At 33.9% G+C, this 121,896-nt stretch overlaps 14 protein-coding genes and 2 long non-coding RNA genes across 19 annotated transcripts; 14 read left to right on the top strand and 2 right to left on the bottom strand.

Annotated features, from left to right (window-relative positions):
• Positions 1–1,808: 1,808 nt before the first annotated feature.
• On the top strand, positions 1,809–3,433 carry LOC144431363 (kelch-like protein 26). Its single transcript, XM_078119399.1, has 2 exons — positions 1,809–2,943; positions 3,027–3,433. The coding sequence occupies exons 1-2, from the start codon at positions 1,809–1,811 to the stop codon at positions 3,431–3,433; spliced, it is 1,542 nt and encodes a 513-aa protein (XP_077975525.1).
• Positions 3,434–5,552: 2,119 nt separating this feature from the next.
• Positions 5,553–12,427, top strand: LOC120333233 (kelch-like protein 38). The gene has a single exon (XM_078119083.1). The coding sequence runs from the start codon at positions 6,461–6,463 to the stop codon at positions 8,075–8,077; it is 1,617 nt and encodes a 538-aa protein (XP_077975209.1). The 5' UTR covers positions 5,553–6,460; the 3' UTR covers positions 8,078–12,427.
• LOC120332215 (kelch-like protein 21) lies at positions 12,426–13,545 on the top strand. Its single transcript, XM_039399419.2, has one exon. It carries the CDS (start codon positions 12,533–12,535, stop codon positions 13,526–13,528), a length of 996 nt encoding a protein of 331 aa, XP_039255353.2. The 5' UTR covers positions 12,426–12,532; the 3' UTR covers positions 13,529–13,545.
• A 1,249-nt stretch (positions 13,546–14,794) lies between these two features.
• LOC144431236 (kelch-like protein 38) lies at positions 14,795–23,862 on the top strand. Its single transcript, XM_078119082.1, has 2 exons — positions 14,795–16,748; positions 23,003–23,862. The coding sequence occupies exons 1-2, from the start codon at positions 15,409–15,411 to the stop codon at positions 23,292–23,294; spliced, it is 1,632 nt and encodes a 543-aa protein (XP_077975208.1). The 5' UTR covers positions 14,795–15,408; the 3' UTR covers positions 23,295–23,862.
• On the bottom strand, positions 18,368–22,947 carry LOC120346337 (uncharacterized). 2 transcript variants are annotated; one of them, XM_078119369.1, is made up of 3 exons: positions 22,001–22,947; positions 19,505–19,662; positions 18,933–19,161 (listed from the first exon to the last, which is right to left on the bottom strand). In XM_078119369.1, exons 1-3 carry the CDS (start codon positions 22,842–22,844, stop codon positions 19,150–19,152), a joined length of 1,014 nt encoding a protein of 337 aa, XP_077975495.1. In that variant the 5' UTR covers positions 22,845–22,947; the 3' UTR covers positions 18,933–19,149. The 2 variants fall into 2 exon arrangements, with proteins under 2 accessions (XP_039271981.2, XP_077975495.1); XM_039416047.2 differs by having other exon boundaries at positions 18,368–19,662.
• LOC120346338 (uncharacterized) lies at positions 19,293–20,856 on the top strand. The gene is made up of 2 exons (XR_013479955.1): positions 19,293–19,434; positions 20,097–20,856. It is a non-coding gene; the product is annotated as an uncharacterized LOC120346338 (long non-coding RNA).
• A 9,871-nt stretch (positions 23,863–33,733) lies between the features above and the next one.
• Positions 33,734–37,184, top strand: LOC120332212 (kelch-like protein 25). Its single transcript, XM_039399416.2, has one exon. It carries the CDS (start codon positions 33,736–33,738, stop codon positions 35,347–35,349), a length of 1,614 nt encoding a protein of 537 aa, XP_039255350.2. The 5' UTR covers positions 33,734–33,735; the 3' UTR covers positions 35,350–37,184.
• A 162-nt stretch (positions 37,185–37,346) lies between these two features.
• LOC144431405 (kelch-like protein 38) lies at positions 37,347–40,912 on the top strand. Its single transcript, XM_078119507.1, has one exon. It carries the CDS (start codon positions 37,383–37,385, stop codon positions 38,958–38,960), a length of 1,578 nt encoding a protein of 525 aa, XP_077975633.1. The 5' UTR covers positions 37,347–37,382; the 3' UTR covers positions 38,961–40,912.
• A 388-nt stretch (positions 40,913–41,300) lies between these two features.
• On the top strand, positions 41,301–47,663 carry LOC144431457 (kelch-like protein 26). The gene has a single exon (XM_078119610.1). The coding sequence runs from the start codon at positions 44,012–44,014 to the stop codon at positions 45,626–45,628; it is 1,617 nt and encodes a 538-aa protein (XP_077975736.1). The 5' UTR covers positions 41,301–44,011; the 3' UTR covers positions 45,629–47,663.
• A 52-nt stretch (positions 47,664–47,715) lies between these two features.
• On the top strand, positions 47,716–50,168 carry LOC144431409 (kelch-like protein 38). Its single transcript, XM_078119516.1, has one exon. It carries the CDS (start codon positions 47,753–47,755, stop codon positions 49,382–49,384), a length of 1,632 nt encoding a protein of 543 aa, XP_077975642.1. The 5' UTR covers positions 47,716–47,752; the 3' UTR covers positions 49,385–50,168.
• Positions 50,169–50,314: 146 nt separating this feature from the next.
• LOC144431410 (kelch-like protein 26) lies at positions 50,315–54,405 on the top strand. The gene has a single exon (XM_078119517.1). It carries the CDS (start codon positions 52,191–52,193, stop codon positions 53,817–53,819), a length of 1,629 nt encoding a protein of 542 aa, XP_077975643.1. The 5' UTR covers positions 50,315–52,190; the 3' UTR covers positions 53,820–54,405.
• A 3,939-nt stretch (positions 54,406–58,344) lies between these two features.
• On the top strand, positions 58,345–62,734 carry LOC144431324 (kelch-like protein 26). The gene has a single exon (XM_078119322.1). The coding sequence runs from the start codon at positions 60,390–60,392 to the stop codon at positions 62,016–62,018; it is 1,629 nt and encodes a 542-aa protein (XP_077975448.1). The 5' UTR covers positions 58,345–60,389; the 3' UTR covers positions 62,019–62,734.
• Positions 62,735–69,929: 7,195 nt separating this feature from the next.
• LOC120332211 (kelch-like protein 6) lies at positions 69,930–73,577 on the top strand. Its single transcript, XM_039399414.2, has one exon. The coding sequence runs from the start codon at positions 69,970–69,972 to the stop codon at positions 71,578–71,580; it is 1,611 nt and encodes a 536-aa protein (XP_039255348.2). The 5' UTR covers positions 69,930–69,969; the 3' UTR covers positions 71,581–73,577.
• Positions 73,578–73,712: 135 nt separating this feature from the next.
• On the top strand, positions 73,713–77,808 carry LOC120332216 (kelch-like protein 38). The gene is made up of 2 exons (XM_078119480.1): positions 73,713–75,181; positions 75,767–77,808. The coding sequence occupies exon 2, from the start codon at positions 75,823–75,825 to the stop codon at positions 77,224–77,226; it is 1,404 nt and encodes a 467-aa protein (XP_077975606.1). The 5' UTR covers positions 73,713–75,181; positions 75,767–75,822; the 3' UTR covers positions 77,227–77,808.
• An 8,485-nt stretch (positions 77,809–86,293) lies between these two features.
• LOC144431362 (uncharacterized) lies at positions 86,294–89,006 on the top strand. Its single transcript, XR_013479959.1, has 3 exons — positions 86,294–86,435; positions 86,798–86,920; positions 87,294–89,006. It is a non-coding gene; the product is annotated as an uncharacterized LOC144431362 (long non-coding RNA).
• A 9,746-nt stretch (positions 89,007–98,752) lies between these two features.
• LOC120332524 (E-selectin-like) lies at positions 98,753–119,773 on the bottom strand. Of its 3 annotated transcripts, XM_078119307.1 has the most exons (26): positions 119,474–119,773; positions 118,418–118,484; positions 117,119–117,270; positions 116,720–116,890; positions 116,019–116,112; positions 115,768–115,865; positions 115,113–115,206; positions 114,796–114,893; positions 113,635–113,728; positions 113,320–113,417; positions 111,924–112,017; positions 111,621–111,718; positions 111,093–111,174; positions 110,727–110,824; positions 110,258–110,342; positions 109,817–109,917; positions 109,654–109,732; positions 109,190–109,281; positions 109,001–109,088; positions 108,713–108,807; positions 106,521–106,599; positions 105,859–105,953; positions 104,650–104,805; positions 103,591–103,806; positions 103,153–103,323; positions 98,754–100,158 (listed from the first exon to the last, which is right to left on the bottom strand). In XM_078119307.1, exons 1-26 carry the CDS (start codon positions 119,607–119,609, stop codon positions 99,989–99,991), a joined length of 2,901 nt encoding a protein of 966 aa, XP_077975433.1. In that variant the 5' UTR covers positions 119,610–119,773; the 3' UTR covers positions 98,754–99,988. The 3 variants fall into 3 exon arrangements, with proteins under 3 accessions (XP_077975434.1, XP_077975433.1, XP_077975435.1); XM_078119308.1 differs by lacking the exons at positions 111,621–111,718; positions 111,924–112,017 and having other exon boundaries at positions 98,753–100,158; XM_078119309.1 differs by lacking the exons at positions 111,621–111,718; positions 111,924–112,017; positions 113,320–113,417; positions 113,635–113,728 and having other exon boundaries at positions 119,474–119,771.
• Positions 119,774–121,896: the final 2,123 nt, after the last annotated feature.

The following is a 121,896-nucleotide window of genomic DNA, read 5'->3' as shown; positions in this document are numbered from 1 at the left end:
GTTAACATGACTCATGGTATATAAAATATATATCTGCAAATATGAAATGCCTGGTAATATAGCTAGGTTGTAACTTGTAGATAGCAGTTATTCCATTGCTTATTGTATGGAAATTCCTACATACATTTAGATAAGCTTCAATTAGTGGATTTTATTTTCGAAGTATTCGAAATTTCATATTCGAAAAAAATAATTTCGAATGTATTCGAAATAGTGAACTATTCGGTATTGGCCATCCCTGCTTAGTAGTACAAGATCTTTCAATTTTGTTATTGTTTAATTTTATTATATCATAATAGTATACAGTAAAAAAGCTATACTCTCGACAAACTGAGCTTCTCGATCTTTTTAATTAGATATTAGATCCTTGGGTGTCGCTGCTCGATGAACACCTTTGATTCTTCGCGGCTTCCCTTCCCCAGTCAAATTGTGTGATTATCTTTTCTCTTCGTATTTTTTGTGTAAAACTTACTCTTTTTACTGGTTGGAAAAAATAAACTTGACTTGACTTGGTTGAAATGGCGGGCATGGCTTTGAACCTGACAACATTGTATTTATGTGACTGATTAAAGTTAAAGTTTAGTTCATGTAGTAACACTTTGTATTTTTCTGTTGCAAATTCATGTATTCTAACAAATAAATTATGATCTTTTATAAATGCATTGTATATTGTCTATTACAGATATTAAAATACTGTTAACCTGCCACAAATAACGGTTTTTAAGGCAAAAGTATGTTTTGTTGAAAAAACATCTTGAAAATACATAAGTGGAACAAATAACAAGGATACAAGCACAACAGCTCTCTGCAATTTTTAAACAATAAAAAAAAGTAAATATACAAAATAAGGCAGTCAAGATCAAATATAACAAAAAATTTCAATTTCAATCAGCTTCACGCCCACTCAGAAAATTGTCTACGCCCCCCATGTAGGGCGCGCCTCTCTGTTTGAGAACCCCTTTATTAGACTCTTTGATATGTGAAGAAAAAAGTTTATTCAACTTTTATTTTTCATATTTGATTCAGTATCAGTTTTGTGCTTGAATATAAAATCTTTCGTATTCCATGAGTAACAAAAAGCGTTTCTGACAGCAACGAAATAGCGATGTATTGTTTGGAACTATGTTGTGTAAACAATCGTGGTGACTCTCTTTTGTCTGATATTATTCAGCTTATTTTTATTTGAAGCCTCATTCGTACAAAATGGAATTGACTTTTTGTTTATAATAAGCTAAGTCTGTGTTAGGCCATGACAAGGAATATTTGAAAGAAATCGCCAACCTGAAAATGATTTAAAAGACCTACCATATATAAGTGATGACATGGACCTCTGGGGCCTGAGACTCAAGCTCAAGTTACTCATTTTGCTTCATTATATTTCAGGCTTGTTTTTAGTAACATTGTAAAATAATAATTCATATGTGATGCTTGATATTTGACTACCGTGTTTATCAGTTTAGTCATTAGAGACATCGTTTGCCATTTAGGCAAATATGTGAATAAGCCAAGTATGACGTTTTTCAAATAGTAGCGACATGTAGGTCATCCTTAGGTTTATAGCCCAGGTATCATTTTTCTGGCAATTGCAGGTCTTGTGTTTGATTGTTTTTATTGTTCACAAGGTATTTGATTTCGAAAATTATTAATTTCAGTCATTATTTCAATTTGTATCTTGGGTGTATGAAAATGAGAGGAATATATTAATTTAGTGAACAAGCACAAAAATATTTACTTTGTTATCAACATTCAATTTATTACAGCTAAGAAATATTATATTTATCACACTTGTCTACTGTAACTAATTCAATATGGCTGCTAATTTTGGCATTCAAGATAATGAACACAATAACTTGAGGATGCAAAAGCTTGATGATATGCGAAAAGAAAAGCGACTTTCTGATTTTACAATCAAAGTTGGAAACAAAGAATTTCCAGTTCACAAGAATGTAATGTCAGCCGGTTCAGATTATTTCAATGCAATGTTGTCTCATGATAATTTGGAGAGCAATACAGGAATTGTTGATATGAAGGAGGTCGATGTCGATTCTGTGAAAGTTTGCATTGGTTACATTTACACTGGAAACGCTTCTATTACTTTGGAGAAAAGTGAACAACTACTCCATGTTGCAAATATCATGCAATTGTCAAGATTTTGTGAAAAGATATCTGAATTTCTCAAATCAAATTTAGGTCCTAAATCTTTCTTCATCATCCGACATATCGCAGTTAAGTTTAATTTGAAGGATTTAGAGGACTCGTGTGATAAATATGCTGTGGGGCATCTTGGATCAATAGCAAAAGAAGAGGAATTCCACCAACTTGATAAAGATTATGTTATGTTTTTCATCACCTACAAAAGGTCATCATATTCCGAAGATTCTAAACTGAAAGTTCTTTTACAGTGGATAAAAGCTGATATTGAGTTTCGAGCTGAGCATTTTATAGAAATGGTTAAAAAGCTCAATATTGACAAAGTTTCTACCAGTTATGGTCTATATTTAGCCAGAAATGATTCATTTTGCTCAGGTTCTGCAGTATTCATGAAATTATTATACTTTTCTAATAAATCACTTAATAAAGATGAAGAAGTAAATGTATCTCTGTCTTCTCCTATTTCTGATGAAGGTGTTTTGCTTTTTGATAATAATTCTAAAGCTGTTCAAGTGTATTGTCCAATCGAGGAAACATTCAATAATTTGAAACAACTTAATGGGAACATGCTGGGTGCCAAATATACTGCAGTTTTTTTCAAGAAATTTGTGTTTGTTCTTTTGCCTAGCAGAATGGTTTATCGTATCAATGCATGGGAAACTGAATCAACTTGGACTGAGATGGAGAGTATGATGAATGATCATGGTGAATATATCAGAGCTGCAGTTCACAACAGCTTCATTTCGTTTGTGGAAATGGCACAATGGAGCGATACAATAACAATGATAACAAGTGGAATATTGTTGATTGTTCTGATATCAAACCCAATGGAAGTGCATTCGTTACATTTAAAGATGAGATTTATGTTATTGCAGGCGGTAATAGATGTGAAAAAGTTTATAAATATTCTCCATCTGGAGGATCTTGGTCATCTGTGAAACCAGTGACTGTTGCCAGATGGGCTCCTGCTGCAGCCGTATATGGTAATCGAGTCTATGTTGCTGGTGGGTTTTGTATCAAAACTAACACCCCCACATCAAGTACTGAATTCTATGATTCAGAATGTAATACTTGGACAAATATGACCTCGATGACAATTCCAAGAGTTGATTTCAGCCTTTGTATTGTTAATAAGAACTTGTTTGCTGTTGGACATATATCTGGGCCTTATTCTATTGAAAAGTATGATCCTGATAGAAATCAATGGGAAAAGGTGACTGATTTAACTGATATGGAAATTGTGTCCGCAGCCTCGATTGCAGCAAAAATCCCACTGTATTGACTGTAATCGTTATTAGGAATAACTTTTTTTTGCAGTTTGTGGAATATATTCAGTTTATCAGTCAGACTTGTTTATGCAACTTAACTTTTACTAATGTGCTATTTTTGTTGTTTTTCATTTTTAATCCAAAATTTTCTGCCGTTGTTTTTAAATGAAATATATTTTTTGATGAATGGTGATATTAACAGGCATGGTTTCCAATCAGTAACATTCCCTTTTTATGGTAAATTGTTATTCGGATATTATATTGTATGATCATTCGAAGACAGTTTATAAATAAATGATAATAGTATACATGATGGTTATATACCTTTTTATATTTAATCAAAGCAAAATCCCAACCTCTTTATGGTGTGTTGAATGAGTATTAACACAAGATAGTTGTAAGCAACTACTGACAGATATATACAAATTTCTCTTTTCTGCAGATAGGTCAATGAATAGGGGTTGACACAAGACCTGAAATGATTCAAATTTACACTGTCAGGGAAATAGCTGGAACATGTTCTTCTTTTATTTGTATTTCTGGTGTTTGTTTTTTATTAATATCCATGCCCAAAAATTCTATGCACACAATAATGATTACTAGATGAGTTGATATTCTCCTGAAGTCCCTAATACAAGTTTTAATTTTATTACAAAAGTTGAATTTTAACTTTTTATCAGGTGCTTTTATATCTTAGCTCAGAACAAGGGTCCAGCCAAGAACCCAATGAGTAATAATGATCTACTTACCCTTGTAGTACAAAATCTTTCCGGGTTTGGTATTGTCCAATATTATTATATCATGTTCGGAGTGGTGGGCATGGCTTTGATCCCGACAACATTGTATATATATATATATGTGACTGATTAAGGTGAATGGTGATTATTAAGTTATTTGATGATCTTCTAAGTATGAGTTCAAATTTTATTCCATGACTTGAATTTTACCTTTTTGCTTCCATGTAAAAATGAGGTACATTAACATCTTAACACAGAACAAGGCTCTTTGATTAATAATGATCTGCTACATTATTACTACTGGATCTTCCAAGTTTTGTATTGTCCAATTTTATCATAGTGTGGGATTGAACCTAAGATATACTTGCTCTCCATCATTGTATTTATGTGTCTGATAAAAGTAAAGTTCATTTCATAATTAGAAAAGCCTTGTATTTTTTGCTGTGATTTCGGGTATTCTAACAAATGAATTATAATCTTATATAAATGCATTGTATATTGTCTATTACAGATATTAAAATACTGCTAACCTATTGAAATAGTGTTTGAATATTAAAGAAATATTGAGCGACTCCATCTTCATGATGTGGATATTGGCAATCGAAGACAATCTGCAGTATCAAACTAAACATTAATATTACCGGTAATGACAAAATATTAAAAAAATTATTAGGACTCATTGTAAACTTATATCGGAAAGATTGACAAAATTACATAGATTTCAATGCTTTGGGAATAGTTTTAATTTGGAATGTTTTCATGAATCTTTCCATTCCAATATGATAGTTTGTATTTACTAAATTGAATAATGTCATTATCAGTCACTTTATTGAGTTGTTATTTCTGATTCTTGTGTCTAATTTGAAATTGTCTTGAGGTGTTCAAATACAGCCAACTTTCATTGAATTCTCTGATTTAGTAATTTCATTGTTTCTGTAGCAGTGTTTTTCAAACCCAGGTAGGGTATACTACTGATAAACAGTATACAAAGGATGTACATCTGGGTTTCTATAATCTAATAAATCAATTTATAAAATAATCAATTGCAGAAAACAATGCAAACGTGGCGAACATGAAATAAAAAATGTCATTCACCAAAGAACAGATTTGATCACATTGTTACATCACAAATTATATAGATAATGTAGGCACTTGTCTGGGTTGATGGTTTTGACTGTCATGCACGACGCTAGGGCCGAAATTTAAATTTAGAAAGTTTACAATTTGCAGACAGTGGCCCATTAGATTGCATGGTGATATTGCAGTATCGTCAGTTTTAATTTTTTTACAATCTGTGATTAAAATTTAATGCTAAAATTTAATCGATGTTTTTAAATGTATTACGCACTCCTAACCATTCATGTTCATCCACCTATGCATGTTCTATTATAAACATTAACGGGGAAACATTATAGCCCCTGATTGTCCAACCAGCTTTTGTATGTAGACACTTTTAAAAAATCATGGTTACAGGAAGAGCATTCACAGTAATTAACATACCTTTGTTTGTTTGTTCAATGACACTTATTTTCCTGAAACAGTTATGCCTTCTTGGATTAGCTTGTCACATTAAGTATGCTAGATACAGATCACCGTGTTAGGTTAAAAAAGCATTTCATCATGCTATATTGTGAAAGATCTTTTGTAGAAAAAGGACTACGAGAGGATTATATGTACTGTATGTCATAACCCAAAAATATTTGACTGTATTCAAAGGGTATACTGTTTTCGTAGTAGCATTCTTATTTTGTAATATTCATAAGAGTCTGTTACATATATACTGCTGCTTTCTATACTTTGTGAGTTGTGCTTTTAATGAACATTTTATATTAATAGCCTAATTTATGTGGGAATCGAACTGGCCTAAATTCAACCCTAGATATTTAGCGCGTGACAACAAAGCGAGGCGCTGGAACAGAATAAATTATACAACTAGCCATAGGGCCTGACCATATTTTTTGAGTCTTCAATCAAGTATCGATTGAATCATTATGATTTTCAAACAAGGTTTGGTTTTGAATCATTCGATGTTATAAAACATCGGCCAGTGAGTCCTGAGGCTTTTTTATTGTCATGCGACTTCTAATATTGGCTTCACAAACAACATTATTCCTTACTTTCCTTAATTTCATGAAAAATTATTTTTTGTGTTGTTTATTCTTCCAATTTGCTCTCAAGGGTTTATGAAATAGAAAAATATATTAATTCAGTGGACATAAGCACAAAAATATTTGATCAATATTTGATTTTTTACAGGTAAAAAATATTATATTTATCACTCTTGCTTCCTGTCACTAATTCAACATGGCTGCTGATTTTGGCATTCAAGATAATGAACACAACAATTTGATGATGAAAAAGCTTGATGATATGAGGAAAGAAAAGCGACTTTCTGATTTTACAATCAAAGTTGGAAACGAAGAATTCCCAGTTCATAGGAATGTAATGTCAGCTGGTTCTGATTATTTTGATGCGATGTTGTCTCATGATAATTTGGAAAGCAACACAGGAATTGTTGATATGAAGGAAGTCGATGTTGATTCTGTGAAAGTTTGCATTGATTACATTTACACTGGAAATGCTTCAATTACTTTGGAGAAATGTGAACAACTACTGCATGTTGCAAATATCATGCAATTGTCAAGATTTTGCGAGAAAATCACAAAATTTCTCAAAGCGAGTTTGGGACCAAAATCATTCTTCGTTATCCGACAACTCGCTGTAAAGTTCAATCTAAAGGGTTTAGAACAATCATGTGATGAATATGCTGTTGGCCATCTTGGATCCATAGCAAAAGAAGTAGAATTCAATCAGCTTGATAAAAATTATATTGAGTTTTTGCTGACTCATGATATGTCATCATATTTGGAAGATTCAAAACTCAAGACTCTGCTACAATGGATCAAATTTGACGTAGAGACACGAGCTGAAGATTTTGTGCAAATGGTGAAGAAATTGGATATTAGTGAAATTTCGGCTAGTTTTGGTTCTCATTTAGCAAGAAATGATTCCCTTTGCTCAAGTTCTGCAGAGTTCATGAAATTATTGTACTTGGCCGATAAATCACCTGGTAAAGACAGGGATGCAAACATTCCCTCACATTCTACCCTCACCGAGAAAGGCATATTGCTTTTTTTTACGAACACCACACATTTGAACTTGTACCAACCTATTAACAGAAAATTGACTCAGTTGAAATACCTCATTGATTTTCTGCCAAAATGCAAGTACACTGCAGTTTGTTTAAAGAAATTTATTTTTGTTCTTCTGCCAGGAAAAAAGGTTTATCGTGTTAATGTATGGGAAGCCGAATCAAGTTGGTATGAGATGGAGAGTATGATGAATGATCATGGACAACTCATCAGAGCTGCAGTTCATAACAACTTCATTTATGTTTGTGGGAATAACACAATGGAGCGATATGACAACACTGAAAAGAAGTGGGGGAATGTTGAGTGTTCTAGTATCGCACCCAATGGAAGAGCATTAGTTACATTTAGAGATGAGATTTATTTTATTGGAGGCTATAATGCAACTAGAAAAGTTGATAAATATTCTCCATCTGTAGGGTCTTGGTCATCTGTGAAACCAATGAATGTTGGCAGAAGAACTCCAGCTGCAGCCGTATATGATGATCGAATTTATATTGCTGGTGGGTGGAATGGGTCCAGTCTATCAAGTACTGAATTCTTCAATCCAGATGATAATACTTGGACAAATGTGACTTCGATGACAGTTCCAAGATTTCATTTCAGTCTTTGTGTTGTCAACAACAACTTGTTTGCTGTTGGAAATATATTTGGATCTTATTCTATTGAAAAGTACGATCTTGATGAAAATCAATGGGAGAAAGTGACTGATTTGACTGATATGGAAATTATGTCCGCTGCCTCGATTGCAGTAAAAATCCCACTGTATTGAGACTGTAGATTAAGGGTCAGCAACCTACAGCCCTACATGAGTAATATAACCTGGCCCGCGATGCTTCACTGAATTATAGTAACAAAACGTTTGTTTTGGCAATTGTATTCTTTACGTAACATAATTTATTGTGAGACACACGTAGACTAAATTATATTATATAATATAACAGTATAAAATGCATATTTACTCGTTTATGAGCATCCACTTTAATTATAATTAAACAAATGGCAAAACATGCAGAAAAGTTGATGCTAAGTGCAAAGGGTTCGATGGTGCCGAAAAATATTGAAATGGAATTCTTTGATACAATGAATATTATCCGTTCGGTTGTCAACTTTCTAAAAATATGTGTGGCCGCCAATGACTTGCGACCCGTAATTTTGGCCCGCGAGCGACAAAAGGTTGCCAACCCCTGTATTACAGACTGAATAAACAAGAAGACAAATCATAGTTCATAGTTTTTTATTGAACTGGATGAGCTTGATGGTCTTCAGCGAGTTTTTTGAAATTTGATGACATTCTCGTCAGGAATAATCTCAAATCACAAGTGTAATTTCAAGTATTTTGTGGCGTCTGAGGCTGCCGCAAAACCATGGCAAGATTTCCAAACCATGGCCGCTTTGACCAAAACCATGGCGACTGACATTTTAGCTGCCACAAACCAATGGCGAGCTGTCGATTGTATTCTTTACGTAACATAATTTATTGTGAGACACGTGTAGACTACGGTAAATTACATTATAATCTAACAAGAATAAAATGCACAATTACTCGTTTATAAGATTATAGTTTAAATATAATTAAACAAATGGCAAAAAATGCAGAAAATTTTATGCTAAGTGCATAAAATGAGCGACCAAAGGTTTCCGACCTCAGCTGTAGATGAAAAATCTGTTTTCGTGGTTAAAAATTTTTATGCAATATTTTTATAATGCATGACACGTAATATCTATCATTTAATATTGATTCCTGTTTGAAGAATTTCTTGATTTTTTCATTTCTGTAAATTATGTGATGATCTCCAGAAGTTTCAAATAATGGTTTAAATTTTATTCTATGAGTTAACTTTTACTTTTTATGAGGCACTTCCATATCTTAGTTCACAACAAGGCTTCAACCAAGAACTAACAAAGTAATATTGATCTACCACATCAGTAGTTCTGGATCTTTACGGTTTGGTATTGTTCAATTATATTGTAGCATGATTGAAGTGGCGGGCATGTCTTTGGACGTGACAACATTTTATATATATACCATTTCGTGTATTTCCACAAATGCATTATGATCTTTTATAAATGCGTTGTATATTGTCTTCTGTCTCTTACAGATATTAAAATACTGTTAACCTATTGAAATAGTATTGAATAATATTGAGTAATCCGGCCCGCGATATTGGCAATCAAATCTGCAGTATCAAACTAAACATTAATCTTAATAACAAACTATTAATAGAGAATATTAGTATTTATTGTAAACTTATATTGGGAAGATTCACAATATTACATTTACCGTAGGTTTCAATGTTTTGGATTAGTTTTAATTTTGAATGTTTGCATGAATCTTTCCATTTCCATATGGACGTTTGTATATACTAAATCACACAATGTCACCATGAGTCACTTTATTTTGTTTGGGTTTCTGATTCTGGTATATAATTTGAATTATTAATCGAAGATTAAAATTGTCTTGAGGTGTTTGAATGCAGATAGCTTACATTGAATTATCTGATTTAGCAGTTTCATTATGTCTATTGTCTCTTCAAGTAAGATTTTTGTCCACCCTCATTAGTTCATTTTATGAGCTTCTAAGTTTTTTAGATAATTAATCTGATTGACCCTACTATGCAGGCTAAAATTTTGATAAGCACATGAGAACATGTTGTTTAAATATGTTGACTACCCAGTGTTGTATTAGTTTCCAAAACACACAGCAGATGATGTTTTTTAATGTATTACGCACTCATAACCATTCGTACTTATTCAATTGTTCTATTATACATATCACCGAAGAAACCGAAGCCCGTGATTGTCTAATCCGGCTTTTGTATGTAGACACTTTTAAAAAATCTCGGTACCATTAAAAGCATTAACAGTAATTAACATTCCTTTGTGTTTACAATGGCACTTTTTTACTAAAACACTGACTCTTGTGGGTTTTTTTTGTATTCTTTGATTAGGTTTTCACATTCATTATGCTAGATACAACAGATCACCATCTAAGGTTAAAGTATCTTTATCATGGGCCATTATAATGCTTCTAATGAACATTCTTTGGAGAAATGTGAACAACTACTCCATGTTGCAAGTAATATGCAATTATCAAGATTTTGTGAGAAGATCGCAGAATTTCTTGAAGCAAATCTAGGACCCAAATCATTTTTCATTATCCGACAACTCGCAGTAAAGTTCAATCTAAAAGGTTTAGTAGAATCGTGTGATGAATATGCTGTCGGCCATCTTGGATCCATAGCAAAAGAAGAGGAATTCAACAACTTGATAAAGACTATGTAATGTTTTTGATCACCTGTAGATTGTCATTGTATTCAGAAGATTCTAAACTGTCGGTTCTCTTACAATGGATCAAAGCTGATACTGAGTCTCAAGCTGAGCATTTTGTCGAAATGGTGAAAAAGCTCAACATTAACAAAATTACTCCAAGTTATGGACTTTATTTAGCTAGAAAGGATTCTTTTTGCCCAATTATTGCAGAGTTTATGAAATTATTGGCTAATAAATCAATTGATAAAGATTACGAAGTTAATGTTTTATTGTCCCTTCCTTTATCATATGATGGTATATTACTTTTTGACGAGAAATCTACAGATGTGCAAGTATATAGCTCACTGGAGAGAACATTTAATAAGTTTAAGTTAAACTAACTGAATGAAAATATGCTGAGTGTTAAATACACTGCAGTTAATTTCAAGAAATTTGTTTTTGTTTTTCTTCCAAACAGCAGGGTTTATTGTGTCAATGTATGGGGAGCTGAATCAAGTTGAACTGAGATGGAGAGTATGATTAATGATCACGGACAATATATTAGAGCTGCAGTTCAAAACAACTTCATTTATGTTTGTGGGAATAACAAAATGGAACGATACAACAACAATGAAAGTAGTTGGGAGAATGTGGAGTGTTCTAGTCTAATCCTGTAGTCTGTACATTTTATTCATTCAAAAAACTGTCAGACTTGTTAATGTAATTCATTCAAGTTTTCATTCAAGGGATATTCTCATATTGTATGGTTATTCGATATTAATATATCGCATTGATATTTTTTAATACAATTAAGGTACCGGTAGTTCATAAGAATAGTTTATTAGCAACTGCTGTCGGATATGTACAAAGGGGGGGATTGGGACAAGACTTGATATCATTGAAATTGACACTGTCAGCGAAACAACTTGAAGAGAAAATTATTCAAACAGATTGTCTTTGGAAAAACTACCATACCATGTGTTTAAATCTTATGTACCTTTGCTCAAACAAATTTTTTCTCGGTCGAAATTTTACAGAGCTTGCTCATGCGTTTATATCTTGAATCGGACATATCTCCAATTTACCATAGAATGGGTTTGAAAATCATTTTTACCTTTCCTCAAAAATTCATACCCTGAATTGTAAACATGGGCATTGTGTTCTTAAAATATTGTACATGGCTCGGTACTGATACTCCATATGTAGCAACTATAAAACCTAAAACCTATTGTATTTTTTCAAACTTTTTTTTATTGAATTTTTTATTCTGATTTTTGTGTTTTATTTCTATATATGCAGCAAATACGATATGCACATGATAAGGATTTCTGAATTTGGTCATGAACTTATTAAGTTTTATTTTAAATTTTATTCCATGAGTTGGATTTTGCCTTTTTATGAGTTGATTTCGCTTCTTAGCGAAAGGCTCCATACAAGAACCTACTAACTGATAAGGATCTACTAAACTAGTAATACTGGATATCCAGAGTTTGGTGTCGTCCAGTTTTATTGTGTATTTTATTATAGGTTGAAATAGTGGGCATGTCTTTAGACCTAGAAATATTGTATATATTTGCCTGATAATGGTGAAAGTTCATTTCATACAGTAGAACTTTGTATTTTACATTGCGATTTCATGTATTTTTAATATAAGTTGGAATTTTATTTGTTATATTTTATTGAATTTTACCTTTTAATGAGGTGCTTTTATATCTTAAAATTAGAACAAGGCTCCAGCCAAGAACCCGATTAGTAATAATGATCTACTTACCTTAGTAGTACAAGATCTTCCAATTGACTAAATTATTTTTAAAATATAAATTTCTATTTTTCTGTTCCTTGTATCCGTGAGTCAGTATAAAATAAGGAAATGTACTTAATAATTTTGTGGAGTTAGGAATCAAAAATATATTCATTTCTTATTAGATCTAAAAAGAATAAATTCATTACTTTTGCCTACTGTAACAAATTCGAAATGTCTGCTGAGTTTGGCATTCAAGATAACAAACACAATAATTTGATGATGCAAAAGCTTGATGATATGAGGAAAGAAAAGCGACTTTCTGATTTTACAATCAAAGTTGGAAATGAAGAATTTCCAGTTCATAAGAATGTAATGTCAGCCGGTTCCGATTATTTTGATGCGATGTTGTCTCATGAGAATCTGGAAAGCAACACAGGAATTGTTGATATGAAGGAAGTCGATGTTTATTCTGTGAAAGTTTGCATTGATTACATTTACACTGGAAATGCTTTATTTACTTTGGAGAAATGTGAACAACTACTCCATGTTGCGAATATATTGCAATTGTCAAGATTTTGTGAAATGATCGCAGAATTTCTCCAAGCAAATTTAGGTTCTAAATCTTTCTTCATTATCCGACAACTCGCAATAAAGTTCAATTTGAAAGGTTTAGAAGAATCATGTGATGAATATGCTGTCGGCCATCTTGGATCAATAGCAAAAGAAGAGGAATTCAACAAACTTGATAAAGAATATGTCGTGTTTTTGATCACCTGTAAGTGGTCATTATATTCAGAGAATTCAAAACTAAAAGTTCTTTTACAATGGATCAAAGCTGATACCGAGTCCCGAGCAGAGTATTTTATAGAAACTGTTGAGAAGCTCCAAATTGATGAAATTTCAACTAGTTATGGATGCCATTTGGTCAGAAATGATTCTTTTTGCTCAAAGTCTGCAGAATTCATGAAGTTATTATACTTGGCTAATAGATCAAATGTTAAGGATGAAAAAGTAACTGTTCCTTTGTTCACCCCGTTATCAGATGATGGTTTATTACTATTTGATAAAAAATCTGAATCTGTGCAAGTGTACTGCCCAGTAGAAGAAACATTCAATAAGTTGAAACAACTCAATGAGAACATGCTGAGTGATAAATACACTGCAGTTTATTTAGAGAAATTTGTTTTTGTTTTTTTACAGACAGAAAGGTTTATCGTGTCAATTTAGGGGAAGCCGATTCAAGTTGGACTGAGACGGAGAGTATGATGAATGATCACGGACAATATATCAGAACTGCCGTTCATAACAACTTGGTTTATGTTTGTGGGAATAACACAATGGAGAGATACAATAACAATGAAAACAAGTGGAAGAATGTTGAGTGTTCTAGTATCGAAGCTAATGAAAGTGCATTAGTTACATTTAGAGATGAGATTTATGTCATTGGAGGTGGTGAAGCAGGTAAAAGAGTTGATAAATATTCTCCACCTGTAGGATCTTGGTCATCTGTGAAACCAATGAATGTTGCCAGACGAATTCATGCTGCAGCCGTATATGATGATCGAATCTATGTTGCTGGTGGGTATTGGGAGACCGTTCTATCAAGTACTGAATTCTTTAATCCAGATGATAATACTTGGACAAATCTTGCTTCAATGACAATTCCAAGAGTTGAATTCAGTCTTTGTATTGTTAACAAAAACTTATTTGTCGTTGGGAATTTTTCTGAACCTCATTCTATTGAAAAGTACGATCTTAATAAAAATCAGTGGGAGAAAGTGACTGATTTGACTGACATGGAGATTATGTCTACTGCTTCGATTGCAGTAAGAATCCCACAGTATTGAGTGGACTGTAGAGGCTATGTATGATAAACGTTATTAATCAGTCGAACTTGTTTATGTAATTTTTAATTTGTTCTCATTTTATTCTGATATTTTCTTCCACTGTAAATATATGAAATATGCATCTTTGTTGTGTGTTAATATTATACGGACATGGTTTCCAATCTGTAAACAATCATTTTTATAGGTTTAGGATGTGTTTAACCGCAGTTGATGAATATTTGATGATATTAACAAAACTGGTTAGTATAGTATAGTAGTATAGTACTTTCAAATTTTTTAATATAAGTTTGTTTAAAGCAAGAACTCAACAATACGCAGAGGTTGCTCATGCGTTCATATCCTGAAATCAGAACCGATCAAAATTCATCGATATTAATTTACTCTTATAACTTTAAACTTTACAATATATTCTTACTGATGTTATGTTTCAAATTTATTTTCTATATAAATTATGCAGCAATAATTATATGCACATGATTATGATTATTAAATTATTTGATGATGTTCTTAGTTTCAAATATAAGTTTGAATTCTATTCCGTGATTTGGAGTTTGCCTTTTCCATGAGTTACTTCTTAGCTCAGGACAAGGCTCCATTCAAGAACCCACTAACTGATAATGATATACAGTAGTAATACTAGATATCCTGTGTTTCGTATCGTTCAGTTTTATTGTATATTTTATTATAGGTTGAAGTGCTGGGTATGTCTTCGAACCTGGAAATATTGTATATTGTGGCTGATGAAAGATACATTATACTCATATACCTAGCCGTAGGATCTGACCATATATTTGAATTCCATTTTCGGGCTCTGAATTAATCTGAGTAATAGAACAACTACAACTAAACCTTGAAGATCCTATTGTGCCATATAACTTCTTACATTTATATATACCACACTTATACATATCATATCACTAAAGTCTGTCATAAAAATATTTTTGAACATTCTCTATTTTTCTGTGACACGCCAGATCAATATGTTCCTATGCTTGCACTGACTACTATGACCATGCAAAGAGTAGTTGGTTTAATAAAATGTTTAATTTTGGCATCACGAAACGATTAAGCCTACGATATATATTGAGGTTCAATATTAATATCGTTTTTTCAGATTCAACTTGAATTGAAATATATGAAGTCAAATGATTTATACTTTCTCATCTATAATATGCAGATAGACGATTTTTTTTTCATTTTTCAGATTTTTGTTTCATCTCCTATTTAAAATATAATCGAAAAGGTTGTGAAGCTTGAACTATGGCATTCAATTTGAGTATTGATAAGAATTCACACAATACATCGATGATGAAAAAGCTTGATAATATGAGGAAAGAAAAGCGTCATTCTGATCTCACAATCAAAGTAGGAAGTGAAGAATTCCTGGTTCACAGAAACATAATCTCCGCTGGTTCTGATTATTTTGATGCGATGTTGTCTCATGATAATTTAGAAAGCAACGCAGGAATTGTTAATATGAAAGAAGTCGATGTCGATTCTGTGAAAATTTGCATTGATTACATTTACACTGGGGAGGCTTCAATTACTCTGGAAAAATGTGAAGAGCTTTTCCATGCTGCCAGCATTATGCAATTGTCAGTACTTTGTGACAATATAATTGAGTCCTTGAAGAATAAGTTGAATCCAAAATCATTTTTTCCAATCAGAGGAATCGCGAATAATTTAAACCAACCAACGCTAAAAAAATATTGTGACGATTACGCTTTCTTGAATCTCGGAGCCTTGGCAAATCAAGAAGAGTTCAATAAGATAGACTTTGAATATATTTCAATACTAGTTGGACGGAACAATATATCTTACTCGGAAGATTCTAAACTTTCTTTGCTTCTAACATGGATTAAAACTGACCCTGAGAACCGTAAAAAGTACATCGTCGAAATGGATAAATTGATGCAACTTTCAAAAGTATCTTCTGAATATGCGACATATTTGTCTGAAAAATATCCGATCTTTCAAGAATCAACAGACCACATGAAAATGCTGATTCTAATGTTTTCTAAAACCAAAGGGGAACCAGTAGCGATTCCTATGCATGCTCCGGCTGCAAATAACACTTTGATACTTTTCGATAAAAATCAGTTGAGTATGGGAACATTCCAACCAAATATAAAAAGCACGAATTCCACAAATTCATTGAGATATAGCTTTAACAATTTTACAGCTGTTGTTTGGAGACAAAATTTGTTCGTTTTTACGAGTTCTGCAAAAGTATATCAATGTGCGTTTCATGTTAATGGATTCACAAATTGGTCAGCAAGGGCAAACACTAAATTCTCTCACAGGCAGTTTCTGAAGGTCGTTGTTTATAAAGATTTTGCTTATATTGTTGGCGATAACTTGATTGAAAAATATAATCTCACGAATGACATATCAACCAAAATTGACAAAATCGCGGTTGTGTGCTCTTATTGTTCTTTGGCAGAGTGTGGGGGATTTATCTATGTTTTAGGTGGCCATACAAATTCCACACATAGTGGGAATTTAAGATCTGTCAACAGATACTGCCCAGCATCATCCTGCTGGAACGTGGTGAGGTCGATGAACGTTGCAAGACAGATTCCAGGAGTGGCTGTTTATAAGAGAGAGAGTGAGATTTATTGCCACAAAAACAAAATCAACACTAATATAAACAATAATAGATAATAATATAATGAAGAAAATATTTCATCAGTAATAAACAGCGATTGATTATTGTTTTGTGCGGGTCAGTGTGCAGGACCGATTAAGGTCATCTAGGCTCCCGACCCTTTTGTAAATGCTGTATATAAGGTTATCATGGCATAATATAGTACCATGGGTAAATGCAAATGGGATTAAATAAAATATATATAAGATAAAGAAATGAGTGAATGAGTCGGCAATTTAAAGTTATTATTATTAAAGTTATCAAAGGGCAATTTAGGATTTTGAGAGGTCATGTACCGATGTAACCGATCATGTCCAATGAAAGAATTAAAACAGTCGAAGATTTAAAAAAAGCTTTTTTTTTTATTGGACACAGACCGAGATCAAAAATTGAAAGATAGGGACAAGAAAATAATAATATCATCACAGATTCAGTAATGGAGTGCATGACGTAAAAGTATCATTTGACTCCTTTTGGCACCTTAATTAGTTCACATGAAGAAGCAGGGGAAAAATAATAACAATCGATGAATATTGTTTAATTGCTACCAGCATTCATAAGTATTTATACATACTTGAATAAGGATTCGAATATTTATGTATTATCCACAATTAAATATACAGCTCACTTGTTACACAATGAGTTTAACAATATAAAAAGGTTATTAGGTAAATTAATTTACGAAATGAAAGCATGGAAAAACACAGTGACAATCACTGAATACTGTATGGTGGCTACCAACATTCATAAAGATTTTTAAAAATATGAATTAGAAATGGAGTATCAATGTATGATCCACAATTAAATATGCTATTGATAATGCAGTTCATCACTTATTATATAATTAGTTTAACATGTAAATAGGTTAATAAATTAATTAATTTACAAAGAGGCTAACAACATTTACAAATATTCATACCAAGCGTACTTGAAAGAGAACTAGAATATTAATGTATGGCCCACAATTATATATGCAGTTCATTTGTTACAAAATGAATCTTAACAATATAAAAAGGTTATTAGGTAAATTAATTTACGGAATGAAAGCATGGATAAACACAGTGACAATCACTGAATACTGTATGGTGGCTACCAACATTCATAAAGATTTATAAAAATATGAATTAGAAATGGAGTATCAATGTATGATTCACAATTAAATATGCTATTGATAATGCAGTTCATCACTTATTATATAATTAGTTTAACATGTAAATAGGTTGATAAATTGATTTACAAAGAGGCTAACAACATTCACACCAAGGGTACTTGAAATAGAACTAGAATATTAATGTATGGCCCCCAATTATATATGCTGTTCATTTGTTACAAAATGAATTTCAACAATATAAAAAGGTTATTAGGTAAATTAATTTATGAAATGAAAGCATGGAAAAAACACAGTGACAATCACTGAATACTGTATAGTGGCTACCAACATTCATAACGATTTATAAATACTTGAATTAGAAATGGAGTATCAATGTATGATCCACAATTAAATGTTCATTTCATCACTTCTTATACAGTGAATTTTAACAATATGAAAAGGATAATAAATTAATTTACGAGATGGAAGCTTGGGAAACACACTGACAATCACCAACATTCATAAAGATTCATAAATACTTGAAATAGAAATGGAATATTAATGCGTGTTCCACAATTAAGTATGCCCAACTAGATATGCAATTAATATGCAGTTCATCATTTATTGCACAATAACTTTTAGCAGCATAAAACGGCAATTACAGTATATTAAACAGAAGTATACGGATCAGGGTACTTGGATAACAAGAATTTTTTCATATTTTTATTGAAAGTATATGCTGAACAATTTTTGATGTCAGGTGGTACAATGCCCCAGACCTGGACACCGCTATATTTCAGTGATCTTTTTTCAAACTCCGTGGCTACATGAGGGGTAAAATATGACCTATTTTTTTGGGACCTAGTGGTGTATTTATGTACATCTTGTAGCCTAGTGAAATAGTGTTGGAAAGCAATGGGAACAAGGCCATTTTCATGCCGATGCATGAACTTGGCTATTTCAAGTGTATGCATTTCACACAGCTGTAAGATATTAAACTGTCGATACAGCTGAAAATTGGTTATGTGAGTTTTTTCTGAAAATGCCATACATCTTAAAATTTTATTTTGCAAAACTTGTATTGGCTGCAATAGAGACTTATTTGTCGACCCCCAGCTAAGTATACCATACTGTAATCGCGAGTGAAATAAACTATAGTAGACCAATTTGAGTGTTTCAGGGTTCAAAATATACCTGAGTCTGTAAAATATTCCAACAGTTTGAGATAATTTCTTAGACAAATCGGCAATATGTGCCTTCCAGCTCAATTTGTCATCTATTGTAACCCCAAGATATTTAATACTTTTGGTGCGGTCAATTATGTTATTGCCTAAGGTTACTCTAAAGGTTGTAATATCTCTTTTTTTGCTACAAAACAGCATAAATTTTGTTTTGGAATAGTTTAGAGATAATTTATTTGTTTTCAACCACTTGTCCACCTTATGGAGATCGAAATTCACAGAAGTTTGAAGTTCAGATGCGCATGAAGCAGATTTTAACAGAGAAGTGTCATCCGCAAATAGGGTTGAAAAGAAGGAAGAGGCAGCAGGCAAATCATTTATATAGCACAGAAATAACAATGGGCCTATTGTCGAACCTTGAGGCACTCCGCATTTAATGAGGCCCATTCCAGAAATATTCTCCCCATTTTCAACATATTGCTTACGGCCACTTAGGTATGATGAGATCAGACGAAATGCTTTACCTCGAATGCCGTAATGATATAGTTTTTCCAGTAGAATACGATGATTTACAGTATCGAAAGCTTTCGCAAGGTCTAAAAATATGGCACAGGTGACCTTATTATTTGCACTGTTTTCTATTATTATTTCTTTAAGCCTAGTTATAGCTAACTCAGTGGAGTAATTGTTCCGGAAACCAAACTGGGATTGACTCAAAGTTCCCATTTTATCAAAAAAAAAATTTTAGTCGATTATACAGAATTTTTTCGTATATCTTGGCAATTTGTGACAGTAGGGAGATTGGCCTATAATTGTTTGGGTCATGCTTGGATCCTTTCTTGTGAAGTGGCACTACTTTGGCTATTTTCAATATATCTGGATACACACTTTCATGAAAACTTTGATTAAAAAGCTTGGATAAAATGGGAGATAAAACATATTTGGCAGTTTTGAAAAGTCTTACAGGTATTTCATCGCTGCCTACAGCTTTTTTAACATCCAATTTATCAATTTGTTTTTCTATTTCTAGTGAGGTGGTGCTACGAAGAAAGAAAGACTCTTTGACGCTTGGCCCAAGATTATTCATGTGACTATTCAAAGCTGGACCTATTTTAGATGCAAGCTTAGGACCGACTTCCAAAAAATGTTGGTTCAGTGTACAACAAATGGCATTTCCATCAGTAATTCTCTTACCATCCACTATAATATGAGATGGCAGCTTGTTTTTCTTAGAGGAGTTGCCAATTATTTCACAAATGTGAATCCATGTTTTTGCCATATCTTTTTGGCAGCTAGAAAGAACGGTTTTATAATATTCTTGTTTAGCCTTTGCAAGATTCCTATATAATTTATTCCTATATTTTTTATATTCTCTTATCTTTACTTGAGATTTGCTTTTACAACACTTACTATACATTTTATGTTTGGTTTTAATGGACTTGTAAAGATCCTTCGAGATCCAGGGTTTAAGCTTAAGTTTACATTCCTTTAAATTGCTTTGGAGAGGAATGTGCTGGTCTACCACAGACTTTATTAAATTCAAAAGTGAATTAAATTTTTTGTTGATGTCATAGGAAAATGAGAGATCTTTTTCGATTACAAGACTCAAATGGTCAACAAAATTTTCAGGATTATAATTACTATAGTCACGTCTACGTGTTTTAATTTGGTACCTCTGGCATGCTAGATGTATGTGAGCCAGGACAGGAAAATGATCAGAAATGTCATATTTTATAATACTAGTAATTGTTTTATATTCTACTCTATTGAAATAAAAATGGTCTAATAAAGTAGCTGTTGTTTCAGTTACGCGTGTCGGTTTGTTAATGCCGCATAGAAAACCACAAGAGTGGATGCTGTCCACATACCTGGTGACATTATTGTCTAATTGATATTTCATCAAATCAACATTAAAATCCCCAATAATATATGTACAATTTCCACTGGAATTCACTAAATTTAGAGCTTGTATAAATTTATCTAAAAAAACATCATATTTATATGATGGGTGCCTATATATGACTGCAATAATAAGATTTTTGGCATTGCAGTTAAGTCCAGACTGATCGATTTCAATCCATAAGTCTTCGCATCCCACTAAATTTAAGCTAAGATCAACACGTATGTGATATTTGATACATTCTAGAATATATAAACCTACTCCTCCTGCTTTAGTACAGGAATCTTTACGTATAAAATCATATCCCATAATGGGAACATCTGGAGAGGCCTCTCCCAGTTTGGTTTCGGAGACACCTATTATGTCAGGCAATCTTTTACTGGGACCTATTAAATACTCAATTTGAAGACTATTTTTTTGTAAGCTCCTTACATTAAAATGGAGAATATTAAAAGTAGTTTGGCAATTTTCTAGCAATTTTCCAACAACTTCATTCGAATTAATATAATCGCATCCGGTAGCCCAATCATCTACATCATTTAATTTTGAGGTGGGATAGCATTGGTTTTCTATTGCAGCCATTACAGGTAGACTGTTTATTAGGCATAGATTACAATAATAGGGTGAGCTAGAATTTATCAACAAATGGAACCTTTCTTGGGTTAGTTTAGAACAGGCAAAATGAATACTCTCAAGACATAGATTGCAAGAAATATGATTGACATCATCTGTGATTATAGTATGACAAACTTTGCACTTTTTAAAAAGTGACATTATTACAATTGTAGAGTAAAAATACACATGACCTCATGATAATAAGCGATATGATTACAAAATAGATTATCATCGAATTTTGTCCAAATCGATCTCATTTAAAATTTTTAGACTCTTAGCCGACTCATTTTTTCTAACATAAACATTTCCAGAATGTGTCCATATAAACTTGTATTTAAATTTATCTTTTAACGAGCGAGCTTCATTAAAAAGGAACTTTTGCCACTCCGTCAAATTTTCATTAATAAAAATTGATTTACCTCCATTTTCCTTGACAAGACCAGCTTTTTTTCGAAATAGCTCATTTCTTTTGTCCCTCCTACAGAAGCGAACAATTATAGGAGATCTTTTGCCAGCAACAAGTCGGTGAGAGGTAGAAATGTCTTCACTATTAAGTTTAACATTAATCATTTTGGCAACTCCTATTACTTTTTGATTGGTGTCTTCATTTTTTTGATAGGGTAACCCAACAAATTCAAGATTTAAGCGCCTTCCGTACTGTTCTGAATATTCTTGGGCCTCAGCCACGTTTTCAAGCTCTTCTTCCATAGTTGACAGACTTTGTTGCAACTTTGTTATTGCAGCCATCTGTTGAGATACCAGAGCTTCAAGTTTTGTAATCTTTTCTTTATCTTCTGCTTGGATTTTTTGAAAATTACTATGAGCAGTTTTCATATCACTTAATGATTGGTTCATCTCAGAATTATTTTTTTCAATAGCTCCAAGTCTAACAGTGAGTTGTTCTTGAGACTTAGCTAGACTGAGTAACACTTCTTCATTTTTGTTGCACATCTTCTCTATGTTCTTAGTTTGTTTGTCCAAATATGATGGCATTATTTGACCAAGCTTTTTATCTACAACAGCTTCAATGGAGTTGAGCATTTTTGTGATGAGTAATTCCTCCCTGGATTGAAGGAGATCATTAATATTATACAGGGGCAGTTGGACTTGCTGTAGGTTCACAGATGAGTCAAGCTCTGATGTTGTAGAAAGTGACGGATCCCTGCCAGATGTTGAGAATCTACTGTAACTTGTAGGTGACTTGGGTGCTGTTTCACTTTCATATAGGAAACTAGCTTCGAACACATCATTTCTTTGATCCATTATTTGAGTCACACCGATAGAACAGAATCAGGTCAAACTGGAGCAGATTTACTTATGTAGAAATTTTATGTAACTTATATTTATTTATACTATTCTATAACCTTAAACAGGTGCGTAATGCTTAATCAAATAGCGAATAATGAATGGAATGGAAAAAATGGAAAAATTTATGTCGCTGGTGGATACGACACTGCCAAATCATTGTCAAGTTGTGAATACTTTGATCCACAAACTAACAATTGGACAAACTTGCCGTCGATGACAATTCCTAGAGATGGGTTTAACTTGTGTATTGTAAATAACTCGCTGTTTGCGATAGGTAATAGACTATCAGTCCAAGGTACTGAGAAGTATGAATTCTGTAACGGGAACTGGAGCAATGTTACAGAGCTTGAAAATTTGAACATAGAACCATCCGCTACCGTGTCTCTGTATTTGAAATCGACCTAAATATTCTTCTTACTGATTGGTTTGCTTGTATAAAATACGATTTACCGTGTAAATATTTACCTTTACTTTATATTTGTAGTGCCTACTATTATATTGTATCTCCATTGCTTGTCTATTTTATTGTGGTTTCGCGAAATTTTATGCTCAAAATAGACATTTGGGCATCTCTCTCTTCTAGCATCGTGGCATGTTCATGCCGTAGATAAAATCATGGTCTTCATAAGTGATCTCCATAAGCTGCGGTCCATTGCTTTTTCTCTGAGTCCGTTGGTATTGTTGACACCTATTGCCTTGCACATCCATTCTAGCATCCTTATTCCTGGCCTACCTCAGACTCTCCTACCTTCAGTTTCATTCTCCAGGATGTGCCGTTCGATGCTATCGTTTTCGCGAAATAGGTGTTCAAGCATCTATCATGGTTATATTATTATTATATTCGGGCAAAACATATATATATATATTATATAGGGCGGGATGTCGCAGTAAAAAAGGTTGAACCTCAGATGCATGAACTTAGGAATTAACAAAAACAGACAAGTGAAATTATAAGAAATGCTAAAATATATTCATCTCTTTGTGTAGGCCTACACCATTGTAGGACAGACACATTGAAGGGTGATAGTGCGGTATACTTTGTGTCGGAAAGTAGACAGAGGGGGAAGTTTTGAAATAATTAAGACTTTAGCAAGTTTAGTGTATCGAATCCTGTGTGAAAGGGAATTGCCACTCGAAAGCAAAAGTTACTAGCTAATATACCAAGAGCTTGTATTGCTTGTGAGTCTTCACGTTTTGTGGGTGCTGCTACTTAATTGATTGCCGTGCATTTTAAATCAGCTTTTGTACATACGATCTGGAGAATGGGAGCTCGCCAAGATTGAACAGTGAAAAAAATCCGTGTTTTGCTGTTGCTCAAAATTTTGGGGGCAAAAACGCCAGGAGCCCAGAAAGAAACAAAGCTTCCATCTGAAATTAATTACTCCTGCAGCTGAATCGGCATTTCCCAAACTAGTCTGTAAATAATTTCAGTGGTGAATGGTAGAATTGTTGTATACGTAGCGGAAAAATGGCATCTGGAATGTCTTTATAAGATCTTTTACTTTTAAAGAATGGACCAAACATCTTGGGATTATAAAACAGAGGACAGATAATTCTTTCGTGTCATGTTCTGGGCCCTTGGCTTCGAAGAACGCGATTGCACTGAAAATTCAAATTTTCAAATCATTCCGAACGCAAAAACTTTAAATGAATAATTAATTAATAATTCGTAGTTTTCCGTGAAGTGTTTTTGCCGGAAATATATCAATCAGCAAGTAATCTGTATCAAGACATAGCTTGTTTCATTATAAATGCTGAAATGCGTTTACCTCATATTGCTATCCAATTATCTATGAAAAATTTTTCTTGACAGGAAACTGGAGGGATTGTACTTTTGCCGGGGTCGGCGCGCCGCAGTTTTTGAAAGCTGGAGCAACAACGCAATTTTCGAAGTTTTGGGAAGCGTTCACACGAACATTTGTTTAATAATTATATATATGTATACATGGTGGAAAAAAAGTAACAGAAGTTGAGATGAAATGCTACTTAAAACATATTTAACGACTGACACCTTTTAACAATATTGAGTTACTGTGAAATGCCATTCAAACATTTCACGACTGAAGCTTTTTGACAGTTACTTTTTTTACCGTTGCCATGACGAAAATTCGCTACTCCCGAGGTATGTGAACCAAGATTGCGGACACCGGAACATAGTATGTGTACAAGGTTAGGGTTTGACCATAATTTCGGGTACCAATACTGTAGGAGTCACTTGGCTAGTCCCCGAACTCGTAATAGAACTAAAATAGGGAAAATTATGTCCTAACCCTAACCTGTTACACATATATACTACGTTCCGGTGTCTGCCATCTTGGTTCACATACTTCGGGAGTACCGAAAAATTTTACCTTAAGTTTGCGTAACTTTTTTAACATCCTGTAGTTTATAGATAATTAACATCGGGGACAATTATGAAGAACGATTAGAGCTAAGGTATATATATATATATATATACAGTCATGGGGCTAGGCTTGGCCATTTGAAATCGTAAGATCATTTCGATACGAATCAAACCTAAGAAAAATTGCTGGATATATGTAATTTCGGGCTTATTAATAAATTCGATGAGGAATAATTGCAAACTTGCCGTTGTTTGATACATTTTTGTTTAATTCAGTGTGGTCCAAGGTTGTCGGCTTCGAGGGCCATAAAATAATTTTTGTATTGTTCCGGGTCACAATACTGCCATGAATAGGTAAAAAGGGCAGCAATATGGGGGCAACTGGTCAAGAACAGATAATGTTACTGCGGGCCCCATGCAGACTGCGGGTGTGGGTTTGGACCATCCCGCCATTTATTTCCCCAAAGGTACGGAATCCAATTTTCTGTGCAGCAATACAATCCTTTGTTGACTTCGCGTATTTATTTTTTGTTGCATCGAGTTTTTTCTACATTTCTAGATTCCAAGAATAATTGCTTGTTTTTGAAAAATGCATTGCGCTGAAAGCATTTGAAAGATCTATTTCGTTCGCGGACGCCACAGCACACTCGCAGAATATCACGGCACAGAAAGTGAGAAAGGGGTTACATCTGGTTGATGGCACGGGCACTTGTTGACGAGAAATAAACTCGTCTGTATCAGGTGAATCCAGTTCGCGATCTCTGAAGCGCAGTGCCCGAGACATAGCACTGAAATAATTCCCTGTATTCTCTTGTATAAACACAAGAGGTTTGGTTGATAGGTAAATCATGGCATGCTATGATGCTTGTTTATAACTTAACATGGAATTCAAAATACCATGGTCTGACTTACCAAGTGGAGGTTTGGAAAAATAAAGAATTTCCAAAGCAAGCTTGCGTCGTTTGAGGCGCAGTATCCCTCTTGTACATTGCGTAGAGAAAATATGTAAGCCCGTGGCATATAACTAGAGAATCATTCAAATGCCCCACATTCTATGTATACTTACAAGACGTTCGATGGAACGGAAGATCATGACATGATGCTTGTTTTCAAAAGTGACTGCAAAAAACATGGTCATAATTTGGAAAAGGCAGGACGAGAAAGCAGTGCGAATTTCAAGGGTACTTCTCTTTCGTTTTTCAACCGAACATTCCTGAAACGAAGGTGACCTGTACACAAAAAACAAGAATGTCATTGAATATATGACGATTTTTGGGTCCCTTTTTTGTAACGGTTTTGGTTTTTGGACATTCATTCTTTCAATTGCATATATTTATTCGACTTCTTTATATTCTACCTTTATCAAAGATAGACATTTATCAAGGGTGTCGCTGCTCGATAACCAATATTGTTTTTTGGTGTCACTCTCCACCATGAAATGCCATTTTCATGTCTTTCCCACTAGTTTTTGTTTGCATCAAGTAAATGTTCATTTTTCATTTTGGTGAAAAATAAACTACTGACTGAGTCATAATATCGAAGGTTTCGTAAATGCATGATCAGTTGAAAGCCCTCCAACACCATACATGCTCGGGTTAATCTTTTCCAACTAATGGCAAGTTCAAACTTATTGGACACGTAGTGAACATAACGATCGTTTTGTTGTTATGTTGTTTTTGTTTTGATTCAAAATACTTAACCACCTTTCATTTGAAACTACTATAGCGAATTTTAGCCATTTTTGTCGCTACTTCATCGGGGATGATTTTTGATTACTGCAGATAGACTAAATAAAAACGGTTAAACAAAATGAGCAGTATTCAATTTAAATCTCAATTTCAGTAACAAAAAACTGACAAATAGCTAGCAAATCTATAAACGAGATAGCGATCGGAGACCGCCGACTTATCGATTTAGCGACGTGTATCCTTTGCTTTGACTCGATAGCGACACCGCGTGTCCCATCACTAATTAATTAATAACTCGCTAATTATACGACATAATTCATCCAAAACCAATAGGCTTCTGGTCCGAAATATGATGAATCAGATTCAACCTCGCTTTGGTGAGATATCGCGTGTATCTGACAGACAAACAAACAGACAAATACCTATCAACATACTATAACATACCGATTAAGATCGATAAGTAAAACGATCTAATGCTTACCACTACGCTCAAAAACGTGTATACGGGATAAAATCGTTTGAGCGGTTGCTAAAACTCGATGTCGATGACTTCTTGCTGATGAGGCATTGTTGCGGAAGTCGTTGTCTTGGAAACAGTCTTAAGCCACGCCCCACGTCATTCATGCGTAACTGTGTAAACATATCGATGATGCAGCAAAAGCAGAAGTTAGCGTAGTTTAGTTATCAGAGCAGTAATGTCGGCTGCAATTGCCAGTTTTGTAATGGCAGACACGACCGGACAGGGATAGCTTCTATTCAAGCATTTGATCTATGCTTTAATTGAAAGTAGATATTTCAGGTACCGTACCAGTTCTGGGTCATTTTTAGAAGTTGGGTCAAGTTTTGAATTCATTGAATTGGACATGACTGGATGGGGCCTGATAAGTTAATCTGTTTCCCTGATTTAGTGAAATTCAAAATTTGATTTCCTATCATTGTTAAAGTTCAGGGCCTCAGGGGTACGGTATATTATCTAACTTTGATACTTGGATTTTATTTCAATTTCATTGGAATGGTAGCACAATTGTGTCTCGCGTGGTTTTGTACCCCAAGTACTTCTGTGTACTTGAGGTACGAAACTACACTAGACCCGCACAATTTTATATTTAAAACAAAGCAATACAGTCATTTGTATAGGAGTTTAATATTTACAATATGGATTTGTATAAATTGATGTGGATCAAACACATACTTGGACATTTGGTAATCGGTAAAAGATACTACGAACCTCAGCTAAAACATCTGGGTTTATTTTAGTCCAATCAGAGGAGCATCGGTATTGAATATTTCAACTTGAAACATATTGCACATAAAAACTATATTCAGTAGGGCACACTATCCAAATTCCAAGAATGTCCCATCATTTGATTCAATAAAACAAACACTGCATGTGTCTCAAAAATGAGGGGAGCACGACGGCAGATGCCTCATATCGCACCATGTTATTTCGATAATAATCTAAATTAATCGCGGCCGTCACGTGAACAAAATTACGATTTTTGCTAAAAACTCTCGAATGCCAGGGTAAAAATTTATTTTTTTTGTAAATTTTTTTTTTTTAAGGAATTCAATGATGACATTTTTAGATTGCGCTCCTTTGTAGTTTTTTGCGCATTTTCATTTTACTGTTTTTCACAGATATTGAGAGACAACAATGTCCAGAGGGGCCAGACGTCCCCCCAAAGAGGGGTGTTTGTTCATTGGCCAAATGGGATTCTCTAAAACGAGAACATGTCTCTCGATCTGTATAGTGTGCCGTACTGTTATAGGTTTCAGATAGGATTTACATATTTATCCTTGAGAAAAGATAAGACGTCTTAACCATATGGCGAATCACAGTTTCTCGTCCGGTTACCAGTCCATGACAGGTATGGGATTAGTTAGCCTGTTATTTGTTTTCGGAAGCATGGACTCGATGTTATATATTAGTTGTTGAAATAAGAAAAGATATTGGTTGATATAGAGCTGTGTATTTTGTATGTGTATGTGTACCAATATGAAAGTAACTAATTTTATTTGCCTATTTTACATCAAGTTATGTAAAGGGACTGAAACCTATGGGAAAGGGGGATATTCACTTGGCTAACACATACGGTCCCCGAACTTGTAATAAGAAATGAAATAAGGAAAATCGGAATAAAATTATGGCCTTACCTGGTACACATACTACGGGAGTACCATTTTTCAAATGAAAATGAGATTATGCACCTACTTCTTAGTAAAGCTCGGGAATTTCAGCTTGTTCAGATGTAGTTATTTAAATAAGTTGCAAATGTCCTGCAATAACTGATTATGGCACATTAAATAGTCTGACCAACAATTTTATAAAAATCGTTCAACTAAATTTGACTTTTGATAATAATCTCAGTAGGCTACCTTCTTTTATCAGTATAAAGTAAAAGTGATCATTTGGAATATAAATAAATTGCACTTTACTTCATTTAGCGTCACTGGTAATTTGACAATACCTATTCCCAGTCTCCCTGATCCTTTGTGTAAAATAAACATATTTTATCGAAATATTTAGAAATTAAAATCTTGCAGTCAATTCATATATAGGCAATAAAAATGGAATGTGATTTGGGCATTGATATTATTAAACACAACGCCAGAATGATTGAAAGACTTGATTTAAGGAAAAACAGTCATGTGATTTTATCATAAAAGTGGGAGAAGAGGAGTTTCACGACGCGAGTTTCCCGTCAGATTATTTGGTGCCATGTTTTCACACGATACATTGGAAAGTAGTAATAGAGTAAATAGTTGAAATGAAGGATGTGAATGAGGAATCTGTAAAGTTTGCATCAATTACATTTACACTGGAAAAGCTTCACTTACTTTGGAAAAAAGTGAACGACTATTCCATGTTGCAACTTTGATGCAGTTATCAGTACTTTGTGATAAGATAGCTGAGTTTTTTGAAACTGAATTGGATCCCAAGATATTTTTCAGAATCCGAGAAATAGCATTGAAATTCAATATTCAAAGCCTAGAGCAAATCTGTGATATTTTTGCTTTTCAAAGTCTTGGTGCAATTGCAAATGAAGAAGAATTCAAAAGCCTTGATATGAAGTATGTTTCATTACTTGTGGGAATAAATATTGTTGAATATTCTGAAGATGCAAAACTTGCTGTTCTTCTGCAGTGGATTGAAACTGATGTTGAAAATCGTCAAAAACATTTAACAGAAATGTTGCATTGTGTTAATATTAATAAGATAACTCCCAAATACATACACTATTTAGCTAAACAATCAAATTTGTAAAGAATCTGCATATTGCATGAATACTTTCTTGCTATCAATGGCTGATACCTTCGGAGTGAAAGAGTCACCTGTGACAGTTGCTGAATATTCAACAATGACAATTGCATTACTTATTTTCGACAAATCGACAAATTTTCTTCAAGTTTTTGAACTGAATCAAAATCAAATGACCAAGTTGAGACTACTAAATGATCAGATGATTACGGGGTCATATACTGCAGTTGTTTTGAAAGAATATTTATATCTTATGTTTGGAAATAAGAAAGTTTATCGCATCAATATACATGAAGAACACTCTACTTGGATTGAGATGAAAGAAATGATTTTAGAGCATGGCAACAGGTTATCTGCTACAGTATATAAAAATTCTATTTTTGTTGTTGGAAATAATGTGATGGAGCGTTACAATCATCTTGAAAATACCTGGAAGCAAGTGAAATGTGATAATAAGAGAATTGTTGATTGCGCTGTAGTTGAGTTAGACGACTTTATTTATATTATTGGAGGTATTGATAAAGGAGAAAGAATGAAACACGTTAAAAAATATTCACCTCATGATAATTCTTGGTCAACGGTCAGTTCAATGAATACAGCTCGGTTACCTAAGAGGCACATCATTGTCTAGTTTGGAATATTTCAGCCCACACAGTGATACCTGGACTAATTTAGCCTGTATGAGAATTCCACGAGACGAAGTCAGGCTGTCTGTTATTGGTAATGAATTATGTGCGGTAGGGGATAAAGGAACATCACATTCTGCAGAAAAGTATAATTTTGATTTGAACTTGTGGGATAAAATTGATTTTCCAGATATAACTATCATGTCTGCGGCCACTGTAGCTATCACAATGCCAGTTTAATGTGAATGCAGTGGGTGAGAACTTATTGGATTCAATAGGAATTGATATAATACCTACACGTTATTATTAAAAGTTGATACAAATGGTAGGCCATGTGTGTAATTGTGCCCTTTTACTTCCATGCAAAAAAAACAAAAATCAAAGCTAATATTGTAAGGTGTTTGGTCACCATGGTCAATATGATTTTATGTACCATGTGCAAGCAGTGGGTAAATACTTTTGGCGCTCCAGAAGTATGTGTACCAATATGGAGGTAACTAATTTTGTTCGCCTATTTTACATCAAGTTGTTTAAAGAGACTGAAACCTATGGACAGGGGGTATGTATATTCACTTGTCTAACACAGACAGTACCCGAACTCGTAATAGAACTAAAATAAGGAGAAACATAAAGGAATTATGCCCTAACTATAACCTGGTACACATACTACGAGAGTACCATACTTTCATTTATCCCTGACTTTTAATAAGAGTTGTTACAATATGTTGCACTTGCTCGTTGATAAAACTTTTTTTTCTGTAGAACTTCATTGTATTTTATGGAAACTATTTGTTCAATTATTTTAACCCTTATATATTTGTGCAAGGATCTTAGCTCGATTATAATTGCTATCTGCACATTACAGTAACGAATTTTTGTTATAATAACATTCAGGTGAACCACATAAAGAATTGTATGATATTAATGCCCAATTATTTCCTCAAATCTTGTTATTCTAGAATGGAGTAGTAAGACATTGTTAAACTGAAGAAAACTTTATTATGCCAACACCCAGTGATACCTTTTTATACTACAGCCATAACATGTACAGTATAAAACTGCCTATAAAACAACTAACCCGATTTACTAGTAGGGCCCGGATAAATCACACAATCTTGAATCATTCGACCCCCTAAAATTATTCAAACATTGTCATCACACGCCAAACTGCTGATGACTTCTAGTATCCCTTATCTGCAATAACCGCACTCCCTCCTTGCTAGTTGCAGTAATAATCTTAGTGGAAGCTTCAATCCCGGGGCAAATACTCTGTCAAAGGTGGCCACAAAGTTAACGAACAAAATTTTCAAAAGGGAGCAACTCAGCATCAGAGGACTCATTGATATGCTTTATGTAGGCTTACTAAATTAGCCCTGTTTTAGGCGGGACTGTCCCGCTTTTCAACGTCTTGTCCCGGCGCCCTGACCGGTCGATCAAAAGTCCCGTTTTGGCGTTCAGCCAGCCAGCATAATACATAATACACGAACCAATTAGCATGTTCTCATTGCTGTGTAGCGTACAGGTAGCCTATGTACTGGGGGGGGTCTTGGGGGAGGGGGTTGTTTGCTTCGTTGTTTTCCACTAACAGCAAATATTTGGTACAATTCATTATGTGTAAGCCCTGTACGTCAAAAGGGTGCTAATCAGCCACTTTTGCAGTATTCGGTCGACCTTGTAGTTGTACAGTACAAGGTAATCAATCTTTCATCAGATTAGGCTTGCGGTACTGTACGTCTGAGTCACTGGTTTATTGAATTGACTTATGGTATTTTCTTATTGTTTGAGCCATTTTCATGGCATCTTTCAATTCTGTAACATGACTAAAAGTGGCTAGGTAACCTGTTTTCGGTACTCCTGTAGTATGTGTACCAGGTTAGGGTTAGGCCATAATTTCGGGGACTGTCTGTGTTAGCCAAGTGAATATACCCCCTTCCCTTCCCATAGGCTTCAGTTCCATTACACAACTTGATGTAAAGTAGTCGAACAAAATTAGTTACCTCCATATTGGTACACATACTGGAGCGCCCTGTTTTCTATAGGAAATACAAATATTCTCATCTAAATATGTGTAAATAATATGTTCTGAGTTTCTATTCTTTTTATATAGCAAGCGCATTGCACTTGTAGTTTATTGAATCCACTATATGCTTAAAACTTCAATGTCTTAAGCATGTTTTTTTACAAAATTCTGTACAGATCAAAATTGAAGAACAATATCAATGTAAGTCTTAGTTATGGTTTTATTGGAACTTGTTACACCAGGTTTTATGTTAGAGGGTTACTGGACTTCTCACTGTCTTTATGTGCTTCACGTTACTGACTGGTGGTTGTGGTCCCATCTGCACTCTTGTTTTCTGTGTAAGATTTGGTATCACACATTTGAGTACATTACCTGACCAATAAAAAACATGTTTGGATTCACATGGTTAGGAATCACAGAAGGTTAGGTTAGGATTCACATTTTAGGAGAGGAAAGTTGATAAAACGGCTCAACCATATGGCGAACTACGGCCTCTCGTCCAGCAATCCTGTCGCACATAACTATCCCTGAAACATAGCATATGAATTCCAATCCCTGGGATTGGAACTTGCGACCCCACGCAGAGTAATCAGCGTTGCCATTTTAAATAAATGTAAATAAAATCAGCTATTCTATTTCCTCTGGTTTTTGAGCTTAAGTATCATTTTATATGGCAACTGCAGGTTTTTTGGTTTATTCATTGTTTTTGAGCTATTGCTTGGTTTTTTATTTTATCAAAACACAAAAACTTTATTTCTTATATTCTTCAATTTCGTATACATGAGTGTACGAAACACGAAAATATTATAATTTAGTGAATAAAAGAAGCAAAATTATTTGATCAATATTAAATTTCTTTAAAGAAAAAAGATTAAATTTATCATACTAGTTTACTGTATTATATTCAACATGGCTGCTGATTTTGGCATCCAAGATAATGAACACAATACTTTGATGATGCAAAAACTTGATGATATGAGGAAAGAAAAGCGACTTTCTGATTTTATAATCAAAGTTGGAAACGAAGACTTTCCAGTTCACAAGAATGTAATGTCAGCTGGTTCAGATTATTTTGATGCGATGTTGTCGCATGATAATTTGGAAAGCAACACAGGAATTGTTGATATGAAGGAAGTCAATGTCGATTCTGTGAAAGTTTGCATTGATTACATTTACACTGGAAATGCTTCAATTACTTTGGACAAAAGTGAACAACTACTCCATGTTGCAAATATCATGCAATTGTCAAGACTTTGTGAGAAGATCGCAGATTTTCTCGAAGGGAATCTAGGACCAAAATCATTTTTCATTATCCGACAACTCGCAGTAAAATTCAATCTACAAGATTTAGAAGAATCATGTGATAAATATGCTGTTATTTATCTTGGATCAATAGCAAAAGAAGAAGAATTTAATCGGCTTGATAGGAATTATGTTGAGTTTTTGCTGACTCATGATAAGTCATCATATTCGGAAGATTCCAAACTCGAGATTCTGCTACAATGGATTAAAGCTGATACTGAGTCTCGAGCTGAATATTTTTTACAAATTGTGAAGATGCTCAACATTGGCAAAATTTCTACCAGTTATGGATCATATTTAGCTATGAATGATTCATTTTGCTCAAGTTGTGCAGAATTTATGAAACTATTGTACTTGGCTGATAAATCACCTCATCAAAATCTAAAAGTTACAGTCCCTTTACACTCTCCTCTCATTCACAGAGGCATTTTGCTTTTTGATATGAACTCCAAATGTATGAACTTGTATCAACCAATTGAAAGAAAATTGACACAGTTGAAATACTGCATTGATTTTCTGCCAAAATGCAAGTACACTGTAGTTTATTCGGAGAAATTTGTTATTGTTCTTCTGCCAGAAAAAAAGGTTTATCGTGTCAATGTGTGGGAAGCCGAATCAAGTTGGACTGAGATGGAGAGTATGATGAATGATCATGGACAATATATTAGAGCTGCAGTATATAACAGCTTCATTTATGTTTGTGGGAATAACACAATGGAGCGATACAATAATGAGAACATGTGGGAGAATGTTGAGTGTTCTAATATCAAACCCAGTGAAAGTGCATTAGTTACATTTAAAGATGAGATTTATGTTATTGGAGGCATTAAAAGAGGTGAAAAAGTTGATAAACATTCCCCATCTGTAGGATCTTGGTCATCTGTGAAACCAATGAATGTTGTCAGACGAGCTCCTGGGGTAGCTGTATATGATGATCGAATATTTGTTGCTGGTGGGTGGAATGATTCCAATCTATCAAGTACCGAATTCTTCAATTCAGATGATAATACTTGGACAAATGTGGCTTCTATGACAATTCCAAGAGATGATTTCAGCCTTTGTGTTGTCAGCAACAACTTGTTTGCTGTTGGAGATGGATCTGACTCTTATTCTATTGAAAAATACGATCTTGATAATAATCGATGGAAGAAAGTGACTGATTTGACTGATATGGAGATTATGTCTGCTGCTTCAACTGCAGTAAGAATCCCACTGTATTGAGTTGACTGTAGATGTTATGTATAAAAAGGCTATTTCAATGTTTCAACAGAGATAAACATTATTAGTCATGCATGTATTATCTACCATATATGCTTTTATACATTAGTTTCCACTTGAAGTTCCCACAATTCCTCCGTTTAATCAGTTAGACTTGTTTATTTAATTTATTCATATATTTTAGTTTATTTGCATTTTAATCTGATATTTTGTGTTTTTGATATAGGTTGATATCATCCAACATGGTTGCGGATTAGTAATATTACTTTCTATGGTGAATTTGATTTTCGCATACTGTATGAATATTTAAGGCAGTTGTTAAATAGATGATAATAATATAACAGATTGTTATATACTAATAAATTTTCAATACAAACCAAGTGTCAACCCCTTTATAGCATGTGGAATGAGAAGTAAACAGAATAGTTTTATTGCAACTACTGGCAGTTATATCCAAATTCCTCCTCTTTGCAAATATGTTAATAAATAGTGGTTGACACAAGACTTGAAATGATTCGAATTTCACTGTCAAGGAAACAGCTGGAATATATTCTCCTTGAATTTGTTTTTGTGTTTTATTACTATTTATGCAACAGAAATTCAATGCACGTGATAATGATTACTAAATTAGTTATTGATCTTCTGAAGTTTCTAATATAAGTTTAAATTTTGTTGCAAAAGTTGAATCTAGCCTTTTTAAGAGATGCTTTTATATTTAGCTCGGAGCAGGGCTCCAGCTAAGAGCCCAATGATCTACTTACTTTAGTGGTGCAATTTTTTCAAAGTTTGGTATTGTCCATTTTTATTATAGCAAGTTGAAATGGCGGGCATGGCTTTGAACCTGTCAACATTGTATATGTGTGCCCGATAAAGGTGAAAGTTCATTGTATGTAATAAAAATTATTTTTTGTTGTAAATTCTTGTATTCTAACAAATGAGTTATAATCTTCTATTAATGTATTGTATATTGTTTATTACAGATATTAAAATACTGTTAACCTATCGAAATAGTGTTTAAATATCAAAAAAAATATAGCGCGACATCAGCTTCATGATGTGGATATTGGCGATCAGAGGCAATCTGCAGTTTCAAACAAAACGTTAATCTAATGACAAAATACTAATAAAAAAAGAAGGGATTTATTGTAAATTTACATTGGAAAGATTCGGAAAACTTACATTTGGGTTTTAATTTGAATAGTTTTAATTTCGAATGTTTGCATTTTTCCAATGTTCCTTATTTTAATTCTTTCACGAGTTCGTGGAATAGAGAAGTGACCCGCGTAGTATTTGTACCTAAAATTATGGCCTATCCCTAACCTGGTAAACATACGGTACTACATTCCGGTGTCCGCCATTTTGGTACACATACTTCAGGAGTACCAAATATTTAGCATGTGATAACAAAGTAATGAGCAGGAACTCGTATCAGACAAAATGAATTATACTCGTATACCTATCCGTAGGGACTGACCATATGATTTGACTCGATAAGGCTTCGCCAACCACTCGTCGACTGCTATTTGATTGCTAGAAGCTTTCAGAATATTTGGAACTGTATTCTCAGAACAAAGAGCTTTTTTTTGTAAATATAGTTAGAATTTATTATTCCCTGGGTGGCTTTGTTTACATATCAACTTAATAAATAAATATTCAATTATTTAAAGTAAATATGCCAAACAGCTTCACTTTACGAGTAGCTCAGCCATCCCATTCATTCATATTTATCGAGATCATGTATTACCTTCTGGCCATAGCAAGTTATGTGTTGGATGTTTCATTTTGTTTCCAAAGCACTAAATCTTGGGAAAAATTTATTTTAAAATATAAATTTCTGTTTATCCGTTCTTTATATCCGTGTGTGAGTATAAAACAATGAAATGTAATAATTTAGTGTAGATAAAAATCAAAAATATTGAAAATGTATTCATTTCATATTACAGCTAAATAAGATTAAAGTTAATAATTTTGCTTACTGTATCAAGTTTAACATGGCTGCTGATTTCGGCATTCAAGATAATGAACACAATACTTTAATGATGGAAAAGCTTCATGATATGAGGAAAGAAAAGCGACTTTCTGATTTTACAATCAAAGTTGGAAACGAAGAATTTTCAGTTCATAAGAATGTAATGTCAGCCGGTTCAGATTATTTTGATGCGATGTTGTCTCATGATAATTTGGAAAGCAACACAGGAATTGTTGATATGAAGGAAGTCGATGTCGATTCTGTGAAAGTTTGCATTGATTACATTTACACTGGAAATGCTTCAATTACTTTGGAGGAAAGTGAACAACTACTCCATGCTGCAAATATCATGCAATTGTCAAGATTTTGCGAGAAAATCGCAGAGTTTCTCAAAAAAAATTTGAGTTCCAAATCATTCTTTTATGTCAGACAACTCGCAGAAAAGTTCAATTTGAAAGGCTTAGAAAAATCATGTGATGAATATGGTGTTATCCATCTTGGATCAATAGCAGAAGAAGTAGAATTCAACAAACTTGATAAAGATTATGTTATGTTTTTAATCACCTACAAACGGTCATCATATTCAGAAGATTCTAAACTGTCGGTTCTTTTACAATGGATCAAAGCTGAGGTAGAAACTCGAGCTGAGTATTTTATAAAAATGGTTCAGAAGCTCCAAATTGACAAAATTTCTAGCAGTTATGGATCATGCTTAGCCAGAAATGATTCGTTTTGCTCGAAGTCTCTAGAATTCATAAAATTATTGTACCTGGCCGATAAATCGTGTGATAAGATTGAAAAAGTAAATGTATGTCCGTCTTCTCCCTTTTATGATGAAGGTGTTTTGCTTTTTGATAAGAAATCTAAATCTTTGCAAGTGTATTGTCCAATCGAGGAAACATTCAATAAGTTGAAGCAACTCAATGAAAACATGCTGTGTGGCAAATACACCGCAGTTTGTTTGCAGGAATTTGTTTTTGTTCTTTTACCAAACAGAAAGGTTTATCGTGTCAGTGCATGGGAAGCTCAATCAACTTGGACTGAGATGGAGAATATGATGAAAGAGCATGGACAATGTATCAGAGCTGTAGTTCATAACAACTTCATTTATGTTTGTGGGAAGAAAACAATGGAGCGATACAACAACAATGGAAACAATTGGGAGAATGTTGCGTGTTCTACTATCGAACCCGATGAAAATGCATTAGTTACATTTGGAGATGAGATTTATGTCATTGGAGGCTATAATAGAGGTAAAAGAGTTGCTAAATATTCTCCACATATAGGATCTTGGTCATCTGTGAAACTAATGAATGTTGGCAGACGAACTCCTACTGCGGCTGTATATGATGATCGAATCTATGTTGCTGGTGGGTGGAATGGGTCATCTTACTTATCAAGTACTGAATTCTTCAATCCAGTTTATAATACTTGGACAAATGTTGCTTCTATGTCAATTCCACAAGACAAATTCGGCCTTTGTGTTGTGAATAAAAACTTGTTTGCTGTTGAAATAGAGTTTGAGCCTTATTCTATTAAAGAGTATGATCCTGAAAAACAATGGAAGAATTGGACTGATATGGAGATTATGACCACCGCTTCAATTGCAATAAGAATCCCATTGTATTGGTTTGACTGTCTATGAAAAAACTGTTTACAAAGCAGAGATAATTGTGTTTAGTAATATTTTCCTTGCCGTTTGTAGAATTTATTCCGTTTATCAGTCAGACTTGTTTGTGAAACTCAACTTTTAACTTTCGCGTTTATTCAAACTTTTACTGATGTGCTATTTTTATTGTTTTTCCATTTCATTCCAAAATTTTCTGCCATGTAAATAAATGAAATATATTTTTGATGGATGGTGATATTATCTAATATGGTTGTCAACCAGTAACATCCCTTTTTATGGTAAATTGATATTCTCATACTGTATAATTGTCAGCAAGCAGTTGATAAATAGATGATAATATTATAACTGATTGTAATATAATTTTTTTTTTAATCAAAGCCAAGCGCCAACCCCTTTACGGTGTGTTGAATTGGTATTGACACAGAATAGTCGAAGGCAACTATTTACGGTTAAATACAAATTTCTTTGTTCCTGCAGATAGGTCAATAAATAGAGGTTGACACAAGACTTGAAATGATTCCCATTTACACTGTCACGGAAATGACTGGAAGAGAAAATTACACATACGGAGGTTCTTTAGAAAAACCTACCATAGCATGTGTTCAAACCCTATTTACTTTTGCTCAAAAATTGTCATCATTATGGTATCATAGCATTTCATGTGCTGGTATTATTATTTTTTTCTATTTCGATCCATTATTTTCTCTCACTGTAAAATGTGTACAATACTAGTTCATTGATGATGATATTATCCAGCATTTGTAACATTCATTTTTATTATGATGAAGGGATAGTCTCATACTGTATGTTTATCCGATATTGATATATCGGATTAATATTTTTAATACAAGCAAGATAGTTCATTAGCAACTACTGACAGATATATACAAATGATTCCTTCCTGCGGATAGGTTAATAAATAGGGGGTTGTCACAAGACGTGAAATGACTCCCATTTACACTGCCAGGGAAACTGCTGGAAGAGAAAAATACATAAAGGTCATTTTCTTGGGGAAAATGTACCATAGTAAAATATGCGGTCAAATCTGAATTACTTTTGCTCAAAATTTTTTCATCAGACATTATTACACAAAGCTTGCTTATGTATTCATATCCTGAACTGGAAACATGGGCATTGTGTTCCTGATATTTTCATATATAGCTGAGTCCTGATACTCCATATGTAGCAACTACAAACCGATTTCATTTGAAATTTGTCAATATTATTTGAGCTTTTAACTTTCTAATGCTATTTTCTTGAATTTGTGATTCTGATTTTTGTGTTTTATTTCCATATATGCAGTGAATTTGATATGCGAATGATTATGTTTACTACTGGGATTAGTTAACCGGTTATTTGGTTGTGAGAAATAAATCAAATAATTGTATGAAGATGAGTATTAAGATAGCTGATTATGAACATTTGACAATGATAAAATCAGAATCAGTTTCAGGTCGAAATACATTGTTCAAGATTTTATTGCAAAATGGTATATTTAATGTCATCCAACAAGTGCGCAGTTGATGCTGTTTTTCTTTATGATATCTTAAAGTTGAATCTGCACATCGAGCACTTAAAAATTTGTCACATAAATGACATTTAATATCGGGATCGGGTTTTACTAAAATACTTCCATATATCCGAACCACTCTTGCAGCAGAGCGATCATGAAACTACCTCGATTCGTGAATAATTAGAGCGATGCCGGATTAAGATCGCGCGAATATACTTTGGGACCATTATGACGCAACAAGCCTAAATTACAAATTATTGTTTGAAACGTCACGCTGCAGTTAACCGGTTACAGTGTCTTCCCTCAAATTACCAGCCCTAATTATGATTCCTAAATGTGATCTACTTAACTTAGTAGTACTAAGATCTTCTAATTTTGGTATTGTTTAATTTTATTATTGCAAGGTTGAAGTGGCCAGCATGGATTTGAAACTGACAACATTATATGTACCTGATAAAAGTAAAAGTTCATTTCATGCAGTAAAATTTTGTATTTTTCCGCTGTGATTTCATGTATTCTAACAAATGAATTATGATCTTCTATTTCTTCATTGTATATTGTCTATTACAGATATTAAAATACTGTTAAGCTATTTAAATAGTGTTTGAATATTGAAGAAATATTGAACTTCATGGTGTGGATATTGGCAATCAAAGACAATCTGCAGTATCAAACAAAAATTAACCTTAATGACAAAATATTAATAAAAACTATCAGGATTTATTGTAAACTTGTTTTGAAAGATTCACAATATTACATATAGGTTTCAATGCTTTGGGAATAGTTTTAATTTTGAAATGTTTGCGTGAATCTTTCCATTCCAATATGGGCGTCTGTATTCACTAAATTGAACAATGGCACTATGAGTCACTTTATTGAGTTGGTATTTCTGATTGTGGCATATTATTTTAATTAATGGTTGAAATTGTTTTGAGGTGTTTAAATGCAGCTAGTTTACATTGAATTATCTGATTTAACAATTTCATTGTGTCCATAGCTTCTCCAAGTATGATTTTTGTTCACCCTCAATAGCTCATATCTATGTGATTTTATGTTAAAGTTTCGTAGACAATCAATCTTCTCGGCTTTTCTATGCAGACTAAAATTGCGATAAGCGTAGTGCACATAGGTAAATGTAGTTTAAAGATGATACCCACCCAGTCATGTTTTAGTTATCAAAAAGCTTCAGAAGATCGATGTTTTTAAATGCATTACGCGCTCATAAACATTCATATTCAATCACACATCATAGAGGAAACATTATAGCCCTTGATTGTCCAACCGACTTGTGTATGTAGACACTTATAAAAAATATTGATAACATTAAGAGCATTCACAGTGATTAACATTCCTTTATTTGTTCAAATGATACTTCTTTTTCTGATACAGTGACTTTATTATTTTCATGTATTTTTTGATTAGCTTGTCACATTCAATATGCTAGATACAGATCACCGTGTTAGGTTAATGCATTTCATCGTGCTATATTGTGAAATAACTTCAGTTAAAAAAGGGTGACCAGAGGATTATCTGTATGTAGTGTGAGAATTTCAGGGAAAATACTTTAACCGTTAACCGAATAAAATGAACCGGTTAACCGCAGCGTAGCTTTTGACATAATAATTTATAATTTAGCTTGTTATGGCTCCAAAGCAATTTAGCGTGATGGTGATCTTATCCCAGTATCGCTCAAAATTATTCACGGATAGTGATAGTTCCATTCAATAAAATATATAAAACAATATATTTTGACCGAAAACTGATTCTGAATTTATCATTTTCAAATTTTGATATTCAGCAACCTTGGTACTTCAATTATTTTTCCCATTCATTGGGTCCTAATCAATACAGTTAATGATATTCTTTTGAATTAAACGCCACAGGAGATAAATTTGCAATGACGTAATCATTGTTGAAGAAATTGTACATCCTAAAGATGATTTTTACCTGAGTCACTTAACAGTTAAAATCAATCGTAACCGTTAATTAGCTAAAATCGGTTAATTGATTAACCGGTTAACCATTCTCAACCATATTTTTATGTTTTAACCCATATTGTTTAGCATATATATTGCTTAAAGAAAGTTCCACATCCCTCGAAAGTGGGAATAATAATTGAAAGGTTGCAAGTAAACTTCGACCTGTTAAAAACTATGTGTAGGTTTATTCATGTTTTAATGATATTGGTGGATGATGTCCTTCATAAGATATTTTAGACACTATGAAACAAGCAACTAGTCTGGGTTTGTTGCAAAGCAGGAATTTTAAAAATATTTAAATCTGAACAACTTGATTTTTATTTGAATATTCTTACAAATAATTTTTTAGGCAACGTTAGCTGAAGGTTCATTCAAACATTTTCATCAAGTATTTCCAATGACTAAATCTCAAACATTTTGCCTCCTCTATTGTTTGCAACTTTTGTTGAAAAATCATGTTCATTTGCTTCTCATTGATATTTTGTGCAAATGCATCGCCTTGAAGTTGACATTTTGCATTTGTATGACATTGAGTTGAACCACACATGGCTTTCCATTGTTTTACAATTCTATGATATGTATGCAATTGACTGTAACAGAATATGATTTGTAGGTCTTGTTTCGAAAAGGTAGTTCAGGCATTATTGTTTTAAGATTTTTATCATTAAACATGTCATGATGTTTTGGACTGGGGTAAATGTCAGACATTAGACTCTTTGAGATCTGGAGTGAGAATTTAATTCAACTTTCTTTTTTTATATATGATTCAGAAACTGCTTTGTGTTTAATTATAAAACCTTTTGTATTCCTTGAGTAACAGTAGGTGTATGTATAGAATTTTCAGAAAGTGACGAAATAGCAATGTATTGTTTGTAACTATATGTGTAAACAGTCGTACTGAAATCTTTTGTCTGATATAATTTTGGTTTTGTAGTCTGTGTAGACTTATACGTACAAAATGGAATTGACTTTTTCGATTCTAATAAGTCTGTGTTAAGCTATGACAGGGAATATTTGGTAGAAAATGCCAACCTGAACCTGAAATGCCAAATGATTTAAAAGTCCTATATATGTGGTGGCATGGTGTTCTGAGTTTGAAGGCCTGAAATTTCAGCTACTCATTTTGCTTCAATATATTTTTGCCTTGTTTTTAGTAACATTGTAAAATAATAATTCATATGTGGGGCAGGTGTTCGATATTCGTATACCCTGTTTATCAGATTAGTCACTAGATAAATCTTTTACCATTCAAGCAAATATGTAAAGTCTGACGTTTTTTGAATAGTAGCGGCATGTACTTCATTCTCAGTTTTATAGCTCAGGTATAATTTTTATGACAAATGCAGGTTTTGTGTTTAAATGTTTTTATTGTTTATGAGGTATTTCTTGATTTTAATTTTTTTTTTCTTGAAAACACAAATTTCAGTCATTATTTCAATTTGTATTCCGGGTTTATGAAAATAGGAAAATATGTTAAGTTAGTGAATGAGCACAAAAATATTTGATCAACATTTAATTTATTACAGCTAAGAAAGATTATATTTAGCGCTCTTGCTTATCATAATAAATTCAACATGGCTGCTGATTTTGGAATTCAAGATAATGAACACAATAATTTGATGATGCAAAAGCTTGATGATATGAGGAAAGAAAAACGACTTTCTGATTTTACAATCAAGGTTGGAAACGAAGAATTTCCAGTTCATAAGAATGTAATGTCAGCTGGTTCTGATTATTTTGATGCGATGTTGTCTCATGATAATTTGGAAAGCAACACAGGGATTGTTGATATGAAGGAAGTTGATGTCGATTCTGTGAAAGTTTGCATTGATTACATTTACACTGGAAATGCTTTAATTACTTTGGAGAAATGTGAACAACTACTCCATGCTGCAAATATCATGCAATTGTCAAGATTTTGCGAGAAAATCACAGAATTTCTCAAAGCGAGTTTGGGACCAAAATCATTCTTCGGTATTCGACAACTCGCTGTAAAGTTCAATCTAAAGGGTTTAGAACAATCATGTGATGAATATGCTGTTGGCCATCTTGGATCAATAGCTAAAAAAGCGGAATTTAACAAACTTGATAAAGAATATGTTGTGTTTCTAACGACTTCTCACAAATCATCTTATTCCGAAGATTCTAAACTGAAAATACTCCTGCAATGGATCAAAGCTGATACTAAGTCTCGAGCTGGGCAATTTATAGAAATGGTTAAAAAGCTCAATATTGACAAAATTTCCACCACTTATGGACTATATTTAGCCAGAAATGATTCATTTTGCTCAAGTTCTGCAGAATTCATGAAATTATTGTTCTTGTCTAATAAATCACTTAATAAAGATGTGGAAGTAGATGTATGTTCGTCGTCTCCTCTTTGTGATGAAGGTGTTTTACTTTTTGATAAGAAATTTAAAGCTGTTCAAGTGTATTGTCCAGTCGAGGAAACATTCAATAATTTGAAACAACTCAATGAAAACATGCTGAGTGGCAAATACACTGCAGTCTGTTCGCAGAAATTTGTTTTTGTTCTTCTGCCAGGGAAAAAGGTTTATCGTGTGAATGTATATGAAGCCGAATCAAGTTGGACTGAGATGGAGAGTATGATGAATGATCATGGACAATATATTAGAGCTGCAGTTCATAACAACTTCGTTTATGTTGGTGGGAATAACACAATGGAGCGATACAATAACAATGAAAACAAGTGGGAGAATGTTGAGTGTTCTGGTTTCAAACTCATTGAAAGTGCATTAGTTACGTTCAGAGATGAGATTTATGTCATTGGAGGAAGTGGTAGAGTCAAAAGTATTGATAAATATTCTTCGTCATTAGGATCTTGGTCATCTGTGAAACCAATGAATGTTGGCAGACAAACTCCTGCTGCAGCCGTATATGATGATCGAATCTATGTTGCTGGTGGGTGGAATGGGATATCAAGTACCGGTACTGAATTTTTCAATCCAGATGATAATAATTGGACAAATCTTTCTTCAATGACAATTCCAAGAAATGAGTTCAGCCTTTGTGTTGTCAGCAACAACTTGTTTGCTGTTGGACATACATCTGGCCCTTATTCTATTGAAAAGTACAATTTTGATAAAAATCAATGGGAGAAAGTGACTGACTTGACTGATATGGAGATTGTGTCTACAGCCTCAGTTGCAGTAAGAATTCCACTGTATTGAGTTGACAGATGATGTTGTGTATCCGAAGGAAAATTTTAATGTTTCAACAGAGATAAACATTATTAGTCTTGCATATATTGTCTACCATATATGCTTATATACATTAGTTTCTACTTGAAGTTCCCATACTTTCTCCATTTAATCAGTTAGACTTGTTTATTTGATTTATTCAACTTTATTCATATTTTTTAGTTTATTTGCATTTTAATCTGATATTTTCTGGTTTTGATAGATGTTGATATTATCCAACATGGTTGCGGATTAGCAACATTCCTTTTTATGGTGAATTTGATTTTTGCAAACTGTATGATTATTCTAAGGCAGTTGATAAATAGATGATAATAATATAACAGATTGTTATATTCTCATATAATTTTATTATAAACCAAGCTACAACCTCTTTACAGCATGTGGAATGAGAAGTAAACAGAATAGTTTTAATGCAACTACTGGCAGTTATATCCAAATTCCTCCTCCTTGCAAATATGTCAATAAATAGTGGTTGACACAAAACTTGAAATGATTTGAATTTCACTATCAAGGAAACAGCTGGAATATATTCTCCTTGAATTTGTTTTTGTGTTTTATTACTATATATGCAGCAACAATTTGATGTACGTGATAATGATTACTAAATTAGGTATTAAACCCCTGAAGTTTCCAATATAAGTTTAAATTTTGTTGCAAAGGTTGAATTTACTCTTTTTAAGAGATGCTTTTATATTTAGCTCGGAACAAGGCTCCAGCCAAGAGCCCAATGAGTAATAATGATCTACTTACTTTAGTAGTGCAATTTCTTTAAAGTTTGGTATTGTCCAATTTTATTATTGCAAGTTGAAATGGAGGGCATGGCTTTGAACTTGTCAACATTGGATATGTGTGCCCGATAAAGGTGAAAGTTCATTTCATGGAATTGAAAATTATTTTCTGTTGCGAATTCTTGTATTCTAACAAATGAATTATGATCTTCTATAAATTAATGCATTGTATATTGTTGATTACAGATATTAAAATACTGTTAACCTATTGAAATAGTGTTTGAATATTGAAGAAATATTGAGCGAATCCAGCTTCGTGATGTGGATATTGGCAATCAAAGACAATCTGCAGTATAAAACTAAACATCAATCTTAATGACAAAATAATAATAAAGTTATTAGGATTCATTGTAAACTTGTATTAAAAAAATGAACAAAATTACATTTAGGTTTCAATGCTTTGTGAATACTTTTAAATTTGAATGTTTGCACGAATCTTTCCATTTCAATATGAACGGTTGTATTTACTAAATCGAACAATGTCACTATGCGTCACTTTATTGAGTTGGTATTCCTGATTCTGGTATATAATTTGAAGTAATGATTAAAAGGTTAAAATTGTCTTGGGGTGTTTAAATGCAGCTAGCTCACATTGAATCCTCTGAGTTAGCAATTTCATTATGTCTATAGTCTCTTCGAGTAAGATTTTTGTCCACCCTCATCAGCTCATTTCTATTTCATACGAGTTTTGTAGACAATTAATCTGCTTGGCTTTTCTATCCAGGCCAAAATTTCGATAAGTGCAGTGCACATAGTTTAAAAAATAGTTTAAAAATGATGCCCACCCAGTGATGTTTTAGTTTGCGAAAAGCTTCAAACATTCGATGTTTTTAAATGTATTACGCAACATGACCATAAATAATGTTTCAAGTTTAGTGTATATTCACTGTTCACTTTAAGTTTAGTGTATGTTTGTTTTTTGTAATATAGTTAATCCTCTCTGGGTAGTTTTGTTTACACATCAATTTATTAGATTTAATCATTTAAAGTAAATATGCAAAGCAGCTTCACTTTACGAGTAGCTCAGCTATCCCATTCATTTATAGCTATTGAGATCATGTTTCACATTTTATGGCCAAAGCAGGTTTTGTGTTGAATGTTTCATATTGTTTTCAAAGCACTAAATCGTAGTAAAAATTATTTTTAAAATATTTATTTCTGTTTATCTGTTCTTCATTTCGGAGTGAATATAAATAAAATAGGGGAATATAACACTTTTGTGGAGATGCGAAACAAAAATATTTAATTATCATTACAGCTAAGAAGGATTCAATTTTTCACTTTTGCCTATTATAACAAAATCAAAATGTCTGCTGCTTTTGGCATTCAAGATGATGAACACAATAATTTGATGATGAAAAAGCTTGATGATATGAGGAAAGAAAAAAGACTTTCTGATTTTACAATCAAAGTTGGAAACGAAGAATTCCCAGTTCATAAGAATGTAATGTCAGCTGCTTCTGATTATTTTGACGCAATGTTGTCGCATGATAACTTGGAAAGCAACACAGGAGTTGTTGATATGAAGGAAGTCGATGTCGATTCTGTGAAAGTTTGCATTGATTACATTTACACTGGAAATGCTTCAATTACTTTGGAGAAATGTGAACAACTACTCCATGTTGCAACTATCATGCAATTGTCAAGAATTTGTGAAAATATAGCTGAATTTCTCGAAGTAAATTTAGATCCAAAATCATTCTTCATCTTCCGACAACTCGCAGTAAAGTTCAATCTAAAGGGTTTAGAAGAATCGTGTGATGAATATGCTGTTATCCATCTTGGAGCCATAGCAAAAGAAGAACAATTCAACAATCTTGATAAAGGTTATGTAATGTTATTGATCAGCCACAAAAGGTCATCATATTCAGAAGATTCTAAACTGAAAGTTCTCTTACAATGGATTAAGGCTGATACTGAATGGCGAGCTGAGTATTTTATAGAAATGGTGAAGAGGCTCCAAATGGAGAAAATTTCTACCAGTTATGGATCATATTTAGTAAGAAATGATTCGTTTTGCTCAAGTTCTTCAGAATTCATGAAATTATTGTATTTAGCAGATAAATCAATTGACAAAGATAAAGAAGTAAGTGTTTCTTTGTCTTCTCCATTTTATGATGAAGGTGTTTTGCTTTTTGATAAGAAATCTAAAGCTGTGCAAGTGTACTGTCCAATCGAAGAAACATTTAGTAAGTTGAAACAACTCAATGAAAACATGCTGAGTGACGAATACATCGCAGTTTATTTGGATAAATTTGTTTTCGTTCTTCTGTCAAACAGAAAGGTTTATCGTGTGAATGCATGGAAGGCCGAATCAAGTTGGACTGAGATGAAGAGTATGATTAATGATCATGGAGAATTTATCAGAGCTGCAGTTCATAACAACTTCATTTACGTTTGTGGGAACAACAAAATGGAACGATACAGCAATGGAAACAATTGGGAGATTGTTGAGTGTTCTAATATCAAACCCAATGAAAGTGCATTAGTTACATTTAGAGATGAGATTTATGTTATTGGAGGAAGTGGAAGAGTGAAAAGAATTGACAAATATTCTCCATCTGTAGGATCTTGGTCATCTGTGAAACCAATGAATGTTGGCAGACAAACTCCTGCGGCAGCCGTGTATGATGATCGAATCTATGTTGCTGGTGGGTATAGTAGAACATCAACAGCTGAATTCTTCAATCCAGATGATAATAGTTGGACAACTGTGGCTTCAATGACAATTACACGAGATGAATTCAGCCTTTATGTTGTTAACAATTACTTGTTTGCTGTTGGAGATAGATTTGAGCCTTATTCTGTGGAAAAGTACAAACTAAATAAAAATCAATGGGAGAAAGTGACTGATTTGACTGATATAGAGATTGTGTCTGCTGCCTCAGTCGCTGTAGGAATTCCTCTATATCGAGTTGACTGTGGATGTTATGTATAAAGATCTATTTTGATTGTTCAAGAGAGATAATTACAAATATGCACACATATAATAACTATCATAACAATATATATATATATATTTGTTCCTGATTGAAGTCCGTATTATTCATTCAGTTCATCAGTCAGAACTACCTATTAAATTTATTCAAGTTTTTTTCACATTTTAGTTGATTTTATGTTTTGCTCTCATAGTAAAAATATGTAATATACTTGTTCATGTAGCATAGTTTCTAATCTGTAATAATTTTCTTTGATGAAAGAATGTTCTCATAATGTATGATTATGTGAAGGCATTTGACAAAGAAATGTTATGAAAAAATGCTAGTGATTGAACACTTACTTACATATTTCTTAATGCAAAGTTGCTTGAATCAAGGGTCCAACCTGTCAATATAAAGTGGAAAGGGTAGTAACGTAGAATATATACAACTACTGTCATTACAGCCATTTTCAGGTTTCTTTTCACTCTGAGCTGCCATTAGAAAATGCAGTGGTTTTCTAATTTTTTCGAGTATGATCAAGTCTTTGCCTGTTTTAAATCTGCTTATTCCTCTTTCACTGTGCGTAAAAAGTATCTTTTCATTATTTGTTGAAGGATTCTTATCTGGTGGTATGCTCAACTGTCGTCATGTGATGTGTGATTGTGTATATAAATATGTTTTACAATGGCACGAAATAGTGAAGCGATTTCAATAAAACTACACCCAAACTACCCCAATTAGCTTGTCACATTCAGTGTGCTATATTGTGATTATTATGTGATTATATTTCATTTCATCATGCTATATTGTGAAATACCTTCAGTTGACAATATATATGAAGGGGATTAACTGTACAGTATGTCTTAATCCAAAAGTGTTTGACTGTGTTTAAAGGGTATACTGTTTTCGTAGTGACACATCCAAGATAATGAACACAATAAGCTACAAATAACGGGTAGTAAGGCGAAGAAAGTATGTTTTAGTGGAAAAACACCTTAAAAATACATGGGCGCTCTGTAATCTCTAAACAATAAAGAAATGTAAATACTCAAAATAAGGCGGGCAAGATCAAATCTAATATAAAATTTTTATTAGTTCCACGCCCGATCAAAAAATTGTCTACCGTTCGAGAACCACTTTATTGGAATCTTTGATATGCAAATTAAGAATGTTAATTCTACTTTTATATATTATATTTCATCCAGTATCTGTTTTATGCTCGACTATAAAACCGAATATTTATATGCTGAATTGGAAACATGGGCATTGTATTCACAATATTTTTATATATATAGCTCAGTTCTTATACTCTACTGTACATGTAGCAACTACAAAACCGATTTCAATTTGAATTCATCATATTACCGGTAATATACGCTCGTAACTTTTCAATGGTATTTTTTTTATCGTTTTATTCCTATATATACAGCTAATGATTAGGATTACTAAATGATGATGATATTCTAAAGTTCCAAATATAAGTTTACATTTTATTCCATTAGTTTTGCCATTTTTTATGAGGTGCTTTCATACCTTAGCCTAAAACAAGGCTCCAGCCAAGAATCCAATGAGTAATAATGATCTATTTACTTCAGTAGTGCAAGATCTTCCAATTCTGTTATTGTCCAATTTTATTATAGCTTGGTTGAAGTTGTGGGCATGGCTTTGGACCTACCAAGGCGAAATTATGTTTTATTGAAAAAAAATGGCACTTCGGAAGTATGTGCACCAAGATAGCGCACAACCTGAAACACAAAACCTTGAAAACACATAGGTGGAACAAATAACAAAGATACTAGCACAACAGCTCTCTGCAATCTCTAAACAATAAAGAAATGTGAATATCCAAAATAATGCAGACAAGATCAAATTCAAACAAAAAATTTAATTTTAATTAGCTTCAAGCCCCCTCAAAAATTGTCTACGCTTGTATGGTTCGTCCCATCGTTTGAGAAACACTTTATTAGACTCTTTGATATGTGAAATAAGAATGTTAATTCAACTGCTATTTTTTATATTTGATTCAGTATCTGTTTCGTGCTTTCTATAAAACCTTTTGTTTTCCATGAGTAACAATAGACGTTTGTATAAAAAATTTTGAAAGCAACGAAATAGCAATGTATTGTTTGGAACTATGTGTAAACAATCGTACTAAAAATCTTTTGTCTGATGTTGGTCAGGCTTAGTAGTCTGTAAAGCCTTATTCCTATAAAATTGAATTGACTTTTTCGTTTATAATAAGTCAAGTCTGTGATAGACTGTGGCAAAGTATATCTGAAAGAAAATCCCAACCTGAAAATTATTTAAAAGACCTATTATATGACATAGACCTCTGAGATTAGAGGCCTGAGATTCCAATTCAAGTTACTCATTTTGCTTCAATATATTTTTGGCTTGTTTTTAGTAACATTGTAAAATAATAATTCATATGTGGTGCAGGTGCTTGATATTTAACTATCATGTTTGTAAGTTTAATCACTAGATACATCGTTTGCCATTTAGGCAAAAATGTAAATAAAGCGTTTATTGAATAGTAGCGACATGTACTTAATTCTTAGTTTTATAGCACAGGTATCATTTTTCTGGCAGCTGCAGGTTTTGTGTTTAAATGGATTTATTGTTACGAAGTATATCTTGATTTTGCAAAATTATTCTTAAACACCCTAATTTTATTCATTATTTCAATTTGTCGTTCGGGTGTATGAAAATGGAAGAAATATATTAATTTGGTGAACGAGCACAACACTTTTTGGTCAATATCCCATTTTATTACAGCTAAGAAAGATTATATTTATCATACTTGCTTATTGTAATATATTCAACATGACTGCTAAGTTTGGCATTCAAGATACTAAACACAATACTTTGATGATGCAAAAGCTTGATGATATGAGGAAAGAAAAGCGACTTTCTGATTTTACAATCAAAGTTGGAAATGAAGAATTCCCAGTTCATAAGAATGTAATGTCCGCTGGTTCTGATTATTTCGACGCGATGTTGTCGCATGATAATTTGGAAAGCAACACAGGAATTGTTGATATGAAGGAAGTCGATGTCGATTCTGTGAAAGTTTGCATTGATTACATTTACACCGGAACTGCTTCAATTACTTTGGAGAAATGTGAGCAACTACTCCATGTTGCAACTTTGATGCAGTTGTCAAGATTTTGTGAAAAAATTTCAGAATTTCTTGAAGCAAATCTAAGATCCAAATCATTTTTCATTATCCGACGACTCGCAGTAAAGTTCAATCTAAAAGGCTTAGTAAAACCGTGTGATGAATATGCTGTCGGCCATCTTGGATCAATAGCTGAAGAAGTGGAATTCAACAAACTTGATAAAGAATACGTCGTGATTTTGATCACCTGTAGATGGTCATTGTATTCAGAAGATTCCAAACTGAAAGTTCTCTTACAATGGATCAAAGCTGATACTGAGTCTCGAGCTGACTGTTTTGTCGAAATGGTGGAAAAACTTGACATTGACAAAATTACTCCCAGTTATGGACTTTATTTAGCTAGAAATGATTCTTTTTGCTCAAGTATTGCAGAGTTTATGAAATTATTGCACCTGACCGATAAATCACTTGATAACGAATATGAAGTCAATGTTTCTTGGTCTCTCCCTTTATCAGAGGATGGTTTATTACTTTTTGATGAGAAATCTAAAGCTGTTCAAGTCTATTGTCCAATCGAGGAAACATTTAATACGTTAAAACAACTCAATGAGAACATGCTGAGTGATAAATACACTGCAGTTTATTTAGAGAAATTTGTTTTTGTTTTTTCACCAGACAGAAAGGTTTATCGTGTCAATGTATGGGAAGCCGAATCAAGTTGGACTGAGATGGAGAGTATGATGATTGATCATGGACGGAATATGAGAGCTGCAGTTCATAACAACTTCATTTATGTTTGTGGGAAGAACACAATGGAGCAATACAACAACAATGAAAACAAGTGGGAGGATGTTGAGTGTACTAGTGTTGAACCCAATGAAAGTGCTTTAGTTACATTTAGAGATGAGACTTATGTCATTGGAGGCGATAATAGAGGTCGAAAAGTTGACAAATATTCTCCATCTGTAGGATCTTGGTCATCTGTGAAAGCAATGAATGTTGGCAGACAAACTCCTGCTGCAGCCGTATATGAGGATCGAATATATGTTGCTGGTGGGTATCTTAACATTTATTTTGATCCGGATACATCAAGTACTGAATTCTTCAATCCAGATGATAATACTTGGACAAATGTGGCTTCAATGACAATTCCAAGAGATGAATTTAGTCTTTGTGTTGTCAACAACAACTTGTTTGCTGTTGGAAATAGATCTGAGCCTTATTCTATTGAAAAGTACAATCTAGATAAAAATCAATGGGAGAAAGTGACTGATTTGGCTGATATGGAGATAATGTCTGCTGCTTCGATTGCAATAAGAATCCCACTGTATTGAATTGACTGTAAATGAAAGATCTGTTAGTTCAAAAGGCATCATTTCTATAATGCATGACGTATAATGTTGATTCCTGGTCAAAAGTTTTAAGAATTTATTCTTTTTTAATTCAAACTTGTTTACGTAATTCATTCATGTTTATCACATTTTAGTTGATTCAATATTATCCTATTTTTATTCTCACAAGAATACAACATGGCATAGGTAAATTCAAATATTGAATATTCATATCTTGATTTGTAACGTGGTTCTTGAAATTTGTTTGTATAGTTAGGTATTACGGTGCATATACATTGGATGCGATGCGCTGCGGCCACGCTCCTGATCGCGCGACATAGGTGTTTACATTGCGAGCATCATTTTTGTATCGCTATATTTTATTCTGCAATGTCAGACCATTAGGAATACTCATTTGACATATTCTGATTAGTAAATAAAATTAAACCAAGTATTCACTACATCGCACTGAACTAATTTCAAATATAGTCTAATATTCAATACATTCGTGCTTGGACATAAGCAGTCGTCCATTTTTGGAAATTGTGGATAATTCATTACAAAGCACTACCCTGGGTATACCAAAATACCATGCAACTGAATACCATTGCAATTTAGTTTGACAATATGACAAAATCCAACCTACATTCCCTGCAGGAAAGCAAACTAGTCATATAGTATGATAACATGGAACAGTCAGGGGAGACTTCAAATATAAAAATATGCATCAAAAATCAATACTATCCTTTGGCGTGGAATTTTACCAATAATACTATAACTTTGTCAGCTATAATTTACAAAAATAATAAATGAATGTGAAATAATGCGAGCGTCGAAAAACGCTCCCGAGAGAAAATAAGGCGACGTCGCATGTCGCCGCCTGGCGCGCCACTTTTAAACAATGGGTGATCTCGGGTGCATGCATGTCGCGTCACGTCGCCTTTCAGTGTAAACGCACCTTAAATATCTAGCAACTAGATTTCATGTGGAACTGTCGATGTTAATTTACACTCATATAGTCAAACTTTAATAAATTCATTTTAAATCTTTGATTTTTAAAGCTGATATTATTTTAAACGAGCACCTTTTCAGTATATGCACTAAAAATGATATGCATAATATGATTATGAAAACTGTAAATTATTTGATGATCTTCTGAGGGGCTCCAACCGAGAAACTACAAAGTATTATTGATTAGTAGTACTTAAAATATTCTTTACATTAGTAGTACTGGATCTTTTAAATTTGTTGTTGTCGAATTGTGTTATATCATGGTTGAAGAGGCGGCATAGCTTTGAAACTAACAAGATTGTATGTATGTGGCTGATAAAGGTGAAAGTTCGTTTATTGTAATAAAACTTTTTTATTTTTTCGTTGTGATTTCCTGTATTCTAAGTTTCTAACTAATAAATTATGACCTTCTCTAAATTGAGCAATGTATATGTCTATTAGAGAAAATAAAATATTGCTAATCTAATGAAAAAGTGTTTAAATATTAAAGAATAGTTGAGCGATTTCAGCCTTATGATGAGATATTGGTAATCAAAGACAAAACTGCAATATCAAATTAACATTAATTTTAATGACAGAATATCAATAAAAATTATGAGGAGTATTGTAAACTTATATTGGGAAGATTCACAAAATTACACTTAGGTTTCAATGCTTTAGGAATAGTTTTAATTTTGAATGTTTGCACGAATCTTTCCATTACAATATGGACGTTTGTATTTACTAAATCGAACAATGTCACTATAGGTCACGTTATTGAGTTGGGTTTCTGATTCTGGTATATAATTTAAATTTATATTTAAAGGTTGAAATTGTCTCTTATTCAGCAATTCCATTGTTTCTATACTCTATTTTCTCTTTAAGTAAGATTTTTGTCCACCCTCATTAGCTCATTTCTATGAGGCTGATATAGGTGAACGATAATTAATCTGCTTGATTTTACTATGCAGACGAAAATTGCGGTAAGCATAGTGCACATAGAAAAATAAAGTTTGAAGATGTTACCCACCCGGTGATTTTCTAGTTTCCAAAAGCTTCAGAAGATCGATGTTTTCAAGCACCCGTAACCATTCATATTTATCCATCTGTGCATGTTCTATTATATTTATACACATCATCAAGGAAACATTATGGATCCCTTGATTTTCCAAGCGGCTTTCCTATGTAAACAATTTTAAAATATCACGGTGACATTAGGAGCATTCACAGACTTTGTACCATTACATTAATATATACAAGGCGAGTTTATTAACATGAAATCAATCAAATTAATAATTGCTCTCTGGTTACTGGGTAGGGCTGGCAAATTATTCGAATATTAGAATAGCGGTTTACTATTCGAATATCTGGTAAACGGGGCGTGGACATAACACTCTCGGGCGACCGAATCAAATAATCAATCATTACACAACACACTTGCGGTTTTTTGGCGACCACGCAAGAAACACACACATCATGTCAAAGTTTTGTGTTATATTTGCGTTATAGTGTTTTTATTCATTCATTTTCGGTAGCTACGAAACTGCTTTAAGTAATGTTCAAATGAGCATAATGTGCGTCAATGTCGCGGCAATATCAAATTTTAGTGGCCCGTTTCGTAAAATTTGAAACACCAATACAAGTATTTAATGAAGTAACATAACGAAGATTTCTGAACGAATAGTCGATATATACTGATTTGTGACTAATTAGTAGCAATGCCATTACGTCAATTTCATCAGAATTATTGACAAATATGCAGTGACGACATTTCCAAAATCATATTTAACGCGAACATAACATGAACAAAAATACAAACATAGTCCGGGGACCAGTACCCAAGATATTGTTGACTTTTAATTTTACGTTGGCGATAAAGACGATCAAAACCGACACGAAAGAAAGCAATCAGAATGAAATTAATTTGCTCCAAGTTCATTCCAATATTTGCGCTCAGCGTTTGTCCCCAATGATTGCACAATATCTTTATAATTCGTCGAACAGAGTGCACAGTTTTGCGAGAAATAAAAAAAAATGACGTTCATGTCCACCAGGGTGCAAGACTTGACACATACGTAATAATAAAAACCGGCATTTGAACGGAGATTGATGGCAGGAATAATTACACCAAAATCACGAAAGATACTTATGTATAGTAAAATGTATGTAAAAATTTAAAAAGTCTACTTACAAAAATGCAAAAAACACTCCGGCGGGCCGCGGGTTTGGCAGCCTTGCTCTATATGTAGCAACTACAAAGCCGATTTCTTTTAAAAATCAGCGATATAAATCAACGCTTGTAACTAATTTAACTTTTCAATATTGTTTTTTTAATTGAAGATTCTGATGATTGTGTTTTATTTTTTATATATACAGCAAATGACTATGATTACTAAATGGTGATGATATTCTGAAGTTACAAATATAAGCTCACATTTTATTCCATGAGTTCTGTCTTTTATGAGGTGCGTTAATACCTTATTTCAGAACAAGGCTCCAGCCAAGAACCCAATGAGTAATAATGATCTACTTACCTTAGTAGTAAAATATCTCCCAATTTTGTTATTGTCCAAATTTTATTATAGCAAGGTTGAAGTGGCGAGCATAACATAGCTTTGAACCGGACAACATTGTATATACGGTATGTGGCTTATTAAGGTGAAAGTTTGTTTAATGTAATAAATTTTGTATTTTTCCGCTGTGATTTCATGTATTCTAACAAATGAATTATGATCTTCTATAAATTAATTCACTGTATATTGTCTATTACAGAAAAATTATTACATTATTAAAATATTGTTAATCTATTAAAATAGTGTTTAAATATTAAAGAAATATTGAGCGACTCCAGCTTCGTGATGTGGAATATTGGAAATTAAAGACAATCTGCAGTATAAAACTAAACATTAATCTTAATGACAAAATATTATAAAAAATATTAGGATTCATTATGAACTTGTCTTAAAATAAATACACAAAATTACATATAGTTTCAATACTTAGAGAATAGTTTTAGTTTTGAATGTTTGTACGTATCTTTCCATTCCATTATGCATGTTCGTACTTACTAAATCGAACAATGTCACTATGGGTCACTTTATTGAGTTGGTATTTCTGATTCTGGCATATAATTTGAATTAATAATTAAAAGTTAAATTGCCCTGAGGTGTTTGAATGCAGCTGGGTTAAATTAAATTCTCTGATTTGGCAATTTCATTGTGTCTATAGTCTCTCAGGTAAGGTTGTTGTCCACCCTCATTAGCTCATTTCTATGTGATTTTATGTTGAAGTTTTGTAGACAATAATCTGCTCGGCTTTACTATGCAGACTAAAAACCGTATTGCACATAGGAAAATAGTTTAAAGATGTTGCCCACCCAGTGATGTTTTTTAGTTTCCAAAAAGCTTTAGAAAATCGATGTTTTTAGATGTATTAAACGCTCATACCCATTCATATATTCAAGTTCTATTATACACATCATCGAAGAAACATTATAGCCCTTTATTGTCCAACCAGCTGATGTATGTAGACACTTATAAAAAATATCGGTTACATTAAGAGCATTCACAGTAATTAACATTCCTTTATTTGTTCAAATGATACTTCTTTTTCTGATACAGTGACTGTATTGTTTTTATGTATTTTTTGATTAGCTTGTCACATTCAGTATGCTAGATACAGAACACCGTGTTAGGTTAATGCGTTTTATCGTGCTATATTGTGAAATAACTTCAGTTAAAAAAAGGTAACCAGAGGATTATCTGTATGTAGGGTGAGAATTTCAGGGAAAATACTTTAACCGTTAACCGAATAAACTGAACTGGTTAACTGCAGCGTAGCTTTTGACATAATAATTTATAATTTAGCTTGTTATGGCTCCAAAGCAATTTAGCGTGATCTTATCCCAGTATCGCTCAAAATTATTCACGAATAGAGATAGTTCCATTCAATAAAATATATAAAACAATATATTTTGACCGAAAACTGATTCTGAATTTATCATTGTCAAATTTTGATAATCAGCAATCTTGGTACTTCAATTATTTTTCCCATTCATTGGGTCCTAATCAATACAGTTAATGATATTCTTTTGAATTAAACGCCACAGGAGATAAATTTGCAATGGCGTAATCATTGTTGAAGAAATTGTACATCCTGAAGATGATTTTTACCTGAGTCAGTTAACAGTTAAAATCGGTTAATTGATTAACCGGTTAACTATTCTTACCCATATTTTTATGTTTTAACCCAATATTGTTTAGCATACCGTATATATTGTTTACAGAAAGTTCCACATCCCTCAAAAGTGGGATTAATAATTAAAAGGTTGCAAGTAAACTTTGACATGTTGAAAACTATATGTAGGTTTATTTATGTTTTAAATTATCGGTTGAAGATGCATTTCATAAGATATTTTAGACAATATGAAACAAGCATCTAGTCAGGGTTTGTTGCAAAGCAGGGATTTTGAAAATATTTAAATCTGAACAACTTGATTTTTATCTGAATATTTTTACAAATAACTTTCTAGGCAAAGACATTTTGCATTTGTATGACAATGAGTTGAACCACACATGGCTTTCCATTGTTTGACAATTCTATCAGATGTATGCAATTGACTGTAACAGAATTAGGTCTTGTTTTGAAAAGGTAGTTCAGGCATTATTGCCTTAATATTTTTATCATTAAACATGTAAATATTAGACATTAGACTCTTTGAGATCTGGAGTGAGAACTTGATTCAACTTTCTTTTTTTATATATGATTCAGTAACTGCTTTGTGTTTAATTATAAAACCTTTTGTATTCCATGAGTAACAGTAGGCGTATGTATAGAATTTTCTGAAAGCGACGAAATAGCAATGTATTGTTTGGAACTATATGTGTAAACAGTCGTACTGAAAATTTTTTGTCTGATGTAATTTTGGTTTTGTAGTCTGTGTAGCCTTATAAGTACAAAATGGAATTGACTTTTTCGTTTGTAATAAGTCTTTGTTAAGCTATGACAAGGAATATTTGGTAGAAAATGCCAACCTGAACCTGAAATGCCAAATGATTTAAAAGTACTATATATGTGTCGACCTGGTATTCTGAGGTTAAAGGCCTGAAATTTCAGCTACTCATTTTGCTTCAATATATTTTTGCCTTGTTTTTAGTAACATTGTAAAATACTAATTCATATGTGATGCAGTTGTTTGATATTTGTGTACCCTGTTTATCAGTTTAGTCACTAGATAAATCTTTTACCATTCAAACAAATATGTAAATAGGGCAAGTCTGATGTTTTTTGAATAGTAGCGGCATGTACTTCATTCTCAGTTTTATAGCTCAGGTATCATTTTTATGACAATTGCAGGTTTTGTGTTTAAATGTTTTTATTGTTTACGAAGTATTTCTTGATATTAAAATTTTTTTTCCTAAAAACACAAATTTCAGTCATTATTTCAATTTGTATTACGGGTGTATGAAAATAGGAAAATATGATAATTTAGGGAACGAGCACAAAATGATTTGATCAACATTTAATTTATTACAGCTAAGAAAGATTATATTTAGTGCACTTGCTCATTGTAATATATTCAACATGGCTGTTGAGTTTGGCATTCAAGATAATGAACACAATAGTTTGATGATACAAAAGCTTGATGATATGAGGAAAGAAAAACGACTTTCTGATTTTACAATCAAAGTTGGAAACGAAGAATTTCCAGTTCATAAGAATGTAATGTCCGCTGGTTCAGATTATTTTGATGCAATGTTGTCTCATGATAATTTGGAAAGCAACACAGGAATTGTTGATATGAAGGAAGTCGATGTCGATTCCGTGAAAGTTTGCATTGATTACATTTACACTGGAAATGCTTCAATTACTTTTGAGAAATGCGAACAACTCCTCAATGTTGCAAATATCATGCAATTGTCAAGATTTTGTGAAAAGATATCTGAATTTCTTGAAGCACAATTGGGTCCCGAATCAGTCTTCATCATCCGACAACTCGCAGTAAAGTTCAATCTACAAGGTTTAGAATATGCATGTGATCAATATGCTGTCGGTCATCTTGGATCAATAGCAACAGAAGTAGAATTCTATAATCTTGATAAGAATTATGTTGTGTTTTTGCTGACTCATGATTTGTCATCATATTCGGAAGATTCCAAACTTGAGATTCTGCTACAATGGATCAAATTTAATGTTAGGTCTCGAGCTAAACATTTTGTACAAATGGTAAAGAAGCTCAGCATTGGCAAAATTTCTACCAGTTATGGATCATATTTAGCTATGAATGATTCATTTTGCTCAAGTTGTGCAGAATTCATAAAATTATTGTATTTGGCTGATAAACCACTTCATAAAACACAAAAAGTAAACGTCCCTTCACACTCACCGCTCATTTGTAGAGGCATATTGCTTTTTGATAGGAAGTCCGAACATATGAAATTGTACCAACCTATTAACAGAAAATTGACTCAGTTGAAATATTGCATTGATTTCTTGCCAAAATGCGAGTATATTGCAGTTTATTTGAAAAATTTCGTGTTTGTTCTTCTGCCAAACAAAAAGGTTTATCGTGTTAATGTATGGGAAGCCGAATCAAGTTGGACTGAGATGAAGAGTATGATGAAAAATCATGGAGAATATATTAGAGCTACAGTTCATAACAACTTCATTTATGTTTGTGGGAATAACACAATGGAACGATACAACAACAATGAAATCGAGTGGGAGAATGTTAAGTGTTCTAGTATCGGTCCCAATGGAAGTGCATTAGTTTCATTTAGAGATGAGATTTATGTTATTGGAGGCAATAATAGAGGTAAAAAAGTAGATAAACATTCCCCATCTGTAGGATCTTGGTCATCTGTGAAACCAATGAATGTTGGCAGACAAACTCCTGCTGCAGTCGTTTATGATGATCGAATCTATGTTGCTGGTGGGTATCTTGACTATCATTTTGATCCGGATATATCAAGTGCTGAATTCTTCAATCCAGATGATAATACTTGGACAAATGTGGCTTCAATGACAATTCCAAGAGATGAATTCAGCCTTTGTGTTGTTAACAACAACTTGTTTGCTGTTGGAAATACATCTGAGCCTCATTCTATCGAAAAGTATGATTCTGATAAAAATCAATGGGAGAAATTGACTGATTTTATTGACATCGAGATTATGTCTGCCGCCTCAGTTGCAGTAAGAATCCCATTGTATTGAGTTTGACTGTTGATGGAAGTTCAGTTTTCATGGCTAAAAAGATCATTTCTATAATACATGCTCATAATATCTACTATATAATATTGATTCCTGCCTAAAGTACATAGAATTTATTTAAAATTATTTAGTCAATCAGCCAGACTTGTTCATGTGATTTATTCAAGTTTTTCACATTTCAGTTCATGCTATTAATACAGTTTTTTCATTAAAATCTTATATTTTTGCTCATTGTAAAAATATCAAATATACTTATACTTAGATGGTCTGATTATCTTATGTTGGTTTTCAATCTGTTACATTCATTTTTTATAGTAGAGCGATGTTCCCCCCATTGTATGATTTTTTATTCGTAGTATATAAATAAATGTTTTTAATATAACAGATTGTTTGAATACCCCTATTTAGAAAGTTTGCTCAAAACTGACCCTCAATTGAAAGAGTAGTATAAGTATCATATAATAGCTTTAATTGGATATTGGCAGCTATTCATAGTATCTCTCTCCCATAGGTAGGTTAAGAAATAGTGGATGACACAAGACTTGAAATGATTCAAAGTTGCACTGTCAGGGAAAAGGCTGGGAAAAAATTTTTTTTGAGAAAAACCCACATACCATAGTATTTGTTTAAAACTGGACTTCTTTTGGCCAAAATAGTTTTATCAGACTATACATATGGCTTCATCACGCATTCATATCCTGGATTGATAATATGTGCTTTGTTTTCCTAATATTTTTATAAATAGCTTGGTGCTGATACTTCATATGTGGTTTTTTTTTGAAATTTTTTGATGTTAGTCTTTACTTTCGACTTTAAACTTTTTTGATATTCTTATTGGAGTTGTGCTTTTGATTTTATACATGCACAAAAATAATAATAATCTTCTAATGTGAGTTTAAATTTTTTTCCACAATTTTATTTTTGCCTTTTTGCTTCCACGAAAGAATGGGATATATTCACATCCTAAGTCAGAACAAGGTTCCAGCTCAGAGCTCACTGATTAATAATAATTTACTACATTATTACTAGTACTGGATTTTCCAAGTTTGGTATTGTCCAATTTTATTATAGCGTTGGTGGGCTTAGGATTGAACCTAAGATATAACTTGCTCTCCAACTTTGTATATATGTGACTGAAAAACTTTTTTGCTGAGATTTCATGTATCTAACAAATGAATTATGATCACCTATGAATCGGTACATTGTATATTGTTTATTACAGATATTGCAATTGGAATATTATTCACCTGATGAAATAGTGTTTAAATCATAAAAAAATATTGAGAGACCTCAGCTTCATGATATGGATATTGACAATCCAGGGAACTATGCAGCATAAGAATTCAATCTAAACATCGATCTTTTTGACAAAATATTAAGTTTAATTTTAAGGTCATGTTAAAAAGATTACAAGATCAGTGCCGTGAGAATTTCAATTTCGAATGTTTATATGAACCTTTATTCCAATATGAACGTTTGTAAATAGAAGTTTCAAAATTTTTGCATTGTGTTGGAAACATAATGTAAGTAAGTATGGTTTGGTGCTGACTTTTTATTTAAAATAGATTAATTTTAATATATATTGTTCGTTAATTCAAATTCTTCAAATAATGTTCTAATATTGTGGGTTTCATTCTTAGTAAGATTTCTGGTTCAATTCCCAAGAGTCAATAAATTTATACATATGCAGCCAAAAGTTCATGCGTACAAACTTCTAATGTAGATATTGTTTGACTTTGATTATACTTCCTTCAAAGGTTTTCTTTTTAATGTATATCTCGTGTTTTACTCTGAACATGGCTTCATACAAGCACACACTGACGATCACCACTCCAAAAACAATGATCTTTTTTCAGTTTGGCATTTCTTACCCAATTTTAATAGGATTTGAAGAGGTGGTGAACTTTAAGAACCCGAAACCTTTTATCTGAAAGGTCTGTATGGTTATTCCCAACAATTTACAAATCACTAGGACCTATTACCATTATTTTGTATATAAAGCTCACGCATGTAAAAATGTATTCATTCATTCATTTATCGAATACATGTCAATTTCTTAAACATTCACTATTTTTATATTACAATCTTTCATCGACCCAAGAGCTTTGCCGTTATATTAAATATGTACCGGTAATTTGAAAAAAAAAAGCAAAGATTAGCAGCTCTGTGTTAGTGTTAGTGTTAGGTATACAATATTTTGGGTGCTCCAGAAGTGTGTGTACCAAAATGGAGGTAACTAATTTTGTTCGCCTACTTTTCATCAAGTTGTGTAATGGGACTTACCATATGCAAACAGTGTGTAAATACTCTTGGTGCTCCAGAAGTATGTGTACCAATATGGAGGTAACTAATTTTGTTCGCCTTTTCAAGTTGTGTAAAGGGACTGTAACCTATGGGCATCGGGTATATTCACTTGGCTAACACAGACAGTCCCAGAACTCGTAACAGAACTAAAATAATGAAAATCGGAATGTAATTACGGTATGGCCTAGCCCAAACATGTTATTTTGAACAGACAGGTATTTTGAACAGACTTTTAAATTGAACATCCGACAGGTGCTAATATGTTGCTCACGGTACGATATTATATTATTCAGAAAGCGATGCTTCTGAATGTATTACACACTATTAACCTTTCATGTTCATTCATCTGTGCATGTTCTTTTATACACACCATCGTGGAAATATTATAGCACTTGATTGTCCAACCGGCTTTTGTATGTAAACACTTATAAAAAATTATGGTGACATTAAGTGCATTCACAGTGAATAATATTCCTTTGTTTGATAAATGACACATATTTTTCTGAACAGTGGCTCTAATATTTTTTGCAATCATTGGTTAGCTTGTCACATTCAGTATGCTAGATACAAATCATCGTGTTAGGTTGAAGCATTTTTATCATGCTATATTGTAAAATATCTTTAGTAGAAAAAGGTGATAAGATGATTATCTTTATGTCTTAACTCAAAATTAGTTGACTGTTTTTGAAGGATATACCGGTACTGTTTTAGTAGTGACATTTTTATTTTATAATATTCATCAAAGTCTGTTATACATATACTGCCGATTTCTGAACATTGTTATCCGAGTAACTTTTAAAAAATGTTAGGTGCAAAAATTGAAGTTATAATTTGTACTTTTAATGAACATTTTATATTAATATCCTTATTTATAGGGGACTCTAATCAGCCAAAATTCAACCCTAGATATTTAGCGTGTGATAACAAAGTAAGGATCCGAACCTTATGTCAGACAGGATAAATTATACTTATATAACTGACCATACGATTTGTTTCTTCAAAGGAGCATCGAATCATATCAATGTTATAAAACAACGGCCAATGAGACTTGAGGCTTTTCTATTTTCATGTGACTTCTAATATTAGTATCGCATCCACTGAAGTCTTTTATGTTTACGGTATTAAAATTGGACTGGACTAATATAGCGCCCATGAGAATTCTGCGAAACGAATTCAGGCTTTCTATTATTGGTAATGAATTATATGCGATAGAAAATAGAGAAACACCACATTCTGCTGAAAAGTATAATTTGGATTTGAACCTGTGGGATGAAATTGATTTTCCTGGAATAATTATCATGTCTACGGCCACTGTAGCTATCACAATGCCAGTCTAATGTGCATGCAGTGGGTGAAAACTTATTGAATTCAATAGGAATTAATATAATATGTCGCATCTACACAATACTAATAAAATATTGATACAAATGGTAGGCCATGTGTGTAATTGTGCTCATTTACTTTCCATTTATATAAACAAAAATCAATAATAATATTGTAAGGTGTTTGGTATAGCACGATCACCATGGTCAATATGATTTTATGTACCATGTGCAAGCAGTGTGTAAATACTTTTGGTGCTCCAGAAGTATGTGTACCAATATGGAGGTAACTAATTTTGTTCGCCTATTCAAATTGTGTAAAGGGACTGAAACCTATGGGCAGGGGTATATTCACTTGTCTAACACAGACAGTCCCCGACCTTGTAATAGAACTAAAATAAGGAAAATCAGAATAAAACCTAACCTGGTACTGGTACACATACTACGGGAGTACCTTACTTTCATTTATCCCCGACTTTCAGTAAAAGTTGTTATAATATGTTGCACCTGCTTGTTAATAATAGTAATGGATACAAGTAATAGTCTGAGAACCTAATTGTTCCATTTTACTTTTCATGAAAAAAAAAAAAAAAAAAAAATTGGAGCAAATATTGTTGAATACCGTGGGCCTTTGGCATAGCATGATGATATCACTTGATATTTGTGAAATTTTTGATTAGCTGAATGAGCCTAGTTTGAAGTTTATTTGGTGTAAAACTTTCTTTTATGGAAAATATTCGTTCAATTATGATCACCTGTATCAATATTTTTGCAAGGATCTTTTTTCGATTATGATTGCTATCTGCACATTACAGTAACTAATTTTGTTATAATAACATTCAGGTGACTCACATAAAGAATTGTATGAAATTACTGCTTAATTATTTCCTCAAATCTTTTTATCCCAGAATGGAGTAGTAAGACTTTGTTAAACTAAAAAAAACTTCATTATGCCAACACTCAGTGATGTCTGTGTCGGATAAATAACACAATTTTGAATCATTCGGCCCCCTAAAATTATTCAAACATTGTCATCATACGTCAAACTGTTGATGACTTGGAGTAAACCATTATCTGCAGTAACCACACTCCCTCCTTGCTGGCTACACTAATAATGGAGTAAATACTCGTCAAAGGTAGCTTTTGTGACTTCACAAGATATGAATTAGGCCTTTGTTTTGTTAGCAACGATGTGTTTGCCAATGAATGAACCTTATTGAATCTGGACCTTATATTGCATACTTTTAGTGTTCAACATAGGCATCTACCATTATTAATGCATTTGCATAATTATATTGTCATCTTTTAAAACATATTATAAAGTACATTCAGCTGGTAAGTTGTACCTGTCTTATTTTTGATATTAACATTTCTACATTGTTCACATTTTTTCATTATGTATACGTATTTTGAATGTGTTTTTAAAAAAAAAAACACACTTTCGACTTACTATCTGTTATTTGTGGGTTATTGTTAGCTAATTATTTTTGAGGTGGGGCACAAGACTTGACAAATTCTGAAAGGGGGGCACGGCTTGAAAAGTTTGAGAACCACTGCATTAGTAATAACCCAATAATGATCCATTATGTTTTGTATCACTACCATTTCAGTAATTCATATTGCATATTAAACGGTATATTTTTTGACGTAGTGATATCAATGGATAATTATTATGATGAATTCATATTTATATATTCTATCACAGCAGTTTTCAATCTATAAGGAAAATTAATAATACTATCTTTGAAACTTTATCTCAGTGTCAATTGCCGCTTACTCATTCAGTTTTATAGTGTTTTTGAATGTTTCATCTTCTTACTAATCTGTTACAAATTCCAGACAGTTCTTCCAGCCTGTTTTCGGTAGGATAGGATTTACATATTCATCCCGGGGGAGACAAAAGTGATGAGACGGCTTAACCATATGGCGAACCACGGCCTCTCGTCTGGTTACCATTCCATGTCAGGTATGGGATTAGTTAGTTATTTGTTTTCGGAAGCATGGACTTGATGGTGGAGGGAGCCGTAACCGACCGGGCGGTTATGTGAACCACCCTACGGCGGCGAGGAGTACAGCAATCCTCTCGCACATGACCATCCCTACATGGGATTCGAACCTGCGAACCCACGCATAGTAATCAGAGGTGCGGTGGCGAGCGTATTCCTAACGCTTAGCACGATGAGCCACACCGCGGTGCTCCCGTAGTATGTGTACCAGGTTAGAGTTAGGCCATAATTTATTTCGATTTTCCTTATTTTAGTTCTATTACGAGTTCGGGGACTGTTAGCCAAGTGAATATGCCCATAGGTTTTCAGTCCCTTCATATAACTTTATGTGAAGTAGGCGAACAACATTAGTTACCTCCATATTGATGCACATACTGGAGCTCCCCGTTTTCTATAGGTTATACAAATATTCTCATCCTAATATGTGTAAATATGTTCTGGGTTTCTATTCTTTTTATGTGGCAAGCGCGTTGCACTTGTAGTTTATTGAATCCATTGTATGTTCAAAATTCAATTTCTTCAACATTTTTTTACAAAATCCTGTACTGGTCCAAATTAAGGAATAATCCTCAATAAGTCCTAGTTATGGTTTTATTGAAACCTGTTGAAACCTAGGAGGTTTTATGTATTAGAGCAGTGGGTCTCAAACTTTATGTGCTGCGGACCCTTTATGCTTCTCTGAAGTAACCGGGGACCCCCACAATTGTAAACCGAAAACACAATAGAAGAACATAGCATAGAGCTATTCGACCGACATTAAAATTAGCTGCCACTCCTCACGTACGCAAATATCTTACTGATTTTTCTTATGTGATATTGCACATCAAGTTTATTCCTTGCATTGGTCTGGATTTAAATTTAAACAAGTGTGGAAAATCCATGTTCACATAAATAGGTGGGGACAAAAGAAATAATGATTTTAAATGCAGTAGCGTTATCCTCACAAGTCAAAACTACCGTACATGTTTTTGTGTTATATATTCATGAATATGAAATTAAAACTGAATTTTCGATTTGCACCTTTTTAAAAACTACTGCAAAAAGTGCATATGTAATGGGAAAGATATCAACATTTTCTGATATAGAAGGCATAAATTGGGATAATTCTTCGTCATATTTTCGCTGTTCAGTATTTTGCTGCTAATAGAATGAATGTGAAACTTTACAGTACCGCTAGTCTGAAGAGACCGCTATTCTGAAATGCGGTCGTGGGACTACGGCACAGTGCAAATTTCTTAATTTCAAGGTGAAAAACGAATTCCATGGAGCACCTAATTTTCTAGAATAAGTAAAATTGCATTCTAGCGACAGCAACAATCTTTAACCACCTAATATTTTGAAACATTTGATCCTGTAGATCAGGTGTTCCCAAACCGCGGCCCCCGTAACGATTTAAAATGGCCCGCCGAGCTTAAGTGAAATGGTGTTCAACAAATTTTGTTTCTACCTTTTTGTGATCTACCACCAATTGCTATGTCGTTATCACAATTTAAGTTCGTATTTATTGTAACTAAATTCAATTTTAGCGGTTATATCCCAATTATACGCCTGCTGTAGACGAACAAAATATTTTTTACAACATAAAGAATGAAATGCAAAATGACCTTAGCTTATAATGCAATAACTAAACGATCCTGCGGTTTTCGGCCCCCCTGGTATTCCCTCAAGCCTAGTTTAAGAAACACTGTATCAGAGGGCTGATGGACTTCTCCCTGTCTCAGGTGGTTCACGTTACTGGCTGGTCCTGGTTACTGAATGTTCACTCAACTCTTGTTTTCTGTGTAAGATTTACTATCGAGTTTCGAGTACATTACAGATTACACAACCATTTTTCATTCCGGAAGTAGTAACAAACATATGAGAATTTTTCACAAAGCAAATTTATTGTAAATATGAAAATTTAAATGAATTTGCTGAATAATTTTTTCTGATAATAGAAGTGTTAATGATACAAAATGGTGTTTACTTTTTCGTCTATACTAGGCTATATCTGTGATAGATAAATCTTTTTCCATTTGAAGTAAATGTAAATATACTCAGCAATTCTATTCCACCTGGTTTTTAAGGGCATGTATCAATTTGCATGGCTGCAGGTTCTGTGGTTTATTCATTGCTTTCGTGCTACTGCTTGATTTTAGAAATTATTATCGAAACACGCAAACTTCATTTATTATATTCTTTCATTTTGTAGACATGAGTGTGTGAAACACGAAAATATTATATTTGGTGAATAGAAGGGGCAAAAATATTTCATCAATATTAAATTTTATTTTCAGAAAAAAGATTATATTTATCACACTTGCTTATTGTAATAAATTGAACATGGCTGATGATTTTGGCATTCAAGATAATGAACACAATAATTTGATGATGCAAAAGCTTGATGATATGAGGAAAGAAAAGCGACTTTCTGATTTTACAATCAAAGTTGGAAATGAAGAATTTCCAGTTCATAAGAATGTAATGTCAGCTGGTTCAGATTATTTTGATGCGATGTTGTCTCATGATAATTTGGAAAGCAACACAGGAATTGTTGATATGAAGGAAGTCGATGTCGATTCTGTGAAAGTTTGCATTGATTACATTTACACTGGAAATGCTCCAATTACTTTGGAGAAATGTGAACAACTACTCCATGTTGCAAATATCATGCAATTGTCAAGATTTTGTGAAATGATCATAGAATTTCTCCAAGCAAATTTAGATTCTAAATCTTTCTTCATCATCCGACAACTTGCAATAAAGTTTAATTTGAAGGGTTTAGAGAAATCATGTGATGAATATGCTGTTGGTCATCTTGGATCAATAGTAAAAGAAGAAGAATTCAACAAACTTGATAAAGATTACGTCATGTTTTTGATCACCTACAGATATTCATCATATTCAGAAGATTCTAAATTGAAAGTTCTCTTGCAATGGATCAAAGCTGATACTGAGTCTCGAGCTGAGTATTTTATAGAAATAGTTGGGAAGCTTAAAATTGGTGACATTTCCACCAGTTATGGTTCTTATTTAGCTATGAATGATTCATTTTGCTCCAGTTGTGCAGAATTTATGAAATTATTGTATTTGGCCAATAACTCATGTGATAAGGTTAAAGAAGTGAATGTATCTTTGTCTTCTCCTATTTATAATGGAGGTGTTTTGCTTTTTGAAAAGAAATCTAAAGCTGTGCAGGTGTATTGCCCAATTGACAAAACATTCAATAAGTTAAAACAACTCAATGAGAACATGCTAAGTGGCAAATGTACTGCAGTTTATTTGGATATATTCGTGTTTGTTCTTCTGCCAAACAAAAAGGTTTTTCGTGTCAATGTATGGGAAGCTGAATCAAGTTGGTCTGAGATGGAGAGCATGATTAATGATCATGGATCACTTATTAGAGCTGCAGTTCATAACAACTTCATTTATGTTTGTGGGAACAACACAATGGAGCAATACAACAACAATGAAAACAAGTGGGAGGATGTTGAGTGTACTAGTGTTGAACCCAATGAAAGTGCTTTAGTTACATTTAAAGATGAGATTTATGTCATTGGAGGCTATAATAGAGGTAAAAGAGTTGATAAATATTCTCCATCTGTAGGATCTTGGTCATCTGTGAAGCCAATGAATGCAGCAAGACGAACTCCTGCGGCAGCCGTGTATGATGATGGAATCTACGTTGCTGGTGGGTATAATAGAACATCAACAGCTGAATTCTTCAATCCAGATGATAATACTTGGACAAATGTGGCTTCTATGACAATTCCAAGAGATGAATTCAGCCTTTGTGTTGTCAATAATAGTTTGTTTGCAGTTGGACATATAAATGGACCTTATTCTATTGAAAAGTATGATCCGGATAAAAATCAATGGGAGAAAGTGACTGATTTGGCTGACATGGAGATTATGTCCGCTGCTTCAATTGCAGTGGGAGTTCCATTGTATTGAGTTGCAAATGATAGTTCTGTTTCCGTAGTTAAAAAACACATTATTGCATTTTCATACTGTAGTGTAGAGATTACTGATTTTATTATATCGCATTGATATTTTTTAATACAAGCAAGGTAGTTTATAAAAATAGTTTTAGGCAACTACTGACAGCTATATACAAATTTCTCCTTCCTGTAGATAGGTCAATAAATGAATGTTGACAAAAGACTTGAAATAATTCTAATTTACTCTGTCAGTGAAATGAGTAAAGAGACAATTATACAAACGGATTGCCTTTCGAAAAGTCTAGCTTAACACGTGTTTAATTATTATTTACCTTCGCTCAAACATTCATATCCTGAATTAGGAACATGAGCATTGTGTTCTTAATATTTTTATATATAGCTCAGTTCTGATACTCTATATGTAGCAACTTTAAGAAAAATTTCTAAATATTAATTCATGCCTATAAGTTTAATCTATTTTATTTATTTTTCTTGTAGTTGAATTTCTGATTTTATTTCTATATATGCAGCAAATATTACATGCACATGGTAGTGATTACTAAATCAGGGTATAGAAATTCAATATAAACTTAATCTTCTTGACAAAATATGAATTTACTCGAGTTTAAGGGTGAGCTTTATATTGAAAAGATTCACAAATTAAGTATAGGATTTAATTAGTTTTAATTTTTTAATGTTATGAAGAACACTTTATTCCAACAATGACGTTTATACACACTAAATAGAACAGTGCCAATATGTTTCATTATTGAGTTAGTATTTCCGGTTTATACTTTAAATCAGGGGTCGGCAAACTACGGCCCGTGGGCCAGATCCGGCCCGCGGAACAATATAATCCAGCCCGCGACGCTTCACTGAATTATATTAACAAAACAACTGTATTGACGATTATATTCTTCACGTAACAATTTGTTTTGAGACACTAAGTTATATTCTAACTTAATAAGTAGATAATTCACAAACACTCGAGCCTATAAATTGATTATAATTAGACAAATCGCAACAGAACGTAAAAAAATTGATGCTGAGTGCAAATGGTTTAATGGCGCAGAAAATATTCAAATGATCAATCCTCGCGCGCTGCTTGAAATTTAACTCAAATCTGTGTGAAAAATGTGATTCATTGGCCATTTCCTCGGTTTTTAACTTGCGGCCCGCCAATGATTTGCAACCTTTAATTTTTGCCCGTGAACGACAAAAGTTTGCCGACCCCTGCTTTAAATTAATAATTAAAGTTTGAAAATTCCCCAAGATGTTACAACTTACATTGGATTTTCCGATTCAGCAATCTGCTTTACATGTATTTTCGTCCTAATTGATTTTTTAAAATGCTTTCTGTTTCTTTGCATTTCTAGTCAGATTTGTTTTTACTTTTTTCATTTTTGATTTTCGTCCACCATCATCTGCTCATTTTTTGTGATTTTATTTTAAACTTTTATCGACATTCAACCTGTTCTGCCTATTTAATTTTAGCAGTGGAACCTTTCCTAACAGGACAATAATTTACATAATGTAAGTAACCTTCAGACATGTTTGAACTAAGATATAAATAGGCATACTAGCCACAGCACTTAAGGAACAAGTCTATACTAGTGTGGAGATTTTATGATTGTGTATTTTAGATTCTTATAAAAAAAAATTATTTGCTACATTTGTTGCTCAAATTCAGCAACAAGTTGTCGTAGGATTAGATGACTAACTAAGGCTCCGGCTACCCTTCGTCTACTGCTATGACTCAATGTTTTTTGTTTTGTTTTTAGCTTTATTATGTGTTTATTGCTTTACATCAGTGGTCGGCAAACATTTTCTGTGTTAATTTTAACTAACTAACGGTAACTATTGGTAACGGTAACGAGATAAATCATTTTTGCATTAAAATTGAGGTCATTTGGAGCCAGAAAAAATTTTGTTCGTGGACCTCAGTTTGCCGAACACCGCCTTCCATTGATTCTTCAATTAACAGTGGAAATAAATATCTGAAACTGCATACTAATTCCACAGAATCCCATTGCCATAAAGACAGTTTAGTGGGGTTCAAATTCTATGCACACGATAATGATTGCTAAATGATTACTAAATTGGTTAATGATCTTTTGAAGTTTCTAATATAAATTTTAATTTTTATACAAACGTTGAATTTTACCTTTCTATGAGGTGTTCATGTATATTAGCTCAGAACAAGGCTCCAGCCAAGAACCCATTGAATAATAATGATCTACTTACCCTAGTAGTGCAAAAACTTCCAAGTTTGTTTTTGTCCAATTTTATTAAAGCAAAGTTGAAGTGACGGGCGTAGCTTTGAACCAGACAACATTATATATATATATTATAATTTCGTTTAATGTAGTAAAATTTTGTATTTTCCATTGCGATTTCATGTATTCTGACAAATGAATTATGATCTTCTATGAATGCATTGTATATTGCCTTATACAGATATTAAAATACCGTTAACATATTTAAATTGTGTTTAAATATTAAAGAAATATTGAGCGACTCCAACTTCATGATGTGAATATTGGCAATCAAAGACAATCTGCAGTATCAAACTAAACATTAATCTTGCTGACAAAATATTAACAAAAATAGCAGGATTTAATGTAAATTTACATTGGAAAGATTCACCAAATTACATATAGGTTTTAATGCTTTGGGAATAGTTTTAATTTTTGATTGTTTCATTCATGAAACTTGCCATTCCAAGATGGACGTTTGTATTTACTAAATCAAACAATGTCACTATGAGTCATTTTATTGAGTTGGTATTTTTGGTTGTGGTATATCATTTTAATTACCGGTAATGGTTGGAATTGTCTTGAGGTGTTTGAATGCAGCTAGCTTACATTGAATTCTCTGATTTAGCAATTTCATTGTGTCTATAGTCTCTCCAAGTAAAATTTTTGTCCACCCTCATTAGCTCATATCTTTGTGATTTTATGTTAAAGTTTTGTAGACAATCAATCTTCTCGGCTTTTCTATGCAGACTAAAATTGCGATAAGTGGTGCACATAGGAAAATATAGTTTAAAGATGATACCCACCCAGTCATGTTTTAGTTTTCAAAAAGCTTCAGAAGATCGATGTTTTTAAATGTATTACGCACTCATAGTCATAACCATTTATATTCATTCAATGGTTTTATTATACACATCATCGATGAAACATTATAGCCCTTGTTTGTCCAACAGGCTTTTGTATGTAGACACTTTTAAAAAACCTCTGTTACATTGAGAGCATTCACAGTAAATAACATTCTATTGTTTGTTCAATGATCCTTATTTTTCTTAATCAAATGACTCCATTGTTTCCTTTGCATTTTAGATCAGCTTGTCACATTCAGTATGCTAGATACAGATCATCTTGTTGGGTTAAGGCATTTTTATCACGCTATATTGTAAAATAACTTCAGTAGAAAAAGGGTAGCGAGGGGATTATCTGTATGTCTTAACCCAAAATGGTTTGACTGTTTTTGAAGAGTATATTGTTTTCGCAATGACATTCTTATTTTATCAGAGTCTGTTATACATTTATTGCTGTTTTCTGAACTTCGTTATCCGAGTAACTTTCACAAAATATTAGGTGCAGAAATTGAAGGTATAAGTTGTGCATTTAATGAACATTTCATATTAATAGCATAGTCTATGGGGGACTCGCCACGGCCTAAATTCAATCTTAGATAGTTAGCGTGTGATAACAAAGTAATGAACCGGAACCCATGTCAGACAGCATAAATTATACTCATATAACTAGCCGCAGGATCTGACCATATATTTGAATTCCGTTTTTGGGCTCTGAATCAATCTGAGTAATAGAACAACTAAACCTTGAAGATCCTATTGTGCCATATAACTTCTTATATTTATATATATCACACTTATACATATCATATCAATAAAGTCTGTCATAAAAATATTTTTGAACATTCTCTATTTTTCGGTGACACGCCAGATCAATATGTTCCTATGCTTGTACTAACTACTATACCCATGCAAAGAGTAGTTGATTTAATAAAATGTTTGATTTTAGCATCACGAAACGATTAAGCCTACGATATATATTGAGGTTTAATATTATTATCGTTTTTTTCAGATTTAACTTGAATTGAAATATATGGAGTCAAATGATTTATACTTTCTCATCTATAATATGCAGATAGACGATTTTTTTTCCATTTTTCAGATTTTTGTTTCATCTCCTATTTAAAATATAATCGAAAAGGTTGTGAAGCTTGAACTATGGCATTCAATTTGAGTATTGATAAGAATTCACACAATACATCGATGATGAAAAAGCTTGATAATATGAGGAAAGAAAAGCGTCATTCTGATCTCACAATCAAAGTAGGAAGTGAAGAATTCCTGGTTCACAGAAACATAATCTCCGCTGGTTCTGATTATTTTGATGCGATGTTGTCTCATGATAATTTAGGAAGCAACACAGGAATTGTTAATATGAAAGAAGTCGATGTCGATTCTGTGAAAATTTGCATTGATTACATTTACACTGGGGAGGCTTCAATTACTCTGGAAAAATGTGAAGAGCTTTTCCATGCTGCCAGCATTATGCAATTGTCAGTACTTTGTGACAATATAATTGAGTCCTTGAAGAATAAGTTGAATCCAAAATCATTTTTTCAAATCAGAGGAATCGCGAATAATTTAAACCAACCAACGCTAAAAAAATATTGTGACGATTACGCTTTCTTGAATCTCGGAGCCCTGGCAAATCAAGAAGAGTTCAATAAGATAGACTTTGAATATATTTCAATACTAGTTGGACGGAACAATATATCTTACTCGGAAGATTCTAAACTTTCTTTGTTTCTAACATGGATTAAAACTGACCCTGAGAACCGTAAAAAGTACATCGTCGAAATGGATAAATTGATGCAACTTTCAAAAGTATCTTCTGAATATGCGACATATTTGTCTGAAAAATATCCGATCTTTCAAGAATCAACAGACCACATGAAAATGCTGATTCTAATGTTTTCTAAAACCAAAGGGGAACCAGTAGCGATTCCTATGCATGCTCCGGCTGCAAATAACACTTTGATACTTTTGGGAACATTCCAACCAAATATAAAAAGCACGAATTCCACAAATTCATTGAGATATAGCTTTAACAATTTTACAGCTGTTGTTTGGAGACAAAATTTGTTCGTTTTTACGAGTTCTGCAAAAGTATATCAATGTGCGTTTCATGTTAATGGATTCACAAATTGGTCAGCAAGGGCAAACACTAAATTCTCTCACAGGCAGTTTCTGAAGGTCGTTGTTTATAAAGATTTTGCTTATATTGTTGGCGATAACTTGATTGAAAAATATAATCTCACGAATGACATATCAACCAAAATTGACAATATCGCGGTTGTGTGCTCTTATTGTTCTTTGGCAGAGTGTGGGGGATTTATCTATGTTTTAGGTGGCCATACAAATTCCACACATAGTGGGAATTTGAGATCTGTCAACAGATACTGCCCAGCATCATCCTGCTGGAACGTGGTGAGGTCGATGAACGTTGCAAGACAGATTCCAGGAGTGGCTGTTTATAATGGAAAAATTTATGTTGCAGGTGGATTCGACACTGCCAAATCATTGTCAAGTTGTGAATACTTTGATCCACAAACTTGTCTTTGATGACAATTCCTAGAGATGGATTCAACTTATGTATTGTAAATGACTCGTTGTTTGCAATAGGTAATAGACTATCAGTTCAAGGTGCTGAGAAGTATGAATTCTGTAACGGGAACTGGAGCAATGTTACAGAGCTCGAAAATTTGAACATAGAAGCATCCGCTTCCGTGTCTTTGCATTTAGAATCGACCTAAATATTCTTTTTACTGATTGGTTTGCTTGTATAAAATATGATCTACTGAATGCTTGATTATTATAACTTTACTTTCCATATGTAGTGCCTACTGTGGTTTTTGCTCGGCGGGTTGACCGCGACTGGCGTTGATTTAAATGTTATACACTTTAAATATATATCCGCCAACTCACGAGCCTCTCGACAAACATCCGACATTTGTTCCATATTTCTTGGAGTGCTGGCCTAGTTAGATGAGTCGCATTATTTACTTTTATAATGACATGTGTTATTTTCATAACATGTTCAATTCATTTCTTATTTTGGTCAAATACCATTTGTATTTATTTGTATAAATACCGTTTCAGCCCTCCTGCGTGAGGGAGGCCAGGGTTACTGGCGATGTACCGCAATAAAATGACTCATAATCAAAAAATGTGTGATATATCCGACAATGACGCATCTTCAACAATCAAACCTAGTACGCCGCCATCGTGTAAATTATCTAATCTTTGTCAGCCGGGCATGACATAGCATGTAGGTGACTTTCGTCTATATTTACGAATTGGCCAAGTTCGATAAGTTTTCCATTCATTTCACCGAAAAAAAGGTTGAAACCAGGTGTGATGATGTCAATCGGTCTTAAGACAATTTTCCCTTGGTATTTACGATCAAGATGTAATGGTAGATTACATTGGCCATAGTAGATAACTTGATAGGTAAGTAAATCACAGACGCCACTTCCATCACAGTAAAATTCGAATAAGGTGATTCATTGCATACGTCAGGGGGCGGCAACCTACGGCCCGCGGAGTAATATAATCCGGCCGCGATGCTTCACTGATTTATAGCAACAAAACAGCTGTTTTGACATTATATTCTTTACCGATATTTATAATCTAACAATTATATTATAATCTAACAAGTATAAAATACACAATTACTCGTTTAATGTGTCTATAATTTAATTATGGTACTCAACTCAGGTTGTGTACCAGGTTAGGGTTCAGGTTAGCGACACCTTGGTGCGCATACTTCAGGAGGTCCTTAATTATAATTAGACAAAATGGCATCAAAACGCAGAAAAGTTGATGCTAAGTGCAAAGGGTTCCATGGCGCCGAAAATAATGAAGTGGAATTTTTCGAGATGCAACGCAATAAGGAAATAAATCTATATTCTATTCGAGAGATGTATCACTGCTTGATTTTTATTATGAAAAGTATCATCCGTTCGGTTTTCAACCTCCTAGAAATATGTGTGGCCCGCCAATGACTTGCAAGTTGCAACCCCTTAATTTTGGCCAGTGAGCGACAAAAGGTGGCCGACCCCTGGACTACGTCATGCCTTTCCCCAACCACAAAAAAAAAATTCAAAAAAAAATTTCATCTTTAACCACTAAAAATTTCAAAGCAATTCATCCAGTGATCGAAGAGAAAAGCGGTTTTTTAGGTTTTCCACTAGATGTCCAAAAAGTGTCAAAGAACAACAACAACAAGACCAACATAATATTGAAACGATCGTTATGTCCACTTCCAGGGATGGCCAATTCGAATAAAGTATTCGAATATCTCGTCATTCGAATATCGGAATTCACGTTCATAAGAATATCGGATATTTGTGTGACGTCACACATTTTCGACGCCGCTTTCAAGACGTTTCCGTTGAATGAAGAAAACATTCTCGATAGAAACTTGCGCGTGATTGTTTTCATCACTCATCAGCGTAACGTGTTATTTAGGCCCGTAAACGCCTTTACGATTGTGTTATTTTCGCTAAAACGATAATTTTCACGATAACGATAACATTTATTTTATTTTTGTACGCGCACGGAATTGTAAATCTGTAAATCTGGTAAATACGTTCATCGGCTGCGAGTTTCTAAAGACAACGCAACCTTTTTGATTGAAAAGCGGCAATTTAAAATACTGAAAATAAAACCGTAAACAATATAAGTTTTATTAAAGCCCGCGAAAATCTAAAAAACGCTTTTCTAGGCAGTGAAAATCGCAAAATTTCGTATGCCTCTGGCACACGTTATGTTTGGTCGGCGTTTAGAAACATATCGTCACTAATTGAGGGCGGGATTCGCCTGATTATCCATTACTTTAAATTGCCGTCGAATATTTTCGTGTTACCACGATACAAGGTTTGAAACGCGACTGTTTCCCGGGTTGTGAGGATGTATATAATATAATTAATCTAAAGTATATTCAATCAATTTTATTGTGATGAAATAAATTTTACTCTGACATATTACAGCATATTTATAGATTTTTCGAACGGTTTTATCTGAAAATAATCAGAGTGGCAGCATTCTGATCGAGCGGAGTCACTGTTAACAAGTACATCTAAATATTTGCTGAATTCGCAAAATACGGATCAAAACAATATTTAAAAAGGCAGTTTCCCTCACGTTTTTATTTTTATGACCGCTGATTGCAGTGGTATATAAGAGTGGTGAGGATTTTATTTTGTCGACGCAACCTCAGGTTAAATTGAAGACAATTAAATTAACAAAGCAAGACATTTTAAATATGCCCGTGTCGGTCACGAATTCATCACTTTGCACAACAGAAAAATATATATTTGTTGTTATATTATTTGTTGTAAAAGTCGGACTCTTTTAACAGGTGGCATAATCGCGGCGATGAATATGTATTTTTTAATTTACTGCTAAACTTTATATGTATATTCATTGTATGAAATGAATTATACACTACACTTAACAGGAGATTTTTCTAACGGCGATAACGAGTTGGCAAGATTGCAAAAATACTTATTAAAATAAATACATCAGGCAGTTTATCTCGTAATTTTAGGTCACAGATCGCCGTGGACCGAATAGTAATGTTTTTTTTTGACATAAGAAGAAGCAACCGCGAGTTACGTTGCACACATTAAATTAATATATAAAGATATTTCAGAATCTCGTAGTTGTCATGGATTGAATATTTTACGTAACAGGAAGATCATTATACGCTGAAAAGACGGCTCTTTTAACGAGCGCGGAATCGCGGTGGGTGTTACAGGCGGCAATGGGAATTTCCGATTTTATTCCAAACACAACAATATGTTACACATAATAACAAAATGGATCACATAAATTAATATACAAATATACTGGTAGGTAGAACACTCTAGGCTTAAATATTAAAATTTTTAAAGGCATAATGGATTTTCGATGGTTGTTGCCTGTATTGCCAATAAATTTTAGTACTCTCAGAAAATATACACAATTATCCGAATACAAGTAGTATTTTTGTCAATAAACTTGACTATTATCGTAATATCATGGTACCAATGATAGAAAGCGTCAGACAACTCCTTGGCTATCTTTTCATATGGTCATTTGTACAAAGTGAATAATTTTAATAAACTGACTGTGTCCCAAGTTGCTATTATTTTTTATTGATAGCTATAAACTATCAATTACTTTGTGTACATATACTGTTGGTCTGTGGCTTCATTCTGATATTTCTATTGAAGCTTATTTCTTAATTTACTGGGTTTTAATCAACTAAAACAAAAATGTGTTATTTTCGATTTTAGAATGTATTCGGAATTCCAGATCCGAAAACATTATTTTAGAATGTATTCGGAAATGGCCATCCCTGTCCACTTCGTGTTCAATAAAGCTGCGGCCCGCGGCTTCACCCAGTTACTTGAATTTGTCCCGCCAGTCAAAAAGGTTGCGCATCCCTGGCGTACAGTATCACTAAAACTGTGTACCATGTGACTGAAGCTTAGTGATTATTCGTTCATAATCGTAATAGTTCGCAATTGTCGACGCCATTCACGATGTAAATGACAAAAACCAATGAGCCCAAAGCACTGATTTTCTTGATCACAATGATCTAGTCTAGTTTGAGAGCTTAGATATTACAGTACAGTATTATCTTTTATATTTTTATGGAGTGCGTTCGTAACCTCGAAACAGCGTAAGTCGCGACCGTCGTAACCCGGAGACTCCCTGTATCTATCTTTAAATCTATTCCAATTCCAATCAAGAATAAGAAAGCAATGCTTCAAATATATAGACATGTAAAACAATTCCCCAAAAATCATATGCGATGACTTACCTGTAGCCTACCTGTATCGGGGTACCGTGACGGTGCATGGACTGTCATAGATTTTTTGGGTCCCGTAGCAATGATATGCAATTTCAACATGAATTGAAATACCAAGTGATCCGTGTTACTTCTTCATTATCAAGGCAAAATTTAAAAAATAATCTTTTTCCCGATATTCATATGCGATACAGTAACTTCCAATGTACCTGCAATGCCAGACGCTTCTTCTGTGACACAGATCACTTGGTATTTCAATTCAAGTTGAAATTTTAAGGAATATACAGGTGAGTGACAGCATATAAATTTTGAGGAATTGTTTTGCGTGTCCATATATTTGAGCATTGCTCTCTTGCATTTCAAGCGTTCACAATCAGCAATAAGTATATTCCGACTCCATAATAAGTATAACATACGATGAAATATTTCATATAGTTGCAAATTCGGATGACGTCATAGCACACAAAAAAACGAATCCCATGCAACTCACCAGAATATTTGAAATAAATAAAGGTAATAGCTTTCTAGCGAAAAATTTAATCTTTAAGCACTGAAAATTTCAAGCAATTGGTCCGGTAATCAAAGAGAAAAGCTATTTTTTTTTCTGTGACAAAGAACAACAACAGCAGCATAATATTAAAACTATCCATAGGTTCACTTACGTAAAGGCTCGGTAAAGAAAACATTTAGTAAGGTTTAAAACGTACAGATTTTAGATTGAAAGGTGTTGCCAGAAAAAGCGGTAAGTGTATAGCATTAATATTGAGAAAACTCTGTTTGTTTGCTATTTCGTAAATTTCCACAACACACAGAATATAAATCTTATAACATTTATCCACACTCGCTTTGAATGGTTTACATCGTCTTCCCTCTCGAAAGATATCGGAGTCGTATTTATACGTTGATCATAAATCCAATTAAATGCTGTAAACGTGAGCTCGTGATTCACGTTTTAAACAGAAACTTCTATTATCTCAATAAGGGTAATTAGGTACATCGTACGGATAGGAACTTAGATATAATTATTTCAATCAGTGCCAAAGGTCTTGAGAATATAAATTTTAATTTGATAATGACTGGGTGGAACATGTTATGTTCTTAAAACTGGTGTAATTTGATTCCTACGAAAGTCTTTGTTCGAATTTTGGGACAAATTAACTTTGTTTTAATGATTTCAACATGAAATGGGGTACATTTGGGGGTTAGTTGCTATATTATCTCCCCATCTTACTAACTGGAAGTTTAAAGATTTGGCACCTCTAATAAATTGAAAATATATAGAAAAATACAATACACAATGCTGAAATTAATGATATAGGTCAAAAAAATATTTACATGTATATGATCTACAATGGGACGAGACATTGAAGTAAAGAAGAATTTATAGAAAGGGTAAAGGTTGTAAAGTAGAATTACAGAAGGATGGCGTATTTTTATTTGAAAAATTTTGGTTTGGACGGTTAAAACATATTTTCAATTTAATGTATTTCGCTACGCTAAAATACTCAATGCTCGCATTATCGCATTGTTACGATTTTGTAGACCTAGTTGGTCAATATATGCTTGTCCCATGTCGGGATGAAAAAAACGCATTTTTAAGTTTATGCCATCTCAGGGCTTTTTTGAAAAAATAACGCTTTTGGATACAATTTTTGTTAAACGAACTTATTATTTTACCGTTCTATATGACGGCTTTGTAAATAATTAAAAGTATGACTCGCTCGAATCTACTTTTAGAAAGCATTTTAATAATAACGAAATCTATTTAATCGAAAAGGAATGCTAACCACAAATATTCAATAATATAAATCTCTTTAAAGGTATTTGAAATTAGAATATTCAAAGTTTTACCATTAATTAATTTATAAAAATTGAAAGTCGAATGAAACGCCATGTATATATAAGAAGAAAAAGAAGTACTTTACCTTAGTATTAGTGGAAGAATGAAAAATGTCTGTCTCAATGAGGAGAAAAACCTGCAAACCATGAAACAAATTGTAGAATTACATGCTCCTGATCTGTATATCCAATAGGTAAGCGCGACAATTTCTCTATTGTTCGGAATGGAGCGCGTAATTTACAGTAAAACAGTCCATGTATATAGTTTATTGTTTTCAACAGTTCGTTTTTGATTAGGTTTTTCACCTCGAACATATATCATGTTCTAAAAGAGTTCATTTCGATCGATGTTCAATACAGTCCATATTCATGATTTTAACGTTTCCAGAGTCCGTTACCGTAGTTCAACTGAATTTCAATTGAGATCATTGTCTTTTCATAATGTTCTTCATTATTTCGACTTGTCAGCAATTTGATACTTCACTCGTTGTTCCAGGCAATTTGAATCTCCCCGACGTTCGTAAGTTCGCACGTTTTGTGGAGACGGTTTCTCGGCAATTGTTGAAAACTTTCGCTTGGTCAGCTTTTTGGTTGATTCCGTCAAATTGTTGCCAGTCCTGATTGTTGTCCGTACTTGTGGTTGAACCCTGTTGATCTGCTCCGTTTCAGAAGGTTAATTCAAGTCGGCTTTGTCACCATTTATAGCATTAATATTGAGAAAACTCTGTTTGTTTGCTATTTCGTAAATTTCCACAACACACAGAATATAAATCTTATAACATTTATCCACACTCGCTTTGAATGGTTTACATCGTCTTCCCTCTCGAAAGATATCGGAGTCGTATTTATACGTTGATCATAAATCCAATTAAATGCTGTAAACGTGAGCTCGTGATTCACGTTTTAAACAGAAACTTCTATTATCTCAATAAGGGTAATTAGGTACATCGTACGGATAGGAACTTAGATATAATTATTTCAATCAGTGCCAAAGGTCTTGAGAATATAAATTTTAATTTGATAATGACTGGGTGGAACATGTTATGTTCTTAAAACTGGTGTAATTTGATTCCTACGAAAGTCTTTGTTCGAATTTTGGGACAAATTAACTTTGTTTTAATGATTTCAACATGAAATGGGGTACATTTGGGGGTTAGTTGCTATAAGTGCAATACCGCAGGTACAGATATGTTGCTTACCTGTTACTCGGTCGATTTTGCGTTGATCGGTCGACTCGAACATTCTAGAAACGTGCATTGGGTAATCAACGAGTCCGCGTCGATTTGTATGCAGTATGTCAACAAATAGCGAGATGTCAACAAATTTTCGGTCGTAAGACCGTGCATTTTTCCTTGTGGCAACTTTAGGACGATTGTATGGAGTAAAACAGCATTTTGAATACAGTCAAGCAATGTGTAAGATAAATATAATATGTCTATTTATAGCAACATGTATTACAGATATACTTTACTCCATAGTGGGAATCGAAAATTTGTTTGATATATGGTTGAAAAGACTTGCGAAGGCAAACAAGCTTCGTTCATGGCAGCGTAGACGGCCACAGAGACGGATTTAGGCAATGAGACACGCTAGTCTGCTTCATTCATGAGGTCCCTCTCTGACACTATACAAGGCTGCATGTGTTCCCATAGGCTTTTTCCGCGCGTAAAACTTTGCGTACACTTGAAATTGTTTTTCATTCCCGATTCAATGCTTACTATGAATAAAGCTCAGTTTCTGCGATTTGTAAATCACAAAATTTGCAAGATTGCCAAAATAATTTGCCTCAATATACCTTTAGTCTACTTTTGTATGCCCCCTGCCCCCGCCTTTCCGGGCTAATCAACGACCCCGCCGGCACGTGACTGATCAACTGATGTGTGACGTCACGAGTCATCGTCCGTTTCCGAAAGTAATGTTACCAATCTTACACTTTTTAGTTGGATTTTATCCTAAGTAATCTACATCTACAACGGCGATAAGCAGAAATTGAATATCTCTATTAGTACTGGTTCTCCAGAAGTGTGTGTGCCGATATGGAGGTATCGGTAACCAATTTTGTTCACCTACTTCCCTGATAGTTGTGTAAAGGGACGACAGGACGAGAACCTATGGGCTAACGAAGACATTCCTGAACTCGTTATAGAACCAAAATAAGAACAATCGGAATAAAATTATGGCCTAACCCTAACCTGATACACATACCGCGGAAGTAGCCTACCCAAGATTGCGGTGATTTATTAACTTATCTTATTTATTGTTTCAGATTTATTAAATATATACTGTATATAGTTTCACAACGTTATCAGTATTCGAAGCGGTAATATAACTACAAGAAGACTATGAATAAAACATGAAAAAATACTTTTAAAATATAAATGGTTAGTATTATCAGTTTGCTTATGCCTAATTGACATTAGTTAACATGGGGAATATCAATTGTTTAAGCTTGTTTTCTATCACTCCAAATATCCTGCGGAATCCCGTTGGAAGTAGTAATGTGTGTGTAACGAAAAGTTTTGGGCCTCTTTCTGTCAATTCCATGGGTGGTAAAGCTGCCGGACTTCACGCATTTTTCTGTATCCCTCTACGTTTCAGCTTTATTATCTTTAAGGTTATTTACCACTGGTTGACACGTGAATGTGCCGGTATTTTGCCGAATCTGCAGAACTCCGCTCATTCGCAAAATAATTGTGTGAAGGTACAGTTTATGACCATCTTACTGAGCCCCTCGAAAAATGCCAAAAAAATTTAATACCCGGCCTGGACTGGTAAGCTATGTACTGTTGTTGGGCTTAAGTCGCATTATTCTCCTTTTCTTGGGATAAATATTGAAATGTAATAAATTTCTTCGCTAAATAATTTTTCAAGAAATATACAAGAAATTGTCTACTTTAATAATTTGTAATTCTTGGTAAAACAAATTTCAGTACGAAGTTATTCAAAAATCTAAGCACTCCCATTTGGTAATCATTCTGTGCTACTGTAAGCATGATAGCGTTAATAGATATCAATCACGAAAAGCCTGACAACCATTCATTTGCCACACTCGTCGCGGTATCATCCATTACACACCTGCTTTTGGATGCACTTCGAGCGATTTTGCTCAGACCCGGCCATGAATTTAAAACGGGTAATCTTTTTGAAAAAACATTAATGCTAATTTTATTGTCCATATTGCTGGACATATTTTAATTACGAAAGCTATGCGTTTTCATGTCCTCGCTCCACAAAGTGTAAGCAGTGACTGTTGTATCTAATTCTGAGATGTATTCGATCGACTAGCTAGTAATACACAAGTGCAAATTCCATTTTACTTTATTTTCGAGATTTGGACTATAGACCTACAGGGAAATAAACAACTCTATTGTAGGCATGTTTTCTAGAGCTTAGCACGGTGTTACGTCAACCGTCAAGCCAAATTATTCCCCCCTTTTTCCATCACTTGAAAGTACTCACGTCAAACTCTACACAATTTTCCGTTTTTATTTACAGGCGAGAAAAATCGAGTCAAATTCGAGCGCACGAGACGGGCGCCGACACTGAACAGCGAAGCTGAGAGCACAATACTCTCCATTTGGGAAATGATAGAATTATTATCTCAATCTCATCTCATTGGTATGTTTTAGTCTCAAAATTTTGCCAAATCTTTCATTGGGTGCTTTCAAGCTAGAGCTCAGAACAAGTTCTTTGATAAAGCAGTCCATTGAATTGGATAAATAGTCGAGTTTTATTGACTAGTTGGAGTTATACTATGGCTGAACCTATTTTTCTATACCTCTTCGTACCTGTCTTTGTTGATTCTCGGAACACGTCGTGTTAGACTCTGGTACCAGTCTCAAATAATTTAATATATCCGAGTGTCAGCAGTCGTGTTCATAATGATTTTGAATATATCCGAGTGTTGTGGTTCGTGTTCATTTTTATTTTTTCAACATGTACATTTTCAATATATCCGAGTGTCATAATTAGTGTTCATGTTCATTTTTAGGCCAAAGAATATGATTGTCCAGGTTCGTTCATTTTTATCAGAAAGGTGGAACAAATGGCCGACGGAACCCCTTTACGTGGCCCACAAGAGACTTCGTAATCTCAATACATTTCGAATGCTTTTCCGATTTGTAACGACACGATCGGCACTCTCGACGTCGTTATACTGGTATGAAAACTCGTTTGACAAAAATTCACATTAAAATGCCTACAAGAAAAAAGCAAGATTGATTACTAGTGGCGGAATGGGTCAATTACGTGTTGAGAATAATCATCAAAAAATGCCTTTGGAGAAGAATGTTTTAGTAAAGCAGAGGCTTTCGGAATGGTCGATCTCTCGAAAGACATCGAAATGCACAAAATTACAAACAATCGTTCATCCCAAACCAGCCTACCACGGGGAAGATTTATATATTGGTACAGGAACTATGTATTGGGGTAAATACACGACCCTTGAATATCAAAAATTAAAAATGATTACTCCTTTGGCATCTCGTTCGACTGTGAGGAAATATTTCACGGAAATGACGCTGTGCAGACGAAAATTCAGTAAACAGTCAACAGACAATCTATTGCAATGTCAACTTCGAGTTGCCAAAAAATTAAACAATTTTGAACATCGAGACTAACAATGATCCCTCTTCTGGGATCATGTACTGCTGTTATTAGTTTAAACAAATAACGCTGTGCAGAATATTGCAAATTCAACTACGAGTTGATAAAAACTTTTTCAATGACCGTGGGCCCGTTCAAGAGTCTCCATTAGTTTGTTAGACAGTTACGTTAGACAGTTATAGAGCCCCTGATCTTTTTGTACGCGCCTTCTATGTAGAATCGGGGCCATCGGGCGAAGAGAGAAGTGCGAAGGGAGCGAAGATGTGAAGATTGAACGCTTCGCTGGAGGATCTTCACTTGTATGGTACTAGAAATCTTTTTTCGTCTGTTGATTCATTAGTTAGTCAGCAAGGAATGACTAGATAGGGTTCGACAGACATATCTAGTTAGGGAATTGATGCTGTAGAATGTCTTTTTTCTCCAGATGGTCTCTATAAAAAGCACCCAGCGGGGTGCTTATTTTAAAATAAGTGGATCATTCTGTGCTAATAATAATAGCACCGATAATAGCTCTGTATGGGCGTTTTATAATGTAGATACATGAATAAGTTAAAATTAAGGTGGGTGTTTATCGCCAGTTTGTTATATTGATCCACCCTATACCTGGCATTGGACGTATTGTCACAATTTGTCGATGCCAGTTTTGAATACTAATTGAGATAGGAAAATAACAATTTCTTTCTTTAATGAAAAATAACCATTTTTTCTTTCAATCAACAATGCCGAAACCTTTCTATGGTTAATTACAATTTTATATTTTGTACAAAAGCCGGACATTGAAAAATAAAAATTGCTGCTTAAAATTGAACGACTAAGTTGCTAAAAGAACGGTTTCGGCTAGGCCCAAATACTGCACTGTGAATTATGTCATTTAGTTAGATAGGGTCTTAGGTGTTTGAATATTACTATCACTAAGGGAATAAGCTTTAGGTCTCGTAGATTAAATCGGTCACCCTAATGGAGCGCTTATTCACTGGATACTGAAGCGTAGCTTCTTGTATTTATATTTATTTGGTTGAGACCTTTAGCTTTTTCCCACCTTGCATGCTAGGCTGTAACACAGGCGTCCCTCAAATTGAGGGACAAAAGCAGACGAAAGACTTCGGAAGGTACAATAGATCCTCTGGTGCAATAAATGACAATAAATTTCAATTCTCTCGATTTTGAGTGAATGAAATAAGTTTCAAACCTCTTTTGTTCGTTTTTTTTCAAATTTGGATTTAATTTTTTTTTATTGGTTGTTATTGTACAGAGGCAAAGTCTTGGTTTAATATAGAGGATGGATTCTCTTTTTTGAATCCTGAGTCAATGTTGCCAAGCCTGGTAGCACTAAGCTACTGGTAAGGTAGTTAGACTAAGGTCAATCATATTTGATGACTTTGTATTGGGGTGCATACAAGTATTGGAGCGCAAACAATTTGTATAATTAGCGTGTCACAACATTTTCAAACTACCACGCGTTGACAAATTGTGCGCCACATAGCAAAGTCCTCTCCTATGACTCGTAGACGTTGTCTTAGGTCTTCAGCAACTTAAGGTTTCGTAGGCCGGTCAGCTTTCAGATTTATTGAGTTTATTACGGCATTATTAAAAACGGACTCAAGACTGCAATATTTGAGTTGCTGTTATAAATGCGGGGGGGAGATATCGCCCGCGCTGCGAACTAGACAGCCTAAACCCACCCTTATTTAGGATTGCGTCAGCGCAGAATTCGATACAGATTTGGTTAGTAAAAGCTGACCTTAGGGAGGTTAGAATATTACAGGGAGCGTACCAGGTTTTGAAACATTAGATCAGGTTGGCGTTGAATAGACTTCGTAAAACTAGGGAAAAAAGGGTGTCTCGCTGGGATGTTCATATGAGTGGTTGGGGCGTACGGATAGCTAGTTTTTTTGGTCAGGGTTAGATAAGGTTAAGGGTGAAAGGTCATTATCACTCGCACTGTTGTCCTCTCTTGTGACTTCAAGTTGGGTTTGATAATTCACTTTTTCACGGTGATAGGGGTAGGAATGCGTTACAAGAACAAACCATGTCACGGTTCCCAGATGTCTTGTCTGGGAATTGAAACTCTCTTTCTTCTTATTGACTTTTAGGCCTTAGTTTCACTGTCGTGCATTTCCGTTTGTTTGTGTACTATGGTTGTGCTATTATGCAAAACCACATTCATACTTTCATAATGTCGTGCAGTCAAATGCACGGCATTCGTGTTTTTTTGCCATGAGACTAAAATCATATTTCTGTACCACAACGCCGTGCAAATATATTGCAAGACATTTTGGTTATTTTATTTCTTTTTTTCTCCGTTGTTCAATTGCCTTAGCTGCTTAAACCTTGTTTATGTACCACCATGCCATGCGAATAAACGCATGACATACATAGATTTCCTTTTGTATATCTTTACCAATTTGTTTTTGTTGCAATGAACTTTGTATATATGGTTATTTCTTCAACTAAAACTGTTTTTATATTTTTAGATATCAACCAAAGAAGATGAATATTAGTCATTTTTCAATCAATAAATTTTGATAAAAGAGGACTCAATTCGGCCAATTTATATCAGACTCAATAATCCATTTAATGATACTTTAATTGAGATTTCCGAATGTCCTACCAAATCGTAGTCAATTTCTGCGAATCGATGGGAATTTCTGGAGGCAATGCGACAAAGTTGAACGTAGTTCCAATATATTTCCCTGTTCAAAAATGAAACACGTTTGTTGCCAACTGATGGACTACAATTTAATACGGACATGAAAATATCAAGATTAGATTCTGAAGAATATTACTATACGAAGACGACGGATTGGTTCTATTTGATCATGTTATGGAAATAACAAAGTTTAGTAAATAGTGCAGAAAGTATAGCGACTAATATTTTCAGCAGGTAGTTTAGGGAAGCTTTATGGCGGCTTTGTATAGGGCAGTTGAGATTCGAAAAACAAAATGATAGGTTCCACCCTTGGCATATAAGATTGTATTGAAGTTTCTTTGCTAATTAAATTCTTTGCTAATTCATTGCTCGAACACTAATAATTTTATACTCGCATGAAATTATTACTCAGTGTTGTTAGAAAATGATTCAGTGGGTAAAACGACAGTCTGTAAGAAAGTTAGTGATGTAACACAAAGGTCGGGATGCTCGAAAAAAGCTACTGTACGGATACGATACAGGATATACTGAAGCTTGTTTCATCTCTGTAAATACATTTTTGATCAATTCATGTGATGTAGATCGGAAGCAAACATAGCGATTAATGTTTAGGTAGTTTTGTAAATCTCAATAGCGATAGAAGCAGCTCATTAGCAATATAAGATTCAAAGCATTTTTTATAGCTCATGACAAATTTCCTTTCCTTTCTACGACTGAGTAACGGCGCCAAATTACTGCGTAATCTAATGAAGCATTTGACATTCGAGATGGTCGACGAATTCTTTTTCAAGTACACAAAAGTTTTACACTCGCATGAAGAATAATTGAATTTCACCAGAGAAACTGATTTTCGTGTTTTCATTCTGTTACATTACTTGGACGGCCTGGACCGACAGCTGAAGTGACCGTATGGTGAAAAACGACAAATACAAAAGTGCCAACTTAAAGAAATCGCTAAGCTACCAATTTTTTGTTGAATTAACGATACCATCTGTGGGGGTTATAGTTTAAGATTCAGATTTGAGAGGGAAGAAACCTATTACATTTTCAAGGGTTCAATTGATGCAGAACCAAACGAAATTTATCGACATCGGCGAAAAATCAAAGTTCTTAGCATGGCGGCTAAAAGTAAACCCTTTAGAGACGATTTTACATGTTATAGGTTAGGTCACAATTTCAGGTACACAGAGTACGGGAGTCACTTGGCTAGTCTCCGAACTCCTAATAGAACTGAAATAAGGAGATTTGGAATAAAATTATGACCTTACCTGGTACACATACTACGTTCCGGTGTCCGCCATCTTGGTTCACATACTACGGGAGCGCAGATTTTTGTTACATTGCTTCCAAGATATTTCAAATAACACGGGCTATTTGATAAAACTTGTGTTCTAAACTAAGATTTTAAGTATTACATATTTTACGCTTACGCTCTGACTATTTCTAAACGCGACTTCTTATTTTAGATTAAACACTTCCAAGATGAAATGCTTCCGTAGTCAACCTAATATGAAGCATACAATATACGAAACGAACTGATGTATTTGTTTAGTTTAATTAATATAATTATTCACATAGACAATGGTATTTGTTATTAAGAATTAGAGAGTCAAAGCAGTAATACTCCGGCCTGATTATTCCATAAGAAGTTTTAAATATTATATTTCCGATCACTTTTATGAGCTTCCATAAAAAAATACTCAATAACATTAATATTATTTACGGCTTGTTTAATAAACAGATCCAACAAAATATGCTTTCTCGAGCCTTAACATGTATTGTTGTATTAGTACCATCTTCAGTGCCTCATCGCCATTCAAACGTTGTAACAATATAATTACTAACGTATTTTTCACTTTTCACAGATTAGAACATCTTCGATTTGATTATTGTAAAAGGATTATAAAGTCACGACCACTACATGAACAGCATATAGCCAATAACCTAGTTGGGAAGCTCTTCAGATATCGATTTGTACAAATTTATTAATTTCTTTATCTACCATCAATATGAGCCATCGTTTGTATGCGATATTAAAAAAGACACGACAAATAAATTCGAATTTAAAGTGGCATATTGTTACATACAAATCTTTTTTTGTACCTATATGCGAGTAATTTTAATGCATTCATTTTAAAAAAATATATCAGCAGAAGAATACGAAGCATTTTAAGCAAGGGCTTCGCTGAAATATCTTGTTCAGCGTTGCTGGTGGACAAGTTGTCGGAAATTTTTTTTCAATTTACTTTCATTTTGCATGTTGATAATTTCACAGGTGGGTTATTATTGTACGTTAGTAAGTAATTAATTGATGCATGCCTAATGCCCCCAAATTGGGGGACGGAAGTTGAAGAAAGAAGCATTCTGGATCCAGAAACCGAACAGAGGATCTCAAATGGGCGACGGAAGTGGACTACTTTACTTTTTCTTTTAATTTGTGTGTTTTATGATTGCATGTATAGTGCTCGCAAATTGGGTGACTGTAGTAGGAAGAAACTTGCTGGTCCGAGAACTACTGCCAAAACGCTCAAATGGGGGACAGAAGGAGGCTTTTTTGATGATTGTTAGATTAGTGCATGTCTAGTGCCATCAAATTGGGGGACGAAAGTTGACCGAAGAAGACTAAAAAGGCCACAGAACGCGAAGAGCCTTGTTTAAGTTGAAGCAACGAATCTTAACAAATTAAAAGAATAATAGCCGGGCAGACGTGTAGCTTTATGGTTTTTTCTCTATTTTATATGGTTTCCTGAGACTGGTACAATTTAAATATGTTTGTATCCGCTTTAGTATTAATTTTAGAAGCATACCCAATATTTAAGCCTTTTTTGCCTCTGCTAAATGAACATCTTTTCAGGTCACCGTGAGGCGACGATCTTCAAACATGCAAGTTGAACAAAACCTTGTTATTCTAAATCCCGTGAGTAACTTTTACTAATAGATGGAGCGTTGGGAAAGCTTGTTTGTGATGCCTACGACACTGATGTTAAACGGAAATTCTATACGTGATGGAAGTTTCTTGTTGATGACTGATACGTGAATAATTCGTGAATAATTATATAGAAGGGTGAGAAGACTCAGTGGCGTAGGAATTCATTCATATATTTGTGAATTACCCTAAATTTATGTAGGTTCTTTTGCCGTTTTGAGCATTTTTGTGGAACCAACGTGTGTTGAAACAATACGTAAATAAGCTCGGCATCCGCGGGACAACTCTGTACAACGTAAGTTTACGATTATCCCTGCCGTTTTTTCATCGTATTTCCGGTTGCATTTAAGGTTTGCCGGTCATTCAGGTATTTATGACCATCGTATTCCAGGTTGAGGTAACCATTCTGTCTTTTCTGACTATTGTCTTTCATGTTTGTTGACCATTCTGTTTCTTCTCGCCGTATCGGGCATAGCTAACCCAGGCTAATAGATTCTTCATTCGATTTTTAGTTTTCTATGAAGTCTATTTTGTTATATTCCCGACCAAAAGAATATAAAGCCAGTTAAAAATTTAGACAAGCCAAGCACATTAATAAATTTGCACTATCTAGACCAGTGATTCTCAAACTAGGGTTTGAGAGACGCATGCGCCATTCAACAACCTTTCTTGCGTCTCTTGTTAATGCTTCAAAAATTAATTACTTTCAAAGAAAATTTTTCATTATAAACTAATCATTGACTTGAAATTAAAATGCGTTAGTCGAAAATCAGTTAGTCGAAAGGATTCGCCCGTGTTTATTTGCGTAGCGTTGACTAATCTACAAGATGAAATAGTGATGCAAAAGTTTTCGTTTTCGCGGCCACTCGGATACTTTTCAATTAGAAAGATTTTAGACATGGCTGTAATCATTGGCTTGCTTTCGTGGATTTTGAGTTTTTGTCGCATTTCCGAATATTATGTATAAATCAAAAAACTCAATGATTATTTTAATTTTGTTCCAATAATCGAAAATAGTCCCGAAATATCTAGCGATCATCTCAAGCAGCCACTGTACCAGGCATCCTCCGCTTTGACGCTTTTGGAATCAAAGCCAAATTAAATGGCTGTGAGTCTAGGGTGGGCAAAATCGAATCTTTTTTCGAATCAAATAATTTGAATATTTTTACCGAATATTCGAATAATGAATATTTTTTTTCATACATAACTGTAATCCAGAACGTCGGAGATCGATACTACATTTGGAAATTGATAGAAACATTGAAAAGTCGGCAATAAAGCGTTTTTTTTTACTGGTTGATGGTTAATTTTATCATAATCGCTGATTGTCTTTGTCACCGCGATCGTTTCGGTGGCGATATCCTAAAGTTGGTATTCTAAATCCCCGCCCTTTCTCGTTTTTCGCAAGAATAAGGGGTCGCCGGCGGCACTCGCCGGATATTGAAGTTTCGAATTTCTAGTATATCCTTGCGTTCAAATCAGCGATAGCTGTTGAATACATTGAGGGATGATTTCAAAACCAAATCAATTTTATTCTAAGTTTTATCCTCTGCCTTGGATTTGATCTTCCATATCACCGCTTGTAAATTAAACGTGCCTGTTTGAAGTGAACCGTAACCGAGATGCAGATATTTATTAAAATGATGATTGAGTTTCTCATGCTTTTCTATGGTGTTCGTGTTATTTTAGTATTAGATAGATAAACCTAGCAAATTTACGATTGCGTGAACGATCGCCTCAGGGCTTAATTATTACTGCTCAAATGCTTTAAAATTTAACAATTGTAATCATTTTCGGTGATAATAGACGCAACAATTCGTGAACGAGTCAGTGTGCATTGTTACAACGAAATTCACGATTGATTTTACGTTCTACTCTTGGCTCAACGGCCATGCATGGTCGAGTAAAATGTTTACATATTTGAAACATTACTTGGCCAAGGATGGGGGGGATTACTAAAGAGCTAACACAAAGTGCTTTAAAGGGAGTCTGGCATGACATTTCTTATCTGGCTACAACAGTGTTCTTCGTACAAGTAACTCATACCAGCTTTTGGAAAAACTTTCGGTTATTTTTGAATCCATGCTATTTATATAACTTAGAGTTTTCTAACGACCTAAAATCGCCTTTTTCACAATGAAACGCCGAAAAGTCATTTAACATTTTTTTGCAAAATATGGAATTGAAACGATACGTTAAGCGCAAACATAAGCATATGACACCATAACGCAAAGACAACGACTTTTCAAATTTGACGTTTTTTTCTGATAGCGAGCGCCGTTGGGAGACGCGCGAGCTCGGGGTCCAAGCAGAGCGGCGCAGGTCACGTGGTACCGGATATTCGAATGGTAAAATGCCATTCGAATAGTGCAATGCCATTCGAATATTTTGCCTATTCCCAGTTGTTACGTGTGTTGTTGTTACGATGACTTGGTATTTTAAATACGCTCTTTAAGGTTTGTCGCTATTTTACCTTGCGTTGTTTGTATTCGTCTCTTCATAACTTTGAGGTTTGAAATGCTGCTCTGGGACTAAAAAAGTTTGAAATGCTGCTCTGGGACTAAAAAAGTTTGAGAACCCTAGATCTAGACCAGTGGTTCCCAAACTAGGGATAATTTGACATTTTTAGGCGATAATTAAGACGTTAACTATCGTTAAACATCATAGAAACAGTACCACCCTTTTTACCCCGATTAAACCCGGACATTGTACTTAGTAAAAAAATTTATTCTTCTGTTAGATTGTTATGTTCTTGTTGTTGTTATGAAATTTGATAGATTGTGCCCTGATAATTTAATTTTAATGAAAGGGGTAATTGAGTTTATTGTAATTCAGTTTCAGGGTAACAATTTTAAAAAGTTTTGGGTGCTCCCGAAGTATGCGAACCAAGATGGCGGACATCGGAACGTAACAGGTTAGGGTTAGGCGATAATTTTTTTCCAATTTTCCTTATTTTAGTCCTATTATCAGTTCGAAGACTAGCCATGAGCCTCCCGTAGTATTTATACCTAAAATTATGGCCTAACCCTAACCTAGTACACATGTTACATTCCGATGTCCGCCATCTTGGTTCGCATACTTCGGGAGCACCAAGTTTGGGAACCACTAAACTAGACAGTCAAGAGCCACCTACATGCTGTGTCACATCCGGTTAACAAAGATTAGATAATTTTGATATTAGTGGCATACTACATTTGATTGTTAATAATGCGTAATTGTCGGATACTGTATATCAAAAACAAACACGAACCGTTTTATTTCAATTATTTTCATTCATTCTTGTATCTGTGCGCTACAACTACGTCGCATCAGTGGGAAATCGAATAGACGGATCTGTAAATGGCAAGATGACAGAAAATAGCACTTCTCCTATATTTTACACATCCGTTAATAACAGTCGCTATTAACACTTCCAGCATCAGATTTCGAGGGTAAGAACCACCGACAGGAAATATGTCTCATTCTCCTATTTAATGACAGTTGTCGTGATGTCCTCTATTAAAAGCAGAGATACCTACAGTGCAAAGCTTTTATTGTCTTTACTCGCCATGACATTCTTTAACTTAACTACTATGAATTAATCTTTAGATATTTGTCTCTGAGATTGACCCATAATGTGAATGATAGAATACTTTTTCATGTAAAAAAAACCTTGGCCGGCATATGCATTGTAATGTAATATAGTTAACTATACACAGTATCTGTAATATGTGAGTCTGCTCTAAGTTACTAAGATCTTGGTCTCTGGTGCCTTTAATAACATTAATATAATGTTAATCATATTTTGTTTTAAATTGTTCCTATTCATGTACATTTTGCAAGTTGCATTTCTGTCTAATTAACATTAGATTTTCAACAATCTACCTTTGTTTATTCTATGTTCTATATAAAAAGTGGCCGGTTTTACACGACATTTAATCCTACCTGGATTTTGTTGAATACCTTTTATGCATTGTGCATGTCCTTTCTGATTTTACAATTCCAGTGTGTTGATCTTTGACTCCAAAACCCAAGCACTTGAATTCAGTAACTGATTCATGTCCAATTCTCCCCCTACCATAAAAAAGTATTTGATACTATCATCGTTGTGTGTATATTTTACAACAGGTAGGCTATGAAACACAGTCTGACTGTTACCCTGCGCAATACACAATCGAACGTACAATGTTCTATATCAGACCTCAGTTGCCTCACAATGATATCATTGTGACTTTGCCTCACACAGCTGTCCTCATGGTTACATGGATTGTTGGTGCACGCAGTCGTTTTTGTTGAAACGCCCGACTGCTGAGCATACCTTGACGTATTTATTTTATTTTTTCTCAAATAACATATATAGTTGGACTGTTCATTATTATTTTCTTTTTAACTTTCTTATGAGTGCCGCTGCTCAATAACCAAATTTAGTTTCGCGCGACTCCACTCACCCTGAAATGCTTTTTCATCATTTATTGTAATTTAAATATCAAGTGTGCTATTAGAATGATAAGAAAATAAATCACTGATTACTGATAGAATAAACGTTTTCCGCTTTTTTTTTAAATATGTACTTGTACGTAGTGGCAAGTATCGGCTATTTGGCCTCGTAGTGAAAGAGAGGGATAGATTTACTATTTCGTTAACCAGAAAACAAGAAATGGTACAGTAAATATATACAATACAAAGTGCAATCAGTATGCACTCCTTACTACATTGCTTATATATGATAGTCATTTATACCAAGTTTGGTCATCATCGATTTCCGTCTTTCATCTCAGTTGAAGGTCGCGATCGACCAATCGATATTAATCTGTTATAAACAGTTTTTTTAACGGATGAGTTGGGTGATATTAGTTTATTCACCTACGCTTGATGTATTCAAGCTAAATGAACGAAAACGGATAAGATCATTAGGTTCACTCCTTCTCCAATCAAATAAAAAATTAAAATACGAGTTAGAATAAATGGAGAAGCGCTCTTTTTCATTGTAACACGGAATGGCAAAATTGAATAGGTTGGGAATACGCTTGCCACCACAGCTCTGATTACTCTGCGTGGGTTCGCAGTTTCGAATCCCATGCGGGGATAGTTATGTGCGAGAGAATTGCTGAACCCGCGGATATACCGGTGCAAATGTATAGGTTCAAATGTACGTGAGTTCATATGTAAAGCCACCTCTCCAGTCCAGTTTGGCCATCATGATATTAAAGTGGATGATACAGAGATAATTTCTGTGTATTGCTTTAAATAGAATTTTGGTTCAAACTCTGCAGATTACTTGGACTATATTTTGTCTTACACAGTTTTTTTTAGCAATATATATGAAACTTTGTATTTTAGTTGGCTCGAATTTTGTTACGTGTTTATTGAAAACAAATTGTTGCCTTCTGTTTGATACATGACTTTACTTTCATAGGCGAAAAACTTACGTAACAACCAGATCCCACACAATAATCTAACACTAGACAATATTTTAGCAGTTAATAAAAAAAATTATTTAAAAATAGGATTGTTGTTAACTTTTGCTAAGTCTGGTTTAGTACCACCAAAGCCAATCTTCACAAAATTGAAAAATTATTGAATACGACAGCACAAAAGTTTTATTGTCATCAAGTGTCTTTAGAATGTGGTTGGTTATCTCCTTCATGTCATTTGATGTAAAAATTTGTAGGAATGTCCAGCGAACAACCTTGGCAACGGGTGTGAGTATTGAAACAGACATGACAAAGACTTCCACGAGAATTTTTATTACATTCAAACCTTAAAATGTGAACTGCAAGTCAGATCTTACATTATTGACAAATTTCATTTCATTGAACTTCGGAAAATTCAGTAATTAAATTCTTCTTTACTCGTGAACCTTCAAATACAATTTTTGTACCAAATTTTTTTTAACAGTCGGTAAAGAAAAAAATTAATAACTGCTAATTCCATTTAGTTAGTGAAAGCTTATTCGCTTATTACCCTTTATCGACTGAAAATATTTCTCAATAAAGCAAAATAGAAAAACTTCAACTAAATGCGGTGTTATGTATCAAGCATATTGAATGTGACAATCTATTGTAAATAGGTCAGTAAAAGGCTTAGACTGCCACAGAACATAGACTAATAAAAATAAGCATGCCACTATGAAAATAGTATATTTATACCCTTTATTAAAACGTTCTAATATATTTTAGTTTTATTGACTAACCCTCCCATCAGGAGCACAGCCAAGATTTTCAAAAGGGGGGGGAGGGGTCGAATATCTGCACCATAGTTAGTGTCGGATTATAAATTGATTCATGTGAGAATTGTTACTTTTTTGTGCTACTTTTTTGCTACGGGAAAGTCAGAAATTTTTGGCGATACACCACTGTTCACTTTGGTCTTCGTATCAATATATTGGAAAATCGCTCTATTGTTTGCTATTTATTTAATATTGTAGATTAACATATTGCGGTGTTATTTAATTATTAGTTAAACATAGGTTGATATAAGTTTGATGCATTTTAGATGCACGTTGCCGGAAACGCTTTGAATCTTTTTAAATCTCAATGCAATCGACAATTGCCAGATTGGTTCTCTGATCGTAGAACTGAGCTGAACATCCGGGACACAGAACTCTACAATGAGCTTCAGGATACTTTGGACAAGAAGCACCGAGGCATCCTCTGGGGCAAAGACCAATTGAGTTTATTCCAGGCTGACAAGTTGCTGAAAAAAAAGACTCCATGTAAAATGCGATTAAACACGCTTTCTAAAGTTGATCATTTAATTTATATGTGCAATTTAGAGGACTTTGGAACGCATTCTTGCAGTCATATTCAAAACAATTTTAGTATATTTTTTTTATTTTGCCAAAACAATCCTATTTATTCATAAGACAACTATTTACATGTAGCACCATAAGGCATAAATCGACGAAAAAGGTAAAGTTTGGGTGTAAAACATAAATTTCATGCAGTAGGGCAGGTGTCCTCAAATTTTTGGTCTTGTGGGGCTTACGAGAAGGTTGACTATTATTTACAGAGCAACAGGGTACAGAGCAATTGATTTATAAAAGTAATAAAAAAACATATTGTTACTTACTGATTAATGCTCCCGTTTAAATCAAAATTACTTTATTTAATGGCTCTGATGTAGTGGCTGTTCGTCAAGTTTTATCATTGCCGTTATTGCTTTTTTAGACAGTTTCAAAATCAGTATTTTAAGTAAACGAATAGGTTTCATTCACGGAGCCCTAGGGCTGCGTATGGTGCACTTACAGAACCAAATGGCAGTGATATCCTACCTTTTTTATATTGCGCTACCATATTGAGCACTTTAAATAATCATGGCAAACCTATCACAAAACATCATAAACATTTCTACTCATTAAGCCAATTCGCTATAAAATAATAATAAACAAATAAGATCAGATAAGGGGAATTTTATTCATGAAAATACAACATACCCTGTATTTAGTAACATTTATAGAATAATAATGGTGAATGTCAGTAGGACTCTTATGCCTGATGCTTTCACACTACGGCCGCAATTTGTGGAAGAATTTGAGGGAGACTTACCTCTAACTCTCAGAAACCCTTAAACTCAGGCAAAGGGGAGGGGGTGCGGCCCAAATAATTTAGTCTATATTTATATATATTATTGTAAAAAATGCGCGTCCGCACGGGTGATACGTTGTCTTCTGACGCACCACCGATCACGCGCTTCGGTTTTGCTTGCCCTTCCCCGATCCACGTTACGCCCCTATTGTTGTTACCACATGTGTTCTAACAACCTAATTTTTTTTGTTACAATTTGGTATGTTTCTCCCATTGCCAAAGTCATTCAATAGTGTTATTGTCGGCACGCGAGAGAAATGAAGAATGAAAACAAACTGTATTTCATTACAACAATTAAGTATTATCGCTAAAAACACTAAATTGATTTGAAGTTGTTATGACCGGTAGATGTATATTTTTACGTCATGGACCGAGCATATATTGATGGCAATGATCATAGCATATACTATATGCCAAAACGCTTCTTCGACTTTTCCGACCACATAAACTATTCAATCCGTTTTGGGTTCGAGATATGAAATAATCGTCAATTCTACCACGCTATCGTGAAGTAGTGCAGTTTACTAATGAAGATTGGCGAATTCGGTTATTGTTTCAATTCTAAGTTTTTCATGGCGCATCGTTTTGTAAAATTAGGAACATCAGACTACGCAACAAATTATTGTGCGGAAGTTATATTTGATTAGTAGAATTGCCAATACTGTCGATTTATTGAATCTTTATTTAAACTCAAAATAACATCCATGATTCACGCAATGACTTTACCGGGTATAAAAAATAAAACAGAAACAATAGAAAAGTTGATTCATAAGAGAGCCAACTAAGGTCTTTATAAATATCCGTATTCCGGCGTCAGAAATGGTATTATCTTTAGCTTAAAATTGGGACAGTTAATTTACAAACGGCGGGGAGAAAGATTGAAGCCGGTGCAAAAGTTAAAAATAGGAATAAAATCCCGAATTTGAACGGGCGGAAATGGCTTACCAACCTTAGAATGTCTAGCCTAGCGTTATGGAGGCCTGTTGTGTATATACTAAAAATACCCGATATTGGACAATTCGTTAAAAATATTCGAATTATTCGATTCGATAAAAATATTTTATTTTGCCCATCCTTGCGATCTGTGATCACGCCAGTAATCTGGCAAAACGCGTGGTAGTTCAAACACTAATGCAATGAAACCTAATTAAACCTTCGTGGTAAACTGCACTACTTCACGAAAGCGTGGGAGAATATTGTTTCTTATCTCGAACACAAAAACGATCATCTTTTTCGAATAGTTTCTGCGGTCTGAAAATAGTAAATGCTATCAAATTATGCTCGGAATATAATTATAACAACTTAAAACATATGTAGTGTTTTTAGCGATAATAATTAATTGTTGTAATGAAATAATCTCCCCTTTTCTCACGCAAGTACCGACAATAACACTATTTGATAATTTTGACAATGGGAGAAACGGTCCCATTACATTCGAACCCACGTACATTTGAACCCGTAATTTGAACCCACGATAATTGCACCTGCATACTATTGCACCTATGGGAATTTGCAACTACGGATATTTGAACCCATACTAACTCTAACCCATGGATTTTATCACCCGTATATAGATTGAACCCGCGGATATACGGGTGGAAATGTGTGGGTTCAAATGTACGTGGGTTCAAATGTGCTGTCACCGTAGAAACGTATTAAAATGCAACAAAAAATAATTAGGTTGTTCAGAAGTGAGAATACCTGTGATAATAATGGGCGCGTAACGTGCAAGGGGGAATGATGAGCAAAACCCAAGCGCGTGATCGCTGCGTTACCTTGTTCGGAAATGATGATTTTCTAAAGCGGAAACAACTTGTGTTTTAATATAGACGAAATTACTGGGGAACGAGAGTTGTGTACAGGGGAAGTTGTATTTACATGAATAAAATTATACTTCGTTTATCATTATTTTATAGCAATATTCTTTATGAGTAGAAAGTGTTCATGTTTTGTGATAGGTTTGCTGCGAATATGTAAAGTGCTAAATAGTGTGCCGCGATATAAAAAAGTTTGGGGACCACTGCTCTACGCGGCGCACCAAAATCATTTCGCGGCACGGTGGTTGGGAACCACTGCAGTAAGGTATTAACAGAAAATCAATTACCTTTTTGTTTACACGGTACTCTACGTCCAAACCTATCGAAGAATTGCAAATAGCACATTGGTCCACATCCATAAACACGACACTGAGCTTGTAGAGAGTTTGCACATCTAACACCGTTGCACATATATCCACCGCAATGCGGATTTGGCGGAATATTAGGTGGACATTTACCTGCATAGTTAGAATTGCAGTGTAAAAGGACAGAAATTTGAAAAAAAAAATTAAAAATGTACAAGAGTAAACACAATGTAAATTAGCAATATAATAGTTTTGTGGTGAGAATATTGGTGCACCCGATAATGTGCACCAAGATAACGCACAACCTTGAAAAAGTATGTGTACCAGGTTAGGGTTCAGGTTGTGTAACATCTTGGCAGAAAAGTCAGCGCGATAGAAACACTTGAGTGACTGAATTAGAAGGAAATAAAATACACTTACATTGTCTTACAATGTCGTATCTGAGATTGTATGGATTGAAGAAATGTTCTCTACATCCATTACAACTTGTTTTGCAGATTGCATTGAGATACGTTGGGCAAACGGCTCTGACGCATGCGTTGATATTACAGACTGGACATACAGGTGGAGGTGGAGGGCGAGGCCTTCTTTTTGAATTGGCAAGTATCAGAAGAAGCGCGGTTTTTTTATCGAGGTCTGAAAATTAAATATAACGTAAACGATTAGTTTAAGATATTAGTTCACGTTTAAGTTCACGTTGAAAAATAAACACGTGATCACAAAACCCATCAACCTTTTGTGTTGACGTCACATTCAGAATACCCGCATTAATAGCGATTGCTTATGATTCGTTTGGATTTCCGTTTTCAAGAGTTATGTTATTTGGCTTGATGACTTGTTGTAGAGATAAATGCCCATTCGTCGGGTATATATTTATATTATTCAAGACATTTACCTGCTCTTGCCTGTTTATATTTAAAATGATTTGAGGTGATTTAGAAAGGGATCCGGCCCGCGACGCTTCACTAAATTATAGTAAAAAACAGCTATTTTCTATTCTTTACTTAACAGAATTTATTGTGAGACACGTGTAGACTAAATTATATTATAACCCAACAAGTATATAATTCACAAGTACTCGTTTAATAAGTCTATAATTTAATTATATTTAGACAAATGGCAACAAAACGCAGACAAGTTAATGCTCAGTGCAGAGGGTTCAATGTTGTCAAAAATATTCAAATGAATTTTTTTGAGAGGCAATGAGGAATTAAATTCATATTCTATTCGAAAGATGTATTACTGCTTGATTTTTATTATAATCATCCGTTCGGTTTTCAACTTTCTAAAAATACGTGCTGCCCGCCAATGACTTGCAAACCTTAATTTTGGCCCGCGAGCGACAAAAGCCGACCCCAGATTTAAATTATTAACTATGTGAATAAATTACTAATATTCAGACACAAAAATTAGGAAATCCCATATGAGTCGTATGACAGCAAAGATTACTTATCTTATTTTGAGAAAAACTTCACTTACTAAGAAATGGCTTTTTCTTGTCGACTTTAACTTTATTGCATGTCAGTCCACATGAACTCTGACAACAAACTTCCGATTCTTCACAGTCGACGTTTGTTTCACAATTATCGACACAAGTTGTTGGAGCAATCGCATCTTCACATTTAGGATCAAAGACTAAAAAACAAAAATTTTGTTAAAATAAACTGAAATAGTAAAAACATCAGCATGTGCAAAAAGCTAATTATTTTGTTACAATTCCAGCAATTACAATTTCTGCCGTTACAAGGTAACTAACTGCAGAGGAGTATCTGACGTTGTCTTTTGCACGTTTGTTGGTGTAGGAGGGAGTTACAGTAGGCAGTTTAACCAGTCCGCTTCTAAATGCTGTTTTACGCTTCTATCTTGAACGATATTTTAGGTAGATAGCTTCAGATAACTGGAGTGTAGCCAGAGTGAAACTAGGTTTTTAGCTGTCAAATTTAGCCTTTAACATGAAGTAATGGTAGGCTAATATTTTTACGTTTTCATCTCAGTAATATTAATTTTAAGATACCTCTTAAAAAGAAATTGACATATGACGAATTTTATGTAAAGTTCGGGTTTATCGTGATAAACGCAGTGCAAAAAACAGGCTAATGCTATCGTTAACCATGGAGGTGCAAATATCTTCACCGTGAAATGTGTTGCAGTGTATCTCACCAATGTATTAGGCTGACCATTTCGTGATTTGGCGCAGTCAGTGACGCTTTCTTTGTTGGCGTTTTTGCAGTTAGGAATGAGGGGCATCATTATCAGAAATTCGCCTTGAGAAGCAAAAAGTTTAGCACGTCATGGATATATATTCGTGTACCTTTATCTGAAGGGGTATCAATGCATAAACGGACAAAGTATAATTTCCATTTTGTCGGATCAGAAGAAATTGTATTTTGGGTTGCAACATGAAAAAATAATACGCAGACACATGTGATACCAGCGGCATGACCAATTTTCCTGCTGCCCAGGTCGACTTTTAATATTGATGCTCTTTTTACCTAACTTCAAAAATAATTCGAGAGATGAACAAATTATATAGATGTCGATATTTATGAGAATAAATAAATTAACGGTCAAGTAAGAGTGGAATTTTTGTTTTATTAATAATTACATCGTCAAACCAAGCATTATCTGCTGCCCGGGGCGGCTGCCTCTATGGCCCCTCCCCTATGCATGCCGTTGAGTCGCACTTACGTTTGCATTCTGGAACTGGACTTGACCATTGTTCATTAGCGAGGCATGTTGTTTCTTGTTCACCGTAAAGTGTCATAGGGAAATTGCATTTAAAACTAAAAAAAATGAATAGAAACATTTAAGAGATGTTTTATATAAAACAAATTTGAATTTTTTTTAGGTGGATATCCAAATACTAAGATATATTTATTCATTTTTGAGCGGTTTCAAAAGTGTAAACAAAATATATAAAAGACTGTTACCAATACAGTTATTGTAATCAATGGAATGTAAAAACAAGAGACCGCTCAAATATATGGACACGAAATGGTACAGGTATGCAATCGGTCACAGTAGCCTACCGTACTAGTGTCAAATATTCTTCGAGTGACGCGTAAAATCGGAAACAGTCGTCACGCTTGGCGGCTTGAAAACTGTGTCATTTAGCAAAATTTTGAATGGTATATCAGATAGCATAGGCAACTTAGGCATGAACAAAAATAATAGCGACCACAACAATCGTTAGTCACTGACAATTTCAAAGCAATTGGTCCAGTAGTGAATACTGAAAGCAATTTTTCATAAGGTAACGAAAAGAAGAAGAAAAAAAACGATCATGGGTTCATTTCGTGTTTAATATTCAATGTAATGCAGAAATAACGAAGAACTAACGAAAGACTCACGTGCATTTACTGGCATATCCCAATCCACCTGGACAACTGACAGTCCCGTCTCCCAAAGACAATCTTTGACAATAAACGTCTGAAAAACAAGTTCTATCAGTTATGTTGTACCAAAACTTAAATAAGATTTTACAAATTGCGAAAACACAAATCGAAGTTATCCAAAAAATTTACGATAAAATATTTAACATACCGTATTTGCTCGTTTTGTAGCCCGGCCCATACTTTTTTCAACCAAATTCACTAAAAGGGCCTTTATTCAAACCGGCCCTTATTCAAGCACGGGCGCTTGTTATTTTCGATCGTTACAATAATTAATATATTGTTATTTTCAGTTCTCAAGTATGATTTAAACGAGAATAACGAAAATTTTGACTTTTTCCACGCACCGCAGGTACAAATCCGCAAAAGAAGAAAAGTTTTGCGACGCCCAGTTTGAGAACCATGGTGTTACGTAATCAGGCGCGCAGCCAGGACTTTCAGAAGGGAGGGGTATCAAAATCGGAAATTCCGATTACCGTGTGTAACAGTCACGGCGATTACGTGTTCGTTAAAGGAGCCGCCGTTTCAGCGTATAATGATTTTTCTGTTGCTTAAATTATTTAATCCTTGACAACTACGAAATTCTAAAATGTCTTTATATATTAATTTAATTGTGTCCAACGTAACTAGCGGTTGCGACTTCTTACGTCAAAATAGTAAACGTTATTTCTCCAAAATACCACTGCGATCTGTGGACATAAAAATATGAGATAAGCTGCCTGATGTATTTAATTTTGATACTTATTTTTGCAATCTTGCGAACTCGTTATAGCCGATAGAAAAATCTTAATATCTGTTATAAAATCCGTATAGTCCAATTTTACTTCATACAATGAAAATACATATAAAGTAGGTTGTTATATCAGTAAATCAAAAATACATATTCACCCGCCTTCACCGCCTCGAAATCCACGTCAAACAGTTGCCGCGGTAACACCACTTGTTGAAATAGCCGACTTTTTCAACGAAAAATGAATTTTCTGTTGTGCAAAGTAATTCATGACCGGTACGGGCATATTTGAAATGTCTTGCTTTATGAATTTAATTGTCATCAATTTAAACTGTGGTTGGGTCGACAAAACAAGAGCCACCCTAAAACACCACGGCATTCCGCGGACATAAAAATGTGTGGTAAACTGCCCGATTATATATTGTTTTGGAGCGTATTTTTGCTTTTTTTGCAAATTCAACAAATTTGAGATGTACTTGTAACACTGACTCCTTTCAATCGCAATGCTGCCACTCCGATTATTTTTAAGGATAAAACGTTCCGAAAAAATTCTTAATTCTGCTTTAAAATCTCACGGATAAATTTTATTTTAGTATATACAATAAATTTTGTTCGAATGTACTTTATAAATTAATTATCTTATGCATCATCACAAACCGGCAAAAGTCGCGTTCTCAACCTTGTTTAATGTAAACACGAACATTTTCGACGGCAATTTTAGTAAAAGTAATGGATTACAAGGTAAATCCCACTCAGAATTCACCGTGTTTCGATTCTAGTGACGATAAACGCGGAGCGAACATAATGTGTGCCGTGGGCAGACGAAATTTTGCGATTTTCAATGCCTAGAAAAGTTTTTTAACTGTCGCGGGCCTCAACAACACTTGTCACCGTTTTTATTTTCAGTATTTTATATTGCCGCTTTTCAATCAAACAATTTAGGTCGTGGCTTTATTCATTAATTTATCTTTAAAATCTCGCCGCCGATGAACGTATAAGTCTCACCGGATGCACGATTCCGTCAATTCCGCGCGAGTAACAAAATAAAATAATTGTCATCGTTATCGTGGTACAAATTTGTGATTTGGAGACAATAAACGTCAGCGTAAAGGCGTTTACGGCCTAAATAACACGTCACAACGACGAAAACATTCGGCGATTTTAGCAAAAGGGATCGTACGCGTTATCGGCGACTTTTTCAATTTTCAAAAAAAACTAAAAATTCAACAGAGTTGTGACAAAAGCGCTTCTCATTTCCTATTGTTCTCTATCACTGAAAAATCAGCTTTTACATCGGGTGGGTATTCAAGCAACGGCCCTTATTTATTTTTATGTTCTGATCACACGGGCGGCTATTCAAACGGGCTCTTAATCCAGATCGGGCGGTAGAACGAGCATTTACGGTAAGCCTAATTATTACCCAAACATGTTGGTTGAATATCATTCCACATTCCATCTTCTTGACATGTTAATGTTTCTCTTCCCTTCAATCTGTAGCCATCAACACACGTGAATCTAAAGGCAACACAAATATTGCGTTTTAATAAAAAATAATATTTGAAGCATTTTAGAAAGGTCTTAATCACCATACTCATCACGTCTCGACTTGATATGAATTTTTCTTTTGATTGCATAATCAGCACGGTCAATTAATCAAGTTTTATCTATTGCACAACACAATCAATGTATAATCAACTTGATGTTATACCTGCAAGTACTCGGGTAACCGAAACCTGGTGGATTGCAATTTATTGATCCAGGCTGATTGCTGAAATCGCGATCGGGGCAAAGGATCCCTGAAAAAAGAAAATGTCGAAAATTAGCCAGTTCATATATAAATGCACTTCTTGATAGGATTTTTCATCGGGTACATACTTAAAAATATCCAATCACTTACTTGAACATTCGAGAGGAGGATCACTCCACTGTCCATCGGCCATGCACTGTGATTGAGAATTCTTCTCTTTGTAACCCAAATTACATGTGACACTGAAAGAATATGATTTTTTGAAAAGGTAATTTCCTGTGTATCTTGCATTAGTGCATTGTCACAATGCCTACGGCTGGTAACATTGTAACTTACTTAGGAAGAATAAAGTTTTGACGTTTCTGCCTCAGAGCATATTATGCATTAACTTAACCGGCGCAAATACAGATGAGAGATAGGATTTGCAATGGTCGTCTGTTACCGTCGGAATATTAATTATAATTTTATTGGATTTAAAATCCTCGACTCAATAAATTAACTCCCTCTATATTAATTAATAAATTCTTTTCTTTGCTCCGATTGATTTTGCTTTATTCATAGCTTTAACTGAGCTCATGGGCCAGAAAAAAAATCTAAGATAGCATTCAACTCACGAGCATGTTTTTTGGTACGTTGTTCCATCACAAACGGAATCTCCATTTTCAATATTTGGATACGGTCCGCAGTCCACAGCTAAAAGAAATATTTAAATATAGTTTACACGCAAACAAATATAATATGGTTAATTAACGTTATTGTGTTTAATTGGATACTTACGTAGACACGACGATGGCATACTCCCAGACCAATTTTTGTCCAACTCACAAGTCATTGTCAATCCTGACACGTCAGGCTCATAACCGCTTGGGCAAATAAAACTACAAAAATAATAATGACAATAGAATTATTCGAGCATAGACTGCAATGATAAATATTCAAACTTATTCGAATATTTTATTTTAGCTTATACTTTACTAGAAGGTTGCACTTTGATATAAAATTGAAAACAAAATTTTTGATATATGAATTATTGGTTGTGGAATAATTTGGTTATCGTTGAATATTGAAGACTTCGAAACAATTCAGTTAACAAAAATAATAATATCTTTTTATGGTTGGAGTAAGAGAATTGCGTGGAGGTTTCTGATTCAAAAACATGTTTAAAAAGCAATAGTGGTTGAAAATATGTGTAAACGTGTAAACATATCAAAATCTTACCTGCATTTAGTATTATAATCAATTGCGTCGGGAGGATCGCAAACAACGGATCCATCAGGAAAGGTTAGCGCCTGACACGTTATAGCTGAATAAATAGGACATAGTAAGGAGAAATGAAATATTAATACGGAATAAATTTTAAGAGGCGTTTACTACATATTCGCCTCGAGCAAGCCTCTGTATCGGCGCAACTCAAACGTAATGAAATATTCGTTTTGAAAGAAGCATTAGCTTTTTGTTGGACAATGCCTATACAGTGCACCATACCCAAAAAAGTCATTTTACATAAAGTATGCAAATAGAAGTTGCCTTGAACATGACCTCGACTGTAACTCAATGGAATGCAAAAACTAACAATAAAACAAGTCAGTAAAATGGAGTAACAGAAACTTCGTTCCAAATGTAATTGATATGTCCTAATTTTTTTTCAAACACGATGTCCTCCCCAAACCATTTATAAGCCACTTACTCCCACACACTGGCGCAATTCCAGACCATTGTCCATCAGCTTGACAATTTCTCAACTGATTGCCTGATACAACAAATTCCCCTACAGGGCAGGTGAAGCTGAAACAAATTCGAAGTCAATAGTTCAAGTAGGCTAAAATTTTCAATTCCACTAACAATAGATAATGTAAAATATTCTCGAACTATAATTAAAGCATAACAACACTTCAATAGCTTTTGGCAATATTGCGATATATAGTATGAAAATGAACGTCATAAAATATTTACTTTAATCGTCTCAACTATTGTAGGAATTTAAACTTAAGCGCTCTTTGCCCGGTTGAAATACGATTAACAAGGTTTACTCAGAAAGAAATATGAAGCTTACAAGCAAGCTGTTCTGAAGTCCAAGCTATTTTCTGGCGCGCATTCGATAGTTCCTTCAAATGAAAGTTCGGAACATGAGATAACTAAAATAAAAAATGTAATACATTTTTATGCAAATAATGAATTTTCATGTACACAAAAATTAAAACTATACCCAAGAAATCGTGATAACTATTTATACAAGAAACTAAACCTCTTTAAATTATAAAAATTCTATTGTTCTGGTGTAATTAAACAAACCAAATTCAATGTTTGCAAACTTACGATAAGAAATTGAATAAGCATGAGATTGAATGCGGGTAAATAAGTTCATTTACTTCTTTTTGAGATGAATAAATTATTGTCTTTGTCCTAAGTGTCGGTTTAGAACTTGTGAACAGTTTCTAATGTTTAAATTTTGTGATTCACCCCGAAATGGTATATATTGAATAATTTATTTGTCTGTTGCCATTCATGCAGACGGACGAATGAGTGTAACAAATGATTTTTAGAACTTTTTATATTAAATAATGGATAAAATATGTCATACTTTTGCATGATTGTCCACCGGTTCCTGACCAGAATCCATTTTCCTGACAAGTTCGCTCCTCCTCGCCTTGTAATTCGTACCCCATGTAACATTCAAATCTAAATAATATTTAAGACATGCCTGGTAAGATTTTCAATGAATATACCAATAATGATTATCATTATTATATATTATACAACATTTTTAAGATTTTAACTTGATAATGAATATTTATATCTGTTGAACGAGAAGTCGTTAGTGACGTTTACTACTATACAATTGAAAGGAAATCTAAAACGAGCATTGAGCTATATTTTCACATACCTGCATACTGTCGAAAACTCGAGGTCAATGTCAGTTATACAACCAGTTATCTTGCCATTGGAGTCTCCAAAAGACAGTGCGGAACAGGTCACCACTAAAAACAATTCGTTAAATTCAGCAAACATAAATAGTTTGATCAGGATAATTTCCTTCTTAATTAAAGAGATAGGGGATGGATGTCCCTATCTGCGTGTCCTTACTCCCGCGCTATTATACACACGTTAGCGGAGTAAAACCTCTCAACTAACTCCTTAGAAGTCAATAAGCACACAATATATTGTAATGTCAAGTTGAACGATCGAATTCAATCGAAACAGATGTATACTCTGTGAGTCTATGTAATATACACTTAAATCTTAATACCGGTTAAAATCCAAATCAATCTCTAAGCAACACAAAACATGAAAAACACTAAATGCTCAACTCTCGGGCGGAGGCGGGAAACACGTCACGAATTAGTCGATACATAGAACGGTCGAAAACAAAGAACCATTGCTAGAACTTGTCGCGATAAATCATAGTCAGGGAATATAGGCAGCTGGCTTATTTTTTAAATTCACATACTATTTCAATACAAAGGGTCTAAAAGCATTAAAGTCCATTTTTACAATCCACTTTCGCTACAAATCTAATAAATATTTCATACGTGCAATCAGGTATGGGAGTCAAAATATTAAAAGCATTTTTTCTTTTCTATCGAATAAACTAACAACATGTTTGCTCATTTCAGAAATGTAGGTATGCCACTGCGTATATACAGCATGACACGCCTTACATAAATCCAATATACAACTTTCGAGATGTCAAACATAATGCTAGTCGCCAACTGGGATTTCTTATTATAACGACAATCCAAGAACGAAATCGCGACCGACTGGCCGAACTCGCCTTCTTCCCTGGCTTATAATGATGAGGTATATCGATGCAAAATATGTTCAGGAAATTTTTTCTAATACTAAAATAAATTGTACTCGCTGGAAAAGTATCGCCAACTCTGGGATTTTTCTAACGGTGATATCTTAAAAACAATCTTACGCAATAATCTCGAATTTGACAAATAATTGAGAGGGCAAAATAAAAATAAAATATAAGTACAACCCGATAGTTTTTCACGTATGTGACCGCGGACTATTTCCGAATCAAAATGACTTAAGACGCGAAAATTAAATTAGGTTGATTTTATTAAGATTTGTTTATGTGTCTGATGTTATCTTCGAGTTGCGGTACTTCGGTTTAATTAAGCGAGGACAATGTTGAAAAACCTGTTTCACACAAGTACTAGGTTCATATTTTTAATGTTAGTGGATGTACTATCATATAGACATGCATTCGTGTTTATGAAACTCATTTAAGAACTTTCGTGCATAACCATCACTAGTATTAAAAGTTATCATACCTTTGCACCATTGCCCATCTGTACCAGACCATTCCCCGTCATCCTGACACGTTCGCTCCTCATCGCCTTGTAATTCGTACCCTACGTCACATTCAAATCTAAATTTTCGAAATTGATTTAAATATATTCGATAAAAAATACTTTCGTGATCGTATGATATGGTTTTCAATTTATACCGAAATGATTGACAGGAACTGAAGATTGAGAAATGTATCAATATTAAATATTACACAACATTTTTATGATACATCTATGAGATTCTACGTTTCAATTTGAAGAAAATCTAAAAGAGCATTAGGCTATATGTTCACATACTTGCATACTGCCGAATACTCGGGGTCAATGTCAATTGTGCAACCAGTTATCTTGCCATTGGAGCCTCCAAAAGACAAGGTGGTACAGGTCACCACTGAAAAGAATTCATGAGATTCAGCGGACACGGATAGTTGGATCAGAATTGGATTCTTAGTAACTAAAGCACTAATGTAATTAATCATTTATTGGTAAAACCAGTTATGGGAGTCAAAATAGTTAGAACATGTCTTCGTTTGTATCGAACACACTAATAACAAGTTTTTCTCATTTCAGAATATGTATATTATTTTTTTTCAATGATAGTTATATGATATAAACATTCAATCGCGTTTACCATTAATGTGATACACAGCATTTGTCAATATATATTTTTCATGAGAACCCTGTGTCCACTTGAAAGCATGGGTAAAAAATTGGGAAGTCATTCGAACGTTTCTCCCAAAGGAATACGAAACATCGCCTAACTTGTGCGTGCGCTGTTATGGGCCGTGCAGTATTAATAATGTAATGAAACGCAAAAAAATCGAATTAGACACGCCTTACATAAATCCAATATACAACTTTCGAGATGCCAAACATAACGCTGATCGTCAACTGGGATTTTTATATAACGACAACCCCAGAACAAAATCGCGACCGATAGGTCGAACTCAACTTTTTCCCTGGCTTATAATGATGATGTATAAGCTAATCGATGCAAAATATGTTCAAGAAATATTTTATAATACTAAAATAAATTGTAGTCGCTGGAGATGTATCGCCAACTCTGGGATTTTTTTAACGGTGATGTCCTAAAAACAAACTTACGCAATAATATAAAATTTGACAAATACCTAAGAGGGCAAAAATAAGAGTCAATTATAATTACAACCCGATAGCCTTCCACGCATGTGGTCGCGGACCATTTCCGAATCAAAATGACTTATGACGAAAAAATTAAATTAGGTTGATTTTATCAAGATTTGTTTATGTGTCTGATGTTAAATTCGGTTTGCAGTATATACTTAGATTTAAGCAAGGAAAATGTTGAGAAACCTGTTTCACACAAGTACTGGGTTCATACTTTTAATGTTAGCGGATATACTATCATATAGACAAACATTCGTGTTTACCAAACTCATTTAAGAACTTTCGCATATAACCACCCTTCCACTATCCCACCTTTGCACCATTGCCCATCTGTACCAGACCATTGTCCATCTTCCTGACATGTTCGCTCCTCATCGTCTTGTAATTCGTACCCTACGTCACATTCAAATCTAAATTTTCGAAATTGATTTATATATATTCGATAAAAAATACTTTCATGGTCGTATGAAATATGGTTTTCAATTTATACCAAAATGATTGACAGGAACTGAAGATTGAGAAATGTATCAATATTAAATATTACACAACATTTTTAAGATACATCTATGAGATTCTACGTTTCAATTTGAAGAAAATCTAAAAGAGCATTGGGCTATATATTCACATACTTGCATACTGCCGAATACTCGGGGTCAATGTCAGTTGTGCAACCAGTTATCTTTCCATTGGAGCCTCCAAAAGACAATGCGGTACAAGTCACCACTGAAAAGAATTCATTAAATTCAGCGAACACGGATAGTTGGATCAGAATTAAATTCTAATTAATTAAAGCACTACTGTAATAAAACATTTATTGGTACAACCAGTTATGATAGTCAAAATAGTGAGAACATGTCTTCTTTTGTATATAACACACTAACAACAAGTTTACATTATTTCATAATATGTATATATAATTTTTTTTAAATAGTAATATGATATAAACTTGCATCCGCGTTTGCCAATAAATTCGATACACAGTATTTGTCAATATATATTTTTTGTAGGAACCTATGCCCATTGGATAGCAAGGGTACAAAATTGAGAAGTCCTACAAACCTTTCTCCCATAGTAATACGAACATCGCCTAACACGTGCGCTGTTATTAATGTAATGGAACGCGAAAAATCGAATTAGACCAGGTCTGAAAAAAATACTTGAGACAAATTATTGAAATTTCAATTTTTTTAATTCTAGTCGATTTATTATAATATTGACATACATTCGTGTTCATTTCAGAATTTTCGCAGATAACCATCCACTTGCATATAAAAATTATCATACCTTTGCACCATTGCCCATCTGTACCAGACCATTTCCCATCACTCTGACAAGTTCGCTCCTCATCTCCTTGTAATCCATATCCTACGTTACATTCAAATCTAAATTTTCAAAAAATGATTATATCTTCGATAAAAATAATTTCGTGACTGTATAAAATATGTTTATATGTTTACTGTTTTATATTTATTTCTATTCAATAAGGTTATTCTGTAAGTAGTAGCTTTTGAATGGAAATTGTTTTAAATACATACCTACACGTCGTCGTAACACTGGCATCAATGCTGCTGTCACAATCAATTATATTTACTTGGGGGTCGTTGAATGACAATGCTGGACAAGTTACAGCTGAAATAAAATATTATGCCGGTTCAACAGGAGGATCGGAGTGGCTTTCATGACCTAAAAACTGAAAACGCAACGTTTGATCACAAATATTTTGGAATTGTGCTTTTTGTTCAATTATAATCATTACGATCGTAAGTGATATTAGTATTCTTCTCTTTATTATTTATGTTATTCTCTCTTCTGCTGGAGCAATTGTTTTGAAATATTCAGTGGTTGCAATTTTCTGAAGATATATTATAACATTTTCTGTAGTCTTCATAAAAATTGTTTTCACTTTCAAGGTTTTTTGTCTGATGACGTCATTAAAATAAATAATTAATCACCGTGTGCCGGTTTCGCGATCGTGTTTTAGTAATTTCGTGTTCAGCGATGTCGAGAGTTTTTGGATAAGGAAGGCCATCGGTGCTGTAAGTGATTTTGTCCTTCGTGGATAGATATTTGAGCTTTGTCCTTTTTGCACTTAGGTTACTGTTGATATGGAATAATTAGAGACTTTATTAGGGAATCGGTTTTCCTTTGTATCTCTTACATAGTTACATTAGGAAGTTTTCATAGTCGAGGTGAAAACTCGAATATTATCTGAGAACAATTTTTTAAAATATTTTACCTTTGTGAGATACTTCACAAAGAAATGGATCTTCATAAGTGCACGCATAACTTATCATTTTTCCGCTACCTCTTCTTATATCTACACATCCCCCATCTTCGAATCTATCCCAGTTCGCGTAAGAAAAAACTGTTCCGTCAGACCATTTCCAATCACTTGTTGTTGTCTGAACTGAGAAAGTGGATGTAACAGTAAGTTCCAGGAGTTCATGCCATCATATGCTATCACCATAATATTTCAATAAATTAAAATAAGTTATGGCGTGGCAAGTTTTCTGAAGCCATCTTTTTATCCCAGCTTGAGATTTTGATCCAGAATATTAATTGATAATTTTTTGCCATCGTTTAAAAAGTAAATATAACAAAGCGACTTGCCCAACATATTTTTCAATGATGTTACCTGAATCAGTTGTAGACAATCCAATCCAATACAGTTTTATCGAAATCGTCAATAACGAATGAACAAAAGTGTTTTCTGCTGCTGACTCGATGCTGACAAGATGTCCACCAAAGGTCTTGCAATGATCTTCGGCGTTATGCCAGGTCTTAAGACTGAAGAAAATCAAGTAAAATAGAAAAATTTGAAATTATGGCAGATTTTTCGCAAACAGTGCTTATCTATTCACCTGTCACATATCATGTTAAAATGCTCTGTTGTGTTTGGAAAATCTTAAAATTTACAAATATAATATTTGTTTAACTACCACACAATAAATAATATTCAAAACTCCCAAAGATTTAGATTAATTTTTCACATCCTCAGAGAGTCGCATTTAACTTTAGTGATTTTTCCACCTGTCTCCCAACCTACAACAAATTTCCTTATGTGTCACTTAGTATATGGCAAGGGTGCTTTGGTCGACAATAACGAAATTATGGAGATCTTTTGTGCAAAGATCCCGTCAATGATGCAAAAAATGTAAGATTTGTTTAAGAAAAAAAAAAACGGTAATCATCTAGTTAAGTTTGGAAATGATTTGAAATTTTAGTGCTTTTGGGACTTTGTACAAAAGTTCCATATTTTGTACTGACATTACATTGAAAAGAAAAAAGTTCACAAACGGAGCCTACAATGTTTGCAATAACGTTATGTCATAAAGAAAAGTGGATCTACGCGGTTAACACGACTCGCCCCTGTAGCTGACTAGGGGCAAAAATAACTATAGCAAACGACTTACAACATATTCTGACCACTGAATGTAATAAGTTTGAATAAAGTTAAATCAAATTACCACGGCTTATTGCTGCCACGAATAGGTAAATATGCGATAAATAGCTTATTTGGAGTTTATGATGAAAGAATGGTATGGCTTAAAATGCGGCATGCAAGATTATCATGGGCCCGATACCTGGACAGACTTTTGTGCCGTGACCACACTGCTTTAAGTTTATATCAATTCAGCAATGTTAAGGACTGAATTTTTAGCTATAGCAAAGGTATCGTGTGAAGGGGCTTGTAACGAATTTACAAATAAAAAAGCTACCAGACTAATTGCCAGATTGAGTGAACGCTGAAAACGTCAAATAGTTGATCATATACAATGCAGCAAATACACGATGATTATGAGACGAATGAAAAATATATATATATATTTATATGACCATTAATGTATTATAATCGACGCGCACTTTAACAAAGGTTTTTACGGTGAAGTGATATAGAAATATAAATAAACAAAATAATACCCTCAATACGTACGTATCAAACATTTTGTAGCAACTTTCTTCATATAGTGACCACGTTGCGTCTATGCAAATTACTGGGCCTGGAGAAAACAAAATATAAATTAACAGATAAGAAACATGGGAGAAAATTAGATTAGAAAAGAGCTTTGTCAAATTTTAAAGAGGCTTCGTCAAAATTTTTCGTGTTAGATTCAATTTTTCGAAACTTCTGTTCCTGTTTATTTTTTTTTTATATAGAATTAAGTCTACTGAAATATTCTACATCACTCTTTAAGCAAATATTTGCCTGCATCGGCCACCGAAAGAGTTTGCCTTCTTTGAGCCCTAGTTTAATATCAAAGTAGACAAAATGCTTATATCATAAACCAAATGTGTACCGAACGTTCTAAATCTGGCATAGGCAAACTAAGGCCCGCGGGCCAAACCCGGTCCGTTCGGTGAATCAATCTAGTCTGATGTTGCCATAAATTTCCACATACATTTGTGAACCCTCAGTCTGATGAATTTTAAGAAATTTAAGCACAGATCTGAATTGACCGATACTAATTTCAAGTCTGTTTTGACAATTGCCAAAAGCAAACTAAAAACAAATTTTGATGTTTTAACTAATAAAGAACTCAATGAGATAGCCATCATAGACGGCCGACTTATCGATCTAGCGGCGCACATACACTCATCACATGTGCGCTCTCGCTTCCAAAATCTAGGACTAGGTCATACACGTTCTCCCGCTTTGCTAAAATCTAGATCTCTTCATCACTAATTAATTATTAACTCGCTAATTATACCACATAATTCATCCAAAATCAATTGGCTCCTGGTTCGACGTATGATGAATGCACATGCAAAATTTGGAGAAAATTCAACCTCGCGTTCTTGAGTTATCGCGTGCATCCAACAAACAGACGAATATCTATCAACATACTTACCGATCGAGATAGATATGTAATGAAATTGTGATTAAATATAGTTTAGACACCAGGCCTATTGTTGTCCCCCTTTTCACCTCATACACACATGTCCGCCAGTCTTGCCCATCCCTGCTGTAAATGCATATGTATGAACTTACCCTGTGCAGAAAGCAAAATGAAATTCATTGAAGAAACGAACAGAAAAAAAACAAGTTTACAATCCTTCATGACTTTGAGATATTCCGACGAGCAAGGCAAATTGTAAAATATGTGAGAACAAATGCAGTGATTCATCTTTTAAGGACAATATCCTCAACAATTTACATTGCCCTCAGGTCACAGCAACCTCGTCCAAAGCACTGGATTGTATCTATTTAATTGGTGCTGCGTTGAAAATTCGGATATAATCAATTCTAACCAGAAATCAATTTATACATATTTTTTTAACCAAGCTTGCTATCAGCATCAGCGTAGTGATTAAGGTAAAACGTACATTCCCTCATAGACAGTTTTGTAAACGCCCGAAGGTGTCCACCAGTCAGTCACGCGGCTAGTAATTACAAATATTTGATACTTTTTTAGATACTGTATTGTATTCTTGTTCATAACATTTAACGGTATGCAGTTCTGAATGAAATTTGACGAAGCGGCCACGAAGAGCCCATTTCTATTCTAGGTCACATCCGTAATAATTCTCTATCAGAGCAATTTTTTTAATTCCACCTGAGCACATTTGACCTAACATTTGTGATAATGTAACCTCTGAGAAATGTCATTAATAAGACGTGGAGTTCATAATTTCCGTAATTCGAATTCAATTTAAACTTGCTTTTACTAATTCGATGTGGTGCTAACGGTATACACGCAGTATGGTACCTACTTCACAAGGGGCAGTTGCAATTTTTTTTACTTTTTGTTTGACTAGTATAATCGGGAAATTCTACTCAATTTTCAGAAACAAATGGTTACAAATAAACAAATGGTTTACAAGTTTTAATAAAACAACATCTTTAACACTGATAAATGAGCCTTTATTGGCGGCACTCCGGAAGTATTTGTAACAAGATGACGCACAACCTGAATAACCCCAACATAGTACACATACTATGTTCAGGTTGTGCGCCATTTTGGTACGAATTCTTTCCTCATTCTTGTACCAGATTCCAGAAACTTGGAGGGTTTACCTCGGTGCAAAAATATTAAAGTGCCCGGTGCTTTGGGAACCCGACACAACTAACGATTGTAGTTTACTAGATCACCAAATTTCAATCCTCATTTCCGTCTGTAAAATTAATAAACATCAATTTCTTTTATGAATTTTTGCGTCCGTCACGACTTTTTCAAAAAAAAAAAAACGATTGAAATGTTAAAACATGGTGGTCCAAACTGCGGCCCGCCGACACATTCCTTGCGGCCCGCAGAACAATTTTAGCGTACAATACTGAACCATTGCCAGATATTTGTATTTATTAGCAAAACAATTTTCATTTATTTTTGAACATTCCAACTGAGAATAGTCCGTTTCCTAATCCCGATGTCTAGATTGATATTGGTTAAAATCACGGAATTTCATTGTTGTATCTATAAACGCCAAGAAGGTGCCTGTAGGGAAGTGGTTTTCAACCACTAGTGGTACGCGGAAGCTTTTCGAGTGGTACGCGAGCAGCCCTATTATTGCAACAATTAATATTTGAGTTGGCAAAAGTATGGCTACAACGCTTTATCTCCCATACCGTATTTATCCGCTGAACGGGTTTATAGCTATACTAGATTTTGTCTTGAGATCGCCCTCTACCGTTACTTCCAACCTAAAATGAAACGATAATTAAAACCTTTCATCTTTGACGGCAGACGAAGCAAGTGTTCTCGCGATTATGCACGCAATTAATACGTTATTACTACATAAAATGAATACGTTGAAACTTTGCACGAAAATCTAAAATAGATGTAGTGCCATATTAAATACTCCCATACTTCCAAGTTTGACACAAAATTTAATGTTAATTCTTTGCTCAGTCGTCATTCTTTAATTGAACCCCCTATCGCCAAAAAACTCAATCAGACCTCGCACAGCATTTTTTTCAACAATAAATTTATCACATTCACTTATGGATCCTGAAAAGCAAAAATAATTGCGATATTGTGTCAAAACAGCTGTTAAACAAAGAACACATATTACGCCACACTGCAAAAGTGTTGATTACCGATGGTTAATCGTGTTGTGCAATCTGTGACGTCAGTCCCGTTTCTTTTTAGCCTTACCTCGTACATGTACGAAGAGACATGCAAAACAACAAAATTAACGGACTTTGTTAACAACTTTATATTCATAACTTTTATACATGTGTCCATCAGCCCTTTCACGAAGTATGTTGTTAATGCTGAATATATGTTGCTCTTTATAACTAACAAGAGAGATTTGCTCACATATATGGACACGAAATCCATAACGAAATGTTTTACCATATCATACGGTTTTCGTGTCCCATGGTAAATACAAATGTGTGATGTCCCATCCCATCCCATGGGACGTTTCCCATGGCAAGCCTGGATATTCCTCTCCCCGGAATAAATATGAAAA

This window comes from Styela clava, chromosome 13, assembly GCF_964204865.1.
Source record: "Styela clava chromosome 13, kaStyClav1.hap1.2, whole genome shotgun sequence".
Taxonomy (NCBI): Eukaryota; Metazoa; Chordata; class Ascidiacea; order Stolidobranchia; family Styelidae; genus Styela; species Styela clava.
Note: the sequence above shows the minus strand (reverse complement) of the source record. Positions and strands in the feature narration are given on the sequence as shown.

Coding starts and splice junctions, on each gene's coding strand:
- LOC144431410 (XM_078119517.1), top strand. CDS start 52,191: ATGACTGCTAAGTTTGGCATTCAAGATACTAAACACAATACTTTGATG.
- LOC120332216 (XM_078119480.1), top strand. CDS start 75,823: ATGGCATTCAATTTGAGTATTGATAAGAATTCACACAATACATCGATG.
- LOC144431363 (XM_078119399.1), top strand. CDS start 1,809: ATGGCTGCTAATTTTGGCATTCAAGATAATGAACACAATAACTTGAGG. Junction 2,944..3,026: donor TACAATAACAATGATAACAA/GTGGAATATTGT, acceptor ATGTTATTGCAG/GCGGTAATAGATGTGAAAAA.
- LOC144431405 (XM_078119507.1), top strand. CDS start 37,383: ATGATGGAAAAGCTTCATGATATGAGGAAAGAAAAGCGACTTTCTGAT.
- LOC120346337 (XM_039416047.2), bottom strand. CDS start 22,844: ATGGATCAAAGAAATGATGTGTTCGAAGCTAGTTTCCTATATGAAAGT. Junction 19,663..22,000: donor TCTTGTCAAGGAAAATGGAG/GTAAATCAATTT, acceptor CCATATTTTTAG/ACCTTGCGAAAGCTTTCGAT.
- LOC144431236 (XM_078119082.1), top strand. CDS start 15,409: ATGGCATTCAATTTGAGTATTGATAAGAATTCACACAATACATCGATG. Junction 16,749..23,002: donor CCAGGAGTGGCTGTTTATAA/GAGAGAGAGTGA, acceptor GAATGGAAAAAA/TGGAAAAATTTATGTCGCTG.
- LOC120332212 (XM_039399416.2), top strand. CDS start 33,736: ATGGCTGCTGATTTTGGCATCCAAGATAATGAACACAATACTTTGATG.
- LOC120332215 (XM_039399419.2), top strand. CDS start 12,533: ATGTCTGCTGAGTTTGGCATTCAAGATAACAAACACAATAATTTGATG.
- LOC144431409 (XM_078119516.1), top strand. CDS start 47,753: ATGTCTGCTGCTTTTGGCATTCAAGATGATGAACACAATAATTTGATG.
- LOC120332211 (XM_039399414.2), top strand. CDS start 69,970: ATGGCTGATGATTTTGGCATTCAAGATAATGAACACAATAATTTGATG.
- LOC120332524 (XM_078119307.1), bottom strand. CDS start 119,609: ATGAATCACTGCATTTGTTCTCACATATTTTACAATTTGCCTTGCTCG. Junction 109,733..109,816: donor TATGCCATCGTCGTGTCTAC/GTAAGTATCCAA, acceptor TATTTCTTTTAG/CTGTGGACTGCGGACCGTAT. Junction 100,159..103,152: donor AGTACCGTGTAAACAAAAAG/GTAATTGATTTT, acceptor CTTTTTTTTCAG/CAACTTGTCAGCCTGGAATA.
- LOC120333233 (XM_078119083.1), top strand. CDS start 6,461: ATGGCTGCTGATTTTGGCATTCAAGATAATGAACACAACAATTTGATG.
- LOC144431457 (XM_078119610.1), top strand. CDS start 44,012: ATGGCTGCTGATTTTGGAATTCAAGATAATGAACACAATAATTTGATG.
- LOC144431324 (XM_078119322.1), top strand. CDS start 60,390: ATGGCTGTTGAGTTTGGCATTCAAGATAATGAACACAATAGTTTGATG.